The sequence below is a fragment of the Siphateles boraxobius genome, unplaced genomic scaffold (genome assembly GCF_051911475.1).
Source record: "Siphateles boraxobius isolate OS27281-9 unplaced genomic scaffold, OSU_SipBor_1 90, whole genome shotgun sequence".
NCBI classification, from domain to species: Eukaryota; Metazoa; Chordata; class Actinopteri; order Cypriniformes; family Leuciscidae; genus Siphateles; species Siphateles boraxobius.
This window is the reverse complement of record NW_027509220.1, coordinates 1,358,744-1,475,000: the sequence shown is the minus strand read 5'-3', so window position 1 is coordinate 1,475,000 and position 116,257 is coordinate 1,358,744. Positions and strand designations below refer to the sequence as shown.

Genomic DNA, 116,257 nt, shown 5'->3' with positions numbered 1-116,257 from the left:
GCATTCACTGTCGTATATGTCGAGAGAATGTCGTCTGTGTCTCTGTGCTTTAGCCTCTAATGAGATGTAAGATCTGGTCAAAATCAGCCCTAGACACTTTATTTGGTCGTCTAGACATTGTACGAGTAACTTTGCAACTAACCGTCATTAGAGTATTAGTGTTTTGGTTAGGGTTAGAAAGTTGACATGTACATATTAGCTAAGTTACTTATAGTCAATAGAATGTCTGTTGGGGAGCATTAAAATAAAGTGTTAGCAGATATTAAGCAGACAGTCTACTAATACTCGAATGACTAGTTGACATGTAGTTGCAAAGTAACTTATAGTTAGTAGAATGTCTAAAGTGGACCATCAAAATAAAGTATTACCCATGACTTTATCAATTTGATCAATTACCATCAACATTCTTTTCCTCAAAGAGCCATTGAAACATAATAAACCTGTATATTTTTCAAGAAAATAAGCTGTGAGAAGCACTTCTAAACAAACTGACTAATTGCTAAGCATAACAGATTCAAAAAGAGGAAATGAGAAATAAGTGGCAGAGATATGAGAAATGAAACAGCGGCTCCTGTAAACTACCCGTTCACCATTCTCATCTTTAACCCAAACAGCCCTAAACACTTCACCCCCAGGTCAAAGAAAATTCAATCATTCTGAAAACATAAAACACCCGGCCTCCCATAATCCCCCAGTGGTATGTTTCCACTTTAGCAATAATTGTATTTTCTCTTCAGATATCTAATAGAACAGCAGCAGCAATGGCTTGGTACTTGTTTAATTTCTTCCATCTGTTCTCTTTTGGACCCGAAGAGATGTAGAACAAAAGGGGGAGGCCATTAATAGGAATAGAGTTTACAGAAGTGCCAGCAGAGCCTGTAGTTCAGACTGGAACAGGCCAACAATTTCACCTCATACTTTTAGGCGGAAAAATCTGTCCTCAAATCCTCGAACGCATGGAGCAGCTCATGCATCTTTATGAAGATCTCCAAAAGACTGTTGTCAAAATGTTTATGCAATTATGTGTATAATCAGCAGATGGAATTTGAAACTCTGAACAATATATTTTTAATGGGGAATAATAGCAGGGTGCTTTCAGTTTGTGCCATGAAGAAAAAAATTAAATGCATGGACTCAAAAATACCTGTCCTTAATAACTACTGAATTGTGAGGCAGCTCAGGTACTTATGTATGAAGCATTGAGTATTAAGTAATACATTTCACTGCGAAAATGCCCAGACTGCTCAACTTCTCTGCTGTAAAGCATCAGCCAAGAAGCAAGCGCTTGCAGATGTGTTGAAATGAAAGATGATTCCTTAGTCACCGCCGCCATCTAGAGGAGAAAACACATGGTAATATCCAGATCCCTTATATACAAACACTTTTGGGGATTTTATTACATCATATTTGTGCATGCTATTGTGAACGTGTCACTTGAGGGAGTCATTTTTATGCAGCTATATTGAACAGTTAAAGAAAAGATAATTGTTCATCCCATGTAATTTATACAAATCTGTTCCTTCAATGATTCTTGAGTACTGGGACAAAACAGCCGAGATAACTAAAATACAACTGCATGAATCAAGAAATAATCACTTGGTGTATATAGGGCAAAACAATCAGATACAAAAAATAATGTGTCAGTTATTGTACATACTGTATAGCTTTCATTAAATAAATGAATTAATTCATGCCCTGTCAAACTGATGTTCAGCTGCAAAATTGTTTTTCAGTAAAATATCTATGCATTTTTAAATCAAGATACATTTACTTGAGAAGCAAAATGACTTAAGATATAAAGTCTTGTTTTCTGAAAAATTGATCAAAATTAAGTGACTTAAAACAAACAACAAATTTCTACCCCAGATTTTTTTTTTATATTAAAAAAAAATCTTGATTGATTTTTTTTTACATTTTTGTAATGTAAACAAGTCAAAAACATATATATATATATATATATATATTAATATATACTATATGCAGTGCACAGTCAGAAAATCACATGTGTGAAGCCTTATAAAGTTTATATACATTGTAGTCTATGTTTATTTAAAAAAAGAAAAAAAACCTCTTTAAAGTTGAAGTTATATTTGAATGGATGTGAAGTAGCGAGTGATGGCCTGGTCAGTGGTCTAAAGGCTGTTGATGAGGATCATGTGAAGACACACAGAGAATGGCTGCATGAAGGGAAAACACGCTTTGGGTAACAGTGAGTAAATCTTCATTTCCATTTGCGTCATAGTCATGTCATTGCGTTTGCTTCTGTCACTATGTGGGGGATCTGGTTGTGCAGAGATAACAGACAACAACCTGCTAAAACCAACAAGGACATGCAGCAATTTCCAACATTTGTCTCTTCATTGATGTTGTCTTCTAATGACGTCTAAACCAGATCCAACACAACTTCATTGGTGAATTAAGCTGTAAAATATTCAATAAATATCGATATTATACACTATTGTAATATTCAACAATGCTTAAATAAAATATGGCCTTAAACTCTAAATGAGGCATTTACATAAACATAAAAAATTATTCATGTAATTTGTCATAGACAAGTGTTAAGATGGCATGAGCAAAAATTGTCTATAGTGTGCTTGACTAAAATTACAAAAGCAAAGAATGCACATTTTTATGAAAGGTAAGTGTAAGAGAAAAGGAAGCCTTAATGGTGCATGTATCTGATTTATTAATATGAGGCAGACAGTTTATTTAACTTTAGTCATGATGTTTGACCTGAAAGGCTGTCTGTTCACTCTTATCTGCAGGTGAGCATACAAACCCTTGTGTAAACTGAGATGTAAATTTATAGTTGGATTGAATGCACTGTCACACCAGTCCATCTGCAGCAGGTGCAAATTCATACTAGAAGGGGATATTCGGGTTGCATTGGTCAAATTAAGATCTGCACGGTCAGAAATGAAGTTAGTGAACATTTATCTCTTTGGGATTTTTGCGTTTGTTTCATCCGATGTCAATTCCACCTCAACAGATGTGCAAAAGATAACAATTGCAATTAAGAAGCGCATCTGGAATGAAATATTCCAGTTGAAAGATTTGACACGCAATGTTCCGGCCGATAGGAAGGCACCTGAGTTCATGATGGAGTTATATGACGCCGTTGCGGACTCGAACGGAACGCTGAAAAACTCGAAAGTTCTGGAAGGAAATATTGTTAGAAGTTTCGAAGGTGCGTAAATATAACTGGTGAAATGGGCAGTGTTACACTGCGCGTTTTGGTGCTAATGCGGATATTGTTTTCTAATCTAGGACAGTCAAGCGGCTCACATCACTACTTTAATCTGACATCATTCGGACAGGACGAGCGCGTGATCAAAGCAGAATTCCGATGGTTTCGCCGAAAACATCCTTTTATGGGACCTCATCATTTTTACAAAGTAAGTCGGGCATTTAAGTTCTTTGAAAGACGATTTAAGTAAGCAGCGGATTATACAGTGATAGGCAAAATATAATGTAAGCTTTTCCTTTTAAAAGCAACGCCAGTAGCCCAGATAACAGAATACATTCTATGAACGTTTTGCTAACGTTCCCATTAAGTTATGATTACGTTATTTTTTAAATGTCCCCTCAAAGTTCAAAACGTCCAGTTTTTAAAACTTTTATTATTATTATTATTATTATTATTATTATTATTATCATAATATACGAATGTTAAGAGAATATTCCATTTTAGAATTTTACAAACATGAGAACGTTACTTGTTTTAAACGTTTTTTGAACGTTCTAAAACAAGTAGTAGCATTTATCAAACATTAGACGAACATCCAACTGTTTCAGGGAAAAAAAAACTCTCCATGAATATAATAATATATATGTTTGTGCTAACATTTTGAGAACATTACTAAAGATGTGACAACTTTGAACATATGTTCTATTAACGTTACATTAAGAATTTGTTTATTACTTAGAGAGAACATTGCTTGAACGTTCTGAGAACGTTCCCTGTTAGCTGGAAGGAAATGTTCAAGGCTTTTGATGTTCGTCACAAGTAACCTTGACTTACAGAAAACTTAACCAGAAAACTCTGTTTTAGATCGACCTGTATGAAGTGCTGGACAGCAGACCTAAACCTTGGCGAGGGAATTTGATAAGCTCAAGGTTAATACCTGTCTACACCAAAGGATGGGAGGTATTCAACATCACACAAATGGTAAAAAAAAAAAAAAAAAAAAAAAAAAAATATATATATATATATACATTATATTATATTATATGAAGAGGAAAACAAATTGTAATCATTTTGTTTGTGCTGCTGTTGCAAAAATAACTCCTAAATTCTTAACAGGTGACCAAATGGATTCTTCACAGTGGTACAAATAATGGTATCCTGATCGTGACTGCTTTACCTTCAGGGAACTGGTTTGAGTCCAGCATTAAGATGGACAAGCAGTCAGATGAGACAAATGCGTATTTGGTTATATATTCAGATGACGGACGAAAGCACTACCAACACCCACCTTTCTACACAGGTAATTATGCCATAAAACATACAGAAATTCTCCAGACACAAGTATAATATATGGGTGTTTTCTAGACTATGGGTACTTTTGGCCCTGTGGTCTTTCAGAAAATAAACTTTCTTAAAACACACTTCACACTTATTTATTTATGGACATACATGGAGCCACAATGGCATTTCCATCACATTTCAAATAGCATAGGAAATGGGTGGAAATTTCCATATTTAAACAATACAATAAGAGGCATTTTAAAAGTAGAAAAATTATTGATGTCCCGGTAAAAGTTTCCAGAAATTGTTTAATGTGACATTCGTATAAGAAAAATAAAAAGTTGAAATCTGTTTAGAAAAAAAATCAACCTCAGGGACATAAAGGGACCTAAAGACTCACATATTGATAACTAACCCTCTAAAAAAATATTTGACTTTTTTTATTTTCTTAGAATGGCTTAACTTGAAGTGCTGTAAAAAAAAAAATGTTTTATTTTTTTTTATTTTAAGGTCCTTTATGATATGTTGCCAGACGGCAACAACGTACAACAGTGGAATTTTTTTAGAAAAAAAAAAGCCATTTAAATTAGATTTTTTTCCGTAATAGCCTTCAAATGCATTGGCAGTATGACAAGCCGTTTTAACTTTTATTCATTTCCAGGATACTATTTATTAATATCAACAATTACATTTTTACTAGGTAAAATGATAGTTATTGATATAAGGAATTAGATTTCTACTATAACAATGGCAATTTTTGATATCAATAATTTAATTTTCACTAGTGACAATGTTAATTTCTGATATCATGAATGTGATTGTTACTAGTAAGAATTTTAGACATTTTAGATATCTAAAATAATATTGATATCAGATTTTCAGATATCAAAAATGATTTTTTTACTGGTAGCAATTCAATTGTTGATATCAAGAATAGACATTTCAACTAGTGACATTTGAATTATTGATATCAGGAATTCACACATTTACTAACAAAGAAATGATTGATATCAAAATTATATTTCTACTAGTAAGAAATAAATTATTGATATCAACAATTGATTTTGAATGGCAGCCTATGGTGACATTTTAGTGAAAATACAATTATAGATATCAATAATTCATATCCTGGAAATGAATAAAAGTTCAAACAGCTTTCCATATTGGCAGTCCTTAACCTATGACTAATCAACATTACATCACTAGCATTAATGTTGTTATTGCTACAGCTTAACAGATTGCAGCTGACCTGTCTAGCTAGCTAAACTATTGCAATAATGTCATTCCACATTCCGCTTGGCAACACAGACATTTGATTGATTTACCAAAAACTGATTTCATAAAAACTTTTTTTTTTGGTGAATATGTCATAATAACTTAACTGAGGTGATGTTTTGATTATTTTTGTGTATGTGATATGGGATGGTCCTTGTTTGTTACTGACGTTCTAGATTGCTTTCAGCAACTACAGACAAGAGACGGCAGTCTGTCAAAAATCTCGTCACAGAAAAAATTTCATGTCATTTGACTTAACCAAAGCACATCATTGGCTAAACTAAGGTCTTCTCATTCCAACAAAAAAACATTAGAATGTTTTCTTAAAGAAACATTGGCAATGAAATGAACACAAAGAGTATGTTGCCATATGGCAACACCATGCGGTAGAGGGCTAACTATAAAGCATAATGATGAGTGCGTATCATGTGTGTCTTGTGTGTATGAAAGTTCTGATGTCATTGTTGACTTTCTTTTAGGACAACATATCAACACATCTCTTAAATTCCTGGAGCCTACAGAAAGTTTAGTGAAGTCAACACTGCGGAAGCGCAGGAGCGTGCGTGCCTTAACTTCTACATGCCAGAGAACAAACCTCTACGTAGACTTCACTAAGATTGGCTGGTCAGGGTGGATAATATCTCCCAGAGGTTATAATGCATACAGTTGCATGGGCTCATGTCCGTTTCCGCTGGGCGAAGGTCTACGGGCTACGAATCACGCTACTGTGAGATCCATCATGAACGCGCTGAAACTGTCGCAGGAGGCGGGAAAACCGTGCTGTGTTCCTGATGTGCTTCACCCCATTAGCCTCCTGTACTTCGATGATGAGGAAAATGTCGTTCTAAAACAGTATAACGACATGGTTGCGGGCAGTTGTGGCTGCCATTAAAATACTTAAACTTATGTTGATGTGTACTGTGGCACACTTCAATCAAATGTACATTTAGATAGCATTATTTTTTAGTTGATATTTGTATCTGATTTGTAAGTCTAAACCAAATTAAAGATATTAAATGCAAGCATTACAATAATGTCTTTTATAAGTGTGAAACAGATCTACCTCTATCATTATGAGCAAACTACTGTGATTGGAAAATGCTCTTTCAGACTTAGAAACGTCATACTTGAAACGCTCTACCCACCAATCTACTGTGTCACAACTCTATTAAGCTTGTTACATATTAGGCTTATCGTTTGTGCTGCCAGTACATATATTGTAATAGCTGGTCATCCAAGCTCGACCCCAAGGGCGTAGGTTTAGGGGGGGACGCTAGGTACTAGTCCCAATCAATATTTTGAGATGACAAATTTGTCCCCACCAAAATTCAGCAAGCGCCTTTGAACTGCTATTTTGATATTTGCGCTGCATTTGGATCTTTGCGCTGCTATTTGGATCGATTCCAACGGCCAGGACGACGACAGTACAAGATAACCTACGCCGTAATTTGATTGGCGGCGGGGCATCTGACAGGCAGGGTACACGCGCGGGCCGGGACTACTTTTTGTGCTTGCACTCACTGGCAGCGAGCGGGTGGTGTGTGCGCGTGTGTGTGCGCGTGATGACGCCGACGGTAAGTTACCAGGGCTGTCTCTCTGCCTGCCATATACAAAGGCCAGAGTAAAACATTTTAATATTCCGTTTTTTTTTGTCCCTTTTTGTACTTTGTAGATCAGCTATGTCACCCAAGAATAAGAAAGGGGACATACGAAGCTTTTTCATAAAGCAGAGTGTAAGTAGGCAAAAATAACTAGCCACACACATAACTAGCAGTAGTAGTGACTGACCAGGCTTTCAAATGCAGATTATACTGTGGAAAATAGTATTAACTGGTGACCCTGGTTACCAAGGATATTGTTACAGTTAAACCTAGCTTCTGCAATCGTTCAAGGTTAGGAGCATTAATTATGGGTGTGCAGCACGGATAGACTCGTAGAAGTCGCGCTATCATGATAGAATGCTACGTTAGCAAGTCACTGAATGTTAATTAGCCTACCTTAAATTAGAATCTTGCAGTCATAAACAGTGGATCATCTGAGACATTTTTCGTTTCTACATTCTGTTTATGTAATGTATTTGTGAGTGTAGCCTACTTGCTAGACACATGTGCTGGAAAAACATGTTGGCAATGTTAAAAAGGCAAATGTTAACACTGTTGGTTATTCCCGTCCCGTCCCGTCCCCACCAAAGATGAGACCAAACCTACGCCCATGCTCGACCCTGATGAGTCACGCTGAGTTCCTTTAAGACAGATAAGCTAGATAAGACACTTGCAGACCTCCTATTCACCACTTGGAGGTGGCAGAAAAATAATCAGCAATTACGACTTTAAATGGTAAAAAAATCAGGAATTTTTTAATGTTTTTTCCACCATTATTTGAAATGATTTTCCAGTGCGGAGTTGTTGTTGTTGTTGTTGTTGTGCAGTCTATTTCAGATAACCCGGTGGGATTAAACAGCATGTGGTCATGGTTGGTCACAGTGTCAGTGTCAATCACAGGGTCTCTTTATATCTAAGTCTAGCAGAATAATCTGCAGAGAGGGCTATATACTTTATACTGGAAGTCTTTCTTTCTGAGACTATAAACTGAATGGGATATAAACCGTCTTTGGATAAAATAGCAAGATAATCAAAATTAGATCATTAAACAATTGCTCATTAATGATGTTTTTATTGGAATGGTTCTTTTCTGAAGCAACAATCCATTTAAATGGATTCATTCCAAAATGCACCCTGAAAAATGATGCAATCAGCAATTGTCAAATATACCATTTTAAGCATATAAAACACAATAACTAATGTTAATTTCTTCATTTTTACAATACTTTTCGGCTGTGAAAAATACTGTGGACTAATGTATTTTCAAACCTCAAATGCAAGATGTATCAAAATAATCTGTTAAATATTTCTGTGAAAGCAACACTACTTTCAATAAGGCGCAAATCCAAATCTCAACCTCCTGTTACAAATAGACAAGTGCTTTTAACAGTAAGAGAACTAGGTATTTGCCATACTTTAAGAAGAAATAAACATGTACAATCCACGTCTTGTGTACTATAAACAAAGAACAGCATACATACTACAAAAACTTTTTCCATATCACACCAGACTGCAAGTTGGAAACAGTGAAAACTGCATTAGTCTACAAACAAATCAAATCCCTGATTTCAGTCACGTTCAATCTCTGGACCATCCACTCATGTTGTCATCTCACACTATCAATTTCCTCTTCAGGGGTATGTTCTTGTGATATATACACTGGCTCAATGTAAGGATTTCCTTCTTCATTATTTATCTGATAAAAGTCCTCCTGCATTTGTTTCCTGCTAGGTTCAAAGTCTTCCAGGTCATCCGGAGGAATCATAGATCCTCCAGTCCTGACAACAGATTTCTGTGATGGTACAGGCACTGGAACAAAGCCATGATACAGCATAAGTGGTGGTGTATTCATAACCTCCATTGGTGGAGCTTCAGGAGACTGTACTGGCAGTTGCACATAACTTTTAGTTTCTGGGTCAAAGAAAGTTTTCGTTTTGACCTGTACTGGGATATCCACCAGAAAGTACTGTCCAGAGTCAGGGTCCTGTAAAAGCTTTCTCTGGGTGATTGGGAAGGACTGGGTTACAAGATTAGTTGTTGGTGCATAAGTATGTTCAATGCTGTTGTGGCGCAAAGGTAATGCCTTTGGAGTAGAGTACTGTGATCCTTCTATTAAAAAATTGGATTTAACTTCACCACCATCACCACCGCGACTTGACATGTTTTCATGTTTTTCCCTTAGAAATCTATCCAGACTTTGAGTCCTACGTTCCAGATTCTTGGGCAAGTGTTTTTCATTGCTTCGACCTAATCGGTCACTGTCATTACTTATACTGCCATTCTCCAAATGATCCCCATGGTTTGATGTGCCATCTTGTTGTTCCTCAGTGCAGTGGCCTTTTGAGTCACTGCTTTGTCTTTCTATGTCTTTGGATGCATGTTGAAGTTTTTTACTAGGTTCATTCTCTTCTATGTTTTGACTCTTGTGACCACTATGTTGTCTAGCATGTATTTCGCTTCTTTGAGTTTTGGGCTCCGTTGTGTCATTGAGATGTTCGCTGTGTTTACTGCTGATTCTGTCAATGCTGAGCGATCTATGTTCTGATCTGTCAAGTAATTTGTCAGTGCTGTGGTGTCTCCTCTCAGCCTTGTGACTGACACTTTTGTCATTGCTTCTGCCTTTACGCTCAGGTTTGCTTTTAGCTTCAGCCTTTTGTATCCTCCGTGTGGTAAGTTTCATGGCTCGGCGTAGAGCCTTTTCAGTTTTTGGAGGTACAACAGGTGGCTTATTCTGACCATTACTGTCATTTCCGCTGCAGACTGAAGCAGATCTCTCGCTGGGTGCCTTGGATCCCTCCTCATCCTCTGCTGGTGCAATGCTAGAGATGTTTTCCTCCGTGGCATCCCCTCCGCATGTTTCATAGCTTTCCAGGCCCTCAGATAAAGTGCTCACAGCAGAGCACTGCTCCTCCTCCTCAGACACAGAGCCACTTCCAACTGATAGCTTTCCATCTTTGACTGTGACCAGGTGATTTACTGGAAGGGACAATAAATGCATTGCTGGTTGGTTTGTTTTGGGGCTCTTGACTGATGCAACTGGGGAATGGACACAGTCCTTGCATAGGTCCAGACCTTCCTCATCTTTCTCGGATCCATTCAGGTGGCCCTTCTGAGAAAGCTGTTGATCTATTTCTAGTTGATCCTTGGAGGAAGTATGACTGTGTGATATTTGTGTTAAGCTTCTAGCTGACTCAATCAAGCTGTGCACCCATCCCCCTTTGTCCACATCACTCGGTGGAAAAACATCAGACTCACTTTCATGGTTGCTTAAAGAGCAGGAATCTATCGTTGGTTTCTGTAAATTCTCCTTCACCTTTCCATCAACTATTTCTTTCATGTAGCAGACCTCTGCTTTACTTAACTCTTCAGGTTGTGATTTTGCCCCCTGTTCTGATTCATGAAATAGAGAGAGCTCACTTGAGTTTGAAGATTGACTGCTGTGATGTGTTTGTTTACCAGTTGATGAGGATATAGTGTGAGATTGCCCAAGAATATCATGTACTGTGATACTGTCTTTTCTGGCTTTATCGGTTTTAAAAGACTCTGACGACTGTGTTTCAGAAAGTTCCTCATTTTCATCTACAGTTTTTCCCTTTTCTGAGCTTGAAAGTCCAAACAGAAATCCACTGAAGAAGTCTTTCACATAGCTTTTACCAGGACCTTTGGATTTGTTCTGCTTCTGACCTTCAGAATCCTCTTCCTTCTCATTCGTTTTTACCTTGTTGTCTTGGATTTCTTCATTTGTGTTGTTTCTGAGATCACATATAGATTTTTGGAAGTCTTGGGTGACGCTGTGTTTCCTCTTTGCACTAGAATGTTCCTCACCTCTTTCTGTTTCTTTCGAGGAGTTGTTAGACGTTCGTTCACTCACTGAATCCAGAGAGATAATGGAATAAGTCCCACTTTCTGGATCACTAACTGTGAGTTTTGGTGGAACGAATTTATGTTCCATTTTGTCTTTTGGAGCCTTGTCATTGGGTCCCTCTTCCATAGACTTTTCGCAGCTTGTATCTTCAACAGACTGACCTTTCTGAGCATCCTTGAGGTTCACCTTACTTTCTTTGTCATATTTCTCTTTCAGAGACAATACATTTCCTATTATGGGGCCTCGTTTCTTTGATTGACTTGACTGAACTTTGTCAACTTCCCTACTTTTCATGTCCTCAGTTTTGACTGTAGTGTCACCTTCTCTTTTAAAGTCAGAATTACTTTCTGTCTTTTCACCTACTCTGTCATTACTATGAGAATGACTTCTCCCTCTTCTTGGGGGTATCTCAGGTTTAAAGGAACTAACGCCCAACTCTTCCTCACACTGTCCCACACTGCTAAGATTGCTACTTTTCAAATGGTCACCTGTTTTTGTGCATTTCTTTGCATTACTTGTATTTTTATTCATCAACCCTTTCTTTTGGCATAATTTATCATCCTTGCTGACATTATCCGTGTTGCTTTCTTGATTGTCTAAGCACAATCTGTCTCTTTCATTATATTTTATAGGTCCTGCATGCTGGCACTGCCCAATAGATGCTTCCTGCTTACAGGGCTTGGCTAATTTTACCTCAGCCACATGACTTTCACCATGTTTGGCCATGTCTTCTGACCTCGTTTGACCAGTCTGCCAATTTGATTTAAAAGCAGATACAGTATTCTGACCTTTGCCATCCTTTGCACTTTTCTCCCTCTCATTCAGCTGAACCATACTAGACTGTTGGTCTTCTCCACTGGTGGGTAACTCACCACCTTGAGGTTTTTCACAATCAACTCTTTTTATATCTATGAGTGAACATTCTGCATTGGAGACAGCCTTACTTTTCAACTTTCTTTGTTCTCGTTCAGCAATTACTTCCTCTAAAGCCATTTTGGCCAGGTCATACTTATCAATGACAACATTCTCTCTCTTTAATGGTGCATTTGTCTTATTAGGCACCTGTTCCATTGATGCAAATAGTGTTCTCTTTTCAGAAATGTTTCTTTTCTTTGTTTCACAGTTACCTTTTTGCTCTCTTTGAGTTTCCAAACCACTCTTTGATGACATCTTTAGCTCTTTAGCTGTGTTAACTTCTCCTCTTACATGAACCCCTTCTTTCAATAGTGGTCCATCCATTATTTTATCTTTATGTATGTTTGCAATATGCTCCTCTTGTCTTTTTTCTTTTGTTTTAGTATTTTTGGAATGCCTTGACCACTTGTCATTTTCATTTTTATCCTTTATAGTCCCTTTTTCTGCATTAGAACTATCGTTATCATTAAGGTTATTATCATCTGTACTTACAAATCTCTGACTTTTAATGTAGTTGTTCTGTCGTGCAGAAAAGACATGCTTTCTGTGTGGTTCCTTCTCTTTAACAGGGCTTTTCTGTTCACTGACTATTCCTCTAGTTTTCAACCTATCCTTAATTTGATTTGTACCATCACTAATGACTTGCTCTTCCAGGTTTAGTAAACTTACACTTGGACTTTTACCAGGTTTGTTTTCCAGAGATCTTTTGCTATTTAAACCCTCAGTGGGTTTAGGGGCATTTAGCGTTGACTCTAAGGGATTATTTCTGCTTTGCAACTCTGCACCTTTAAACAATTTACTTGGATAACTATGCTCTGTGTCATGATCTTTTCTGGCTTTATCTGTGAAAACCTGCAAACTTCTTTCAACCAAAGTTTGAGCATTTGCTCTAATATTAATCTCCTCAGGAGTAGTTTTTCTGTAAAGTTGTAATGAGGGGTAAGGTGCCTTGTTTGCTGCAGGGCTCCTGTCTGATTTTAATTTTCCTGACTGAAGAAGACTTAATGCCAAATAGTCATCTGGCATCCCACCATTTGCAGGAGAGCAAGTTTGATTGTCTGTGGTTTCCAACAAGGGACTCATCTGAGAGATGATGGCTTTGTGAGAAGCGAGTGAAATAGTTGTATCTCCTGAAATCTGTTGTATTTCAAGGCCATCTTTTGACACTTCAGGCTGGGGAGACTCTTTGCTTTGATTTGCCACATCCAGACGTTTAAACTTTGGTGGACTGTACATTGTCTTAACCCGTTTTCTATTGTCTTTGAGGTTGAACAACAAGCTTGATGCAATGGATTTGTACCCCTCTCTCCTAATCTCAGGTGACGGATACACGTCTCTCTCCGGGAGTAGTGGGACATCAAGGGCAGTGGGTGAGAGCACAGTTTGCAGTATGTCTGAAGTTCCTGTCCCATGTCTGGAGGGTATCACTGGTGTCAACAGCTGTGAAATACTGAAAGGTGTTGAACTAGCGGAGGTCTGGTCCTCTATTGTCTGCACTTCGTTTTTAAATGCCTGTGCTCTCCTTTCTCCAGCGCTTGTCCTCTCACAGACTGGTGAGTTGATGGAATGTCCCACAGGAGCAGCACTTTTTGCTCTACTTCTGTTTTTTCTCCAGGGAACGCAAGGTTCTGCCCTTTCTGATATACATCTCTGTTCAGAGGCAAGAGGAGGGTCCTTTGTAGGAATTTTGTGCTGGATGTGCTTGGACTCTTCCTCTGGCTTTGGGGCTACACTAGGTGCTGAAGACTGTACAGACGCAACCTGTGGTTTAAGCAAATGAGTCTCAGTTTTTATAGGACACTTTTCAACTTTTTTTTCTTCTGATGGGGAAAAACTTAATTTAAAGTGTCCATGTGCTGCAGTTAATTCTTTGTAAAGAGGTGAATCATACCATTCAGGTGGCCTATTGCTTAACATAATCTCCGATATGTGCTCCTGACCAATGGGGAATTTATTAAAATCCCTCCATGACAAGAACGGGCTGAATTCACTGTGGAGGAAAAAGTTTATGGAATTCAGTTTTCTCAATTTGTTGTTTTTGCTGTGTTTACTCTTAGAGGATTTTCCAGAGGGAAGCGATGCATCCTTGCTTGATTTTTTGGTGGATCCTTTTTCATCTGATTTTAGGTGATTCTTGGCTTGGGAAAGATGTTCCGCTGCTAAACTCTGGTAATCTGAAGAAAACTCAGAGAGCTCTTTTTGGATGCTGAGAAGAGCGGATTTGTCCCATGAATCACCATTTGTCATCTTGGTGCTCTCACCATTCTTTTTGGCTGAAAATACAGCAAAAAGTGCAGAGTCTTTCGATGACTTATTCGATCTACTCAATAAATCATTTGCTCCATTAAGGGGGTGAGAATTAAGTTTTTTGACAGCAGAAAATGAGCTCTCCTGAGTCTTAATTGTGACGCCCTCCACCACTGGCTTGTGGCAGCTGACTGGAGAGGGCGAAAACTCTGAGTCATTGTATATTGCTTCATCTCCAATGCACAGACTCTTGAAAGCTCGATCCGTCAGGCTCATGACCTCACGGTCTATTTCATCCATAAAGCTATCGAGATAGCGGAGGTGCTGCATGCTTGTCCTGTGACGCTTCTCCTGGTTGCTCATGATGAATACGTTTGCCCAGTTCCTTCAGTCTGATGCAGAATTGACCTGGCTTGACACTTCTTGCATCGTCATCACCAGATATTGGAGATTACATTGTGAGAATCTTGTAACAAAAAAACAAAACAAAAATAGAAATATATCAGTTTTTGCAACAACAGTCAAAAATCATATTTAAAAACTGATTTAAAAAAACATATGTTTTGACCTCGGATGTGGTTGCTAATCTAGCCTGGGACTATGTACAGTAAAGAAAGATACACCATGCCAAAAACCAACTATTTTTAGAAGAGGGCAGATGTCTCTCTGCCCTTTCACATACACAGGCCACCTGCACACAACCATTGGTGTGGTTGATCCTAGTATAACTCATTAACCCATATTTATCCTGACCTGAATCCATTAACCAGCACTCATCACAGCTTATATCTGTCATGGTATGTAAATGTGTCTTAAAAGAGACTACAATATAGCATTATTACACATTTCTGTGTATCTCTTGGAATGTCATCTCAGAAAGCTCAAGAGCTAACCATGCAAGGACAAATCTCGAGGTATATTTGTGAGCATTTAAAGGCGTGCACTTAGTGGCCAGGAGGTTTTGGACAGCGCAACATTTTTCTACCGCCCATCGTTTTGTATCAACTTGCAGTCGGGGTAATTTCCCCACATCTGTTACTTTATTTATGTGAAAGAAGATCTACAGTACAGTGATAACGCCCTGACTAACCACAAGGAAAGTTCTTCAAAATAACAGACTGTCTATCATAAAATTATAAAAATGTAAAAGAGCAGCTGTGCTCAACTGATCTTGTTTTATTATCGAAAGGAAAATATAATTTACCTTAAGATAATTTCAAACAGAGCTTCTGTCAAGAATGTAAGCACGTGTTAATCTACATTAATTTGACGGTAACAGAGTAATGGCCTGTTTAAGTTTATTCCTTACCTTTTTTGGTTTTTTCAGTTTCTGTATTTCGTCCTTGGACAAATCCTTAAAGGTAAATTTCACACTAGCCACCAAGTGAAATCAGACTTCTCTGTTACTCCATAAAAGAAGACTATGAAAATGCTCTTCACTGAACACAACCTGAAGCTCATGGTAGAAATCCATGTTTAAGAAAGCACTTGAAGGAGGCTGAGGAAGACCGAAGCGAACACACCCTACCGAAATAGTTGCCGGCAAGGCCAGAGCTGTAACACAGGAAGAAGTTAGTGATCGCAAATATCTGAGCGACTGTTTAGTGTCGAGTGGGCGACAGATGAAATGGTCATCTGCTATTTTGGTACCGGTAGCTTGAAGACCTAAGCTGTCTATACTCTCCAATCCTACAGAGACAACAACATTTCACATTAACACAGCAGCTCTGGACACATGGGATGTTGTTGTATGGTGGCTGGCATGAGGAGTCGTTTTTCACACAAACAGGGGAGGTAAATATAGCACCTTGCATCACCCCACAGCAGTGTCACCAAACTCAAAGTGTGGGATGAGTGTCCAATGGAGTCTGATTACCATGACAAACTTCCCACAGTTGTTCAGCTTGTGTCTTTCTAGTACTTCTGCCTCCCCGCTCAGACTGAAAGAGGAAAACATATTTGCTTAGGCTCTGTCTTAATGCTTCATTATGTCAATGTGTTTATTTGTCTATGCTTCACACCTACACAGTGTCATAGAGAGTTATTTAAGTGTCTCTATTTGAAGCAGCCTGTATTTCATACAGTAATCGCCTGTCTTTCTTTCTGGCACACCTTTCATATCTCAGCTTATCTGTCACATGCCTGATTCTCCACTGAACAAGGCCAGACTCTCAAGAATATTGATAGTGCTTTTCAAGGTTTTCACAGTAAAGGCCAGTAACTGTAATGATAACTATAAATATTTTGTTTTAATATAATTCTATGAGAATATAGGGAAGTCCACAAAACAGCTATATTGATAACAACACAGAGGAATGATGTTGCTGGAATCAGTTTTAAAGCAATTTATTCCAGCTGATAAATGATAAAAGCATTGACAACCAATCAGAATCCATCAGCTCAAGCATTTAAAGAGACAGAGGACAAAACAAACTGCAGTTATGCAGTATCTGCATCTGTCATGCATTGCTGTGGATGCTAATATAGTTAACGTTATATTCAACTTTATAGTTTTCATTCTTGGCGTGAACATGCCTTAAAACAAATTTAATCAAATATTGGTAGAAAGCTGTAAAATGAAAGTTGATAAAGATTTAAAATGATATAGTATTTAACAAACAGAAATTTAGGCCATGTTAAAGGAATAGTTCACCTAAAAATGAATATTCTTAAAAATGATGTTGTTCCAAACCGGGATGACTTCATTTCTTCCTTTTGTGGAACACAAAAAGGAATCGTTCTTTGAGTTGAATCTTTTCAGTCGATCAGGTGATCCAGTTTAAAACAGATCTGAATGAATCATTCATGAATCATGATCTGAATCAGTGATCTGGTTGCTGAACATGAGGTTAACAAAAGAACCGTATTGTAAAAAGTTTTACCGTTATTTTTTTTCATATTCAGATCTTATTTGTTTTTGATTTCTGCCTATGTTTAAATGGAAGTAAATATGCATTCAACGAGATGCAAGCGTTCTCAATTGAGAAGACACTTTTTTCACAGATAATCATCAAAAATGTGTGAAAATAAAGGTATCACAACATGCATGTTTTGTTCACAAACGATTCATGTGGTTGTCCCTTCCCAGTTTTATTTGAGCTGTAAGACTGTGTGTCAGCAGTCAGAAAACTGTATACTGCATTTCCCTTTTAGCATCTGCTAATGTGAACCTCAAGGGGAGGAAGGTCACAAAGAGAGGGCAGACGAGTCTCTATCCTTAGCAACCCGGTCTCACCATTTCCAAAAAGCTCTCATGTCCACTCAACCTCTTATTCCAGAGCAAGCAGGCAAGGCTATAATAGGACAACGGGACTATTTCGCTGTAGGGGGAGTCCAGAGAGGAGCGTGGTCTATTTGAGGTGATGGACGTCCACACATGGGCCGGCTATCATTCACTGCATGGGACTGGAGAATCGTGGCAGCCAATAAATACTAGCATGTCTGAAGCGCTGGCCTCGACATGCACTCGCTGCCCACAGAATGAGGTTCATCTTACTGTTGTGTATTGACTGCCATGCTGGATTCTACAGGAAGAATTTATTTTTTGTGGGTTGCTTAAAGATATAGTTCACCCAAAAATAAAATAAAATTTACTTTTTTTCCATGGAATATAAAAGAAGATTTTTTTTGTGTGTGTTTTTTTGTTCCGTATATAGCAAGTTCCCTATTTAGCAAGATTTTAAGTGAGGGACTTACATTTTAGTCTGTTCCCCACCTATCGTAAGGCTTCAGAAGATCTAAAATGTAACACACAGGTCAAATAGACACATTTATGGGGATTTTAGGGTGAAGTATATATAGAATGTGCACATAAATGTACACTTCAGTTAAAAAGTTTGGGGTCAGTACGATTTTTAAATGTTTTTGAAAAGTCTCTTTTACTCACCAAGGTTGCATTTTTTAGATAAAATAATACAGTAAAAACTGGAACATTGTGAAATATTATTAAAGTAAATGTTTTTTATTGTAACACCTTTTAAAAATGTAATTTATTCCTGTGATGTCAAAGCTGAATTTACTCCAGTCTTCAGTGTCACGTGATCCGAAATCATTCTAATATGATGATTTGCTGCTCAAGAAACATTTCTGGAAACTGTAAAAAAAAAAATTTAGGAATTCTTTGATTAATAGAAAATAAAAAAATAAAAAACATTTATTTGAAATATAAATCTTTTGTAACACTATAAATGTATTTACTGTCCCATTTGATCAATTTAGTGCATCCTTGCTGAATTAAAAGTATATAAAAATGTATTTATTATTCAATAGTATTGTATCTAGGCTGTAAATCAATCATGGCATGAAATGTTTAGGTTATCATGCAATTTAAACATGTTTTAGCCTTAAAAAACAAGGGAATTATACCCATGGATCAATATTAATTAGAAGATAAACATTTCTTAGAACATACAGCTCACAAAGCAAGTCAATTGCAACACTGAGTCATTGCAACAGACCCAATTAATATGACACTTCCACTTGAAATGTTCACTGCCACAAATACAGGCCGAGAAATATCTGGAGCCTCAAGATGTCAACAAATCTCCTTGTGATGAAAACAAATCATGCCAGTTCTGAGATGCAACCATTAGGTTTCATGATACATGTGATTCACAGATCTAAGGATGCACAAATGCCCGTTCTGACAATATTAAGCAATGGCAGTGTGGTGTAAAGTCATGTCTAACAGTGTTTAGTTATGAAGTTTGCCACTAAAACACTTCAATATACTGTCATTCGTCCACTAGAAAGTTGTCAAAAACAAGCGGTAATTCTCACACTTAGTATACTTAAAATATAACATAATTATGCTGTTTTTATTTGTTTTGTGTGGTTTGATGCTCTAAAACAACATCAAGATGTATGATAGAGAAAGGAAGTGTCATTTCTTTCTCTTAAGAAAAAATGGTGTTTACTATTGCCAAAAGAGTAATAGCTTTTCTCATACTATAAATAGACATAAATAGAGCAGACAAAGAACTCTTGTTGTTATGGTTTAAGAGATTATGATAAGCATTTTGGGAGGTGTTTCATGCACACAGTTTACCGCGTGCTACTGGACCAACACCAGCCTGGAAGTATTTATGGAAATTCACAAGTGTGTTTGTTTGGCGAGACAAGAAGTGGAATTTTGAAGTTCTATTGAAAGGCACGGCTTTACTCTTTTAAGCACAGAGTGCACAAATAAACACCAGAAAATGTATTTTGTGTTCATTTTCAATTATGGCCAGTAAGAGAAGATGTTTAAGCTTCAGAAAATGTTGATCATAATCCCTAGGAGGTCAAAATAAATGAGAAAATATAAAAACATGAGCTTGTTTTATTATTATTGATCTCTTCTATAAGGTTTGCAACCAATAAGCCATTTGCGAGCAAATTCTATAAGGCATTTTAACCAAATTTGTGGAGTGTGAATACAGTTTAGAACCCTATTTAAGTGATTTTGTTATTTGCACTCATAAGTAAACATCTAAATAGAGGAAGCAATCACAATTCAATCTCAATTCAATTCAAAATTCCCATTTTAAGATGGCCAATGGTCACTGTCTTTTTAATCCTCTCAAATGAATAAGCCTGTTAGAATTTAAACATGGTAAAGCATCAAGCAGAGAGTTTGCACTATGTTGAGCTCTTTGTGCACAGATTACTTTGAGGCAATGACAAGGGAACAACTGACAATAAATGTTGCTAATGTTTAAACATAGCAAGGCACTTTGTGTGAACAGGGCTGACTATATAAATATAAATTATATATAACAACTGTGAAGCTCTCAGTGGTCAGAGTTGATATGAATAGCAGTTCTGCAATAACTCAGCACTAAATACATTGCTAATACCAGTGATAAGCCCCATTAGATGATAAAAAGATTAAAGCTGTAACACTTTACAAAAAGGCACCATTGTTAATGCATTCACTAAAAGTAACTAACAATGAGCAATTCATTTCTTACAGTTTTTATTAATTGTTGTTAAATTTGTGTTATCATAATGTATCTTAAATTGCATCCTTTTCAAACATAATTGTAACCAAAGATAAAACTCATTATAATATTTGCAGATTGCATCTGAGATTGGTTGTCTGTTTTAATGCATTGTACTTTCTAAATGTGTGTTCAATGAATAGATCAGCATTATTATTGATGTGATCACACAATGCATTATACGGTGCATAAACGGGCATAATTCAAAATAGTGTTGCTGACTTTGACAGATATAGCATTGCTTGTTTTAGCCCAAATATTCAGACCAAAAATCAGTCACTCTGATTGTAAAAACCTAATACAATGATATTAATGTCATTTTTGATGCCGATTTTACAGTAATGTTTCGGTGTATAAATGTGAATCTTCCCAAAGGAAGCCCACACAAAGCTGGGAGAACCCGACACCAGTTTGAGCAGCTGGGAGAACGGACGGCCAAGGCCATGATTATAAGTTGCTATAGTAAGGCCAGTCTCTGCTGGCAGATTATTGAAACAAGATAAAACGAGGTGGCATGTCTTGCGATTTCTGAATGCTCCATTAATCCGCCATGTTTGTAATGCCAACCTGTTAGAGCTTGTCTAGCAGACATTCACCGCTGACCGCGTCGGAACCCCTGAACAGTGAGTCTGCATTCTGGACCGTTTCGTGACCTTTGACTGTGTAACAAGAACCTGTTGATGGAAGCCTGTCCATCGAGCATGTACTCACGAATATCCATCTAGAAACAATTAAAACCTGCATGTGATATTTTCAGTATTCAGTGTCACATGATCCTTCAGAAATCATTCTAATATCCTGATTTGCTGCTAAAGAAACATTGATTATTACCAAAAGCAGCTGTGCGGCTATTAGTGGAAACAGTGATACAGAAAGTTCAAAGGAACAGCATTTATTTGAAATAGAAATCTTTTTTAACATTATAAATGCCTTTTCTTTCACTTTGAATTGGAAAAAAAAATTGGTACTCACCCCAAAAGTGTGTCGTGGTCAACCCTTGCAAAACAATTCGGTGCAATAGATCTCGCATGCAATGCATGTACATCTCAAAACATTGAATGGAGGGTTTTAGCCTGATGAACCTGATCTGATTCTTTAACTAACACAAAGTGTGATGCTTAATGGAGATTCGATATTAGAGCAAGCATTTTCAGAATGGACATATCTTGTATCTTGATACTGCTTTTTAAAAACACTTATCCCCTGCTGGAAAGAACATTGAAGAGATGCATGCATATCATCTGCATCATCTTATCTAGAAACCATTTGGTGAACGTACAGGAAATGGTTAAATTTCAACAGCAGCACAGCAGTAAACCAATGCAAACAACCAATATTAGAGCCAGACATGAAAAGATTTAAGAATGTCTGAACATGCGAGATACTGCTCTGCCATCTGCTTTTTCCTCGCAATCGGTAAGGAATTATCATTCAGTTTATGGAAGTTGCGTTGCTAAAATTCTTGTTTTTATTGGTGTTCGAAATTGTGACATCAAATTAAGAACATTGTATTAAAACATAATTAAAACGGAATAATGGCTTGTATGCTTTATTGATAAGATGCTGGAGAAGATCTGCCAAACCACGAGTGTGTTGGACGCAAAAGCAAATTTTTAACTAGAATATTAAATTAATTATTGACTTGTGACAGATAAACTAGGTTAACACATATTCTAGTAACATCAAGTGTATGACTGCATGCAAAGTATCATTACAAAAAAACCCAAATCTGATAAATCTCTATAAAGATGTGATATATTGTAATATGTATTGACTGTTCAGTAAGTATTTAATTTTTTAGCATTTGTTTGTCTTTTGCATTTTTGAGAAAGGTATGCACGTGTCTCAGTGTGCTTAAGTAGGAAGTGATGTCATAATCACAGATATAATCTCACTTCCTCTCGATCATCGGGTCTTGATTGTGTTTCCAGGAAGCTGATCAAACAACTGATAAAGAGACTGATTTACATAATGCAGCAAAAACAGGTTTATGTGGCTAAAGAAACATTTGTTACAGTAATTTTACTTTAAAAAAAAATTGAAAAATTAAAGACACTGCTTCATGAAGCTTCAAAATCTTTGCGTATCTTTTGTTTTGAACCAATAGATCAGAGAGCCTATTAAACTGCCGATGCCGAAGTCGCGTGATTTCATTAAATGACGAATCGTTACGTCACAACTGTTAAGAAGAGTTTTGACATTTCAATAGTTCGCCAATAGGGGGCGATGATGTCAGTGAACTCATGAAACAGTGTCTATGCCTGATCTCGGATCAGTTTCATAATCTTGTACATTTATAATGACACATTTGTAAAATAAAAAGTAAGTGCAGTAGTTAATTGTCTATTATTGGCCTGACTATCCACTCCTTCCATAAAACGCCAAAACGAGCCCTACAAATTAATAAAAGAACGCATATATGCCTATTATACAGACACTTCATATGTAATGGTATTTGAGGATTTGTTGATTCGATGCAATAGACTGAAATTTTTATGCATGTTTGGGCTGAGTTTTTATTGCATTTACACTGGCAAGTGTTTCAAGGGCTTCGAAACTGAATCATTTTCAAAACAATTGATTCAGAGTTTCAAAAAGCTTTGTTTCTTCCATTACTAAGAACTACACAGAAGTGACCCACACATTACCTAAGCTTTAACACAGAAGACACCAGACAAAGAACTGAACTGCACAGAGGGTTTAAATACACAAACTAAACAATGTCTCTAAACGAAACACAGGTGAACACAAGGAAACTAGCACTAAAACTAAACCAAAACAGAACATAAACATGACAGGAATATTAGGCTACTTCAAGGCAACATAATAATCTGATATATTTTAATTAAAGGGGTCATATGATGGTTCTAAAAAATAACATTATTTTGTGTATTTGGTTTAATGCAATGTGTTTACGCAGTTTTTTTTTAAGTCATTATTTTACACATACTGTATTGCTGCTTCTCTATGCCCCCCCTTTCTGAAACGTGTCGATTTATACAAAGCTCATCGTTCTGAAAAGCGCGGTGTGCTCTGATTGGCCAGCAATCCAATGCATTCTGATTGGCCCAAAAACCTTAAGCGTGTGACGGAACTGTCACGCCCCTTACCATATTTGGAACATCATCTCCCAAAGCAATAATGACAGGTGATAATATCAATTCGAGCCCGAATCTGAACTGGAAAATGCAGATGACCAAGCTGATCGATCAACTTTGCCAGCGCGACTGGAACAGATCATTTCAGATTGGTCAGGTTTTATTTCATTGGGGACATAATTACTGATTATAGAGCTCGGGATCGTTTCGTCACGTTGCGATGCATTTTGGGAATCACGGTACGGAAGTATATGCACTGTATAGTAGGCAGTACGTAATTACGTTGGTCATTAGAAAATATTAGGTTTAATTTAGGTTATTTTTAGGAAAATGGTTCAGTATTGCTGTATTGTGAACTGCTGTAATCGGTCTCACGATCGACAGGGCAAACATCTCATAAATCATATAAGTGGTGGTCTTTTTGCTTTGCTTTGTAACTTAGTCAACTCCGTTAGCGGCTAACTGATATTTTTATGACATGGTCAATAGATTTTCAGCTGCCAGAGTTAACTAGCTAGCAACATTTACATTGAATGTATTCATTTAGCAGTTAACTAAAGTTCTGCTGTTCAGATTAAAACCGTAAGTATGTTGCTGTGTTTTGGGAGCAAACTGTTAAGTTAAATATAAAAAATACTGATGTAGCTGTTAGCCAAATCAGCATATCAATTCTCGATTAGGAATGTCACTTCGCTTATTCATCTAGATTTTGGTGGATAGACTAGGTTAGTGTAATACTGACAGGCTATGGCATAATTTGTACCTTATATTTCTAGAAAGCATCAGCCAACACACAAATGCAGTGGTAATTCCTAGCTATAGTCTCCTCTGCACTGGACCTTAAATGGTATTCTGTTGCTGAAGCTGTAGCTCTGTAGCTTAAATGTTAAAACGCTTTATTATTACTAATAGCTTACATATTATTCTATTGATGGAGCTTATTCCAACCGGCATTTGCGTGATCTCTAAAATGGCTGCCGTTACCCACAATGCACCGTTCCATGACGTCTACGCCCGAGCTCTATAATGTCTTTTTACGCGTCGCGCCGCCGCTAAGGGTGTGAGAGCACTATGTAAACATAAAACCATGTCTGCATTTGTAATCGTAGAAATGACATTCAAGCGCTACTCTATACTGCTCAAAACTCGCGTTTGAATAGTCAGTAGCAAATTCTTAAAATATGAAAACAAAGTAACACAGCGTCTCCACGGCATGGCGGCGCTGGCGGCAACAATAATACAGCGAAAATAAAAGTTACGCCTTCTTTCTTTGCATGTACATTTGGGCGGTGTTACGAAACTGCCTCACACACACTGAGATTTGTGGAGGAGTGTTTGAATGAAGCGGTTTAGGAATGGAAGAATTTGTTTGATCATATTGATTTGAAAAAAGTATGGACTCTGCCTTTGAAATACATAATAACTAACAAGGTTAGAGAAATTTCATTATTACACAAATTTTACCCATGCTAAAGCTTTTTTGAAAAGGTTTAAATCAGATATAAACCCAATTTTTTCTTTTTGCTGTGCCCCTGATGAAACTACTCTTCATATCTTCTGGGATTGTCCTCACACACAGTTATTCTCGGTTGAATTTTCTAATTTTGTTAAACGCTATGTGCTTCCGGATTTCTCTTTGGTTTTTAAGGATGTACTGTTTGGCTTCTTTAATATACAAAAAGCTAAATTTAATGAGTATTTTATTATTAATCAATTGTTGTTCCTTGCCAAATTTCACATTCACCGTAGTAAATTCAATCCCTTATTCATTGTCCAACAATACATCCAACGCATTTCGTCATCTAAGAATCTTAAAGCTTTCAAGACAATCAATTTGTTTCAACTTTTTAATTTATTTCATTACAGCTTTTTGTTCTATTTTTTATTTTTATTTTATTTTATTGTTATTTCTTTATGAGTATACATACAGGCTATATGTATATGTGCTGTTTTGCAGCTGTATGTAATTTGTACATTTTTGTAGGCTACTTATATTTTTAATACCTTGGCATTAATAAAAATAAATTAAAAAAATACAGTAATTTAGATAAATAAATAGATACATTAAAAAAAGCGATTTAGGATGGCGTGGCTGAGCCTTAAGTTTATGCACAAACAGCTTCATAACACAAGAAAAAGGAAAACAAGAAACCGCATCCTATGACCCATTTAAGTATTATCAACTCGACTGCTCTATTACAGATTGCTTGTTGGTGACACGTGTAAATGGACAAGACTCTTCCAGTGATGAACCAGGTAGCAGACTAAAGAAACTCACAATCCAAACCCATTTAGCGCTGATAACTTTATAATTAGTTCATTTTTCTTCCCCTGAGCCTCAGAAATAAAATATGCGGTCATAGGAGCAGGGATTGGCCTTTTCTTCTCCGTCTGTTTTCTGCTATTGAAAATCTACATAATCAAAAAGCAGATGCTTGACAATGAACCATCAGGTAAGTGCTTTTAGAAATCTGATTAAAATAATAAAGCTTTAATCAAAAGGACAAAATATTTATCATTAACACTTTAACATTTTTTTAAAGATGTATCAGTGAGAAGAGCATCTTCACGGTAAGAATATTGTTATATGCATATTAATTACACTATGATGAAAGTTTGGTGTGAAAGTGAATCTCATAAAATAATAACCTCTATTTTTTAGGGTCATTGATATGGAAAACAGGAGGGAATGAAATCTCTTCCGAGGATGAATTAATATTATGATATTAACTTAGAGAACACAATCTCATATGTCAATTTATGACTGATTTTATACTGATTTATTTATTAAATCAAATTCAGCAGATCCGCGTCATTGCTGTGTCTTCCTTACTCTTTTTGTGCTTTTTACACTTTGAGAGCCATAACTGCATTTATATGAGTAAAATGTTTATATTTACAGTATATAAATGAACTACTAATATAGTGTATGTATCAAAAGCACAAAAGATTTCAGCACGTTGGTCATTTCATTTAAAGTAGAAAACCAATTGGTTTTTACTGTTTTTGACTTTTTGCCTCTGTTGTGTGACAATCAAATCACATTTATTTGTAATCAAACATGACTGTATTTGTAATTTAGTCAATAAAAATGAACAGCTCGTTCCAGACCAGTCGAATGAGCCTGAAGAGTCATTTATCTTTATTAAAATGCATGTTGTGACAGATGCCTAAGGCTGTTATAAACCCTAAACACACACACACACACACACACACACACACACACACACACACACACACACACACACACACACACACACACACACACACACACACACACACACACACACAGGTTAAGGCATAACTCAATCTCTGACCCCTAAATAACAGAAACATATGCAAAACACATGATTTCATGGTTTAAAGGAAACATGCTTCTGGGTGATTTACAAGCCTTTTGAACTAAAGAGGACAAGTAAAATATCCTCAATAGTCATAATATGTTGTCATAATATGTCAGTACAAGTGTCACTTTTGAGTCTTGCATTTGTTTTCTTCTAATCGTTACATTCAATTTAATTCAAATATAAAAATCCACAGTCTTGCAACTCATGATTTTGTATGCACAAAAGCAGAATAGTGCAGAATCTAATTTCATTTTACATAATCATTTCCATTTTTTCAATGTGGAGGCTTTTTTTGTAACTGTATCATACAATGTCTCACTTTATCCAGAGGAGGGCACTGTTGTTGCATAACTGTTTGCACTATTAGCTGAAAAACAGTACATTATTTAACTATATAACTATTTCATTTTGATGAGGCAACTATATCTACACACAGTAGTGGCCAAAAGTGATATTTGCACAATATCCGCTTTGAATGACACTTCCGGTTCTACCCAATCACAATATGAGTATGTATATTGGGAAGAAGAATACACTAAACATGGTTAAGGACAAAATTATTCCAGGATATAATTAAATGTGGCTTTTATCTTTTTGTGTGTGTTATCGTAACATGCAAGCATACATAGACTACAATGTAATCATTTATTAATATTTTGCAAGTTCTCTCTTGTTCTTGATTACAGCAGCTATTCTCCTAGGTATCGACTTGTAAATATTTGCTCATGTGTCGTTCTTAACTTCCAATCCTCCTTAAGTTCTTTCCAAAGCTGAGCTTCATTGGAAAACCTGGATTCCCAAAGGTTTTCAAAGTCTTTAAGGTAGGTCAGTATGAGAAAAGTAATGAGAAATGTTTCTTGAGCAGTAAATCATCATATTAGAATGATTTCTGAAAGATCATGTGACCCTGAAGACTGGAGTAATGATGCTGAAAATTCAGCTTTGATCACAGGAATAAATTACACTTTACTATATATTCACATAGAAAACAGATATTTTAAATGGTCATATTTAAAGGGGGGGTGAAATGCTGTTTCATGCATGAGTTTTTCACACTGTTAAAGAGTTGGATTCCCATGCTAAACATGGACAAAGTTTCAAAAATGAAGTTGTAAGTATGATGGAGTAATTCTGTTCCAAAAATACTCCTTCCGGTTTGTCACAAGTTTGGGAAAGTTTTTTTTTTTTTTTTTTTTTTTTTTTTTTTTTTTTTATACAAACATACAACATAACATACAAACAATAACATGACATCCAAAAAGACAACAATCCAAGAATTTCCAAAGTTAGTTTAACATAAGTAAGAAACTAAACTAAAATGTAAAGAAAAAATGAAAAGAAATATATAAAAAATAAAATTTAAATAAAGGGGCTAGGTTTAACTATTTGTATAATATAATAGCTACGAGAAAGTTACAAACCAGTAATCAGTATTGAAGAAAAAGAGAAACATCATATAAATCTTCACTGTTCAATTATCTTCAATTCTTTGGCAAATACAATTGTATCAGTGCATTTCTTATTATCTATACATTTAAGAGACTCAATATACAACATAAAATCAGTCAAAAAAACCTTCAAACAAGGCTTAGAATTATTGAATTTACTCTTATGAATGTGAAATTTACCTAATAAAATCATAAGATTAATCATAAAATTTACAGACCTAGTTTTTGACTCAAAATATATGATAACATCTTTGGGTGTTAATACAAAATTATGACCTGATTTCCGTTGAAAATATATAGTTAAATTTTCCCAAAATTTTTTAGAATGATGACATTCAAAAAAAAGATGTAGAGTTTTTTCTGGCTGATTCAGAAAAAATGAACAATTCTCATCAATCTCCATAAATTTCGATAAAGTGTAATTACTAACATAAATGTTATGAAGTATTTTTAAATGTATTTCTCTATATTTGTTAGGTATGCAAAACCGAAATGGAAGCAACCAAGCTTTTTTCCAGATAATCTCTGGGAAGCAAATATTCCAGAAAAATTTCCCTCTAGGCTGAAAAGACCTATTTTTATAAAATATATTTCTAATAAATTTATTGGAGCACTTTTTACTATTAAGGTCCACACCATTTAAATAAAGTACCGGATCACTTCTACATATGTTAAGGGACAACATATGGCTCCTCATTAACATCATTAGACCTGTGGGAATGGCTTTTATCACAGAATAATATTCTCTATATTTAATAGGAAATGCCCACTTATTCATAAAACTTTCATAAGAAAGAAACTGAGCTGACTGATCTAAAAGGTCAGATAAAAGGTAAATTCCTTTGTCTTTCCAACTCTGTAAATAAAGGGATTTCCGATTTACTGTAATATAAGCATTATTCCACAAGATTGCTTTATGTGGGGAAAAGTTATGTACATAACATAACTTCCAGGCCTTGAGAGCTTGCTGGTAGAAATTGGATAATGTCACAGGCAGTTTACTAATGGAGTAATCACATAATAACAAAAAATTTAAACCTCCAATCTTTTTAAAAATATTATATGGAATAAAAAACCATATCGAGTCTGATTTAAGAAGACAGTTTCTGAGCCATTTGACTTTAAAGGTATAATTTAAATCAAAGAAATCCAAAAGTTCAAAACCACCCTCATTTCTTGGACCATGAAGAATCTCCTTTCTTAAATGATGATGTTTATTCTTCCAAAAAAATCTAGTAAATAAGTCATTTATTTTCTTACAAATCGAGTCTTGAACAGAAAGAGATAAAGCCGGATAAACAAATCTAGATACCCCTTCTGCTTTGGTTAATAGGACTCTGCCTATCATAGTCAAGTCTCTTTGAAGCCAGTTATTAAAGATGTTTTGAGTTTTTTTTAAGTTTGGGGGAAAAATTTAACTCTTGTCTCTCCGCTATATCTTTTGTTACAGTTAATCCTAGATACTTAATCTTATTTTTTACAGGAATATTACATAAAAGTTTTTCCTTCGAATCATAAAGGCACATTATCTCACATTTATTTACATTCAGCATTAACCCCGAGGCATCAGAAAATGTACTTACTAACTGCAGTGCTGCGGGCAACTGTTCCTTATTTTCCAAAAAAAGAACAGTATCATCCGCAAGCTGAGTTAATCTAAGCTGTTTGTTGAAGATGGTAAATCCTTGAATATATGGAGAATTCAAGACTTTAATGGAAAGAAACTCAACTACAACGAGGAATACGAAAGGGGCTATAGGACAACCTTGGCGCACTCCTCTACAGATGGGAAATCGTTTAGAAGTGTTTGGATATAAATTAATAGAGCTATTAATACCTTTATGAAACATTTCAATTATAGAAATAAATCTTTCCCCAAAACCAAAGGATTTAAAAGCCCTATACACAAACTTATGCTCAATCGTATCAAACGCTTTGTGGAAGTCTAAGAAAACAATTAAGGCCTCTGATTCTACTAAATTTGAATAGTCTAACAAGTCCAAAATTAGTCTAATGTTCCAACTTATGTGTCGGCCAGCCATAAATCCAGTTTGACACTCATTAATAATTTCGTCTAGACCTTTTTTCAATCGAACTGCATAAACAAGAGATAGCAATTTATAATCTACATTTAATAATGTTATAGGACGCCAGTTATCCAAGATCAAATGATCTTTATCGGGTTTTGGAAGGAGGGTTATTAAACCCTGTTTCATCGAAGTCGATAATTCATTCAATTCAATACACTCCTTATACATTTCAAATAATGGGTTTTCAATAATATCCCAGAAGCAGAGATAAAATTCAACTGAAAGACCATCTGTTCCTGGCGATTTTTTTTTTTTCATTGAACGAATAGCTGTAACCATCTCTTGTTTCCTTAGTTCTTCATCACAAAGATCTCGAAATTGATTAGAAACAGATGTGACAGATTGTTTAACTGACTCAAAAAAGTCAGAACATTTATCACTTTCAAATATAGATTCATATAACTTAGAGTAGAATGATTCCACATAATTTGCAATCAATTTTGGATTTGAGGTGATAACATCATTGATTTTAAGAGAGGAGATCGTTTGTCTTTTATAATTTCGTTTTTCTAGTGAAAAAAAATAACTTGTATTCTTTTCCCCTTTTTCTAACCATTTGGCTCTAGAACGGATAAATGCACCTTTTGCTATATTAATATAAATCTGATCAATTTGTGTTTTTATTGTCTCCAATCTGACTTTTTCATCTTCTGTAAGATTGACTTTTTTCAAAAGAAAGTCTAACTCTGTCATAAGTGCCTTTTCCTTATTCAAATTATTTTCTTTTACTTGCTTACTAAAATAAACAGCCGACTGCCTAACTTTAAACTTAAACAATTCCCATTTCTTAACATATGACATTTGCTTATTTCCAAAAATGTATTGAGCTACTTCTCGAACCTGGGATACAAACCCTTCATTACTAAGCAAATTGTTGTTTAATTTCCAATAACCTCGTATACTATTATTTTTAACTTCAGTTCCAGAAAGTGTCAAAACAGCAATTTTATGATCCGAAAGAGGTGCATGACTGTATGTAACATCCATGACATATTGGACAGACCCTGGGTTAATTAACCATAAATCAATCCTTGATTGTAAAGACCTAGAGGAGTTACTCCAAGAATAACATTTTTCGTCAAAATTCAAGAATCTCCAAATATCCACTAAGGAAAGATGGACACTTAAAGCAGTAGTAAATTTAAATTTCGCGTTAGAAAACGTGTGGGGTGGGAAACGATCTAAAAAATCATCTGGGGCATCGTTAAAATCACCACCCAATATCAAAAAGGCACCTTGATATTTCCCCATCAGTACTGATATAGAATGAATGACCTCCGTAGACATATTTTTGGCTTGAGCTGAAGAATTATGACCATAAAAATTCCCTAAAACAAATAAAGTGTTATCCAATTTAACAACTACCAGTAACCATCTACCTTCTTTGGAGCTAACCGATTCCAATACGTTGCCTTTAAATTTATTTAGAAGAATAACGACACCAGCCGAATGATGAGAACCATGGCAAAAGAAAATTTGATCGCCCCACTGAGAACGCCACCATTTAACGTCAGAATCACACGAATGAGTCTCTTGTAAAAAAATTATATTTGCATTTGTACGCCTAACAAAAATGAAAACAGACTTCCTTTTAGTGGAGTCTCGTAAACCCCTAACATTCAGAGAAACAACCTTTAAACAACTAAAAACAAAATCAGACATGGAATAATCTTATTTGGATGTCAGAACAATGTCAAACAAAGAACCCTGAAACAACGAAAATTCACAAACCAGTCGGTATTGATCCACTCCAAAAATTCAAGGAATCGCATCACCTGGACGAACACAAATGGCCTGAAGACAGAGCACAAGATTTCAGTTCGACTGTTTACCCAGCGAAGTTAAAAACTCAGTCAATACTCATCTTGAAAGTCGTCAACAGACAGTTTTTTTCCATCGATAAATGCATCTGCTCCACGAAAGTAGGCTCTTTTCCCCTCTTCTCTCGCCGCATTTACCCTTGGCCATAGCAGCTTCCTCCGTTGTCTTTCAGCAAATGTCAGGTCCTCTGCCAGGCGAACCCCTCTTTCCTTGAGAGCAGGATGGTCCCGTGCAGCTTTCCAGACTTTCTCTCTGTAGGATCTGAGCGCGAACTGAATGATGACCGGCCTAGGACGGTTACTTCCAGATTCAAGACGTCCAATCCTGTGGATTGTGTCGACAGAAAAAGGGATGTCATCTACATCGTCCGGAGTCAGCATTTTTAGGATTTCAAGCACTTTCCTTCTTATATTTTCTCCATCTGTTTCTCTCAAATTATTTAGCCTCAAATTCCATCTCCTACTGTAGATCTCGGCCTGATCGCACTTGCCTTGAACCATCCGGACCACCTGCTCAATTTGCAATACCTTGTTCTCGTTAGTCTTGACTCTTGCAGATAGAGATTTCATCCCCTCGGCCACAAAATCAGTAGTCTTTGAAAGATTAACTATAGCGACCGAGTTCTGGGCAATCTGTTGTTCCACCGACGAAAAGCGCTCATTAAGAGCATTGACAGCACGAAGTATGTCAGCATTAGATACATTGAGGTCTTCTTCCTGACATGCTTTTTTTGAAAGAGGGCTACCTGTTGGAGTATTTGGGGATGAATCAGCTCCAGCTGATGCTTCGAAAAGCGAAGAAAGTAACTTTCTGTCCTTGTTCTTTGGCATGATGGATAATTCGCACGTGGTCTTGCAGTGTGCTCAGTCAATATAGGCTGCGTCACAGTCAGGTGAAATTTTTATAAAGTCTAATTATTGCATTCTTCCATTAAAAGAGTTACATGACGTGTAAAGAAGCTTTACAATTTCGGCCAGAAGATACGACTCCTCAAAAACGCCTCAGAGCTCGAACCAACACAACCGTTCAGGTCGCCATCTTGCGCCACCTCCCAAGTTTCGGAAAGTTTTTTTCGAATACGGGCCTGTGTGACGTCAGAGTCGCCGGAATTTCCTTATACGGGCCTTAAGGGCACTTCTCCCGGAAGGGCGCGCGCGCATCTGTAGCCTAGTGCGTGCGAGAGTACGCCTATGCCCATCAGAGCGCTGGGCTCGGCTGCGCTGCAATTAAAAAAATGGCACCAAAAAAGTGTGTTTTTGGTTGCCAGGGCAAGACAACATTGCACAAATTTCCGAAGAACCCAGCGTTAAGGGACCTGTGGATGGATTTTGTTTTTCCAGAGCAGCAACGGAGTTGTGCAAGTGTTTTTGTTTGTTCCCTTCATTTCGACAGTAATAGTTTTATAAACAAGGCCCAGTTCAACGCCGGATTTGCAGATCGCCTAATACTCAAAGATGGAGCAGTCCCAACGATAAAGGTTCACGGTCGTGCGTTGGAACCGCAGGCGGTGAGTAAAACTGCTTCAAATGTCTGTGAGTTGTTAACTATCGGCGTGTAAGCACAGAAAGTAAACAACATGATCACATACAGTTAATGTATCTATGGAGCATGCGATGTATGGTGTGTGTTTAAATACATTTGTTTAGCTGGCCACTGTAGGTGTCAGTTTGTTTATTGTAAAAATAAATCATGTCCTCATAAACCAGTCTGTCTGTTTACAACACACAAATGTTGTAAAACTCGCGCATGACATGGTGTCCTAAAAACACTGCGCTCAAGTTCAAATCATTTCTATTTTTAAAAAAAATGCTCGAGACCTTATGTTTTTCACCCATTTCACTGCCCATCTCACCGTTCTGTATGAACGAGCCCTTATATTGTTTAAGTTATAAGTTATACCGTTCCAGTAGGCCTACACACCACATAGAGACGTCCTGCTGTAGTCGTTGCTGCTGCTGCTGGTCGTCTTCAATCTCAGCCTCGGGATCTGATTCTGGATCAAAAATGTATGGCTGAATCTGATTGTTAGCCATGGTTTATTTTCGGATGTCACTCACAGCTTCCAGACGCTCTCAACGCAAAAGCTTCGCGCGCTCGTGTCGTGATTATTTAGCTCCGCCCACACGGTACGCCTCCACCCACTCGGGTTTTTCCGGAAAGACTCGGTACAGCCTATCTTTCTTTTATAAATATAATAAAACTAAAGACTTTTTGGAGATATGAAGGATGCAATACTACTCTATAGGTACTCAAGATTAACATGAGATTGAGTGAAACTGAGCATTTCACCCCCCCTTTAACAATATTGCTGTTTTTATTTTTAATCAAATAAATGCAGCCTTGGTGAGCAAAAGAGACTTCTTTTAAAAACATTGAAAATATTACCGATCCCAAATTTGTCAGATGAGCCAAAAACTATGACCTCAGTCTTTGAATCGTTTAATGTTAAAAAGTTACTTTCCAGCCAAAGCTTTACCTCATCGAGAAAGGTGCAGTGTGTGATTTTAGCGGCATCTAGTGGTAAGGTTACGAATTGCAACCAACAAAAGTTACGGTGGCCGACAGGAGAAGATGTCGCCTTCTGAGACAGCAGAGAGTAGCCAGTTCAGCAATGAGGTTTCTTTACAAGGATAAATTAAGAAATTATGTTTACTTAATTATTCAGTAAAACTATATGTTATTGCGAATATTATTGTTACTTGTTCATCATTGTGTCAGTGTTTCATTCGCTGAACTAAGCTTGCTTCTTTGCACGAAGAGCAACATAGTAACGAAACGCGTTTGTCCGTTTAGGGCCACCGTAGAAACATGTCAGCGCATTTTAATGTAAGGGAACCCGCGGTGTGTGTAGACAGAAATTGCACATTCTAAGGTAATACAAATATAACGGTTCATTAAGTAAGGTCTTTATAAACCACTTAAAACTTCTTTTTCAAGGTAGAGAGGAAACGCACTCTGTAGAGCTGTGTGTTCGCTGTCGGCTACGCTAGAAACATGATGACGCGATATGTCGACCTCCATAGAAGGGGCGCCTGCGGTTATGGATATATAAATGTCTCATTCTAAGGTAATAAAAACCTAACGGTTCATTATGCAAGGTCTTTATACACCACTGAAAACATAGTTATGGATCTTATAATGCATTTCTGTCAATAGAAATATTACACAATGCACCTTTAAAAGGAGAGGGGTCGTTTCTTTTTATCAGCAAATAGATTGTCCGCATAAAAATGAAAAGAGACACCATGCCTTCTTAGAATCAAGCCTAAAGGAAGCATGTACAGAGGAAAAGTGATGGAGATAAGACACAGCCCTGGGGAAGTCCAGGAGCAGAGGAGATAAAGCTGCCCATCCTGACTGACAAAAAATATCTGTTAGTTAAGTAGGATTTAAAACATTTTAAGACCTGTGGGGCGAACCTTATCGCCCCACATCTTTTAATCTAGCTAAGAGCAACGAATGATTGACAGTATCAAAAGCTGCTGTTAAGTCTAACGCCGCCTTCACACTGGCAGTTGAAATCAGCTCCGTAATACGCAATACGCCCCCAGCGGACGTCGTACTACACAACTGAAAAGCATCGGAAGCGAGTAGAACAAAAATGGCGGAGAGATTAGAAAGGTTGATTCGGTCAGTGTCAGAATGTACAGTTCCCTTTCGTTGTCACTCCGAGTTACGTCGGATGATGACGAATGGGGTTTCGCTTAGAAAGCCTATCAACTTCGAGTATTACAAAACGAGCCAATGACAAAGAAATGCCAGGGGTCTGCGGAATTTGATGGCGTAAATTTGCCCCACCTCGTGGGTATAAAAGGAGGAAGCCGGCAACATGCAGATATGTTTTCGCTTCGGAGCTAAGTGTATTCTTCTCTCCACAAGCCATCTCATAATTGTCAGCTTCACAAACGAGTACCTCGAGTGTTGGTGTGACGGCGATCTACGGCGAGAGCGTGCTTCCTGCTGATCTGTTGCAGTGGTCTGCCAGTAGGTGCGTTTCTCCCCGGGTGCTTCAACACTTGAGTTTTCTCTCACTAAAAGAGCTTACACGTGGCACGTCTTTTTAAAGATGTCTCGCCCGTGTACTTCTGGTTGCGGCAGATTGGTATCGGACTCTGATGGGCACGAGCGTTGCATAGTATGTTTGGGCATTGATCATGCTAGAGCAGCGCTCGTGGATGACTCATGTTCTCTCTGTGGGAACATGACCATCGCGTCATTACGGTCGAGACTCCGTGAACTCGCAAGAGTGAGAGTCCCCTCATCCACCCCCCGTCCTGCGGCTGGTGGCCAGGGTGACCTGAGGGTTACGGTCTGGAACAAGGCGCCGACTATGTGTCCGCGACCCCAGCCCCCCTCTTCAATGACGGTGCCCGCTAGTGAACTGCTGATTCCCGCGGGTCTACCCTCTGGTGGCCTGCGTGTTTCAGTTGAAGCTACAGAGGAAGATGCCATGTCTGTTGCAGCATCACTAGGTGGGTTTGAGTCTTCTGGAAGTGAGGGCTCGTCACAGCTGCCACCTTCCGGTGTGCATACGGCTGTGCTCGAGTCTGATCCGGAGATGACGGCCATGCTTTCCCGGGCAGCCGCGAGCATCGGACTTGAGTGGAGGCCTCCACCCTGTCCCGAGCGCTCGCGGCTGGACGATTGGTTTTTGGGTAAGGCCGCGGACCCTCGTCCTTGGCAAACCCCAATACCTTTCTTCCCGGATGTGCATGATGAGCCCAGATGCTCAGAGACATGCACGAGGTTAGGACAAACCCAGGGCTCTTTGATGAGCTGCGCGCCGCGACCGACCTTGCTCTCCGGGCGACGAAGGTTACCGCGCGCTCCCTGGGTTTGGTGATGCACCATAATGTGGTCAGCACCATAATGTGGTTAAAAACAGAAACAATCCCCTCTTCCCTGAGCTCACAGAGTTCTCGGGCGACACAGAGCGCTGCCCACAAGCCGTGCTCTCCTCGCCCCCCTCTGTCGCAGAGGCGGTTGACACGGCGTGCCGTCCACAGACCGCTTCGCCCCTGTCCCCCTCTGTCGCCAGACCCCTGGCAGAGCAGGCCCCCGCGGGACGACCAGCCTGGTCCTCCCCTGGCCCCCTCTGCCAGGGCGCGGTTGCTAACTGTGCCCCCACACCGGGCCACTATGCCGTCCACGTCTGGGCCAGTTACTCAGCTTCGCTGCCCCTCCGGGGGGACGCCTGTGGTTCGCATGATCCCGCTGGTTCACTTCCTGGGAGCCTGGCTAGAGCTTCCCCGTCTGTCCCGCTGGATTGCACGGACCGTCAGGCTCAGCTATGCGATTCAGTTCGCACGGTCTCCTCCCCGCTTCAGGGGAGTCCGCTCCACTTTGGTCGGTGGCAATGCCCCTATCATGAGAGTAGAGATTGCCACCTTGCTGGCGAAGGGTGCAAATCGAGATGAAGTCCGGCTTCTACAGCCCATACTTCATTGTCCCCAAGAAAACCGGTGGGTTACGGCCAATCCTGGACTTGCGCGTGCTGAACCGCTCCCTTCACAGGATGCCGTTCAAGATGCTCACCGCCAAACGCGTTTTCTAATGCATACGGCCCCAGGATTGGTTTGCAGTGATCGACCTGAAGGACGCCTGCTTTCATGTCTCCATTCTTCCTCGACACAGACCGTTCCTTCGGTTTACTTTCGAGGGGCAGGCATACCAGTACGCGGTTCTCCCTTTCGGGCTATCCCTGTCTCCTCGCATCTTCACGAAAGTCGTCGAGGCTGCCCTTGTTCCCCTTCGGGAACACGGGGGTCGCATCCTGAGTTATATCGACGACTGGCTGATCCTAGCTCACTCTCGAGATCAGGTTTGCGAACACAGGGACCTAGTGCTTCGGCACCTAGCTCGTCTGGGCCTTCGGGTCAACTGGGAGAAGAGCAAACTTTGCCCCGTGCAGAGGATCTCTTTTCTCGGTATGGACATCGACTCGGTCGCCATGTCCGCGCAGCTTACGAGCGAGCGCGCGCAGTCACTGCTGACTTGCCTTAGACAATTCGAGGGCAGGAGTGCGGTTCCACTGAAACTCTTTCAGAGGCTCCTGTGGCATATGGCATCTGCAGCCGCGGTCACGCCGCTCGGATTGCTTCATATGAGACGGCTTCAGCTTTGGCTTCGCGACCGAGTCCCGAGGTGGGCATGGCAACGCGGCACGCTCCGGGTACCAGTTACTCCGACCTGCCGTCAGTTCTTCACCCCGTGGTCGAACCTCAGTTTTCTCAGGGCGGGTGTCCCCCTGGAACGAGCTTCCCGGCATGTTGTTGTCTCAACAGATGCCTCCACCACGGGCTGGAGCACCATGTGCAATGGACATGCTGCGGCGGGCTCCTGGACAGGACCCCAGCGGCTATGGCATGTCAATTGCCTCGAGTTGTTGGCAGTACGCCTTGCCCTGCACCGCTTCCGGGCGTTGCTCAGGGGTCAACACGTACTAGTCCGTTCAGACAATACCGCCACTGTAGCGTACATCAACCATCAAGGTGGTCTACGCTCCCGCCGTATGTCACAACTGGCTCGCCACCTCCTCCTATGGAGTCAGAAGCATCTGAGGTCGCCTCGAGCCATTTTCATTCCCGGAGCGCTGAACTGTGCAGCCGACGAGCTCTCACGGCTTCGGCCACTCCCTGGAGAATGGCGACTCCATCCCCAGTCGGTTCAGCTGATTTGGGACCAGTTCGGGGACGCACAGATAGATCTGTTTGCCTCTCACGACTCGACCCATTGCGCCCAGTTTTATTCCCTGACCGAGGGCAGGCTCGGCACGGATGCTCTGGCGCACAGCTGGCCGCAATGCCGCAAGTATGCGTTTCCCCCAGTGAGCCTTCTTGCGCAGACCTTGCGCAAGGTCAGGGAGGACAAGGAGCAGGTAATTCTGGTTGCCCCTTACTGGCCCAACCGGACCTGGTTCCCCGAACTAGTACTCCTCGCGACAGCACCTCCCTGGTCGATCCCTCTGAGGAAGAACCTTCTTTCTCAGGGACGGGGCACCCTATGGCACCCTCGTCCCGATCTCTGGAACCTCCACATGTGGCTCCTGGATGGGACGAGGCAGGTTTGAGTACCCTACCACCAGCGGTGGTGGCTACCATCACTTCCGCTAGGGCGTCGTCCACGAGATACGTCTATGCATTGAAGTGGAACCTCTTCGTCAGCTGGTGCTCTTCTCAGCGAGAAGACCCCCGGAGATGCTCGATCAGCGTTGTGCTTTCCTTCCTTCAACAGGGGTTGGAGCGAAGGCTGTCTCCCTCCACCCTGAAGGTCTATGAGGCCGCCATTGCCGCACACCATGACCTCATCGAAGGTAAGTCGGTGGGGAAGCACGACCTGGTCATCAGGTTCCTGAGAGGAGCGAGGAGACTAAATCCGCCTCGCCCTCCTCTCGTTCCCTCTTGGGACCTCTCAGTGGTTCTAAATGCCCTGAAGAGTGCTCCATTTGAGCCCCTGCAATCAGTCGAGCTTAAATTCCTGTCTATGAAGACAGCACTCCTGGTTGCACTGGCCTCCATCAAGAGGGTAGGGGACCTGCACGCATTCTCCGTTGACGAAGCATGCCTGGAATTCGGGCCGGCTAACTCTCACGTGATCCCGAGACCCCGGCCTGGATATGTGCCCAAGGTTCCTACCACTCCCTTCCGGGACCAGGTGGTGAACCTGCAAGCGCTGCCCCTGGAGGAGGCAGACCAAGCCTTGGCACTGCTCTGTCCAGTATGCGCTCTCCGCGCCTATGTAGACAGAACGCAGTGTTTCAGGACCTCAGACCAGCTCTTTGTCTGTTATGGTGGGAAGCTGAAGGGAAAGGCTCTCTCCAAGCAAAGGTTGTCTCACTTGATAGTGGACGCCATTGCTTTGGCATACCAGCAGCAAGGTCGACCGTCCCCCCTTGGTGTGACTGCCCACTCCACCCGTCCTCTTGGGCTCTAACGCATGGCGCCTCGCTAACAGACATCTGCAGAGCTGCAGGCTGGGCGACACCTAACACATTCGCCAGATTCTATAATCTCCGAGTGGAGCTTGTGTCCTCTCACGTACCCGCTCAGGTGTCTTCGCTTGCTCGCCATTCCACTCCACGGACTGGATCCTTGAGATATTCTCTTCAGGTGAGCTTCCCCGAAAGCCCTGAGCTCCTCCAGCACTCCTGACGTCGGCGCCAGTGTCTATTGCCTGCGCGTCGGCTAGGTGCCTCCCGTGTGCTTGGTCCTCCTCTGAGCGACCCCTACATGTGTGTTTCCACTGTAAGCCTCTCTGAGCATGTGTCTTTCCCTTGGCAAGCCACCTTGCCACCCCTGGGGTTGAATTATTGGTATTCCTGTGATAAATGGAGTCCTTCGTCCAGTCTTGACAGGGATCTCGATTTTTCGCAGGGCACTGGAAGACAGCTGAGAAGGTGGCGTGATTAGACTGGTACCCCCATTCGTCGTCATCCGACGTAACTCGGAGTGACAACGAAAGGGAACGTCTATGGTTATGTATGTAACCCTCGTTCCCTGAGTAGGGAACGGAGACGTTACGTCTGCCTGCCACTTTCCGCTGTACCGCGGGGATCGCCTGAGCTCAGTCTTGGCTCCTCAGCGAAGAAACATATCTGCATGTTGCCTGCTTCCTCCTTTTATACCCACGAGGTGGGGCGGATTTACGCCATGCAAATTCCGCAGACACATGGCATTTATTTGCCATTGGCTCGTTTTGTAATACTCAAAGTTGATAGGCTTTCTAAGCGAATTATATTATTTTTTAATAAATTTAAATTTAATTATAGCCTACATTTTAATTGTATTAACTGCCCTAATAACGTTAGAAAATATAGAATATAGAACATACGTTAGCATGTGAAACCTGAGGGAGCGGTTTGAGCAGACCAATCACAGCGTTTGCGTCCGCGTAGAATTGACGCGTTGTTACATATTTGGAGAGGTGCACGTCAGGGTACGCCGAAGGGTACGCGCGCTACACACAGCCTACGACGTAGCTACGGCGTGAGTTCGACGCAGAAGTATAAATTGGGCTTAACACTGTGCTTTGACATTATTCTGGAGACGTAGTGACTATTTACATCCTGCACATGAGCAATATCCAAAACTGACTGAGCATATTTAGCCATTTCAACAATATCCTTCTTGGTTGCAGAGGACAGCTCCTTCCATCGGGCCAGTTTCATGACAAATGATATAATTGATACGTGAAATGCATGGATTAGTTTTACACTCCAGCCACAACTTACAACATGCATAGATACTACTATTACAGTAAGAATGGATGTTAAAGTTTCTTCATGAAGCCAATAAAGAACCTAAGATGTTTCACTGGCTGTAAACCTTGTTTGTAACTTTCTCCAGGTAAAACTAGATTTCCACCTCATGAAGAGGAAATGACATCGCCTTCATTGAGTGTTGTGTGTGTAAGTCCTGTACAAAGGGGGAGGTAAGAGGGTGTACACTAAGTAAAAACAGAGCGTGTCCTGTCTCGGGTTACACAGAAGAGAGAGAGAAAGAGTAGAGGAATTCATAGGCACTATTTGCAAAGAGATTGAAGTGGAGTTGCATGGAGGCCATCGGACTGGAGAATGAAGATCTCTGCAGTGCTAACAGCTCTCCTGACTAAACTCCTCTTTGGAAGTAAGTGCAGTCAGTTTGATTTTAACATGATCACCTGTGATTGTTCAATATAGCTTAGAAAATCAGCCTAGGTGTTGTGACAGCAAAATGTTTTTACATCTAATGCATGTTTCTTTTTAATGTTCATGTGTTGTTTTGTGGTTCTGAGAGTTTGAATATAAAGATGAAGGTCATCATACAGACAGACAGACTAGATGTTGTCTGTGTATTTTCCCAATCAGCCAAGCTGACATATGCACAATATAAACGCCTCAATATAAATGCTAGGGCAGTATAAAGTTTTAACTGTTCATTTGTTTGTTTTTTTCCTGGTAATTCACTTTTTCTCTTTGGCTATGAGTATGCTGTGGTTTCTGACTCGTCCTTCACAAGTATATAAGGAACATCCTCAGTTTTTGTACCTTAAATCGTGTGTGTGTGTTGTGTGTGTTGTGTGTGTGTGTGTGTGTGTGTGTGTGTGTGTGTGTGTGTGTGTGTGTGTGTGTGTGTGTGTGTGTGTGTGTGTGTGTGTGTGTGTGTGTGTGTGTGTGTGTCACTTTGAGTTTATAAATAACACAACATCCCCAGAAAGAACTGACACACCAAGTTTTTTTCTTCCTTAAAAATGCTTACTGCCCATGGAAAATTGTGATTGTGACTATGTTTACATCTATTTATAACTTTATATTTAGGATTTACAAGTCCATATTCAAATTTTCACAAAATTATGCTCGGGGTGTTGGGGGTTCGGGGGGTCACACTTTCCACAAATATATGAAGCAGCGCAACTTTTTTTTTTTTTACAAATAATGTTTAGGAATGTTCCTTGAGTAGCAAATCAGCATAATTTCTGAAGGATCATGTGACACTGAAGACTGGAGTAATGATGCTAAAAATTCAGCTTTGATCACAGACATAAACTGCATATTACAATATATTCACATAGAAAACAGTTATTTTAAATTGAAAAAAATATTTCACAATTTTACAGAGGTTTTTCTGTATTTTTGATCACATAAATGCAGTCTAGGTGGGCATAAAAGACTTATTTCATAAACATTAACTAATCTTACCGACCCCGAACTTTTGAAAACTAGTGTGGACATATATATATATATATATATATATATATATATATATATATATATATATATATATATATATATATACTGTATATATATATATGAATTTGTGGTGATGCCTGTCTGAGATCCACCCAAGTAATGTTCTCCAGATGGCCTGTCAAAAAGTCTCGTTAAGCAGAAGCAATAGGGTCTGGCAAGGCTCTCAGTTTTAATTACCCAGCATGCATTGCTTTACAATGCTCTTTAAAGCCTCAAACAAATTGCTGACTTACACGACAGAGACGCTGAATTAAAAAAATAACTTGTGTTTAATAATTTTTCATCGTTAGGAGTCGTTTTTCTTGAACATTGCGCCTCCATGAAATTTTGCATCTCTCTCATCAATGTCATATAATTTCCAGATGTGTGCTGGGCAATCAACGTCACAGTGACTCCCTCTCCGTTCACGGTGGTGTCTGAGGGGGGGAACGTCACCCTGTCCTGTCAGGTGAGCCCGCGGCGCCGGCCTGCGAGTCGGCCTGTGGTGCGCTGGATGTTTCAGCCGGAGTCGGGACGAGAGGAGCTGCTGGTGGCCCGGGTCAACATGCAGAGGGCCAAGTTTTACGGAAACTACACCAAGAGCTTCCACAAGCCCAAAATGAAACTCACAGTGGTGAAACACGGCAAGATGTACAACCTCCTCATCGTGAACATCAGCGAACAGGACAGGGGTCTTTACAGCTGCAGGGTGCAGGAGTTTAAGAAGCAGCGGGAACGGTGGAAAGCTTTGACCAACGGTTCGGCCTCGACGCAGCTAAGAGGTTTGTCTAATGCACAACACGGTTTAGTAATGGGAGAAAATAAGTTTAATTGCTTCGCAAAATAATTCACTGTTTCAAACTCCTCAAAATGCCACAGGCTGGGGGTCAGTATGGTGTAAATGCAACAAAAGCCCAAATTATGCAGAAAAACGCTTTTAGAAACCAATTGCAAATGTTGAACCTATAGAAGCAATTAACAAATCATTAAATACCACTAAATATGAAGTGTGTGTATAATAGAGATATTGGTAACGCTTCATTTTACAGTCCTCTTCCCCATGTACATACTATGTATTTATTATAGTAATTACAATAACTGGGTAATAACTAGGTACTAACCCTACCCCTAAACTTAAGCGTTACTACCCAGTACTTTCTTAGGTAAGTACACTGTAAGTACACGTAAGTTAACATACTGTAAAATGAAGCGTTTCCGAGTTATTTTATTATTGTGTTGTTTGATTTATGGAGAGCTTGGTTAATAACTACCCTCTGTGTCATTAAAAAAAAACTACAAATTGAGACACTGATATGCACACAGAGATAATCGTTATGACGTAACGAAGCCTCCTGAAATCACATGACTTTTACTGTTTAATTCACCGAATCAATTTTTCATAAAGGCTTTGAAGCTTCACAAAAGCACCCATCACTAGCACTATTCCATATGCTGTTTTCGTTGAGCGTTTCTCTCATCTAGACTCTTAAATTGTCTCGAGGTTTAAAAAGATCTGACAAAATACTCACCGCATAAGCGACATGACAAGAAACTGTTTTGGGGTTGTATGTGTTAGATTTTCCATTAAAAACATGTGGAAATGTGATCTAATATTTATGCGCTATATATCTGTCTTTTGGCCGTCGGGGGGTTGACAGAAGCAAAGTGAACACTGGCGTAGTGACAGCCAAACGCTATTGACACTGGCTGAAGAGTGGAGTTTTCCTTCACTGACGTACAGACACACAGAGGATGGAGAGACTGTCGCTCTCGGGATCCAAGACTAAATAAGTCCAGACATATTTTTAATATATGGGGTTCACAGCAAAGCAGCAAGAGTCATTAAAGGCGAAGAGAAAAACCAGGTCAGAGTATCCCAAAAAGAAGCACTGGTGCTCACCGTGGGTGGCCGTCGCATGGCCTACTTAAACACATCAGGAATAAACATGGGATGTTTGTGGCTTTTAGTGCATGTGTGTTATCTACATGTGAGCGTACTGCTAAACATCTTTCCATGCAGTCTTTCCTTTCAAGTAAAACTAACAAAAACTATAGTTGACTACTCTGAACAAAGGGATGTATACTTTTTTTTTTTCAAATCACAAGTAGCAAATCCAACAAAGGCTCATTGGAAAAACATGCCTCTACCTAAATTTATGCAAAAAAACATACCTACGCAAACAATTCCCTGCTGAAATGAACACTAGTAGCAGTAAAATGGCAATTTTTACTCAAAATTATGACTACAAGGGCGAATTATCGATTGATATAGAGACTTATTTTCGTGTGCATCGCTTTTACCATAGTACCTGACTTGTAAACTAACACATTTTGACGTTAGCATCACATCAGCAGCTCCATATATTTGGCTTTTCTCACGTCCACCGAAATTAACCGGAACAATTTGTCCCAGGAACTTTTTTTCCTCCAGACCTGTTGCTGTCTGCGTTTCCACCGTGGTCAAAGTACCATGAAGATTAGGCAACTTAGTCCGGTGACGTAGGACTGCACACTACTTTACAGTTCCCGCTGGATTTCATCCTCTGAATTTAAGCTTAAAGGAGAACTCCAGTCAATTTTAACATTGAGCTAATTTTTTTGTAAATTTGGAGTGCTGTCAGTACAGAAAACAACGACAAAAATCGGTGTTGCCTACACCATGTTATCCTCTTTTTAAAATTTGCACCCTGTTCACTTAAATGCATGGGGCAAGTTTTAAACCTGCGTTTAGCCTCTTATCATCCTTGATGTGTCATTACAAGTGCACAGCCATGTGAGTGATTTTATTCAGAGTGAACACGGTGAATCTGACTGCAGTAGATGTGAAAGATATGAATAAAAGTGATGTTAATTCAGCCAGCTCACATACATGTATTTACTTCCTGTTTTCGGTCGAAGTCCGAATTGTCGGATAGTCGATTGTCGAGTGCACGCACGCGATCATTGGTATTATCATACAAAGAGGATAACTCTGTACTGACAGCACTCCAAATGTTAAAATTGACCGGAGTTCTCCTTTAATAAAGCCTGAACCTCGTCGTCAGTCCATCTGTCCTATTTTTTAAACTCCATTGTTGATTCGAAAAGCAAACAAGTTACTGCACGCACCGCAACAGTTTAAAAAAAATGGTGGTTGAAATAAAATGCTGTGTGGAGTCAACCAATCAAAATGCAGCATGAACTCAACCAATCAGAATGTTCAGTGCCCAAGTCCCACCCCTGAAAGTTCCTGAACTTTGAAAAAGTACAACCTCCCAAGCAGGGACTTTTGGAGTGAGAAATATTTACCCGGAACTTCATTTAGACCCTGGTTCCTGCGGTGGAAATGCAGAGGCCCAGTCCCAATTCACATACTATCCGTCCTAAATAGTATTCAAAAATAGAATAAGTGCGTCCCAAATCGTAGTATGTTGAAATGAATGTTCCAAAGATACCCGGATGGTCTACTATTTCCGGTCAGAATCCGAAGTGCAGATTGATGCGCACGCTAACGCCTAATATTGCCCACAACCCATCGCGCGTTGGACGCGGATTCGGTTAGAACTACAAACACGAGTGAAAAGTGTTAAAAAACTACAGACATGGAGGACGTGTGAGTCAGGCGGTTAGAGAGATTTAGATAAAGGGGTTTGAGTGATTAATTATCAGTATCTAACCTGACCAAAATGTATTTATTCAACGTTGTCTACATTATATTGCATGCAGCAGCATTGTGAACTTTTGTAAAGATATGTTTAGCCATTACCTTTTAAATGCATCATTATATTCAAATTGCAAACACATGAGGAGAGTCTCCGCATGAAAGACCCAAGACAGGCAGATGAAAGTGTTCTCCGAAACGGTAGGAAATCAAATTAGATTGAATGGAGGACTTTAACTGAGACAAGATGATTGACAGGGCAGTTTATGGTGATACTGTAGGAACACGTAACAGATCTGTCCGTTAAAGTATGTCCTAAAGCTTGCCTACTCTTTTGCTACACACTCAAAAGTATGTACTTTTTCTTCACAAAAAGAGTACATATTTTTAGGTCGTAGTATAAGTAGGCGCATTGGGACTGGGCCCGAGTACCACCACAAAGTCCCTAGTTCCTGCGGTGGAAACGCGGCTGTAGTAAACTTCACTCACTCTGCTACAGCATTGCACCCGGGATATGAAGCGCTCGGGTACGAATCCCATGAAATTCACGATATATGAGCTCAAAGACTTGTAGAAGCAGCTGAAATGCATGGTTGCTTCAGCAAATGCCTTCGTATCTCATGTTTGCTTGTGTTAATGCTGTCGGTCAGGTTTAGGGGCGGGTATAGACAGTGTAAGTCCAGCAATGAGCTCATCAAGCCATTTCATGGGCTATTAAATTTTAAAAGTGTAAAAAAAAGACTTCTAAATTATTATTTTTCAAATATTATTCAGATGTATTAATATATAAAACAAAATTTAGTCTAACCAAGGTTTTTTTTTCTTTAAGTGCATGTCAAAATACACTTTCAAGTCGAAACGAAACAAAGTTTTCAATTTTACTGCCGTAATCTGACAAGAGAAAAGGGATATTTTATCCATCAGGAACTGATCTGATTGTGAAAAGTGGGGATGAAAAGTGAGAACAGATTCAAGCGGTTGAGTGGAGAGCTTTAAAAGAGGGATTCATGACGTCAGCTAAAAAAAGGAAAGTCATTTCATATCAATGATAAAAAAAAATTACACACACATTGTAGATCATTGTATAAACTCTTCCATACAGTTACACAAGAAAGACCTTACTGTTGGTAATTACTTAGTATGGAACAATTATATACTTCGGTTGATACATAGCTCTAACTAAACTCAATTTAAATGATAATTTGTGTTTTTGATTTTAGGTCATCCAACCATTTAAGTGAGGTAGTCCCAAAACCAGGCCACACCACTAAGCTCAAAGCTCGCTGTTCTTGACACAATCACATTTTCCACTGCGAGTATTTGTAAGGAGAGCCACTGAGTGTCTCTGCCATGTGAGGGAGGATGTGGTGCAGATTTAAATACACACTACAGAGAAAGCAGGGAATACTAACCATGTTTCTGGGTTCGACAACAATAGCGAGATGCTTTGTATGAATCTTGTCAGCACGTGTTGTTCCACTGTCCCTGTGGAAAAGCCTAGATTTAAAGTAAATGGGTTGTATTTTTATACATTTTTGTGCACATCTTTATTTCCAAAGCTAAAATGGCAATGCCATGCTGAATAAAAGGCACGCCAACCATTAGTTGTCATGAGAAAATGTCACAGAATGTGATCATTCATATTGCAGAGACAAAGGAAGATGTTAAATTCCCTACTTTTTTATACTCTTTCATATATTCACTACTTCTTTTCATAGTTGAATGTGTTGTGGTCGTGCAATGAAAGCATTAATGTCAATTGATGCAGCTGCTCTATTGAAACATGCAATCTCTATTCATGCATCTGTGAGGTCTTCAACAGATGACATCCTGTGCAGCGACATTAGCCTTTAGTAAACCATTGAAGATTTTGTATCTGGCTCTTATTTTGTCCAGATATATATGACTCAATAGAGCTTTTGTCCCTCCCCAGTTCAGTCAGGCATGAGCAAGGACTCCAAAAATAAGCACATTTCTGCAAGAGCCGTGAATAGAGAAATAAATAGTAGTCCGTGCGTAAGCAGAAAAAGCAGAAGACGTTTGCAGCGTGGTTAATGGAAATGGTGTGCATGTTCTATTCTAATTCTGTGACAGACGCTACATAGAAGATTCTATTATAAAGACATACTTTCATGCAGTTCCTTACATAATAATATGTAGATGACCTCGGAACACTTTTCCCATAGTGCATGGTTTGTAAACTAACACATTTTGCATCACATTTTGGCTTTTCTCACAGTAAACTTGCTCGCTTGCTCAGCTGGTACAGCACTACTCTCGTGATGTGAAGCGCTCGGGTACGAGTCCCGTGAAACACCGGTCACGATAAAAAAGCTCAAGTTGAAGAGTTGAAGAAGCAGATAATGACATGGTTGCTTCAGATAAGTGTGCTTTTATCTCATGTTTGCTTTTGTTAACACTATTGGTTAGGTTCTGTGTTATTTTCAAACGCGATACAGCGATATTTACAGGACATTTTATTTCTGAACTGCCGCGATACATGAACCATAAACAATTATTCAGTTGTAAATAAAACTTTATTGTTGTATGTTTTACAATACTATTTCAGCCTTTCTACTTCAAAATTCAATGTTTTTTGCAGTTTCTTTGTAATTAATGGTCAAACGTACTAGATATTTCATAGCGAAAATTGTTTAAAAAAAATCGTACACCTTTTTTTTTCAGTGCAACGTAATAAAACTGGCAGATTCATGTTTTTCTGTTTTGAATTAAACTGAACATGCTTGTAGCGCCATTCATTTGTTTGCAAAAAGCAATGTAATATCATTTAGCAAAAATGTCACCAGTCACATTTTTCCAATGAGCCTGAGTTTAGTTTATGATGCAATGATACAGTTTAAAAAAAATCATTTTTTATAGAATATCTGTTTCCATATTATGTTTTTATAATGCAGTAACTAGGGAAGCACAAAATATACATTGCTTAACTTAAACTTCTGCTGGCACACTTAAAAAAAATCTACTTAAATTACATTAAACTTACTTAAAAATTTGTTGTATACTTGTATAACTGTTTAAAAAACTTAATTTTGATGGGTTAAAGCAATGTAAAAATATATGCTGTCATAACGTATTGATGTTTTACAGTGCAGAACACACAGGATCAATTCAACTCATTTGATTCAAGTGAGTCAAATGAGCTCTTTAGTGATCTGTTGCACACCCAAATATGTGGCTAAACGTCCTCAGTAGCCGAGGTGGCTGTGTTTGCTCGGCCTGCTAGTCTTTCTGTCGTCAGCTGCCGTGGTTATGAGTATTTCAGGGCATCACAGTGGGTGATAGCCACCATGAGCCAGGACCATATCCAGAGAGAGGGAAAGCCTCGCTGCTGTCATCCCACACACATCTTCCCCTGCAATTTACTTGATTTAACAGCATGTTTCATGTAATTATGAAGGTCTGGAGCCACAGTGATGAGTGTGCAATTCTCTCTTCTTCCTCTCGCAGTCCATGTTCTCCAAGCCGGCAGACCAAAGGAGGAACTGTGGAGTCTGTTTGAAGGTAAACCACAAAACTGTGTTCAGACTAAATCTCTTGGACCAAAAGAAATTAAATAAAATACCTCACTAAACGCGTTATTTCAGATGCAGCAAATAATCTAATAGTAATGGAAGGAATGACAGCTTTTCTTAATGGGATAGTTCACACTAAAATATTTTTTTCCCATGACTCTATTCCTTATGAAAGTGAATGGGTACTAGAGCCTTTAAGCCCCAAAATCACATTATGACTAAATAAAATGACAACATGCATTATGTTCCAAATCTTCTGATGTGACAGCTGTGAAGAAGAAAGAAAAAAAAACTTAACGAAAAACAGAAATTCACAAAATTATTGGTACCACTTTAGAATAATGACTGACTGCCGTGTGTTGTGACACCTCCAGTAGTGACTGACAGATGAATCGAGCACTGACGTAATTGTGTCACAAAATCCTAAATAAATAGCCTAATTTTGTGATATTTTGTGACATTTTAAAAATCAATTAAATGCATTAAATTCAAACGTGTTATTTGTGTCACGTCTGTATTTGATTGGCATGTGCCACTGAATGTTTTGTTATACCAGTGCTACTTTATGTTGTTTAGCCTATCTTGCAAGGTCATCTTCTAGGAAAGACACTAAATAAATCTATCATGGGTCACTACGACGTTTTAACAGTCGCGTCCGTGACTGTAAACCTTTATTTTGGCATGATGCTGCACGGACGCACGTCAGTAGATGTCAGTATATGTGAGTGTAACACTGGCCAGCGTAAGATTCCCATCTGTGGCTTTAATATTTCAAAATTAAAATATTTGTGCCATTGGCGTCTGTGTGTCACAGTGGTAATGTTAATACTGCCTCTCTGTTAGAGGCACAAACTCTCTTTTAGCTTTAGATAATTCCTATTACCATCAGAATCCAATCTGAATTGCATGAATGAATCTTTCGATCAGACCTAACTTTTATATTTAGGTTATATAGATTATATGTGTTTGAGCACATGATATCAGGAAGCAACGTAATACACACATGAAGACAGGGAGGTGACGGCGGTGCGTAAATCGAGTTTCCCCTCCCACTTCTGCTAGTTTTACTGAGATTTCTTATCCCGTGTGACTTGGCCATTTGTATTACAGACGTCCTGTGGTAAAATTACATTACTCCATCTATCCTTGTAAAACTAATCCCGTCCGAATTGGGCTTAAGTGTGGAAACTACATTTTTAAAACTATGGGGGGTAAAGTGTTGAGGCAGAACAAGTTTTTTGATGTGCAGAATGAGAGCTGAGTGGATTTTGCTAGTTTCAGCCTGACGCAGTTATCATTTTCACGTCCTGCGCCATGTTATTTAAATAGCAAATGCATTTGTGCCCATTTATGCGCCCATGGGCAGCTGGTCTGAGAACGAGGTGTGTGTTCAGGCGCATCGTTGGCGCGTTGCTATTTTGAGGAACTGAAATGGACTAAGCCATTGACCAACACCTGGTCTAAAGTCAATGACGCAGTTTTTTTGTTTTTTTTTTACATAAGTACTATGTGTCTATAGGCGGGTACACAACGCATGTACACTCTGCTTATTACACACAAAGTGCACACAAACATGCCAAATATTAAAAATAAAAAGATTACAATGTAAAAGATTAATATTGTGTACATAAAGATATGGTGGAATTCGGCTTGTCCCGTAGTAGGTCTGCTTGAGCTTTAACCTCACGCACACACACACACACACACACACACACACACACACACACACACACACACACACACACACACACACACACACACACACACACACACACACACACACACACACACACACACAGCTTTAAAGGGTTAGTTCACCCAAAAATGAAAATTATGTCATTAATGACTCACCCTCATGTCGTTCCAAGCCCGTAAGACCTCCGTTCATCTTCAGAACACAGTTTAAGATATTTTAGATTCAGTCCGAGAGTTTTCTGTCCCTCCATTGAAAATGTATGTATGGTATACTGTCCTTGTCCAGAAAGGCAATAAAGACATCATCAAAGTAGTCCATGTGACCTCAGTGGGTTAGTTAGAATTTTTTGAAGCATCGAAAATACATTTTGTTCCAAAAATAACAAAAAACGACGACTTTATTCAGCATTGTATTCTCTTCCGGTTCTGTTGGGGATCCGCGTTCATGAGTCCGCTGACGTAAGACGAGCTGACGTGTGTCTGGTGCGCCCGAGCTTCGTTTACAGTCTGAGGGAGACGCACGCTGTAAACAAAACAATCTTTGCAAACATGTCTAAGGATTTCGACACAGGGGAAGACTTGCATTTTTTTTAACCAGACATATTTATTTGAACCCGAATACACGGACGCACCAGATAACACGTCAGTAGCGTCTTACGTCAGCAGCGTCACTGCGGACTCGTGAACGCGGATTGACAACAGAACCGGAAGAGAATACAATGCTGAATAAAGTCATCGTTTTTGTTATTTTTGGAACAAAATGTATTTTTGATGCTTCAAAAAAATTCTAACTAACCCCCTGAGGTCACGTCGACTACTTTGATGATGTCTTTATTGCCTTTCTGGACAAGGACAGTATACCGTACATAGATTTTCAATGGAGGGACAGAAAACTCTCGGACTAAATCTAAAATATCTTAAACTGTGTTCCGAAGATGAACGGAGGTCTTACGGGCTTGGAACGACATGAGGGTGAGTCATTAATGACATAATTTTCATTTTTGGGTGAACTAAACCTTTAACCTTGCGGAGAAGGGAGAATCGCTCTGTCTTTCCTCTTGCAAATTCCGTAATGTAAATAGCGAATCCACCATGGCGGGAGCACAACTGGCTTTTAAAGGGAATGATGAGACTCTGATTGTTTTTTTGCACTTTACGCCCAAAACACACCCATTACTCATTAAGAGAATAGGGACAACCCTTTTAGACCATGCGGCGGGAGCGCCGACCATTTTTCCCGTCGTTAAACTAGCAAAACTGGATTCAGACACGCCATAAGTGCTCTTGTGCCATGCGCTTTATACCATAGGCTTAGATCGTTAAAATAGGGCCCAATGAGTTACTCGTTAAGCCAATGATTTGCCGCCACCTACTGGCGGTTCATTAGTACAATTTCATTTTCGCTGAGGGACTAAGATGGAATGCTGTTTTTGTTTTCGGTAGTGATTGTAACATTTAAAAATGGTATATTAAGAGCAAAATATGAGATAAAGTATCTGAGATAAAGTAATTACAGTCGCATTGCACAATGTTTTTGTATGTCTTTTTTTCCTCTCATGGGCTCTGCACTGGTGTGATCATATGCATCAAATGCATCAACTTAAAATCAGTTCTAATCAGTATGGAATAGTGAATTTAGGGCTGATATAGTTCCTTAATAGGTCACCAATTTCTGATAAGGAAACTTCTACAAATGCATATGCAATAAGGTCAGCCGCAAAAATAACCCTACCCAAGCCTTTCAGCGCTAATTTTTCACTGCATGTCTTTAGTAAATCCTGAGAGACTTTTTTTAACGCCAAAAGAGGGTTTGCGCTGGGGCAAGCTGTTAGTAAATCTGCCCTAAACCTGTTTAGAGAAGATTGGTCTGATAAAAAAACAAAAAAAGAAAATACTGATACTAAGGTAAATGACAGATTTTTTTATTTTAGGTGAAAATTAGTTAATCTTTTTTTCTCTCTTTTTTTGCTCTATATTGCCAGGATATGGATAGTACAAAGAGGTTACACAGAATGTTGTTATATAGGCACTGCTGTGTCTTTCCGCGCAGTGGACGTACAGTATGCATGTATTTCCACTGTATGAAATGCCTTTTCCCTTGTGTTTCAGATGTGTATCTGTGTGCTGTGCTGGTGTGTTGTGTTGGGCTCTTGTGCATGTGCATGTTCACTATAGCTGTGAGCTGTCAGTATCTGCAGAGGAAGAGACGATTAAAAGGTAGGATTCTTGCTGTTGTTATATAAAACAGTCTGATAAACAATTAATTACATATTAATGATGCTCCTCATCATACAATCTGCTCATATGTCATATTTCATATGTTCCTTTTTGTTAGAAAACTATCATTTGGTCAAGAGCCCACACAACAGGTGAGAAAACATGAAAAGTGATTTTCTCAACACAAGCAGCTTTACAGAAAATCATGATGTCAATATCTTCATGCCTTATAGTTGCATTATGCAGCTGGCCAATAATATAGTTTACATTTTGTGACGATATAACCAATCACGCAGTTATATACAGTATACATAGTACATATTACCCTACGAGAGTTGCTGTATGCGGAAAAAGTTGGATAAAGTTGTACATGCTTATATATCCAACTTTATATAGAGAGCTGAATTATAAGACAGTTTACAATATAAACAATCACACAGCTGAGATTTGCTGTTTTGGTATATATTGCTTTAAGACTGTATTTATGTCAATGTCAATTTAACCTTTATTTATATAGAACTATTAAAACAACTCAAGTTGACCAATGTGCTTTACATCATCACCGAAAAGTAGAAAAAAATACTACAATAGTAATAGAATAAAACAAAACAAAATCATTAAAAAAATTCCATCAAAAGGACGAATAGGCCATGGCAAACAAATATGTCTTAAGTTGTACTTTATATGCAGGTAAAAGACAAAATACAGGAAAAATGGGAACAAAACTTCAAAATAAAAGTCCATAAAACAAACATCTGCTAATGGGGTAAAAAAAAAAAAGAACAAAATTTTCCTTTTAAAATTAAGTTTATTTTTCTTATCCCATTGGCAGACATTTTTTCTTGTTCAAGTATAAACTCAATACCTGAAGTAATTTTGCTTTGTATCTTGTTTCAAGAATGTTTAGATATTTGTACTGAAAAAAAGTAAAAAATAATTGCAGTGTAGGATATACTATATATCCAATTTACTATATTGCTGGGTGATAATGTAGTTTACATTTTTCTATGATATAAAAATGGAGGAGGACAACGTTCCTCAGAAACTGAAAGTGTGTCCGTGTGTGTTCAGTTCAGGGGAGACGGTCACTAGTGTGGTCAGTCTGTCTCCAGCTCTTCCCAAGAAAGTGAGAAAGTACAAGAAAAATAAAAGTGTTGAGCAGCCCGAGATGCCACCAGAGATACCGGCTAAAGGTAGAGTAAAATTACTGACCTCTATATGTCACTGAAGTGCATACTGTAAATCTCAGTTTAATAACTACAATATTACATCTCAGCCCCTATTGCAGACAAAATGCGAAAGCCAAAGCTTTTAAAACCTCAACCCAGAAAAGTGGTTTTGGTAAGTTACTTTTGTGAAATACACAGAGGTTTTTTATTTGTATTGCAAAACTGCCAAATGTTGTATTTAATATTTTATATCCTGTAACTCCTCTATTGTTTTCCCGTCCCAACAGCCCAAAATTGCAGAGGAGAGTCTGACATACGCCGAGCTTGAACTGATAAAGCCTCTGCCGGAAGTCAAAGCGTCAAAGACAGGAACGGTGTACGCACAGATATTCTTTGAGGACAAGCCTGTGTAGCATTACATTTTCTTGTAACATTATTTATAATAACACAATGTTGATTTTATTTTTCTCATCCTTTTTTTTTTAATACATGCAACCTCTGGTGAACTGTACATATTGTATATGTATATTCTTTTTTTTTTTATATGTAGATGTTTTATCTGTGATACAAGTTTAATATTTAGCAAATCCAAAATACACAGGAAAGTATTGTCATCTGAAAACTGCAAACAGTAACTAAAAAGGTGCATAAAAGCCAAGTAGTCTTGAGGGGGGAAAAAAACCATTCTGATCTCTTTTATAACCACTGCCGACTGAAGTGCAAAAAAAAAAAAAACTACAAATTTGCTGCAAATTGGACCCCTATCTGTTAATAAACTAATAATTTTAAGGACATTTGTACAAAACACTTTTAGCCACAAAAAATGATCTCAGGATTAGTCTGGGTTCATCACCAATTCATCTCTAAGCACATCTTCTGTGTCCTGCAGTTGATGTATTTTTGCTTATATTAAAGTGCCCTATTATACTATATTAAAGGTCGCTAATGTTGTTCTGGAGGTCTCCTACAATAGGTTTACATGCATCCAACAAAACACTTTGATTTTCTCATAATATATATTGCAGCATTTGCCCTTTTCTCACATGTCTGAAACTTTACTATAAAGGATTCGGTCTCTTTAAACTCCTCCTTTCCGAGAGCCTGCTCTGCTCTGATTGGTCAGAAGGCCCAGTCTGCAGTGATTGGTCGACTGCCAACAGTACGCTTTGGATACCGAACGCTCATTTGACTTTCAGCTCTTCCTCAGCACTTTATACAAAATGATACGAACAGTAACAGTGGCGTGGTTTTACCGTATCAATCTCATCCTTTAGAAGTGCATCAAAGTTGATTTGCTTTGGCAGCAGAAAACAGCATCTTCTCCACACCAACAACACGAACCAAACCCTTCCAGTCTCAGATAAACTACAGAGTTTGAGGGCGGAGCAATGTAGATGTTGTTCACTGGCAGCCAATGAGGACCATAGACTGGCATTATGCAAATTTGCTCCATTGTTTTGTAGGAATGTAACAGGAAGTGAGACTGGAAGTGCCGACGACTCATTTCTGCAGTTCAGAATGGATCTTATCTTTTAGGAGACAATAACTTTATTTGTCATGCACTTAGATCTTTAAAACTTTGCAGGCCTTTTACATTTGATAATGGCAATATTACACACTACAAAAAAGCATAATAGGGCCATTCTGATTTATTCTGCAAAAAGATGTGTTATTTGAGCTGTAATGTTGTATAATCCATAAGTTTCATGAAGAGACTATACTTTTCTAGGCACAGGAACTTAGTTATGCATTACTGACATACTGTAACGCATATGCGCCGATACCGTGTGTGCTCCGGGGCTCGAGCACCCACGGAAAATACCGAGCACCCACGTGTGTGCCAGACTGCCAGTAAGCTACATTCATTTAAAATTAAACATTGCAGTTGGTGCTATGTGAAGCGTCTGTCACACTGTGATTGGTTATGTCGCTGTCAGTCGCCTGCTCCATATCCTATCCACCAATCACAGCATTTCTCGGATGAAAACGCCTCTGATCGCGGTTACGTGTCAGTTAAACTTTTGATCTCCAATCCTGTCTGTATTTGTGAGAAGTGCCGCTGTCCTGAGCTATGGTCCTGAGTTGAAAGATAGCCTACTTAACGGCTTTATTATCAAGTAAATAGGTGTGTGCGTTCGTGTCGGCGGCTGTCCATTTCCTAAAAGGGGTCGCACACCGGACGAGAAGCGCAGCGCCGCGTAGTGCCATGGCTTTTAAAATTCGAACACATTATTCTCTATGAGTGTAACTTACACACACCGGCGGCGCACAGCTACGGCTATATGATCTTGTTCAAAATCCTGCCGTGCCACAGAGCGCGATTTACATAGTTTTATATAAAATTTACAATTATTTGTCTCAAATCGTCGTTAATGTACTGACTTCAACCTGTGCTGCAATATACATTTATTTTACACTCATTTACAGAAATCAGCTGCTTGAATGAAAATTGCTGATGTTATCAGATTTTCAGGTGATATTCTCAATTCATTCAGTTAACGTTCCCCCCGGTTGTATTTAATTGTACAGTACAATCGTAACATACAGACATTATCTTAATTCCATAATGTCCTTAAACATAACATTACAATATTGCTGGCCATAAACTGAGAAAGTGCGCGTCCGGTGTGCGATAGGCTACCTCGAGTTGTCATAGACGCAGAGCTGCGCTTCTCGTTCGGTTCTGAAATGCAAACATTGTTTGACTAGGCCTAACGTTACTTTTTTTTTTTTTAAAGGGCGTGCGCCCATGAGCACCCACGGAGGAAAACTTAAATCGGCGCCTATGCTGTAATGTGGGTGGAGTTTTTACTCTAGTTTTTTTTACATTGAGTTTTTTACATTGAGTACTGTTTACATTGAGTTGCATAGTTACATCTCATACCTTTATGTTAACCTTGCTGGTGTTGTGGTTGAGTTTAAAGGCTTTATGTATCATGGTATAGAAACTTTGCATAGTGATTTTATCACACTATGTTACTCAAGTTAACATGTAAAAGTGTACCAAATTTTGTGGCTTTTGAAACACTTTTTAACATTTATTCTGGTGCATGACTTTCATTGTACACTGTACAAAGTGATTTTCTGAGGGTGCGATTGCACAACAATGATGTACTAGTTTTTCAGTTTTTGAAAAGTTTAGTGTAGCCTACAAATGAAATGACAACGTTGTCAAATCGATCCCCTTCATACATATCCGTGAAAACGACTAAAAAAACACTGTATTCTGCTGCCAGGCCAGTAGTTGGCGATGTCACTTTGTAAATACGAGTCTACAGACTGAACACGTAATACGCCAACGGTTTCACAGAGACGATAACGGTATCCTTTTCAAAAACTTGAAACACATTTTCAAAAGTTTGCATTTTCAGGTCCCCAAAACGCAGTTGTCGTGTAAATGAACAGCCAAAATGCATGAAAAGTTTCCCGTTTTTAGTTGAAAACAGTGTCGTGTTAACGAGTATTTTTTTTTTCCTTTTCCAGTAAAATATCTAAACATTCTTACAGAATACAAGATACATTAACTTAAGCTAAATTATATCAAATAGAACAAATCTTGCTTTCTGGAAAATGTTGTGAGTTCAAGCTTAAAAATCTGCAAATGAGGTAGAAAAAAAACTTTATTCAAAAGAAAAACTAGTTTATTTTTCTGACATCATTGCCAGTTATTTTTCTTGTTTTAAACTTAAACTCAATTCATGTTTTATAAAAAAAAAATTTTTAAAAACAATACTTAATATCTCATGTCCTTATGCTTTTCTTGATACAAGAATGTCTAGATATGTGTACTGGAAAACGAGACAAATGAACCGAGTAAGGGTTTGTTGTTTGTTGTTATTTTGCAGTGTAAATATATAACTGTTAATGTGAATGAAGACTCAAAATGATTTCTGTGGTAATGGAAAGCAGACCACAGAAGCTCAACTTACGTCGAACCCAGAAAATTCCTTTAAATCTGTCGAAATGCTCAAGCCTGTTTGTTTTTCTTTTCTTTTTTTATGACTTCTTTTTTTAAATGGAAGAATTTTTTGGATTAAATAATGGAAACGCTAATGAAATATCAGGGCGTATCTATATCTGGAACAGACATACAGGCACCGCTGATTCGACCCATTCACTGTCTGTCTGACTCTTTGCTAATACATAAGACACACTCTCTCACTCCAAGGGTTTTCGACACTATCACACACTTTAAATGTGTAAGTTAGTTCTTTAACTGTGAAATGTAAATGGGTCCTATGAGATCCCACTGCCTTCACCACTAACAAGAACCATCTGTGAATGACGTAGAGACCCATGCTCAACACATACTGTTTTTCTCTTCTGTTTGTAAGTGTACTGTAAATTAAACATTTTATGTGAAAGAACATGAGTAAGCCTCTTAATGCTTTTATTGTGTGCATCATTTGCCAACTCTGTATCTAAAGAAAAGAGTCATGTTGAGTTTCTGAGAGGGTTTGTGTGTGATTTGTGGGATTGCATGAGGCAAATTTTCACATGTGTTTGTGTTTAAATGGGAGGTTTTGTTCAGAAGTCAAGAAAGCAGTGTGGAGAGAAATACGTATATGTAGTCCTTTCATATTAATATAGTGGTAAATCAAAAAGATGAAGCATTACACGTGTCAAGGAGTGATATTTCATGCTATTTCTTACTATTCCTGTTGACTATTGTAGTCTTAAAGGGATAGTTCACCCAAAAATGTTGACATCATTTACTCACTCTCAAAACTTATATTCAATGCTTTATTCGGATATAAAAAAGACACTTTGAAGAATCTTTTAAAACAATTTTGGACCCCATTGACTTTCACTGAATGGACAGAATTTCTTTTTTTTTTTTTTTTGAAGTATCTTCAAATCAATTCAGGTTTTGTTTTTTTGTATAGTGCTTTTCAGAAAACTATGATATTTATAATATCCTCATGCCTTATAGTCACAGATTTAGTGACAATACAAGCAATTAAGCAGTTGAGATTTGCTATTTAATATATTTGCCTACGCATGTAACCTGTTTTTATGCCAATGAAGTTACATATCCAACTTTACATAAAGAGCAGGGCGATAACATAGTTACATTTCGCGACAAAATAACTTGTTTTGAATAAAAAATTGCGTACAGGTTTGGAGGGTGAGTAAATGATGACAGATTTTACATTTATGGGTGAACTATCCCTTTAACACAGCTAACAAAAGAGCAATGCCAATGTATATACACACCATCATAGTCTAGTCATATATGCAAACAATATTTTACTGACTGCAGGACACAACTGGTGATTTACACACAACACTACTAGAGTTTGTTGAAATCCGTCACCTTCAATATTTCACCAGTTGAGGAAAAAAAACATTGCTTGTGTTGCATGACCTAAATAAACCTAAAATAAGTCTGGGACTGTGGGGAGACACGCCAAAACCAGTGAAACGTTATACTAAAAGTAGACACGGCTTGAATTAACTCATAAAAGAAAGGTTTCCATTTTTGACCATAGGATGAGTCTCAGACAAGATTTCTTTGAACGGGATCCAGGTAAACATTTATGAAGCAGGTCAGCTGAGGTCTGAGCAAAAACCACATCCTTGATTCAAACAAACTTCCATTCGCCAGTTTTCCAGAGACCATCTAAGAGCTTATACACCTTAAAGGTTGAATGGATAATACAAGACAGAGCTGAATCTAGGCTATTTCAAAACAGGAGATGTACAAGCTAAGTCAAGAAAGTACGAATTCATAAAACCTCGTCACATCAGTTATGAAGTGTGTGATTACACAAGATGAGGGTAATCATATCAAGTCTTTCTTCCTGAAAACAATTATGAAAATTAAGTGAGTTTTTGCTGAAACCAAGAGAAATAAAATTGCCAATCGTATTTTCTCTTTGAATTAAGTTTATTTTTCTATGCAGTTCTATATTTTTTGCTAGTGATTTTGTGGTGGTTTATCTTAATCAAGCAAGACTTATGTCTTCTGGTCAAATGATTATGTGAAAATAAATAAATAAATAAATAAATAAATAAATAAATAAATAAATAAAAATACATTCAAACCATGTGTCCTTACAAACAGCATATCCGAATATACCGTAATTTCTATTTAGGACAGCGTTTACTTTTCTAAAAGATTTGACCTTCTCCTGGTGGATGAAAATCCAAAGAATTTTGTAAAGACAAAACAACTCCATCAAGATTTGTACAGTGATTACTTTCTCATCATTAACTATCGCCAGCAAGTCGTCACAAATCTCCAGTGTCCCATCATCACTGATCATCCCAGCTTCTCTAACTCGAGATGACACAGAATGAGCTGAGGAAACGAGACGTGTCGGGCTTCTCAGAGCAGAAACCAGATCCTTGCGTGTGTGTGTGTAAGTGTGAGGCAGCGGTGTGTGAGGAAGCTCTGAAACGTCCCTTAGATCACCTTTCACACACATGCACTTTGCTGATGGTCTTTTGGTGAGGATATTAATGTTTAATTTAGTGACAGATGCACTGAAGCATCGGAAGAAACACGAAGCCAACAAAAAAAAATTGTGTTTGTTATAGTGCGCAAAAGGTTTAAAGAGAGCATTGGATTTAATTTTGTTTTAATGCTCAAAAATACCATTACAATTTAAATAAAAGTCTGCATTCATCTATAGACAAAATAACACAGGACACACAATATAAACAGGCTCAATATATAGCCATTAATTAGATAAAGAAAGCATTCTGGGTGAGTGAGCATGATTTCGCCAAGTATTACGTGTTCCTGGATCATAATGTTTAGTTTGTCCTGGAGCAAATAATCATAGCCATTATTCCAGGACGTTGATCTGGGAACACTTCCTAGTCAGCAGAATGACACGCGTCCTTTAGCAAAATGAGGGGATATGACGCATCCAGACCAGCCGTCACCGTACCCAGATGACCTCAGACCTGCAGGTGACTACAACAAGTCTACTCACGCTGAATGTACTTTGTATTTTGATGAGTAGATGGATTAAGTGAGTCATTACTCACCTAGATAGCTAACTTTACTAATGACTCAGAGTTTAAAGTTTGGGGTGGTAAAAAAAATCAAGCAAAGTTGCAGTTTAAAACAAGACTTTAGTATTTTAAGATATTCAATATTCAAGTGATTTCCAAGAAAATGCATTTAGTTTTATTAACTCAAATAGTAAAATAACAATGCAATTTGCATGATCTCAGACGCACGCTTCTGAAATATGTTTGCATGCATCATCAATCAGGTAAATAAACAGCAAAGCAGTGTATGCACTCTCTTGGTGGCAAAATGCAATAACAAATGCAATGATATTTTTGCATGACTGTAAGTGAGTCACAACTCACCTAGACATCTAAGTAAGACAACTTTACTCATGACTCAGAGATTAAAGATTGAGGTGAAGAAAAACAAGCAAATCTGCCATTTAAAACAAGACTTTAAGGCCGGATTCACAGACAGGGATTACAGTAGAATAAACCAGGATTAGGCCTTAGTTCAATCAGGGCATTTAAGTAGCTTTTATAAATGTGCCTTAGAAAAAAACATTACTAATGTGCATCTCGAGACAAAACAATGGCACTGACATATTTTAAGGTCTGTCTGTGCAAGCTGCTTTCAGATGAGACAGCTCAAAGTCAGGGACAAGTTTAAGCCTTGTCTGGGAAAACGGGGGATAAAGATAAAGCGCATCTTAATTGTTCATATTACATTTATTTCCTCACCAGGAATTGTATTTCTTTTTTGCTTTTTTTACTTATTCAAGTAGTGAAATACCGATGCAAGTTAATTGATCTCTTATGAATGCTTTCAAAATACATTTGCATCCTCAATCCGGTAAATGAACATGCAATCAGTTTACTGCCCTCTCCTGGTGGTAAGATGCAATGGCAAATGTAGTGATATTGTGTGACTGTAAGTGAAATGTTATACTTAACAGGTCAAAAATAAATCTAGTTGGGATTCATACAGTCAGATATATCATATTCCATGTATGATTATACTTTGGCATACCTGTATGCTTATCTAACAGAGAAACTGTGTTCTCCACTTACTGTAAGATCTAGGTCACACATATGTTAAATGACCAGACAATTTTAGGTCACTTATTATCGGCATGGAAAGAGTTAAACTTTCAAACCAACAAAATTAATTTAATAAAACAGATTCCCAGACTGTGGGTCAGATGTGTGAAACATTAAATATGGCTTAATGTAAAATCACATACTGTAAAAGGTTGAGTTTAAAGGAATAGTTTAAATCTATTTCTAACTGGCTCTCTGCTGGTCTCAAAGTGAAAACCAGAAAGATTAACCAGTAACACTTTACAATAAGGTTCATTAGTTAACATTAGTTAATGTATTAACTATCATGAACTAAGCATGAGCAACACATTTGTTACTTCATTTGTTAATCTTTGTTATTAAATCCAGCTGTTCATCGTTTGTTCATGTTAGTTCACAGTGCATTCATTAATGTTAACAAATACAATCTTTGATTTGAATAATGTATTAGTACATTTTGAAATTAATATTAACTAAGATTTATGAATGCTGTAGAAGTATTGTTCATTCTTAGTTCACATTTACAAATGTAGTGAACTAATGAACCTTATTGTAAAGTGTTACTGATTAACCGGACATTTGTGCATAAAATCGAATTGATCATCCATCATCTAGTGAGAAAACCAGCTACGTGCTCCTCACTCAGCAAGCCTACAACACAGCAATAAAACTAGCATGCAGAACACACATCTCTGTTGCCTGGAGATCGAGCAACACAAAGCCGTCCTCGTGAAGGCCATGGTTTCAGACTCAACAAGCAGTGCTCTCTCCTCAGAGGAAACCAAGTGAGTCACGCTTGCCCTGCTGGTTTTTACTTACAGGGTTTCTGAGAGAAGCTTGTGCATTATTCACATGGACGGATCCTGGACACAGACGGCCTGTAATGAAGTGCACACTTGCTGTAGTCTCTGAGACTTACAGACGGGACTGTCTTCGGCTCTAAACTGCTCTGAGAGGTAGAGATACAATCACAGCAGGTAAGAAAGCACAATTTCTGTAGGAATGTTACTTTATGCCTGCCATTTTGAACACAGTTTAGCTAAATCTGTTTAAGACTAGTTAAGACCTGTGAAAACGCCACTCTGCGCTGTTCGTTTTAAACTGTATACTAAGTAAAAGCTGTGAGTCTGCACATATTTTGTTGTTTTCCATCGCTAGGTTACAGACGTAATTATGTTATTGTCATTCGCCTTACAATTATAAATATACGATAAGGTTCCATTTATTAACATTAGTTAACATGAAATAACAATGAAAAACACTTCTAATGCATTTATTAATCTTAGTTATTGTTCATTTTAACATTTAATAATACATTATTAGTTTACACTTTTTTAAGGTGACATAGCTACATTTTACTTAAGTATACTCAAATAAGTACTGAGTAATATCTAACTACATGTACTTACTATAGAGGGTTAGGGTCTGGTTTAGTGTTAGTTACTTGTAATCATGCATAATTTACTGTTATAACTATAGTAAGTACATTTAAAACGTGTAACTACGTCACCTTAAAATAAAGTGTTACCCATTATTAAAATCAAAAGTTAATATTATTTGAAGGACCTGATGAACTGGCAATGAACAGTTGTATTTTTATTTACTAACTTTAACAAAGATGAATAAATACGGTAACAAATGTACTGTTTTTTGTTAGTTAATGCACTTTGAATGATGGACCTTATTGTAAAGTGTTACCAACATGCCTGGATTCTGTGTCAAATAACAGCAGCTTGTTTGGTAACACATTACCATAAGGTTCAAAGATAACTTGAAATAACAATGAACAACACTTTTACATCATTTATTAATCTACAATAATAATTTGTACATATACTAATACATTTGCAACATTTCATTTTGAGTGAAAATAAAGCAAAAAAAGTGGTTTGTTTGTTTGTTTGTTTACAACTCTAATAAATGTATGAGGTGGCAAAAAAATTATGTTTTTAATAATTTAAAAGTTAATACGTGTTCAAAACAATCACTTTAGCAAAGTTTTTACTAGGTTCGGTTTATTTTGATGAATAAAAAAAATCATTTTTGTTCAATAAATATACTGTCATTAAATTATGTTAATATAAAAATATATTATAAAAATACATAAACAAAATGATTTTAAAAAGTAAAGATTTTGAAAGCATTGAATGAGATAATTTGATATAGATTTACAGTAGTAACAATCTATTATATTTTATTAAATGATATGATTAACATCATATTTTTAAATATGGTGATTATATTAGATTAAGGTGAACACCTAGCTTAATATATTATATTTACCATCTGAATCTATATCGTGTCCACAAATGGGAAAGTCAGCCGGCTGTCCATTACCATGTTAATTATTGCGCCCTTTAACCCCAAATACCATACTTTTACATATTCTTCCGTAATTGAAAAACATTACCTTGAGCAAAACTGAAAATCATTATACTACTATGAAAATACTACATTCAATATTTTAGCGCTTCTAATTTGGTACTTAAATCTACAACATTTTTAAAAACATCAAATATTAGATCAAATTAGCGCAGAATTAATTTTGCGCTGCTGTCCGCGATCGCGTCAATGATCAGCCATATTTCCACGTGCATCTTGAAAAGCAGATGTTTTGGAAAGTGCTGAAGCAAGTTTTTGTGCCATCTAGTGGCTTAGAGGAATATAAAATCAAAGGTGCCTTTTACCCCGGTGCGCCTTTAGCCTAACCTGGCAAGCCAGACCCACATCAAGATGTTGGGTCTGGGAACTCACTATTGGCAGGGCTCAATCCGAGGGGCGGGATAAACGGTTGTCTTTCAAATTCCTTCTGCACGCAAAAGGACAGCGCTACAACTAACCAGAGCAATGAACAGTTGTGGCTGAGTGAGTCCCATGCGTTTTCCCACCAGCGGAGCTAGTTGATATATTATACTTTTTCCATATCCGGTCGGCAAAACTCCGAACACATCTTCCTTTCTTAAAAATGACTTAAATGCTGTTCTTTGTTCTTTTCTCAAAGAAAAGCTTAACTCCAAGTCCTCCAGAGTCGCGGCCAAAGGCGATTCGAAAGACCGCTGTTCGCCAGCATAAAGCTGAGCATCATCTTCTTTGTTTTCAAGTAGCAGGGAATTGACGCGGAACCGTCACATCTCACAACCGCCATTATGTTAAGCCCGCCCACCAACTCTATACACGATGTGATTGGCCTGACTAGAGTTTGTTTTTTCAAGCTCGAAAGCCAACGGAGAGTTGCTAGACGACACTGACTGCAAAATTAATTTTGCTGCCGCTAGGGTGCGTCTACATTTCTAGGCTACTTTTAACCCTGTTGTACACTATATCATGAATAAACATGAAGTAACAATGAAAAATATTATTTTTAAAACTGTACATTTACCTGTGTAAATAATGCCAGTTCAAGATCTCAAATGCATTAACTATTGTTAAGGAATTCTACCTGTTTAAGTTGACACAGTGACCTGTGTGGTGGCATACTCGGAAAAACATTGGCCTTTTAATTTGGGCAGCGTTTCATTTCATTAGACAAAGCGCTCGTCTGTCCTTCACCAGCAGCACTGAGGCATGACAGTCACCTCTATCAGACACACTCACACACTTTGTCCCAATATAGTAAGTAGTAAGTCTCCAGGGACTTTATTCCTAATAGTTATTTTTCTTGGTTTAGAAAGGACAGCTTGTGTATTACACAAGGAAAACGTCAACATTGCATTACGTTGCTACCCACCTTGACTGATTGATTGGAATTTCACGTTTGCCCTTAGCATATTGCTAAGGTAACAATAAAAATAAGCTTAAATAAATATAAACTATAAAACAAGTATTTACAGAGAAAGTACAAATATTACTCCTCAATTGAAGTGCATGAAAGACTCGACTCACAAGCGTAATCACTGATTGTCATGATCGATAATTGCTAAGAACATAATACTCTGATAAGCATAAACAATAGTTGTGTCCAAAATAACACACTATACACTATGCACTTGTAGACGATGAACTCAACCTTATAATGTTTATACACTACATGGTTATTTTGTCATTCAACATTAGATTCTGGCTGATTCTTTTTTTGTTTTTTCTTAAAAAGGTGTTGCTTCATCAATATTCAATAAAAAGTATGGATGCATGATATATCGGCCACTATATCAGTATCGGCTGGTACTGTATATGTACATTTTTAATGTTATCGTTTGAATTGCTTGAAATATGATTGGAATCTCTTCAAAAAAGGAAAATACAGTAAAGGGCAACATGTGCTGTCATATAGGCTACATAAAATTACAATGAGAACATAATTGTGTTTGGGACATGGCTTTAAATAGTGAGACCTGTTTTTGTAATCAGGCTCTCAAAAACTATAGAAAAATTTGGATTTAGATTTATCGGCCAATATATCGGTTACCGGCTTTCAAATATAAAGAATTATCGGTTATCGAATTGGCCAAAATTTTAATTTCGGTGCATCCTTAATAAAAAAGGAACATATTTTTTCTTCAACCATACACTATGAGAGAAATGAAAAACTGATTTTCCTTCAGGTTTGCCTTTAGCCCCCTTGTACCTACTCAATAATAGGAATATTTTTATTCATACATTTGTTGACTTCAGCATAGGAAATTATTGTTTTTCACATAGCTTGTCAGATCATTATGCATTTAATTTTTCGCAAATGTTAAATGTGAATTTAACCAAAAGCACATCTACATGTCATTTAAATGTTGCTCACTAGGCTTATTGTTCAGAAATACAGTAACTTACACAATGTTTCCTTGTTCATAGACACAATGGTGAAAGGGAAGAAGAAATCGAATGATCCGTCAGGTAGAAAGATCACACTCAAGATGGCGAAGAACGCTCTAAAGGTGACAGTAGACGGTAAACGGCGCCTCGATCTCAGCAATATGGCGATCGCCACATTTCCAAAGTGCATCCTGAAGCTCAGCGACGTAGACGAGCTGGACCTCAGCCGCAACCTTCTCAAGAAGATCCCCGACACCATCGACAAGTTTGTCAACCTCCGTTTGCTGGATCTGCACAGCAACCACCTGGAGCAGATTCCTGCGGCTATAGGCCGTCTCCCGAACCTCTACAGCCTCAACTTATGCAACAATCATCTGACCACCTCCGGCCTGCCACATGAGCTCGGGCTCTTGAGGAACCTGAGGATCCTCAACCTGGGAATGAACCGCATCGAGACTCTCCCTCCTCCTGTGGCTGCTCTCAAAGAGCTTCGGGAACTGGGGCTCTTCAACAACCTCCTGACACTGTTGCCCAAGTGCATCCAAAACCTCCCAAAACTTCAGAAGATGAACATCAAATCCAACCCCATCCCTGCAGACGAGCCTCCAGAGGTGGACAGCATCCATAGAGTCGAGTGTCTGTATTTAGTGAGAGCGGACTGTCTGTGTACCGACTGCCTTAGGAGGTGTAAGGAGGACAGGGAGAAGTTAGACCGACGAATAAGTGCAGCTTCTACACTAAAGAAGTCCATCTTTGCGGGTCTCCTAACGCCAAACTCTGTCGCACAAGAGAACCAGGCGTTATGGAGGTGAACATGTAGACTAGTGCAAATCACAAAATGCAATACAATGATTATTGAGAGATGTACAAATAAACTTTCCTCAAAAGCTTGTTGTATCATACAAGACGTAGTGATGGGCCGAGTTCATGTTAATGTATTTATGGAGTTGTAAGTGGCGTTTATACTGCAATAGCTTCTATGTATCACTAGGGAGTAGCAAATATCTAAACAGCCTCAGTTCCCACTGCTGCCCCCTAGAGGATGACATCAGAAGCACATCTGGACAGTGTGAGCACTACACTTCAACATGTTGCGGCTTTGGAAATAGTTTAAATAAATATAAATGCTAATTACTTGAAGCTTTGGAAATAGTTTTATGCTACACAAATAAATATAAATGCAAATTACTTGACGCTATACATCTGATATTTATTCAGGAAATACCAAAGGATAAATAGCTACTTAAGGAATCACAATTTAAGTCACTTTAAAGGGATGCACGATCTTCTAATATGAGTTTAATGACTGTAAATGGAGAGAGAACTGATCATAATGAAACGTGTAACAACTTGTCAGCAATACCAGCATACAACAGATTTTACACCTTCATGTACTAGTATACTTACACCATCATCTGTTCTTGTTGTGAAGAAAAGGTGCAGGTGAATATAATTATGTCCATATTGATTTTTTTTCTTCTCATTTCTCATGAGGAACAGTTTCCTAATTAACACTCGACTCAATTCTATTGATTTCCCCACATTCGTGCTGTTTTGAAGATCTGCTAATAACACGACAAGTGACATTTTAAGATTTCTCTGTTTAAACAGTGGAACAACAAATACACAAAATAACATTTACACCAAAATCTGTGAGACTGTGAGAGATAATAGATCTCAAGATGCATACAATGTCCAGACTTTTTCTTTTGGTACTGTATATAAGGGTTAGAAACCATGCATAATGTAATTTGAAAGAACTAAATTCCTCTTATCAAACCAAATCTTGCTTAACTGCTTATTCTTAACTGGATAAACACACATAAGCCTAGCGTACGAGGTTTGAAGTATTGTTATTTGGTGCTCCACATCTTGAAATGATTCATTTGAATGAATCTGGAGGTCTGTAATCTGATTATTCCCACCAGAAGTCAAACTAAACAAAACTCAGCACTGCTATTAGACTAAAGTGGATCAAAGTGAAGTCAAAATGGTATGGAAGAACAGATATTTTACCTAGAAAATAGTCTCAGACTGGTGGTCCGAGAACGAGGTCTGTAAAATATCACCAGTAACGCATTCTACGTCTGAAATGATGTTGTTCACAAACATGTAACTAACATTATCCTTATAACAGTTTACTTTAATAAGATTTATCTCTAGTTGTGATAAAGATAGATAAAATAAGGTCTGCATCATTATCATTTTGGAAATCTACCATAAACATCTCCTGTTGCTCCATCACCACATGTCATGTCTCTGGAGGTGCCCTCCTAAATTATTAATACTTCGCAAAATCAATAAGTTATGTGACATTGCATCTCAGTCAACAGAGCAGCAGCTGCGCTAATCACAGTTCTTCTGAACAATCCAAGGTTTATTGAACATTTGCTCATAATAGACTGAGGGTTTGAAACTGCAAAATAAATGTGCTAAAAAATATTCTTTAATATGAATGTCATGCATGTCATTTTTTTAAATAAAACAGTAAAAAAAATGCACTGCAATCTGAAAGCAGAAATCAAGGACCTATCTTATCCAAGATATATGTATATATATATATATATATATATATATATATATATATATATATATATATACACACACATCATACCCAATCTTTTCAGTAAAGCCACAAAAGTAATGTATTTTCAGCCTGAGCAGAATTGGTTCTTTAAAGGAAAAAGCCATATGAAAGACATGACATGTACCAGAAATTGCCCACTTCAGGAAAACATCTCAAGATCAAAGAATCCAGCAGCGATGCTCTGATCATCCGACTGGAAAAATACATCCCCGGGAGACTAAACATCCTGACCACTCACAATGCATTTTGAGAATGGACAAAGAAGCCTTCTGAACAAACAGCTCAAACATCATGTAAACAGCTCATGAGAGTATAGAATGACCAGACAGTCAAGTGCATCCCATCTGAGTGGTTTAGGACACGTGCATTTCCAAAATAGATACGGTATAAAAGCATCTGCCGAATGGGACGTTTATAGGAAATAAATCATCTTGTGAAAACGCAGATGGGCATTTTTCCGGGAGAACTCACATTAGATAGACCACATTATTCAATTCCAGAAAGATTTTTTTAATAGATCAGAATGTCCTTATAGCCAAGTAGGTAAGTTTAAAAATGTATATATATGTATATATAATTTTTGGTTTAACTGTATATATATATATATATATATATATATATATATATACAGTTAAACCAAAAATTATGCAAACACCATATATACTTTTTGATATTTTTTTACAAGTGGGTGCAGGACACTGAAACTATAGTTAATTTATGTAAGTTAGGATAGCAAGGTGTCGGAATAAATTTTAGTTTGACTATATCTATCTATATATACATGAAAGACACACACAGAGATACACATGAAATGCCAAAGTGCAAATTCATGGAATCGACGCAGCATCTAATCTGTAATGTAAGCATAGTTTTGGAGTCTCAAAGGGCACGGTTTGACAGACATGCACTGCGAGAGAACAAACACACTTTATTTGAGCGGGTAGAGTATATTTGTGAATTGGCAGGTCAGTGGTGGTTACCCAGCAGCTCTCGGCCCTGGTGGCGGTTGAATGAGGTTTTTATTGCGGTCTCATTTAGGTCTCCGTCAGGGTGTTGCAGCCGCCCTCCTCCCGCCCATCCGAACTGAGGACCAGTTGCGGGAGACAGGGCTGAGCTTCCCCAATCACACCGGTGGAGCCGCTGCTATTATCTGACATACTGGGGGGTGGGGTTAGGAACAAGACAGGGGGAGAAAAGGAAGACAAGGGCAAGAGGAGAAAAAGGGTGGGCCGAATGTCAAATGGAGATTTGAGACGGGCAATTTGAGTAATTTAGATGTTGAGCACTCCAGTGTCCAATACAATGACACCAGTTATCCAGTAAAAACCAGTAATGGATTACTTGAAAATCACTTAAAATGTAAAAAATATGGAGTAAAAAAAATGTGTGTTTTATTCACAAACATTAGACTGTCACCCTTATAAAATTAATTTCATGAGATTTATCTAATGACAATTCTTATAAGATATATCAATAAAAATATGAATTAAAAGTAGCCTATATATCACCGATAAAAAAATCTGTTATCATTTACTTATTTTCCAAACCTATAAAAAATTTAAAAATGTTTGTCAGTGTAATGGTGTACATGTGTTGTAGCAAATTAAGATTATGATTAGATATTCTTATATATATATATATAAATATATATGTGTGTGTGTGTGTGTGTGTGTGTGTGTGTGTGTGTGTGTGTGTGTGTGTGTGTGTGTGTGTGTGTGTGTGTGTGTGTGTGTGTTATTATCACGTGTATATATATATATATATATATATATATATAAACACATACTTTATTATTATCACATATATATTATATATATATATATATATAGAGAGAGATAGAGAGAGAGAGAGAGAGAGAGAGAGAGAGAGAGAGAGAGAGAGAGAGAGAGAGAGAGAGAGAGAGAGAGAAGCGCTGTATCAGCAGCCCCTAACACATTCAGAAAACAGCTAGATTTATGTGAGAGACTGGTGCCTGCACATGCATTTCACAAATAACTTGAGTACTATTTTACCGGTTGACTAATTTCTTGCAAGATAAGTACTGTACTATTGCACATCCCTAATGGAGATGTGTGCGCACACATATGAAAGAGGCATGCAGGGTGAGATTCCCCAGAGATGGAGAGAGCGCGAGCACACATGCCAGCCACCAATTAGAAGGCAAGTGGCTTTGGACAGCCTGCTGTAATCATACACACACACACACACACACTGACTGGTCAATGTAGAGGAGCGCATGATGAATAATGCAACGCGTGGTGGGTGTGGACCAGCGTGCGTGTGTGCGTCTGCGAGTAAGAACCGGAGAGTGAGCATGTGCACGCGTCAGTGTGTGTGTGAGGAATCCCTCCCCCAGCCCCCAACCAGCCGGTGCCTGCAACATGAGGTCAGCGAGCTAGCGGGGAAGAGCGGAGAGAGCGAGGAGGAGAGGAAGAGAGAGAATGTACCGAGAGAAGATCTGAGGAAGAGGAATATGCAGAGCAGAGGAAGAGAAGCCCATCGATGGCAGCCATGCTGAGTCCAAAGATCAGACAGACCAGGAGAGGTAGAGTACTCTGCATTTGTATTTCATCATCTGTCACCTCTCAGGGGCCGCGTCACACACACACACACTGTACGTGCTTCGATCTCACAGCATCTTCAGCTGCTCTCACCATATTGGCTGGATCTGCTACTGATACTTTAACTGTGGAATTAAGCAACTGATCAATCAATCAAAAAAATTATATATATATTTATATATCAATCAGTGGCATAGTCTCACAAATATATATCACATTTTTATGGGATAAATATAAGGGATTACATTTCATAATTTGCTGCTTTCATAACTGGGATGCCTGTTTCTCATTAAAATGTATAGGATCATCATCAAAATAATTCTGTTCTATAAATTATACATTTCTATATAGATGGATGCATGTTTCTCATTAAAATTTAATATTCTCATAAAAAGCAGCAAATTACAAAATGCAAAAAAAAAAAGAAAATCCAATAAATATTTGATTGTGAACATAAGATATACCTTGTGGTGACATATATATTGCCTTTGACTAGGCTAAAAAAACTGCCAATATTTTGACATATTTTGATATTTACTGATATTTTACCATTTTGTGATTACTGGCATTGGCTGATAACCATGTCAGCTTTTTATTGGTAATTAAAAATGTTATAGTTTCAGAGTATGCGTAAATTGATGAGATCCGCCTTGCCATAATAAACAACCATTTTTTGGAAATAAATACCCACATCGATCGACGACTATCTCTGTCCAACTGATAAATCAACCTATGTTCACCATCAAAAATTTGATTTAAAACAAGCTGCAAGAAAGAAAAAAAAAATCTTTAAAATGCACTCTATGGCTCAAGAAAAGCCACAGTAAATAGAGCCGGTTGCTTGGCTCTCATTGTGCTGTGGCTGACCATACGTCAAACCACGACCATCCAGCGATGCATATTTACACCTCAACAGATGAACATCAAGACACACATTCCACTATCATCCGCAACACGCTGTTTAGCTTCTACACACACACACACACGCCCACAGCGACTGATCCTCATTCATCAGCAGCCTATAGCACAGTCTTGGGTGAGATGTGAAATACAGGCAGGGGAAGATCTGAAGCACAAGGCTTCATTCATCATGCATCAACTTGATGGATGACGCTGTGTTAATAACCAAAGCTCAATGCGTGTAAAGAAGCTGAGTGATTTACCCGTTTCTGTATCCTCAAACCTGCTTATAGCTCCCTGCCCATCCCCCATCCCGCTTCTGCTACAGTACCTGCTGAACATCAAGGCATCTGCAGGGAGGAGATGTTAAAGCACCAAACATGAATTTATTTACACGGCACTCTGGAATACTTTCCTCTGATTGGTCAATCACGCCATTCTTCGTCGTATGGTTTTGTATAATGACCGTCAAGCTGTTAAACTGAATGCGCATCCCAACCAATTTCCATCAGAGATGTGCTATTTTCAGTTAATGTTCCACTTTCTAATTCAAAATTAATATTTCTATTAATTTATGTAATATGGCCTTTTCCATGTAATATGCCGGATATTAAACAGTCAGTGGGGATGTTATACAGGAAATGTTCACACAAATAAATAAACTTGCTACAACATCAATATTACTAATAACACTGGCATCAGGGTGTTGCTATCAATATGCTGGGTATTGAAATCCCTCTGGAATGCACTCTTTGCTTTTCACTGACGGCATGTTGTACTAGATAAGATTTGTCGGTCATCTCTCTTTACTTTCGTTACGTGATCGTCAAGTGAAATCACGGCTGCTTGTACACTGTAAAAAAAAAGTTGCTGGCTTAAATTGTTTACGTACAATCAACTTGGATGTTTAAGTCATTAAAATTAAACTGACTTAAAAAAAATGTGTTGAATCTTGAATAACATAAAAAAAGTTGAAAATTGCTTATTTTGACAAGTTCAAGCAATGTAAAAACATAACTTACTGATCATATATTATTTTTCAGTGTAGCGTGTTTTGTCCAACTGAACTAAAATATATATATATATTTCTATACAAAAGCAAAACGGCAGAGGGTGATATGCAGCGGTGGCCGAGTAATGCAATCCCCGGTAACACCGACTACCGCAGCAAGCCTAACAGTTACTTGGTCATTTTCGCAAAAAATAAACCCTCTCTGAATAGGTGAGGGTCTTGCATCACCCTGAAGGGGTTTGTTTCGCAATAACGGCCAGCTGACTGTACATTATACTTTCTTTATTTCCCGAAGGACTTATGGCACATGCTTTAATCCGAAGCCATTTGCATTTACATTGCAAGGTATTTGATCAGTTTATCATGCATTTCCTGGGAATGGACCCTATTACCTTGTCGTTACTTGCTCGATGTTGGAATGTGATATGCTGTTGTTACAGTCACATAAAGTAGCCTTTTAAGATATTAATGAAATCAAAAATCTGTGCATTGTTTTTATTACCTTATATGGTAACACTTTATAACTGCACGCTATTAATCATTAGTTAAGCATTAGTAAACAGTTAATTCATAATTTATAAAGCATTAATAGACATTAATAAGCGGTTTATAAATACAGCTATAAATGTTTTATTCTTGATTTAAAAGCATATCTATAATGCGTTTAATAATTGTATTTTCATACTTTATTAATGATCAATTTATCATTTCTAAATGAAGTATTGCATTATAAACCAGTTATTTAAGAGTTGTCAGTGGTTCATAAGATTACTTAGAAAGTGTAAGTAAATGATTAATAAACTATTTAAATGTACATTCATACATCTTATTATTCAGACATATAGCAATAGTTACTTAGTGTGTTGCTTTATTAACATATATTTATACTGTAATTCAGGGTTAATTCGGGTAGTTATAAAGCATTTAGTAGTGGTCAGTTAACTATTTTTGTGAGCTCATCTAAAGTGAGGACTAGTTATGCCTTATAAAGGAGATTTCAAGGCTGTTAAATATTTCTATGTTCTGTATCACTGTGTTGTGTTTGTTTCATTTGAGTCTTCAAATCTCCTTTATAAATGCTTTACAAGACATGAATAGTCCTCACTTTAGATGAGCTCACAAAAATAGTTAACTGACCACTACTAAATGCTTTACAACTAACTGAATTTACTCCATTTACTTACACTTTCTAAGTGATCTTATGAACCACTGACAACTCTTAAATAACTGGTTTGTAAATAATGCTATACTTCATTTTTAAATGATAAATTAATCATTAACAAAGTATGAAAATACAATTATTAAACACATTATAGATATGATTATAAATCAAGAAAAAAGCATTTAAAGCTGTATTTATAAACTGCATATTAATGTCTATTAATGCTTTATAAATGAATGAACTGTTTACTCATGCTTAACTAATGATTAATAGCGTGCAGTTATTATAAAGTGTTACCATATAGGGTAATATATATATATATATAATTTTATACATCTATAACAGACTATTTCTAGATGTAATTTTCTTTTATATAATAATATAAAAGCCAATGTTTTAATTTAGAAAAGAACATAATACAATATAATATCACCCCTATTTTTCTTAAATGAAGCTGCCTTTATTATTTTGGAAGGGGGTCCATCACATTTAGGGGTTCATGGGGTTGAAAAGTTTGAAAACCCCTGCTCTAGTTTGTGTCTTATAGTTACTAATCTTATTCTGAGGTGGAGTTTATCTAAAGTGCCAAATTTATATGCCACAAAAGTGGTGCCAGTGCCACTGTCATCATGCACAACTTGAAAACATTCTTTCCACTATATTTTAATTCCAACTTTAGAGGCAACTATTCTTCGAGTTAATCCCCTCCGTGCCAAAACAGGCAGTTTTGTTGACCACATCCTAGAAACGCCCCTTACAAAGTGGGAAGGTATGAATCATCGTGTAGAGAGATTTGCACACTGGGTTACTGCGCTCAGTTTCATTTGACTTCGGCACTGAAATGCTTAATCCTTTCAAAAACTAATTGGCACAAAACGTTTCAGTCATGAGGGGAAATTTACAGCTGTGAGGGAAGGTTTTAAAACACATTGAATGTTTGTATTTCTGCTAAACACACTGCTAAAGCCGAAAGGTTCAATTTCTCAATAATATTAACAGAAAAATAAAATGAATTACTCATGGAAAGTGAATATCACACTGCTGGTTCCTAGTGTTCACCTGTGATAGAATAAAATGCTAATTTAGCATTATGTTCAACTTTAACTACTGAAAGAAAGCCCTAAAATGATCACCACACCAAGTCATAATCAAAATCTAGTTAGTGAATAATGTTAAATATCGAAACTTGAGATTTGCATTTATCAAGTTCAGGGTTAGAGCTGCAGAATATGAATCATGCGAATCTCACACAGCAGAACAAGACTAACCACACACACAACTGCAAAAATCATAACTTTATGGCCTTTTTGATAAAATTAAAACTTTCCTGTTTACTAGGAGTGTGAACCTACACTGGTCTCACGGTTCGGTTCGATTATGATTATCATGTCATCCATTCAGTTAGATTCGATATCGCAATGCATTACGATGCACTGCATCCTCAATTTTCAATTTTACTTCAAAAGTGATGTGCTCTCGTGTGTGTGTGTGTGTGTGTGTGTGTGTGTGTGTGTGTGTGTGTGTGTGTGTGTGTGTGTGTGTGTGTGTGTGTGTGTGTGTGTGTGTGTGTGTGTGTGTGTGTGTGTGTGTGTGTGTGTGTGTGTGTGTTCGCCTGTTCGGGAAGTCGCAGTGACAGAAGCAGTGACATTCCAGTTTAAGTTTCAAGGGAGTAAAGCCTGTTTATGTCATTAAGAAAATGAAATTCTGTCAAATCAATTTTGTTTTAAAGAAATGTTCATTTAAAAGAATCACTCATTCATCAGTGTATAATGTTACCCTAGACATGCGCGCATCAACCGTTGCCGAGTCCGGTGTTGAAGGTGACGTTCATCCGATTTATAATCACGCGGAACAACACAGAATAATTGTAACTTGACCATCGGGTGCGGATACTTAAAAAGAGAATTATTGGCGTGGGTGGATGATCTGTTTTTGGCTGTGGATTCGGGTGACGTTGGAGCTCATCCGCTTCATCCGCAGAGTGTGCAGGCGTCAACAGCTCGCGGTGAACACGGCTAACGTGGTTTATCAAGTTAGTGGTATTACCTCCTGCATATTCTATTTGTGCGTGACATGGGCGCACACAGCGCGTGTCTTCTCCAGGTCATGCTAACCCGGTTGTTCATAAAAGTCGAAATGTGCCCAGATGTAGGCTTTTAAAGGGGTCATATAATGCCATTTTCATACAAGTTAATTTGATTCTTTAGGGTCTAAATGAAAAGTTTGTAATATACTTTAATTAAAAATTGTCGTTTGTATTGTAAGAAAACACTAATTTTACCTGGTGAAAAACAGCTCTGTTTTCAGCACGCCATTTCAGTGCATATGCCTTTAAATGATAATGAGCTTTGCTCACTCCGCCCCTCTGTTCTGCGGGCGTTCATAACAGCGTTATGACCACACCGCACGTGGAGTGTTTCCTTGACAACAATTGAGGGTATAGGGAAAAAATGGCAGCGGGAGTCTCTGAGGAGGACACATCTGTGCAACCGTATCAGTTTGAACCGGAGTCAGAACAAGATGACGGCCCGAAGAAGTTCGACAATTAAGGCTCGAACATGTTCGAACAGCCACAAAAGACCGTCTACTGACCTAATGCGTAAACATTATGGGAAGCGCACTAGCCAGACGGGATTTAAACTTTGTCAGCTAAAGACCCAAGTTTGGTTTGGAGATGAAAAATGTACCAAGTTCTCTCACCATTCTTGATTTCTAACACACACCAAAATGCATCTTAATACCAGGTGTAAACAGAGCCTAAGATGGCTAACTAACTTAAATTGTATATAATGGTAGCTAAATGTTGGCAGTTCAGGATTTTAAACATAGAAGTTCTGCCTATATCAAAACCATATGGAGAAAGCCATGCACTGTTCTACCAATGCAGACAACTCTCCTTCTCTGGTCTCTATTAGACAGAGCATCGCTACTGAACCCACCACACCCAGAGACACAGCTAATATAATCAAGAAGCCTGCAGCTCTGATGGAGACGAGACATCATGGAAAAGGCCATTGGAGACAGACCCAGCAGCCATCACACATTTGTTTCACTAAGATCCTGACTCAGTACCTCCACCTCTGCAATAAACATTTCATTCTAGTGCAGGAAATTCCTTTCTCTGATTTTTGTCCTCTGATAATTTTGAGGAAATTTTGAATGTTCAGATTGTTTTTGTTGTTACCAACAGAAGAAACATTAAGGATAAGAGTAAAGAGAAAGGGTGGCAATTCATTTTTTTTCCCCCTTACACATACAGGAAGAGGTTTACGAGAGAGCTATAATGGCTATGTTGTAAAAAAGTTTGGGACAATGGTAAATTATACAATTTAGAGTTATTATACTACAAATAGAGTTAAGAATGCGGTAACCAATAAGAATCAAGTATTCGAGAGAACCACGTAATTTTACAACGCACTTTTTTAGCGACGTTGGTTCCGTAAGTTTTTTAAAAAGTCTTTTTTAAAACGTTATAAGCCAAGAACCGAACAAACCAGCTACAAGGTGAATAACAATATTACCGGTACAAACTTTGGTTTGAAGCTGTGACCAATCAGAAGCAAGTATTCCAGAGAGCCGTTTAATAGTGTGCAACAGTGCTGCTCATATTTTAGCACTGTTGGTTCTGAAAGAGGAAAACCACTTGAAACATTTGTTGTGTTGAGCCATTTCAATTACTTTTATTTGATTTGTTCAGTGCAAACAGCTGAAAGTCTGTACATTTTGCTAATAAAACTGATTTGCTCTCAATGTAGCTCACAGTAGCTCACAGTCAATGTAGCTCACAGTAGCTCACAGTATGTCTGTCTTTAAAGCTTTATTTTATCATTCAAAATGAATTCCCCTATGGAGAAAATGTATGGGAAAGTTACTTTTCGAACCCGACTGCTATATGCATGAATGTGAGACACTCACCAGTGGATTGGGAGTGAAAAATAATATAAAAAAGCCACACATGTATTGATTTTGACTCTACAGCCCAAAGGCATGAGATGACTTGTGCAGGACTGACGATAAATAATCAATGGTGACACAGATTGTTCATAGTCCAGCCTGAAGCCTCGAACACCACAGCTTGTGTGTGTGTGTGGCCTGTGTCAGAGCAGCCACATTTTTAAAATAAGTTATATCAGTAAATATCTATTCCCAAAATATGTTATATATTTAATTCCATTACCGAATAGGTAATACTCCAATAATCTTTGTTGACTACGAAATAGTGCTGTCATCTCTATATTATGTGAAATGGCAAACTGCAGAGGTTTCTATATCAAGTGCGCCTCTGGCTAAATTACACTCTGGAGATCCCATTAGAGTATGAGAACTCACTCCCTTCGGTCATGAGAAAACAAGCACCTGATACAGGAGAACCCCAGATACATTTACCAGAGGGTAACTGGTACAGACCAAAGAGGATGATGGGTTGTATTCTGCTGCGGGACATGAAGCTGAACACAAAGCAAAGAAAGAACATCACAGCACGTCGATTTTGTTATTTAAGATCAAATAAATATGAACTAAAAATATATATAAAATTAAGAGCTGCACGATTCTGGATAAATTGAGAATCACATTTTTTTTGTGATTTTTGTGATCAAGATCACAATTCTCTCAATTCTGAACAAACAAGTAAAGAAAATAACATGTAATTTACTAGAGGTTCTGACAAGTTTAATTGCTGCACTCTTTTTAAAATGTTTAATTAATTTGAATGAATTTTCATTTTTTTTAATCAGTGTGAATTCATGATTCAATGACTTCTGACTTCACTTGTTTGAGTACTGGATGTTTTTGAACGAATCTCTTGATTTAATGATTCCTGGTCTACTGCTGTAACAATGTAGTCAATATAATCATTATTTGAAGTGTCAAGTTACTCTCAAAAGGTGATTTGCTCTATTTTTATCACTACTGTAGACATCAGTGTTTATATTCGAACTATCAAATTTTATTCCAGTACTATAATTTGTTTATTTGTAACCATACGATGTGATGTTGAAAAATGTGTTTGTAAAGCTGTTTCATACATATTCATGGTATATACATGTTTTTAATCATGATAGATATATGTTTTTGGTGAAGCTTTCTTCCCGTTCCTGAAACACAAAGAGGACTTTTAAAGAAACGCACTGATCACTTTTTCCATGCATTTATGCCATGAAAGGAGACTGAAGCTGTTAAGCTTAAAAAAAAGACACAAAAGCACTATAAATTTCTCATAAAAATGGTTGGTATGACTCATGAAGTCTTCTGAACCCATATATAATAGACTACAATTCCCCTTTTGTGTTCCACACAAGAACAACGTGAGTAAATGATTTCCATTTTCCCCTCTGCTTCTGTGTGTCATCCTGAAATCATGGAAGTCTAGATAGGTCTTACTGACTTATACATCTCTTCTCCATACAGCCAGGTCCAAGAGCATGGTGATGGGAGAGGCATCACGTGGCTCATGTCGGCCCACCTCACCAAGTCTCCAAGAGGGGGTGCTAAAGGCTGGCTGGCTGAAGAAGCAGAGGAGCATCATGAAGAACTGGCAGCTGCGCTGGTTCGTGCTTCGTGCTGACCATCTCTACTTCTACAAGGATGAGGAGGAAACTAAACCACAGGTATGTTCAGATTTAGAGACCTACATGCATTTCTCTTGCAACACTATGCAGAAACAAACTTCCACCTATGAAAATAAATGTGTGCTTAACGGGATATTTCACCCAAAAATGAAAATTAGCCCATGATTTATTCACCCTGAAGGTGTAAATGTCATTCTTCTTTCAGACGAATACAATCGGAGTTGTTAAATAATGTCCTGGCTCTTCCAAGCTTGATAATGAGAGTGAATGGCTGTTTGACTTTGGAAGTACATTAAAGCGTCTATTCATGATTAATCAAAGGGTTTCAAAGATTGAGTCATCTCAGACAAAAGTAAAAGCAAAAGCGTATACTGACTACTGATTACGGAGCTGAATATGGTGCTAAACCCACATAACTTGTCACATAGCCTACATGTTCTTTGAATGCACAAAGGCCTGACGAAACTCAAAGTTTTCTGTTTGGATTGCACTTGCACTTTGAAACCAGTTTGCAAAAGTTTGACTTTTCAAAAATTTGCATTTCCAAGTCACCCTGGCATGCTAAAACATTTACATATGAAGAGGAATGTACTTCAGAGATGTTTTACTCAAAATAATTTTTAAGGCCAACAATAATTGTAACCAACATGTTTTGAAGAAAAACATTTATTTCATAATGCAATTTCCCCCCTACTTTCAATTGTTTTACTTCAGTTAGATTTTTGTGAATTTTTTGAATGAAAGAGTATTTGCCAGACATATTGGTAGCAGTATCCATTATTGATTTAGTCAAATAAATATCTCACAACAGCCATTTGTTTTGTAATCAGAAATTAGTTTGATTCAGTAAAAAGATCCAGCTCATAAGATATTCTTTAATAATCATATAAACTGAATAAATGTATATGTTGTATGCAATGCACTGTAAGTTAAGTTCCAATTAAGCGTCTATCTATTCACAAATGTAAACGTTCATGTGAGAGAAACCTCTCAGTATTGTAATTTATCTCAGCGCAAAGAATGCACATTCAAGAATCAATAACAGAACTGAACATCGTTACACAAACACAAATACAAAAAGAATTATCTCAAGGAAACTGAGAAATGTCGCAAACCGGCTCTTGTTAAGTGTGACATGCCATCAACAAAATATGGCACACAAAAAAAACCTGTCAATAGGTGTAACACCCCAAACTAAACTGCTTCTTGAACACTACACACACTTAAAGGTGCAGTATGTAAGAATGACAACTAGTGGTCGAAAAACGTACTGCAGTCCAAATTCAAAATATCGGAGATCGTCGTTTCTCCTGCCACCAGACTGGACGGCGCTCACACGGGTCGCCAGTTTGAGCACATGCAACAGGAACGAGCACAATGGACAGTGAAAATTGGAAACGTGAAATATCACAGACCAAAACAAAAACAAACATTCCAGCCTGGAAACACACATTTCAAAGTAAAATAACTGGCTGTAGAAGTGTTTTTCAGAGAAACGAGTATGTGAACTTAGCATGTTTCCTCAATATATGCAAACCTATTATGGTATTTTCATGCTTTAGTAGAGTTACATACAGCACCTTTAAGAAAGGTTCTAGACTGCACTATATGTTAAAGCATCATGAGACAAAGAGCTTTTTAACAGTAAGTGTGAGCTTTTCCATTTATGCCCAGTTGTTTTACATAGCCACCACAATACAAGCTTGCACTTTGCGTTTAACAGGTTTATGACCATTTATATTAAGCAATCAATACCGTCCAGCCTCGTCAGTCAGACTGAGGTTAGTGATGAGCAACTAACCCCCACAGGAGACTGTCAATACTCATCCAAGCACCATTAATCTGAGCCCATGCTGTGCTGTCCAGGATGTGTGTGAAAATGTCAATCCCACCCGCTTTTCCTGCCTTTAATCAATGGGATTCAAAATGGAATGGCTGTGTAGGAAAATCTCATAGCAAATCACACACTGAGATAAAAGGAGTCCATCCCACGCATGTTTTTTTTTTTAATGGTTGTTCAAGAACATTTTGCATCTCAAGAACGTTCTCAAGACAAAACTTAAGAATTTGAATTCCTGAAAAGAATCGTCTTCAATCGCAATAGTCAGAATATCTTCGAGCGTCCAATAAAAGAAAAATGTCTTGAATATTGCCAAATAGATTTACCTGCCAAGCTAAAAGCAAAAATCTACATGCAATTAGTTGCCCTGGTGAATAATCTCTGGAATTCATTCAGTTTATAGTTTATCTAATTGAAGGAGGCACTCAGAAAATGTTTACTCAAAATCCCTGGTTACACATTTCCAGATGAATACTTGATGCTTATTAAATAATTACATTCAAGTGCGCATGGTAATTACATTTGACTGATATTTAAGTCAATAGAGGTATGGATGCATTTGTAACTATGTATCTGTGCAGGGCTGCATCTCACTGAAGGGCAGCCAAGTGAACGAGCTGACAGCCAACCCAGAAGAACCCGGACGACATCTTTTTGAGATTATGCCAGGTGAGAAGCTCTTCAAATCATCGCTGTCCTATACTGACACCAGCATGCAACAGTCTATATGGTTTCTGAGTGTCAGGAAATCAAATGGGCCTTCCAGAATATTCTGATTACAGAGGGGTCATTTGGGGTCAACTTGATTTACTGATGCTGAATGTCTGTTTGTTTTATTTATGACAAGTAAACAACACATCAGTGTGACACCCGTCAGAGCTCTTGAAGACATGCAGTTGGGGTTGCAGTGGTTACAGTTTTCTTAACAATACAGCAAAAAAAAAAAACAGAATAATTAATTGCAGCTGTGCTGTAAACTACATGCCTATCACTCGGCTAACTGCAGCAAACCTCCAGTGTTTACAAGATATAAATTCTCTCTAAATCCTTAAGATGATGCCGGATGTGTATCCCCCTTTCTCTCTCTTGCACATGCGTATCATATTCTAAAGGGAAATGTTGAATTTCTTATATCTCTGAAAATGCAGCCCTGGGTTGTTCAAGTCAATATGCAGCAATATGACAGACAACAAAATAATAAAATAAAAATCTAACTGTGCAGATCTGGTTAAAAATAATCTAACTCTTGTTGGTTAAAATGTATTATGGTGTATTCTTTTCCAGAGCAATGTGCATTAGAGTTGGGAATTTTTAGGTTTTTAATGGTCCACTTTAGACATACTGACAACAAAGTACCTTTGCAACTACATGTCAAATCACTCTCATTAGAGTATTAGTAGACTGTCTGCTTAATATCTGCTAACACTATTTTAAACATGGTCCTTCAACAGACATTCTACTGACTGTTACTTTGCAAGTACAGATCAATTTATTCTACTAACCCAATCCCTAACAGTCTATTAATAATGACTGCAATAATGACATGTAGCTGCAGAGTTACTTATAGCTATTAGAATGGTCCACTGTACACATAAAAGGTTTAAGGTTTTAGGTTTTAAGTAAAGTGTTACTGCTTTTCAATAATAATTATTATTATTTATTTAAAGTATGATTATGAATTTTTGTAGAATCATCCATAATCATTTAAGAATCAGGGTGCATCGGTGAAAAGCTCATCCCTAAAGTGCATCATAAAAATTTAGATAACTGAATTCTGTGTTAGCTAAAGCAATGCACCAAATAAAATAAATAAAATAGCCAAACACACAGCAGTTACCCAGCCCCCGACACCACTTTCTCATGCCAGATCAGCCAACACACATCTCCTCCCGAGAGAAGAGCTCTTAACCACAAGACCTGCATGCTTCAGCTCGAGTCAAACAAACTTATTGACAAAGTCCATTTTCCATGCAAAATAAAATATAACGTGACAAATAGAAATGATTGTGTTGTGACTCAGAAAATTTTTAAGATTCGAAAACAATGGAGAAATGGAAAGACTTGATTTACAGCTGCACAGACTAATCAAGGGAAAATTTGGATTTGTAAACATCTTTATTATACTGCGCTGAAATATTGAAGCAATCTTATGTTTTGGGGTTTTTCAAACATGCAACAAATATCCAACAATGGCACCATTCATTGCAGGGAGATAAATGACAAGTGCTACAAAAAATGGCATCTAAACCACTGGGAAAAGCCCTGGAATTATTTTGGAGATGTTCATGCTTCTATGTTTGCGTGGCATTGAGAAAGCAAAAGCATAGAGTCCTGGCAGGCTCTGCTCTTCTAACCCATGCTTGCTTCCTCTTGCCTCAACAAAGTTTTGATATTTAGTTAGTTTATCTGCTAGTGAGGATTTCCCCAAGTATCAGGTCCTCTGAGATTGATGCATCTGGTGTGCTGTTTGTTTGCGTAAGTGCAGCGAGGTGTTTAGAGAGGACTAACAGAGCAGGCCGTCTCCTTCTGTCAGTCTACCGTGAGAAGTCAGTGGGAATGAGAGAAACAGAAGTGAAGTGGTGCTGCTTGAGCTGAACTGAGACAACAAAACGACTTTCTACTCACTGTTTTTTTTTAAGGACGTACTGTATGGACTGGCGTGTTCCAGTTTTTTTATATCCACTCTGGGACATGTTTGACATGTAAATGACAGTGTTTTATTGAAGATTTGATGGTTTGAAGCAAACACTTCTGCAGCATGAATTCAGTGTGGTGTGAGAACTACATGTGCCGTGTTGGGGTTCATGACCGATCTGTTGGAGTAAGAGACATGGCACAACATTAGTCTTCTATACAAGCTCAATCCCTCAAGTGCATCATGGGGCAGGGCTGCTGTAAGCCACGGAGGCTCAAACCACCACTACCCCAAGGTAATGCCTTTATTTGTGCACTTAAAGATCGAAGTGACGATGATTTTCTACCATTTTCTTTATTATACTGTTACAGCATTGTTAGAGTATGGGTCAATACAAACATATACAAAGAGCTATACATGCTGGGTCATGATGATTTATTATTTTTATACAGAACAGTTGTATTAGGGATGCCACAATAGAAAAACATTGTTTTTTTTAATATGGCCGATAATCAAAATGCTGTCCGAAAATGTGAATCTAAACCCCTTTAGAATGACATTTTCAAGTTTACGATGATAGTTCAAAAAATAAAATCAGACATGGGAACATTTTAACATATGATTAGATTAAATAGGCCTAACTTTTTTGTACATTCTGTAATAAGCACACATAACTGCAACTCCGGACAGTGAAAAAGGTGACAAGTTTCTTGTAATCAGCAAATTCTGATATTAGAACAGAACTACATGTTGTTAAGGTTGCAATGTACCCATTAATCAACACCAATGTCTGTTGTAACATCCTAAGCTGCAAAAAAAAATGATTTAAACAACTTTACAGTTCAAATAACAGTTAAAAAATAAAAAAAACTAATTTTTGTAAAATGATAAACCACATTTCAATAAAAAAATGGTTCAGTAATGTTAACATATAATTGGGCTGAACAAAATTGATAGACGGGATGAATGAAAATGCAAATTCACTCTCTGACAGTAGGTGGTGCTTACTGTAAAGCAACAATACTGTGCAGAAAGAAGAGACGCGCTTATAAACACTAGTTCATTAGGTATCATACAGAGGTACGATGAAAAGAAGACTCTCTTCAGACCATATAACCACCCCCCACCCCAAATAAAACACAGATTTGCACGAATCATGTGAATAACCTATATCAGAATGCTGACGAGTGTGTACAAAAAAAGTTTACTGTTTGAAATTAAAAAACAAAAAGCCCTAACCTTACCAGTCAGATAACAATCATTTAAAAAATGGTGATATACAAAGTGCAATGGTTGGGGATGGTCTCAGCTTAAATAAATTCCCAAGGAATTATCTTAATCAGATAACTTTTGAATACTTTCGCCACAAGCCTGTTTTGCTTTTCCCTCCCAGTATATCAGTAGTCATTACGACACTTCCTAGAGACATGAATGCGAAACAAAATGCCACACCATGGTGAGAAATGAAGGGTTCTCATTGTGCCTTCACTCTGTGTGAGAGCGTTAGCCTCAGAGGTCTCGCTGGGTCTGATGGTCTTATTTATCTTAATTGCATCAGTACCTTGTTTAGCAGTTCAGTCGAGGCAGCTCTGAACACTTATCGTCTGATGACTTATTACTTCAGTCGTTTTGTCTGGCTGGCAGAATAATAGCTTTGCCTTTATCATTGTTAAGCTATAAACTGAAGCCATTATGGAGGTTGTTCTACTTTTTATCCTTTACTGTTGCAAAGCATCCATATTACTTTGGCTCTTTCTTTCTAGGTCTGCTTTAAGTTATTATGATGTGTGAAGTGTTCACTGCTCATGCCAATGATGGCCAGATGGATTGAACCACAGTTTAGTGCTAAAGACTTGAAGTACTAATGAAATATATCTTCCTGCTACATTACATTTACTAATAAGATATACATAAAATGTATTACCCTTTGAAAAAAGAAACAAAATCATAACCACTTACAGCACCTAAATAAATATAAACTTCCATATAATTCCAAACTAAAATATTTACAACAGCACTATCTAATTAATGTTGCTGCTCATAGAAATTCACATTTCTATTTTTACCTGTGCAAATAATCTTGGTTGCAAGCTATAACAGCCATGTTTAAGACTATTTAAATAGCCTTTTGCAGTAAATATTTAAATACCTTATTATGATGTATGTATTTTACATGAACATTAATTTATACATTTAGAGGAAACTACTCAAGCAAGACATATGTAGGGAGATATGAAACTTTGAGTCATAAAGGCAAGGCAAGGTAAAAGGCAAAAGTGATGTAAAGGTTAAAAACAGGTAATATCACCACCTCACAGATGGTCTCTCTTGATTTCTGACTCAGCTGGTGAGAAAGACAAGGCTGCGATGAGCCATGAGTCTTTCCTGCTCATGGCCAACTCCCAGAGTGACATGGACGACTGGGTGAAGGCCATCAGACGGGTCATATGGGCTCCATTTGGAGGAGGTAAATACCACAAGACACACTAAATAACATATAACGTTAATGTATAGTGAATACTTACCTATGCCATTGGATATGTCTTGTATGTTCACATGATAGGCTATGGCCAGGACATGCTCACAAAAATATCACTGGGCAGAGTAGGATCCCTCACTATCCAGAGATTAAATTACAATGGCCCTGTTATTAATAGAAAGTTCAGACAAGTAACGTTAATGTAAGCAAGTCAAGATATCTGCTCTCAGTTAGAGACAATGTGGCAACGTGTCTCTAGCAGTTTGAACAGTAAAAGCCTGTACAACGTGTTTATGTTATCTTTTGACATACAATAACACGAAAAAGTAATTTTCTTACCTTGGTCTCGAAACCGGAGAGAACGTTTACAAGTGTCTCGCGTCAACCAAACTGACGCCAAGATTAACTGACATTTTTAACACCGTGCTTTTTTATTTAGTTTTGATCTTTATAATTAAACTTAAGACAATTTTAAGAACTATATCCACATCAAAACATTATTTCTGTGTGGTCGTCTTGTCGTTAGTGCGGATGAAACTCTTTAATAGTTCGCGCGACTTTCTGCCTCAAACAAGAAGATTAACGTTACCTCTGAGAACCCGGATGCGCTGACAGGACATCGATGGAAAGAGAATATATAAGTGAAAAACGAGTGTTTCTTTGTACTTCGCGTTCTTCGAAATACGTTGATGGCCACTGTAATTGCGAATCTTATCGCTGCTGTCCTGTCGTTTGGAGTAAAGCTGTCAGTCAAAAAACTGCAGGTGTGGTAAGATTGAAACAGCACGTGCAAAAGTCACGTGATCAGTAACCACATGCTGATTTTTACTACAGCCTACCATACTGCATGTAGTAGTACAAGTACTATAATGTTTTGGTTGTATAATTAAATATATAATACACATACACAATTGTAGTGGATTTCAACCAAATATGTTTTGAAAATATTGTTGCATTTCAGCTTAGCTTCACTAAAATATAATGTAGCCTATGTAAATTAGCTCTTTAGTTGTCAATATCGGGTCTGCTATTGAAAAATCCATCCTGGCCGATGACTAGGTAAATAGGTAACTATGTTTTTTTTTCCGATATACAATTATGATTACCTGAATTACCTAAGGTTTACATGCTTAAAAATAAAGGTTTTGTGCAGTGATGCCATAGAATAGGCTAGTTATGTTGGGTTCCCCAAAGTACGGACATGGTGATTGGTGAAGAAGAAAATAGCCTATATAAGATGGCCAGGAGTAAAGATTATTTGGGAATGCTTTTGCTTCCTCTCGTTCCCCCCAGAAACTTTGCACTCACTCAAAAGTTTTCTTTCAGCGCAAAAGTATTGCTAAATATTTTTTTCTAAAGAACCTAGAGTAGAGTAAATGCCATGGTCTGTCTTGACTGCACATGTACAGTATAATAATCTGTCATTTTAAAAAAGAACTGATTCATCTCTTCAGGCATATTTGGTCAGAGTTTGGAGGACACCGTACAGTATGAAAGGAAGTTTGGTCCTCGTCTCGCCCCTCTCTTGGTTGAGCAGTGTGTGGATTTCATTAGGGAACAGGGGCTTGATGAAGAAGGACTGTTCCGGATGCCAGGACAAGCCAACCTCGTCAAGGACCTTCAGGAGGCCTTTGACTGTGGAGATAAACCTCAGTTTGACAGGTACCACCAACTACTCCAAGCAAAGACATGAAACTAATTAACCCTCTCCAACTGTTGGTACTAACACTATAATTGTCCTCTACAGTAACACTGATGTCCACACTGTGGCTTCCCTGCTGAAGCTGTATCTCAGGGAGCTGCCCGAGCCAGTCGTTCCCTTCTGCAAGTATGAGGATTTCCTCACTTGTGCTCAGCTCCTGGCCAAAGATGAGGAAGAGGTTAGTGAATGAACAATATGTGAACATAATGTAGAGAAGTAAACTTAAGGGAACAACATTTAGATGTATTTGAAAACACCTACATGATCCAAATGTGTCTTTAAATAGAGTACGTTTTCCACAAATGGTGAGTGGAAAGAGGTGTTTAGCCTGGGATATGTTAAAACACAGTTGCTTTTGTGATTGTTGCTATATATCTATGAATAATGTATAACATCAATATTGTTAAGGGTTGCAAACATCAAATTTGTCAAACTAACCCCTTGAACCAACTATATAACATTAAGAAAATGTTAACAGTAACAACATGATGAATGAATTTATGAATTATCTGACCTGTAGTTGCTTATAGATTTTGTTTTGTATTGAGCTGTTTGCTAGTATTGGTGCCAATTATTTCTGCAGTTTTGTCAAAAAGTATGTTTGTGTGCTCATAAAACAGAAAGCTGTTACAGTCAGTATGCGGTTTGCAAGCCAATGTTCCTCCCACATATTTCCCAGCTGACATGATGATGCAATGCACAGATTCAGAAGATGCATGAAGCGGAAGTCAAAATTTAATTACATTATACATAATATCAAAGTTTCAAACACTTGATTTTTAGAAAAGCATGATTTTTGAGAAATGTGGAAAAACATTTCACTTGATTTCGAACGGTATGTTGCTGTGGTCGCTTCAGTGATTTTATATGTTTCCACAGGGAATACAAGAATTAGGGAAGCTAGTGACGACGCTTCCAGCTGCCAATTACAACCTTCTGAAATATATATGCAAGTAGGTCCAACAAAATCGTTTTAGACACATTCTTGTCAGTCCTTTTCATGGTTCAGTGCTCAAAGTGAACTCCATTTTTTATAGATTTCTGGATGAGGTGCAGTCTCACTCAAATGAAAACAAAATGGGTGTGCAGAACTTGGCCACCGTGTTTGGACCAAATATCCTTCGTCCTAAAATGGAGGATCCGGTAGCTATTATGGAAGGTAAGCTCTTAGCGAATTTTAAACCAATTAGTTTGTAAAACAAGACACACTTCAAAACTGGACACCTGTTGGATGGTTGCACCAGCTAAGCCTACAACGTAGTGTATATTTGTGACATAAATGCAATTATAATATGCACTACTAAATATTTGAGCATGTACCATACCCCACTTCTAAACATAATATATAAATATATATCCAGAAATAGATCAGACATACAAAAAAAAAATGTATTAGTATTTATTTATTGCTCCTTTTGTTGATTTTAGATACAGTCATTCATATTATTTGCACATTTAAATATACAATTTTTTTTTAACAAATTCGGAGGCTTCTTTTTGGATTAAAAGTAGTATTTATAATAAATGTATAATAATAAATGTTGTTTATATGATATTTTTATTCCATGTTCTGTTCTGAATGCCGTTAAATTAAAGGATCTGTTGTGGAGTGAGGGATACATGTTTATAATGTTTGTAAACATTTTGTTGTTTTTTATTTAGCAAAATAAAAAAAAATCAGAATGTAATAATAAAATGTAGTTTCTCTCAACAATGCAATTACGACTCTGCGATTTATAGTCATGTGCGACAATTTTTTCTGAAAATATGGTAAATGTTGGTAAAATATGGTAACAGAGAGCTTGAGTTGAGCCTTAAGAACAAATGATGCAAGGAAATAAGCAGAGAATAAGCAAACTAACCATATTGCAATTAAACAGATTACCAAAGTACGTTTTACAAAAAAAATGCTACTTCTATTTCAGAAATTACTTAATTTTTTTTAGTCTAAAATGATTGTGATTTTAACAGTAAAAGACTTAAAATGGTACAGTAAAAATATGTTAACTGGTTAACAATAAGTTTCATTACTATCTACGGTGAAGAACTGTAATACACTGAAAAACATTATATGATCAATAAGTTATGACAAGTTTTTCCATTGCTTTAACTTTTCGAAATAAAATAAAAATTATACAAGATTCAACTAATTTTTAAAGTGAGTTTAATGTAATTTAAGTTGAAATGACTTAAACATCCAAGCTAATTGTACTTTTTTTTACAGTGTAGATTTAACCTTATATTTAATGTAATTTTACAGTAAAATACTGGTAAATTTACAATTTTGGAAGTAAAAAAGAACAAGTCATTGTATTATTTACAGTGAAAAACATAAATTGACATTCCCATAATTCCCTGCGTGACACTTAACATTTGATATATTTTCGTTGAAATAACTGTTTCTTCTTAGTTTTTCTTACCAGTTATGTAAATTAGGGTTTCAATGTTACATCTAATTTTGTTAAATTAATGTTCATTGCATTACTTTTAGTGTCGTGTGCGTTACCAGGATGGTGTTTAGTATTTGTGTGAATGACAATGTGCAGATTTTCTATACTAGAATTGACCTTCTCAGCTTGTGGAAAAGATACTTGTGATAAGCTTAGATTCATCATGTATCTTTCTCCTCACCACCTGTTTTTGGTGGCTGTCAGTGTATTACAATAGTACAACACAGATATTAGTACTTCAGTAGGTTGGTATATTAAGATTATATCAGTTAATGAAATACGGTACAATTGCTTTAAAGTCCCGAACCCCTGTAGTTAAACATTTGATCTCTTTAAAACTCACCTTTGAGCACCAAAATGACACATTTAAACGTTTTTTTCCCTGATTTGTTTTATTCATGCCTTTATATAGCTTAAATGTAACTTTACACCCTTGCTTCGTTAAGTTGCTTCTATGAATATGCAAATGAGCCCCGCCTCCACTCACTCACTGCGCTCAAAGATCCACTCGTTGACGATCACACGTTGATCTGATTGGTTACAAGGTAGTTTGTGACGTCAGAAACACCAGCGATTTCAAACCGTGTTTTTGAGACTGTCTTTGGTTCACTGCAGTTTTAAGGAGAAAATATTCAGCAATGCTGTCGACTTATGAACTTACACATGGTTTGTCTTAAAGCATATTCAAAACACCACGTAGGCATATAAATAACATTAAAAGCTGGATTTTCACCACAGGGGGACTTTAAATCTGTAACTAAAATGTACATCAGGGTATATGACTTATATGAGGCTGTTGGATACAGCATTACCTTTGCGTATGTGTTTTACAGGCACTTCCCTTGTTCAGCATCTCATGACGTTACTGATTAGCAAACATGATAGCCTGTATACTGAAAAAGACTCTGAAACATCACAGAATCAGATGGAGGTAAAGGACCAAAGCCAGCAACACCAGCAGTCCAACCTGGTTGACTGGATCTCCGAGGAGGATCTCCAAACCTGCCCACCCACAGCCAAGAATGACCCGACCAGTAGCAGTGCCTCATCTGTGGATGCCGTTTGCACCTCGAAGTCTGTGCCTCAGGGAAAGGGAGAGACGGCCGTCAGCCCTAGTAAGCAGGTTAAGACTCTCCCAGGGTGGAAATACACCTTTAAAGGCTCCTCTCCCCGGCCACAGTCCGCCAAAGTCTCTGCGGTGGACGTGCCCACCGGCTCCAGCGGGAACTGGCTCATGAACGGGCTTTCCTCGCTCCGGGGACACCGACGCACCTCATCCGGAGAACGCTCCCGAGATTCAGGCTCCTCTCAGAGACTGTCCACCTATGATAACGTCACGTCGTCATCAAGTCTGGGCAGCGTGTTGAGTATCGACAGCACGCCTTGGTCCGGCTCATCGTGTGAGATCTCGGTCCCGGACTCCGGGGGCGAGCCGTTAGGGGCCGAAGACGGGCCGAGCGCTCGGGAGGAACGAGCCGAGGAGGAAGAGAAGCCCGACGACCACGAGGACATCGGCAGCACTGAGATGAACAGCGTGAGTGTTGCGTTTTGCAGCGATAGTGGGAGCCTGGCACCGGTCATTCGAGTTGTGGATGAAGATGCAGAAGAAAGCCCCTCATCTCTGGTCAGTGTCGTGGCAGAGCTGAAAGAAGAGCTGAGGAAGCAGAAACAGACTTATGAATCTAGAATTAAAAAGTAAGGCTGCTGTTTCTTAAATGCCATGAGGATGGTTCAGTTGTTTTAAAATACACACCCTGTTGGGATGGGACTATTAGGGAAACGATAAGATCAGATTTGTGTTTCTCAAACATCTCTTACTGAAATGAACCGTGGTTTTACTACAAATAAAACAAAAACATGGTTATTGTTGTTAGCGATAACAACAAATGAACCATGGTTTTGCTACACTAACCAGTTTAACCATGGTAGGCTATTAATATTTTCAAGAGATGGTATTTTCAAGAAACGGCTGAAGACGCATCTTTTTCGGCAACACTTGATCCATTAATACTACACTAACACTTTCTTTTCTCTTCTACTCTATCTATTTAAAAAAAATAATAATAAGTACATATACTGCGTTAAACTAAACTGTGGAGGGTCACAGCAGTCGCATATTGTTATCCTATTGTTAGTTTAAATGCTGCTATTGCTCTCCTCATTGATTAAATGCAAATGTAGCAGTAAAACTGCGGTTAATCAAATGGTTATCAATCCACCAATACCATGGTTACACTTTCACTATAATAAAACCATGGTTCATTTTCATAAGGGATATGGAAAGCAAATGAAAATTTCATGTCTTTTTGGCATAATTATTAACAAAAAAAAGTAAAGCCCCGCAAAATAATATGACTCTTTTGCAAGGATCCAAGGGATAATATTTGTTTCCACCAAACTTTAGAAAAGAATTCTATTATAAATATAATTTGGGGGTCCTCAGCCTTTGTATACTTTACTAACTCAATTTGAGTTAATTAATAAAAATAAATTCCATTTTTGTCATATTTATAAAAATAAAATAAAAACTTAGTCAGCATCAGTGAGAGGTTTTTAAGTGCATGTGTGAAGAAAAATATACACCGGTATATATGTACAGTATAGTCATATATTTGACTAAAGCACTATTGGTGTTTAATGTACCAACCTTGCAAATACATTTGTGTTGTTGTTATTTGCCTGTCAGTAGGATAATAAAAAAAAATAACCAAATAATTTCACAAGTCTATGATCTATGAAAAAAGACACTTTTTAAAGTCAGTTTTTCTCTCTTAATTTGGAGCCCTTGAGTTTCCCCTGACCCAGTTTGAAAACTCCTGGCATAAGCAACTGTTGTTGGTGATATTTGTATTGACTCACGCTTGTGTTCTGCCCTCTACAGGCTGGAGGACTCAAGTGCAGCCCTGTGTGCGCAGATGGAGAGACTTGAGCAAGAGATGGAGCAGGAGAGAAAAAGAAAACGAATGCTTGAGATCAAACTGAGAAACTCTGAACGAGCCCGTGAGGACGCGGAAAACCGCAATCGCCTCCTTGAGAAAGAGATGGAAGACTTCTTCTCCACGCTGGGGGATCTGGCTCTTGGAAGCCGCACCAGTGACATTTAATGCAAAAAATAAACACAAGGACCACGCAAGATGATGTTGTCTCAGGCATCTCCATAAATTTTATGGACATTTATTTATATGGACAAAATTCCACTATCTCTCTGATTCTACCAGTCACTTTTCCAAGGAGGCTCCACCATTCCAGCAGTGTTACATTTCTTAAACCATTTTACACCTGTCGTTTTAAAGCGACTTCTTTTTTGCAGGTTTCAGCTGACAAAGAAAGGAGTGGAACATCAGAATCCGGTCTTGAAATCATGCATCGTTTGCATGTTCGAGGTGCCCAGTCTGAATGCTAATAAGTACGATGAGCAGATATGTTGGCTTTGGCACATTAAGCAGACCACTGGCACAGAAAAGCGTCACTTATAATGACAAAGGGACAGTGACTTTGTCAAGGTCTTAATTTGCAAAATGTAACGCAAGCATACTTGCCTAAATAGCTCCAGATCTTAGCATTGAATACTTATTCTTGCATTCGGTGGCATTTTGAGACGTCAAAGTGCCACTTTCATTTAAAAGAAGCTAGAAATGTGACTTTTGTCAATTGAGCTCATTTTTTTATTTATTTTACACTGTTTAAGTGCTTAGAAAGTCTAGAAATGCTCTGTGGATGTTTCTTAAAACGAGTGGTCAAATACGGTGTCATAGATTATGTAGACTCAGCTCATTCTCTGAACTATTGCATTGTAGGTCATATTTTAAATTAGCATGATGGCCGTAGCCTAATGGTCAACTTTCCAGGCTGCTAATATGAATGTTTCAGGTTCAAGCTCAATAAGAAGAGACCCAGAAACTGGACATCACCACTGTGCCCTCAAGCAAAGTGCTTTCTGCTGCTCAACATGTTTCAGTTGGATATTATCTGGATATTACTAGAACGACAGCTTTTACTAAAGTCTTTAATGTCTATTTAGAGTATGTGAAGATGTTATACATCATTATGATTAGACTATTATACTGCGGTCATACATGACGATTAGTCTTCTGTGCTGTGCTGAAATGTTACCATGTGTCACTGTGGTGGTATGTAATTATTCACAAAGACCTAAATTAAATTGTAAACTGAAAAAAGAACGTATATCTTGTAAAAGCGGTCTGATCATCTACTTAATGTGGCTGTTTTGTCATCCAGAGTAAGGCTGTGTTTAAGACCCGAGCTCCAAAAGACGTAATCGACAATGAATGTTTCTGGGATATTTTGGCTTAATTTTTCTACAGTGGAAGGATTTTTATTTTTTACAGTGTATGGGTAGTGCTATAAATGGACCCAGTAGAGCTCTCTTTGCACCATCTCCAACATCCGCATACGATTGCCGTGCAACTTTCAAATTGGTCATCATGAAACAACTGTTCTTAAAAGCACCATAGGTTGATCATTGCCACCATTAGTGCCTGGTCTGATTGGTTGTCAATGCTTTTTTATCGTTCATTTGCTAGAAAATTAGGTTTCAATAAGCTAATGAGCTGTCAAAGTGATTTTTTTCAGATTATTAAAACATTTTCAGCCAATCAGAATCCACTCGACTTTAAAGAGCTTGAGCATTTAAAACAGATGACGACAAAGCTGCAGTGCATGCTTATAATATACAGAACATTATTGTACGTTAGTGTGGAAATCAATACAGTTATCATTGTTGGAAAAACAATTTGTTGGAATATGTTATTCCAAACTCATGAGTCAAGTTTTTATGAGTCGTTGAAACATTCACTCAACTGATTTATTCAGTAACACCACTACTAGAAAAACTGACAATATTCTGTCTAAAATGTTAACTTCTTGTATATTCAGCTGCAATGAGACATGGGAAAACGATTCTGATTCAAACTGGTGTTTATTTGCAGTACATGTACAATTGGTATCATAAGATCCCAGTGCATTCTTTGTAGTAGTGCACTTCTCATTGTCTGTATGCTGTTCAGTGCACACAGAGTTAGCAATTTAATAATTGTTGGGCTGGCGTTGCAAGCAAATATTACATACCAGCACCAAATCTTAACATATTGGTAATTCAAGATATTTACAGATGTTTTTGAATTGAACTTACCAGGTTGATCAAAGTCCTGTGGCTAAACATGAAACCTTGCAAACATCAGCCACAGAATTTAGTTTTTGGTAAGACAGGTTATGTAACATTGACGTAAAAAGCTACACAAAAAAATCCAGATTTAAAAAAAAAAGACAAAAAAATATGTTTATCGGACAGTACCAAACATATCTCTACCTCTGGGTACATATTTAAAACTAATAAGTCTAGATCTATCGATTACAACTAGCATGACAGCAGTGGGTATTGCACATCAACTGTAAAAAAATGAGTACAAAGAAAATTAAACAAAAAGATCAAATTTACATTTCAGTTCTTTTACTTCTAGGTGAAGTATACATAATGTACAAAACTATACGTTGCCTACTATTGACAATAGTTCACTTTAGAAATAAATAAATAATGAAATCTGTATTAACATTTTACGGGCAACTACGTAGAGAAAAAAAAATCTAGAAATTTAGAGTGAGGTAGTTCATCAAAGCCTACTTTGATCTGAATTATAACATTTTTGAGAGATGAAATAAAAGCAAATGCAATGAAAAATCTAAAGTTAAAATGAATTAGCCTAAAGACAGCAAAGAAAAATTAAGAGCACTTAAAATGAGAAGAAGAAAAAAAGTCTGGGATGCAAATCAAATAAAAGATTATATATGCCAATCATTATGCAAACACAAACCTTCTGTTCCTACATCCTCTCAACTATCACCATACATACGCATGTCCATTCGATAGCACTGCCTCATGGGAAATGTATTTCCCATCTACAGCATTTGTTGCAATATCTTGCACATTCCCTAAACGAAATAAAGCTGCAAACCATATATGCATACCAAAAATTTTCCAATTTGCTATTACTTTGATGAAAGACCTTGCTTGAGGAAACGTCCCTTTGCATTTTCTCAACATGCCACATTCTTTCTAACTACATCACACACATCCAATACGATAGAAAAATAGACACTCCAACATGATATGAACAGTATTACTTTGAAAAACCTCACCCAAATTTCTTCATCTTTCTAATCATTCAGGAATGAATGCTGGACTCAGGCACTTTCTCCATTTTGAAAACAAAATAAAAGCCCAATGATAATTTTAGTGATGGATTTAGCTTGTTGGCATAAGGGTCGTGTTGAATACTTTACAGTAGGAGGAGCAGAGTTTACACTACATACACTAATATTGTAAAGATATAATCACATTCCAAAACATTACATAATAAAAGATTTTTTATAAAATGATTATGATGGGATTTTTTTACCGTTAGATTGCCAAGTCTATAAAAAGGCATAGTTCCTTTATGATCTATTTTGAACCGCCAATCTAATGTTTCCATTCTTTAACATTGATTGCTGCATCGAAAATGACTTTTCTTTCTCTCATAGCCTAATGAATAAGATCACGTTGGTATACGCAGTTTGATTGTAAAGACTAAAGAAATCAAAAGCATTTCCTATGCAGGGATCAAACATCCAATTTCGGTTTCATATCATATATTGACGTGTTCAAACAAGACCTTTACATGAAGAACTGTGTTGTGTTTCTTTTACAGGACTGTACAGTGCTGAAAGTAAGCTTAATGAAAGCTGTGGGTTACGGTTTGCTGTGTTTCGAGTTGAAATATGTACAGGCTAAATTACATACGGTGACATTTGAAAACCCAAACGTGTTTTACAGAGAGTAAATCTTGTGCACTGAAATTAGAAAGAGTAGCTTACAGACCTTAAAAGCGCTTTAAAATGTGTTTTTGTAAAGCCAAACCAAATAAAACGTTCAACTAAATTTGTGTTTTAGGTACACAGGTCATATTGAAACCATCTTAGGCCACATCAAAATGCAGCCGAACAAACTGCGATCAGATACATTTTATACACCACCGACTCCCAAACAGTAGTAACAGTGTGGAAACATTAATTTATCCAGGAAATAGACGTGCCACTTAAAGAACCTCCACTAATTAGTGATTAAAATGACTCTCAAAAAATAAAACATCTCAAAAATATATTCACCATCCATCTTTACAAATAAACTCAAATCATTCCACATCCAAATGGCAAGATGACGTAGCGCTAGCTTCAATCTGATGCAAAATTAAAGTACAGCAAATGAAAGCAATCAAAGTAATGCTGGTTTGGTGTAAAAGCTTTCAATGTGCCCTCAAAAACTCTTACCTCCATTCTTAAACTTTTTCGATTCAAAAGAACTTGTCTAGTTTGAGAAAGAAAGGAGGACACGTTTCCGTTTGCCAGTGAAGATGGATGTTAGCCGGAACGGGATGAACGAGGATGGTCATCTACAGCAGCCCAGCGGTCCTGTGGTCTCCTGACTGCTGTCTGTGTCCGAGGTCACGGTGGGGTCGCTGGACATGGACGACACGTCGTTTGTGGAGGAGGACGACGTCGTCGAGGGCTCCTGGGAGTCATTGCTCACTGCTGCACCTGTGCTATGAGGAACAGCACATTTTTATCAGACAGGTACTACTGCTGAAACTGTGTGAACGTGGACATGTGTTGCCTTTAAAGGACAATTCCGGCCAAAAATGAATCTAGGGGTAAATAACACATGGGTACCGAGTCGACTGTTCTCTGGGATGCGTTTTCATGATAATCGAATGTACCCAGTGTTAAAGTTAGTTTTAGCAATAACGTAGAACGCCGTGCTACGTGAGCTGAACTCTGAGTGTCGACAGTAGCACGGCTTTCGTGGTTCGACTGGTCGAGACTGTTTTCCAAAGATGGCTCCTGCCTGTATACGCGAAGTGTAGGCTACTGTCTTTATAAAGCAGAGTCTCTGCAGGTATCTTCAAATTAAATTTAATACTTTTTTAATGCCATTTTTCATTTTTTTTATGCCATACACGGCTCATGACTAACCACAGAGATATATATATATATATATATATTTATATTTCCTGGAACACATAGGCGTAATTTGCAGGTGGGACATGTCCCCACCACTTTAGCCAAGGTCGATTGTGTCCCCATCATTCTTTAAACATCTCGCGGCAAGAATGTAACAATACAAACAAATAAAACATCTCCAGTGAACTAGCAGAGCATTCATTTCGTTCGTTTGTTAAATAGGAGGCAATCTGAAATGTGTTATTTTTTAAATCAAGTGACCAAAGTGCTAGTTGCCGCTGCTATCAGTGGTGCGGATACAGTGTTCTGTTGTGGCTGGCGCTCGCGTCTTTTCTCGGACGCAATCCTTCGATCCGTTACGGAGAGACACTCTATTCGTTACATAGAGACGATGTTTTGTTCGATACAAAACATAATGCACCCAAACGTGTCCCTGCTTGATATACAACCACTGATAAACAATCAGTTTTGATGAGGGAAAAAAAACTATACTTCTATAGTGCGGATTAGAACCCAGAACCTCTGACACGCCTGGCAAAAGTTCTGCCACTGGACCATTAAAGTACATGCGTGTAACAGAGAGAATTTTTACGTGAATAAATACAGACGACAAATGTAACACAATTTATAAAACACTCATTAAACACAATGTACTATTTAAATCGATTCGTAACACCGATTTGTGACCGTCACACTGCATATGGGATTTTACGGCGCTTATTTCTATTGTCCCTAACTTAAATGCATTTTTACTAACGCCGCAAAATCCTTCATCATTTTTACAACTAACGGACTGCAACCATGTCTTAAAAGTTTCGTTTTCCAGTCACTTTGGCTGGAATTTGCACTCACATTTTTCCAAGGTTCAGACCCGTCCACCGCTGTGCAAAATGCCTGAGTCACCTTTTGCTCCGGCCGGAAGCTATTACCAAATTGGTTCCGCGTGTTTATCACACTAACGTACATATTTTGCAACAGCAAATAAAGATTATTAATTATGAAGGCTATATTCAAATAAATTGATATAAAATTCTCTTCAAAACTATCAAAATTTTTAATGCCTGTAGGAATCAAATTTAATGCCTTTTAATGCCATTTAAGGCCTTAATTTTCACAAAATCCATTTAAGGACTTTTAATGCTTTTTAATGCCCCGTGGAAACCCTGTAAAGTATCTTCTTATTAAACTGTCTGTACACTTACAAAGTTCTCAATGCTTCGGTTTGCAGGTAGAGACCCTCATTATGCTACCGTGTTAGTGTGGGGCTATTTTGAGCCTTGTTAGTGGTATTAACTAGCGATTTTTATTTTTACTTATTCGATGCCCCATACACTAGCGTTATAAGCTAATCTGTGGTTAAACTAAAAATAACATTGAAACTGGGTACATTCGATTATCATGAAAACTCATCCCAGAGAACGGTCGACTCGGTACCCATGTGTTATTTAGCCCTAGGTTCATTTTTGGCCTGAATTGTCCTTTAACACAGGTTTTTAACCAGTAAAAATACCTAAACATCTTTACAGCATGATCAATTTACTTCACAAGCAAGATTGTGAGAGATTTATGCTTTATACATATTCTTAATATCTTGCATAATGTTGCTTTTCAAGTAAATGTATCTCGTATTAAAGATGTTTAGACATTTAATGGATGGAAACTGGCGGTTATGGTAAGGGACAGGACATTCCCAGCACACTCTAACCTCTTGACCAATCACAACACACTGCTCCAGCCAACCAATCAGAGCACATTGTGCTTTTCAGAAGGTGGGGCTTCATAGAGACAGGAACTAAACAGAGTGTTACTGACAGACTGGGATGAGAGGAGCCGCAACAATGGAGAATATGTGAAAAATAAGGTGATTTTTTTTAAAGTTCAAGCATGATCTGTTGACCTATTCTAGTAGAGCCCAAATAACTACTGCAGGAAATAATTGTAAAAATAATACTTTCTTATTGTAAAAAGATTTCAGTTAATTCTAAACCCGCTTCAGAGCAAAGCTTCATAATCCAGGGTTAAAACATACTTTAACCTGGGGTTAAAAACAATTAACCCAAGGTTAACCCCAGTGTGAAAAGCCTAATACAAGTTCATTTCATAAATCAGAGAGGAAACTAACCTAGTGAGGCCGGCTGTCCTCGGATCACCCCGTTTTTCGTTCGCTCCTCTAAGTCCAGCACTTCCTTATATATCAGCTCTGATCAGGGAACAGACAGAGATGTGCACAAGATTACGTCAGGAAACATTTGAGTCGTAGGTATTACACAATTTATTACAAATAATCTTATATTTCATGCGTCCATCAAGATCTAAATAAAAAGGCAAAGTAATCATGCGTTTGACATATCTTGAAATCACCAGACACTAAAAATGATAAATAAAAACAACATATAAAAACAGTCAATAACTTTAAAAAACAAGCACCTTTCCACTCTTCTACTGTGTGTTCCCTCTCATCTAGTTGTTTATCCGTGATCGCCGGTGGCGGCTGAAAGCAAGCAGATAAATGTCAATCACATAGATCACAAAGGAAAGAAAATAAATGAAGTCAACGAGCACCCCGAAATAATGAGCACTGAAGCACTTACCGCTTCCACCTCTGACGGATCGTACCACACGTTGATGTAGGGGTGCTGGAGGGCCTCGTCCACTGAGATTCGTTTCGACGTATCTATTACCAGCATTTTGGATAACAAGTCTCGAGCCTGGCTTGCTGAAAAATAATTGCATTTAAATCAGAAACTGAATTCAGAGGGAATTCGCCATGGACAATCACGCTGATCTAGGATTACTGCAATTTGATGGGAGTTTAATGAAGGGAAACATACAAAATTCTGTGTCTTTAGAGAACAAGTTGAAACAGCAAAGCATAATTGTGAATTAAATGCACCTTTAATTAAAGCAATAAGCTAGTGGGAGTCATGGATTACAGTAATTTTACAACGGTTGAAGACCCCATGAACATTTTTGTGATAGTTTCCTTTCTTGACATATTTCCTTTCCTTGGCACATTTTAATATACTCAAGCCTTTTTTATATACAGCCAATAGTTTATGGCTGTGAACTATTGAGTTTTCAACTATTTAACCATTATTTATTATTTACTATATTATTCTTATTTACTATTTCTTATTACAAATTTTTAAATTTGTAATTGGTTTCGGTGGACACTTTTCTTATCTAGAAATGGCATCAAATGGTGCAAGAAAATCTGAAGCACTTTTAAATCTTATCTTAAAACATTTTCTTTTCTTGGATGGCTTGTACTTGACTTGGTCTACTGGTGTAATATGCATTTTCATTTATACTTATTTGTATTTGTTGTGCTGTTACTGTTGTTTTTAAACTTATTACTTATACTTTACTGCATTTGTTTTAATGTTGTTTCATTTTATTCTGCTGGGCTTTTCTTTTTTTATACAGTGCAGTGAGAAAGCAACTTTTAAAGTTGCTTAACAAAATAAACTTATTATAATGAATTATTTAAAAAATACATTTAAAAAAATACACCTGCCACTTAAGAACCCAATAGATTTGACTTTGCAACTCACTATTGCTAGTCAGTGGCAGGTGGTATTTTTTTACTTCTATAAAACAACAATATTATAAAATTGACCATTTTCATTAAATAATTACAAGTACAAATTAAAAAAATATTTGCAACAAATATAACAATAGTCTAACTCTTAGTGGTCTATGATCGGTTGCACATTCAGTCAGAAGTTTACATTTATCTGCTATTTGCATCTTTAAACATCCAACAATCCATTTCTAAAAGCAATATTTACCGTGTAACAGCACTATAACACAATAAAAGGCTTGAGGCAGGCCTAAATATTGAAGAAGTACCCCTCACCTTTGAGTTTGTTGTGGTCAGAGTCTGCAGGGAAGAGCACGTCAGGGAAGAGCTTCTCAAAGCTGTATCCAGCATAGCGAGGTCTGTTCTCCACGTAAGTCCTCACAGACTGGTTCAGCTTCAACATGAACTCCTGTGACGGTGTGCCCAGCTGCTCGATCACCTTGTTCCACTGGTCAATATCTTCAGATTACATGCTAAGGAAAACTACTGACTGGAGGCACATCATCATGTCTCTCTCTTACCCGACTAAGATTTGCGTGACTTCCAAGTCACATGCATAAACATAATTACCCAAAGTGAAACATTATAAGCAGTTAACCTCTTTATTATTTAAGAATGACTCTAGCACATTTCCAGCGTAATGTGATAAGTCTCCACTGAAAGTCATAATGTTATATACTGAATATATATGCACATAAATAAATTATATATATATATATTAGTGCTGCACGGTTAATCATATCGTAATCGCAATGTCAAGCATATGCGATTATATGTCGCAAAAAGGATGCGATTTTATATGAAATAAACAAATCAGGGCTGTTAACGCAATTAACGCAGCATCTGTTATTTTTGTCACCCTTTGGCTAGTGTAACATAATCCCGCTTTTATTCGTGCAAATGACTTTAAACCATTCATGCGTGACAAGTCAAAAGAGAGCGCGCTGCCCGTGAATGTCCTGACTGTGAGTCACAAGAACGACGCGCGCCAGTATCATGCGCATGCACAGACCACGCGCCAGAATACAGTTCTCTTTCGCGCTTGGACGAATAACACACACAATTATGCCAGAATGTCGTTTTGTCGAGTATCTTCATAACATGAGAGCAGACTTATGATGGACGTAAAGAGTTGTGAGAGAATGACGCGCGTGTGAGATCTGCGTCTCTGTCAGCAGAGGCTGCTCTTAAAGGGCCAGCAGCCAATAAAGCTTTCTGTCAGTAAAGTTAATCAAAGAACAAAGGGAACACAGAAAATTACTCGCTGCTCCTGACTAAAGAACTTTTGTAGCTTTAATAAGGATTATTCTATATATAATTTATGAAACTCAGACTGTTTGATAACTTTATTAATTTTCTACCTGTTAGACAGGAAGGGCACAGGTAAATATGACATTTATTATGGGTTCATGTGAGGATTGTTTAAAGTTCACTTAAATTAAAAGCTGTTACTATTTTTTGAAGCCAAATAAATGTTTTTACAAAATTGATAGTTTTCAATTGTAATGACGGAATCACTGTTATGTAGGATGGCTATAATTAATGTTTAAAATGGGGGGGGGGGTCATTTTTATCCAGACATCAATGGCTTATTGATCATTATAGGTGTAATCAATCATTTAGTTGTTGTTGCTAGTTTGAGTTGAGAAAAACACGTTTCAGAATTATCACTAATCTGTGTGTGCATTTTGCTATAGGACCAAGCAAGTTGACTCATGAAACCATTTGTTTATTATATCGCAATCGCAATATTGACCTCAATAATCGTAATATGACATTTTCCCCAAATCGTGCAGCCCTAATAATATATATATATATATATATATATATATATATATATATGTGAATGAGACATTTAATCTTGATCTTCATTTCAGCATTTCAATCCTTTTTGCACATCAATGAAAGAACACATATCACGGGTAAAATAACAAAACAAACACTCAAAAAACACTTACAATGGGACAGTAATGACAACCAGGTAAGGATACGGTCTGTGCCAGGAAACAACACACTACCTCTGACCATTTCAGCCATGATGCATCCAACAGACCAGACATCAACTGAAAAATGAATTGACAACCAAATTAAACTGCTAAAAATCTTACAAATGAAATGGCATGATCAATGCCGATAAAAAAGAAAAACAAACACACATATCAAACAAAGAACAGGGTGCACTGATGTGGATGCAACAGAAGTGACAGGACGGTGCATGCAAACATCTCAGTGTGCGTCAGGCAGGATCACGGGCCAATCATCCGAAACAGATCAAGACATCCAAGTGGGCCTACTCTTCACAAAACAAAATAACTAGAGGCTGAACAAGGATACAGTCCCTCCCTGGAAAAAGGATTTTGTGCCGCACCATCTCTGCCATAATGCAGCCAACAGCCCAAATATCCACTACACGAGTGTAGCATAGAGGAAAGAAAGAAGACATAAGCAAAGCAAAAAGGGCAGCACGACTGGTTGAGATTTTTCTGAGTTTGAGCCACTGCCAATTTTACCTCAGCGCTACCGACTAGGACTAAACGTCAGCATTTTCGGCCTTCAAATTGATCTGTTATTTTCGCACTGCAGTGAACCACTTTCACTTCCCAAGTAAGACTGGTGCTCAGTGACTAATGCTCAGTGACTAATGCTCAGTGCTACAGGCACATCCAGTGTGCTAGGGCATGCAGAAACTAGTTCAGCTGGACAAAAGAATCCCTCAAGCGCTTTTAATGTTAAATCACCACAGCCATTTGGTGAGATCAAGGTTGTTTTCAGCAGAATGATGTTAAGGGTGCTCTGGGGTCGTTTGGGACCCTTTATGTGGGCATGCTGCAAACCAGTGACATCAGGTTAGCACTCACCATTGGCTTGGTAACCCATGCCCAGAATGACCTCGGGGGCACGATAGTAGCGCGTCACCACATAAGGGGTCATGAGGAGGCCGGTGGCAGCCGTCCGGGCCAGGCCGAAGTCGAGGATCTTCAGCGTACAGTCGGATTTCACTACTATGTTACTAGGTTTCAGATCCTGGAAAGAGAAGAGGTTAAGGGTCACAGAGTGGTCACATACTCACAGCTAGGAATGAGCAATGCACAGTTTAGAAACTATGACCCATTTATCCACTTCAGTTTTTAATTGAAAAAAATCTGTAATGATTACATAAAATTTTAGTAATCATAATTCACGTCTTAATTGAAAGCATGAAAGGTATGGACTGCAACAATTTATTAAAAGCTTGAAAAACACTATTAAATGTTTTATTTTTTCCCAAATTCAGTTTTTCCCCATTTTAATTTTGTTTTTTTATTAAAGTTTATTTACATTTTAATAATCAAAAAGCATGTGAAATCAATTAATTTTTTTTCTGAGATTCTGTGTTGTCGATTTTATTTTTTCTAGATTTATGATTTAATACACATTTATCCTTGTTTAGAAAAACAGTGGTAATCAAATAAAAGCATTAAACAAATTAAATCTTTTAAAATGTATTTTTTTATATATATTACAGTTCAAATTAAAACATGAAAGAACAATTGTGTGATATTCCTTTAAATATCATAATGCCCTAAGAAACATATGGGGGTCCTAAAAGCATTACTCCCTACATCAAGTTTGTTATACATAATTGGCAGCTAAATTATGCTGTCTTAATAAAATATCTTATTTTGGCCAAAATTCAAGGCAGCATTACATAAACCATAAAACAGAGTAGGAGGAAAATGTTGGATTTCTAGGTAATTTGTGTTTATTAGTAATAGCCAAGGCTTAAAGCCCGTTCCCACCAAGGACGATAACTATAACGATAAAGATATAGTTAAAAAAAAAACTTTCTAAATATGAAAGAATAGAGTCCACACCACAATTGACCAAATTGCTTACAGAATTTTTTTTCCAGCTGTTGAACGATAAAAACATTGACAGCCAATCAGAATCCATCCTGCTTTATAGAGCTTGAGCATTTAAAGCGACAGGCAACAAAACTGAAGAGCATTATCATACAGCTGGCATTAAAATGTGTGAAAACTCCTGTATTAGAGTATCAATTCATTAGTTTAGCAACATCATACAATAAAACACTATTGGCAACAACAACAACTGAGTATTAGTCTTTTTTTGTGCTTTATGCGTGAAGAGCTTTTCCTGTGACCAGGGCCTGAAATTAACACCTGACCACGCGCCAAATGCGGGTGAATTTTGCAATTGGCGGGTAAAACTGTCAATCTACCTGCCACATTGGCGGGTAGCCAATGAGAATTGAGTGATTCATTAGTTGTTGTTTTTTTGCGTCTGTCCGATAACATCAGCAATTTTCATTCAAGCAGCTGATTTCTGTGAATGCATGTAAAACTAAATGTATATTGCAGCACAGGGTGTTTTTCAGGTTGAGACAAATAAATGTACATTTAATGAAAAAAACTATGTAAACAGCGCTCTGTGGCGCGGCAGGATTTTGAACAAGGTCCTGAGCCATTGCTGGGCGCCGCGGACAGACACCGAGTGGCGCCGCTGGTGTGTGTAAACCGATAGAAAATAATGTGTTCTAATTTTAAAGACGTGGTTCTGCATGACGCATCCGGTGTGCGACCCCCTTAAGAGTTATTATTACTTATAATGATTTCGTTAATAACTTGACAGCACTTAAATGTGTATTCTTACAAGTTAAAGAACAATGTTTGTGTGATTTCTATTTTTCACTTTTATGAGGCAAAAAAAAAAATCAGGCCCTGCCTGTGACACACACATGTGACCGATACTGAAGCATTTCGAAGCCAGTAACCTATGGAGGTGCTGCCTATGTAGAAAGAAGTCACTAGGCTTTGAAGTGTGTGAGTGTGTGTGTACCCTGTGTATGATGCCGGCAGCATGTAGGTGTTTGATGCCGCAGAGCATCTGATAAAGCAGGTATGAGAGTCTCTCGTGGTCCAGCTCCATCTGAATGACCTGGCACAGGTTTGCATCCATCAGCTCCATCACCAGATAACTGAGGACAGGGGACGAAGGTAAAGGAGTGAGGAACACACAAATAAACAAGCATACATGCACATATACACAGATTTGTGATTTATGTGGGTAACTAAGCTCTGACAAACGTATGCATGCTACTGTGGTAAATTGAATAATCGCACAGACCGATTTTTTGTAGTACGTGCAACATATATGTCACACTGTACAGCCCTGATCTTGTTACACAGTGAATTTGAATTAATCCAAGGCCAAACTTATTTCAAAAGGCATTTCAATTCCATTCTAATTCACAACAGAAAATAAAACTTACACATCCTGGAATTCTTCAAGTGTCTTCTGTGGTGTGAACACATTTAACAAGCCAATTATCTGTGAAATGAAAGCACACTGCGTGAAAGATGTGCATGTGCTGTGAGGTTCACCTGGTTGAAAGTTCTTACTATCCAAAACAAAGATTTGGGGACTTATTTTCTTAAATAAATTAATACTTTTATTCAACAAGGATGCATTAAATTGATCTAAAGTGACTGCAAACAAATTTATGTTACAAAAATGTCTATGTAATACATGTTTTTCCTTCTTTTCAGCTCTTTCTTTTAAGAATCTTGAAAAAAACATCACCGTTTCCACAAAAATATGAAGCCGCACAACATGATAATTATAAAAATGTCTTTAATGAGCAGCAAATCAGCATATTAGAATGATTTCTGAAGCATCATGTGACACTGAAGACTGGAGTAAGGATGCTGAAAATTCAGCTTTGATCACAGGAATAAATTACATTAACATTAATAAAATATATATATATATATATATATATATATATATATATATATATATATATATACACATAATTAAATTGAAACCGAAACAAAACATGTCTTACGTTTTTGTGGTTGACACATTTCATCAGGACCAGTTCTCTGTAGGCCCGTTTGGCATGGGTTTGGTTCTGAAAGGGTCGGCTAAGTTTCTTAATTGCGACATTTCGTTCAAGGACGTGGTCATATGCAGAGCTAAAAAAAAAAAGTTTTTCATTTAACACACTTTCTTTTATGAGCCATCTTTATGATAATCTGCCTCTTTCATATTTTACAGGCTAATTAAATTCATTAAACTTACCAGACGATGCCTTGAGCTCCAGAGCCGATTGGTCTTAGATTCTGATAGCGCTTCAAAACGGTGAATGTTGAATCTCCTACATCTATGCTGTAATACTCTTTCTCACGCTTATTCCTGTTCATGTTGAAAACCGTACTGACTGTTCCTTGGGCATTCAAGAAAAACTTCACCTTCAAAATCTGAAAAGACAAAAAGAAAAAAAGAAATGAGTGAGTGAGTAGAACACTTTCATCTGGTCCTGGTCTGGATTGGTTTTGTGTTTACCATTGAAAAGAGAGAACGTATAATCTGGTTTGAGATCAAAGAAACTTGACCTTCAAAGTTAGGTCAAATTCATAAAAACAGCAGCATGTAACACACATTGCCATCTATAGAAGATATGTAAGTATAAAAAAGCAATTGTTTGCATTTTGCAATTAATGTAATGTGCTTTTATTTTGCATTAAACTTTCCAAAGTTTCCTAAGACTAACTCGGTCATTAGACTAGTTGCATGATCTTTCACAACCTGTGAGTTTATAAAATAACACATGTAAGATCAAAATGTGTTCATTTTTAATGTTATCGTTATCGGCCTGATAAGAAAATTTGGTCGATATATTCCTTCACTTCAGATGCTCAAACGTTCGACATGATGGTTTTGCATTGCTTGAAAAAAATTTAAAAAAGGAAATTACAGTCAAGTGTATAACAAGTCTGTCATGTAGGCTACATAAAAATCATAAAGAGAACATCATTATAATTGTGTGTTTGGGACATGGCTATTAATGGTGAGATTTTTGTTTTGTAATCAGGCTCTCAAAACTATATAAAAATGTTGGATTTAGATTTATCAGCCAATATATATATATATATATATATATATATATATATATATATATATATATATATATAATGTCACGTGTGGACAGCAACAGACTGCCATTCAAACTACTGACGACCACCAACGTGGAAGATACACCGCTATACGCCGAAGAAGACCCGGGGAAGCAAGTCAAAGACAACCTCAAAAATTGTCGTCTTACCCTTGCGGACGAGAAGACCCTGTCCACCGATCGTCAAGTTATGAAAGAAGCCGAAAGTCAAGAAGATAAAGATAAACATGATGAAATGCATGCTTTATTTTTAACTAGATGAAAGAAATCCAGAGCAAATGCATAAATATCAAGATAAATATTGAATATCATCAAAATGGTGCAAAACATCAATATATTTTCCTCATGCACTGCCACAGAAGTCTACGCAAATACCAAAGCGCTGTGGAAAGTGGATGACGAATCTGAAGAAGCATCAGCAAAGCCTCATCATCTTAACGCTTCGTCAGCGTGACAGTGACTTCAAGCAGAAATACATATTTAAACAGGTACACTGCCCAGGGAACTGTGAAAACAAATGACCCAGCCTGAGACAGTCATTACCCAAATTTAGCATATTATGCTGAGGATGCTGCAGTGACAGCCGCAAACAGACTTACACTCTTTACATCGGTATATCAGGACAGCCTGTACATGGGATTTTCTGTTTTTTTTTTCCACTCAAGGCATATATCAAGGATCCCTAACATGACATTACCCGTCTTTCACAAATGTTTTAAGAAATCAGGAGAGTAGGAAAAGAACTCTGATTTATTTTACCCAAAAATCATTATACATTACAGAATAGAAGACAGTGAAAACAAGGGCTGCAACTAATGATTATTTTAATAATCGATTGTCTGTTGGTTATTTAGTACCACGATTCAAAATACCACGTTTAGTACAACGATTCAAAAAGTTTTTTTTATAATAAATTTTATTTCACATCCTAAAAAAACAAATATAGTGAATGTATCTCTATCTGTTAACACAACATGCAAAACGGAAATATTACATTGTAAAACAAACAAAAAACTGCTTGTCCACCATATTTAAGTTAAAATCACTAAACATAAAAATTATTTTAAAATAAAAACACGAAAGCGTAGACAAAATGTTAACTGGTATTAACACTTGACAGACTAAACTTCTCCCACAATAACTCATATTATTGGTGCGTTTAAGTCCTCCTGGGAAGTATGTATTTACAACATCAGAGCAAGAAGATGTTGCAGTACCTTCTTTAAATTAACTACACAAAATACAGCAATGATCTTAAAGCTGCAGTCCGTAACTTTGGTTGGTGAATAAATTATTCAAAATAAATTTCAGCAAGTACACAACCAGCCAGTGTTCAAAACTGTCTGCTTGCCTTAGCTCAATTCAAAACGGTAAGCTTGTAATAATGTTTTTAATTCCAGTGGTACCGGTGGATTTCCGCAGGAATTTCGAGCATGTCTTTGTGTCATTACGTCACATCTGTACACATAAAGAAGAGTCTCGGCTAGTAGGCTATGAGCGTGAGGATGCTGGAGGTGGAGATTTATAGCCTTTTCTCACAGCACTTGATATAATTAAACTTATTAATTTGATGGCGGATCCAGAAAGGTTCAACAATCACCAGTGACAACTGGAGACTCACCCGTTGTAAAATGCAAAAAACTTTGGAGTGGCTACAGAAAAAAAGAGACTGCAAACGGGCCCACGCGAAAACAAAGATAAATATCGGAAGGGCATTAAATGTAGTCACGCAATGCTGATGTTGTTAACATTAACAATTTGAGAACAAAGTATAATTTGCACGGTTTGACGTGATATGATAAGCTATCGTTAGATTTACTGCAATGTTTTTTCCCCTTTAGTTGGTCAGAACAAAAGTGGATGTAACTTGTTCAGATTACATTTTCCGGTGAAAAGTCTTATGTTGGTCATACTTCCAAAAAGTAGAATCCGTGATTGCGAATGCCAGTATCCACACCGGCACGGCGACTCACAGACGCACATTCTCCTCAAAACACTGGAGTCGTCGACGCTGTGCCGTGCCGAGGCACAACCCACGTAAAGTTGATAATTCCCAGAATAACTGCAAATGCAGATTTCGAACAGAGATGGCGACAAAGAGGAAAAACTACGGACTCTACTACTCTAATTTTAAAAAATAATTAAAAACAAGGAACGTGCATATGGGATGTTTTGCTTTTTAATGCTTTTAATTAATTTATGACGCCACTGTAAACTTTATTTTTACACATATTATACAATCTTATTGTAAGGCAATTCGCTTATGTTGTTGTCAATAAAAAAACTGACAATGTCACTGCTAAATAATACCTTTAATTATTGCTGTATTCCGACATGTTTCTCACTGACGTGCCTCCAATTTGTAAACTCGGCTTAAAGAAAATCCCGAGTTTAGTTCCCATTCGTATTTACCACTTTTTGGTGGCATTCTACTCATTAATTCAATCTTTCCAAAATGACTTGAATGCACCATGCACTTTGTTTGTCCATACAAATGTGTTATTCACTACTGTAAACTTAATTGATGATCAAACTCGTTGCTTATTATTTTTCATTATCGATTATCATCAATTAGGCCTAGTAGTTGAAGCCCTAAATTGAACTAAATCTTATTTAAATTCCATTAACACATTTCAGCACACTGTTCAATGGTGCATCAATACCTGAAGGATCAGGTTTTAATTGAATTTTAATTCATACTTCAGATTTCAGAGACTGCATTCTTTAACATCAATGTGAATGGAAAGTGTCAATCATCTCCTAAAATAATATTGAGAACCGCACCCAAATACCCAGAATTCAACATCTCACAACACCTTCCATCCACCACAACCAATGACCTCAATTTCTCTGATCTGACTCCTCACACCTCCAGATGAGTCCATTTCACTGCATAGAAATCAAATCAAAACTGCTGCATGTATACTGTGAAAGACAATCTGTTCTGTACTATCAGAGCACAGCGAGTCATGCATGCACACAAATGGCTGTCTCTCAAAACTCAACGAGCTTCCTACATAAACAGCATTTTTGGGGCATCATACGCGTGTTAAGAAAAAATGCTGTCAGCTCACTAACGTAGGTTTTGAGAAAAGCAATGTCAGTATTCAATCTAGGACTTTAAACTTACACATCATGTCATTTACAGAATGACAGATGGGTAGATTTACCATATGATATTTGATGTAAAGTACCATGTAAATATCGTTGTATCCAGTACCATGATGGAGTACATGACTTAGTATTACTACCATCACTGTACCACACAGTATCAGTCCATTTGTCATTTCGATATGGTGCATTGTACAACATACTGTAAAACACAATAATCCTCAATAAGTGAAATAACGCGCTAAGATATCATTCTCACAAATGACTAGCTTAAACTAGCGAGTCAACTGTGTTTACGTTAACGTTACTGTGGTGTTTTACAGCAGCAATTCAGGGTTACCCTCCCCCACAACCCACCTAAAACATCAGCGGTAAAACTGCAAGTGTTTACTCACCCTCTTAAACGATATACAGGCAATTCAAGAGATGATTCCTAAAAGGACAAGTGTCTTCTTCACACAGAACACAGCCGTTCGTTGTATTAGTCTTGTTTTCCACTTGAAGACACAAGCTCTGCGCTCACTGTGCTTCCGTCCACTGGCAGGCCTTGAGCTGCGGACACTTGCGTACTACGTCACCGTAACTCTGCGTGAATGTGACGTCCGCAGTTTCTGCGTTCTTCCCGACGTCATCGAGGTCGTGCGATGACGTCGCGTTGCTTGTGTACTAGTGACTATTGAAAGAAATCGCTATAGCTAGGCTTTCTTTTACTATTTCTTGTTAGATTTCATAACTAACATAGAAACTAAACTAGAGAAGGAAATGAGTACATCAACAGTTTACCCTCTAAAACCTTTGAAGATGTCAAGACTGGACAAGAAGTGAATAGGGTAAAAGTTTAACGTTAACTTCCCCAGTTCATTAACCACAAACGCTATTCCAAATGTTTTTACATATACTACAAATGACACATTATCTACTTAAATATGGACTAATTTGAAGACATTTGCAGAATGTTTGTTGATAGATAGTAGATAGTTGTTTTTACGTTGAGGAATTCTCTTTTCTCTTTTGGATCACTACATAAAATCAGAAATACTACAGCCAAAAAAAGAACAAAATAAAAAATGTTTAATAAATCAGGCGAATGATAAATGAACAAACCTGTAAAAGCCTTTAGAATATAGATAGCAATAAATCTATAAAGTTTGGTGCATGAAAGTGCTGCTGAAGTGGAGATATCTGAAGAAGAAAAAACAACGTGTGTGTGTGAATCAACGCATCATGTGAATGCATTATGCGAATATACTGTACACTGTAGAAAAAAATCCCGTTGTTTTTACGGAATAAAACCGGCAGCTGTGGTTACCTGAACTTTACCGTCAAAAAATACAGTATCAACGTTATCGGTTTTACAGACTTAATGTAAAATTTACAGTAATAAACCGTATTTCATAGTCTGATTTAATGTTAATTTAACAATCCATTGAAGTATTAATATCTTTTTTGTACCATTGTAATACACTGACAACTGACAACAACACTGACAACTAACAATCACCACAGCAGTGATGAGAGTCACGTGATAAATCAAAGCTTATCACAAGCAATCTTCCACAAGAAAGTTAATACTATTATTTAGAAGCTGCACAGTGTCATTCGCACAAACATTAAACACCATCACGGTAACACACATGAAATTATAAAAATGCAATAAACATTAATTTAACAACATTAAATGTGACATAAAACCCTAATGTACATAACTGATTAGAAAAGAACTAAGAAAACTAAGAAGAAACATAGTTATTTCAATAAAAATACATAAAATGTGAAGTGTCACG

The 116,257-nt window shown here is 37.7% G+C and overlaps 6 protein-coding genes and 1 long non-coding RNA gene across 14 annotated transcripts; 5 read left to right on the top strand and 2 right to left on the bottom strand.

Annotated features, from left to right (window-relative positions):
* Nucleotides 1-2,727: 2,727 nt before the first annotated feature.
* Nucleotides 2,728-6,703, top strand: LOC143733114 (bone morphogenetic protein 2-B). The gene is made up of 6 exons (XM_077224683.1): nt 2,728-2,768; nt 2,853-3,190; nt 3,271-3,398; nt 4,055-4,171; nt 4,307-4,490; nt 6,226-6,703. The coding sequence occupies exons 1-6, from the start codon at nt 2,728-2,730 to the stop codon at nt 6,636-6,638; spliced, it is 1,221 nt and encodes a 406-aa protein (XP_077080798.1). The 3' UTR covers nt 6,639-6,703.
* A 1,696-nt stretch (nt 6,704-8,399) lies between these two features.
* Nucleotides 8,400-16,157, bottom strand: LOC143733125 (uncharacterized). Its single transcript, XM_077224700.1, has 2 exons — nt 15,684-16,157; nt 8,400-14,840 (listed from the first exon to the last, which is right to left on the bottom strand). Exon 2 carries the CDS (start codon nt 14,735-14,737, stop codon nt 8,954-8,956), a length of 5,784 nt encoding a protein of 1,927 aa, XP_077080815.1. The 5' UTR covers nt 14,738-14,840; nt 15,684-16,157; the 3' UTR covers nt 8,400-8,953.
* Nucleotides 16,048-26,576, top strand: LOC143733126 (uncharacterized). Of its 4 annotated transcripts, none has more exons than XR_013201272.1 (5): nt 16,048-16,168; nt 25,656-25,709; nt 25,796-25,906; nt 25,997-26,024; nt 26,116-26,402. It is a non-coding gene; the product is annotated as an uncharacterized LOC143733126 (long non-coding RNA). The 4 variants fall into 4 exon arrangements; XR_013201271.1 differs by having other exon boundaries at nt 25,790-25,906; XR_013201269.1 differs by lacking the exon at nt 16,048-16,168 and adding an exon at nt 21,699-21,771 and having other exon boundaries at nt 25,790-25,906; nt 26,116-26,576.
* A 15,061-nt stretch (nt 26,577-41,637) lies between these two features.
* On the top strand, nt 41,638-59,482 carry vstm4b (V-set and transmembrane domain containing 4b). The gene is made up of 8 exons (XM_077224629.1): nt 41,638-41,782; nt 43,248-43,646; nt 49,973-50,026; nt 53,842-53,949; nt 54,068-54,101; nt 55,021-55,142; nt 55,226-55,290; nt 55,406-59,482. The coding sequence occupies exons 1-8, from the start codon at nt 41,731-41,733 to the stop codon at nt 55,529-55,531; spliced, it is 960 nt and encodes a 319-aa protein (XP_077080744.1). The 5' UTR covers nt 41,638-41,730; the 3' UTR covers nt 55,532-59,482.
* Nucleotides 59,483-63,870: 4,388 nt separating this feature from the next.
* lrrc18b (leucine rich repeat containing 18b) lies at nt 63,871-69,691 on the top strand. The gene is made up of 2 exons (XM_077224701.1): nt 63,871-64,141; nt 67,947-69,691. Exon 2 carries the CDS (start codon nt 67,952-67,954, stop codon nt 68,717-68,719), a length of 768 nt encoding a protein of 255 aa, XP_077080816.1. The 5' UTR covers nt 63,871-64,141; nt 67,947-67,951; the 3' UTR covers nt 68,720-69,691.
* Nucleotides 69,692-72,791: 3,100 nt separating this feature from the next.
* Nucleotides 72,792-97,555, top strand: arhgap22b (Rho GTPase activating protein 22b). The gene is made up of 10 exons (XM_077224623.1): nt 72,792-73,039; nt 81,539-81,738; nt 84,121-84,208; nt 88,519-88,641; nt 90,108-90,315; nt 90,401-90,533; nt 91,235-91,308; nt 91,393-91,514; nt 93,639-94,500; nt 95,687-97,555. Exons 1-10 carry the CDS (start codon nt 72,997-72,999, stop codon nt 95,907-95,909), a joined length of 2,076 nt encoding a protein of 691 aa, XP_077080738.1. The 5' UTR covers nt 72,792-72,996; the 3' UTR covers nt 95,910-97,555.
* Nucleotides 97,556-97,725: 170 nt separating this feature from the next.
* Nucleotides 97,726-115,079, bottom strand: mapk8b (mitogen-activated protein kinase 8b). 5 transcript variants are annotated; one of them, XR_013201259.1, is made up of 12 exons: nt 114,869-115,060; nt 110,489-110,667; nt 110,253-110,382; nt 109,677-109,735; nt 109,244-109,382; nt 107,263-107,428; nt 106,396-106,810; nt 104,681-104,863; nt 103,413-103,537; nt 103,249-103,312; nt 102,944-103,021; nt 97,726-100,403 (listed from the first exon to the last, which is right to left on the bottom strand). XR_013201259.1 is itself a non-coding variant. In XM_077224627.1 (12 exons), exons 2-12 carry the CDS (start codon nt 110,608-110,610, stop codon nt 100,387-100,389), a joined length of 1,155 nt encoding a protein of 384 aa, XP_077080742.1. In that variant the 5' UTR covers nt 110,611-110,667; nt 114,869-115,079; the 3' UTR covers nt 97,726-100,386. The 5 variants fall into 5 exon arrangements, 4 of the variants coding, with proteins under 4 accessions (XP_077080742.1, XP_077080743.1, XP_077080740.1 ...); XM_077224627.1 differs by having other exon boundaries at nt 106,396-106,467; nt 114,869-115,079; XM_077224628.1 differs by having other exon boundaries at nt 106,739-106,810; nt 114,869-115,062.
* Nucleotides 115,080-116,257: the final 1,178 nt, after the last annotated feature.

Excerpts from the sequence above, each read along its gene's own strand:
- lrrc18b (XM_077224701.1), top strand. The coding sequence starts at position 67,952 with ATGGTGAAAGGGAAGAAGAAATCGAATGATCCGTCAGGTAGAAAGATC.
- LOC143733125 (XM_077224700.1), bottom strand. The coding sequence starts at position 14,737 with ATGAGCAACCAGGAGAAGCGTCACAGGACAAGCATGCAGCACCTCCGC.
- arhgap22b (XM_077224623.1), top strand. The coding sequence starts at position 72,997 with ATGGCAGCCATGCTGAGTCCAAAGATCAGACAGACCAGGAGAG. Across the intron at positions 90,316-90,400 it reads GATAAACCTCAGTTTGACAG|TAACACTGATGTCCACACTG; the intron begins GTACCACCAACT and ends TGTCCTCTACAG. Across the intron at positions 91,309-91,392 it reads CTTCTGAAATATATATGCAA|ATTTCTGGATGAGGTGCAGT; the intron begins GTAGGTCCAACA and ends CATTTTTTATAG.
- mapk8b (XM_077224625.1), bottom strand. The coding sequence starts at position 110,610 with ATGAACAGGAATAAGCGTGAGAAAGAGTATTACAGCATAGATGTAGGA. Across the intron at positions 106,468-107,262 it reads CATGGGTTACCAAGCCAATG|TTGATGTCTGGTCTGTTGGA; the intron begins GTGAGTGCTAAC and ends TTCATTTTTCAG. Across the intron at positions 103,022-103,248 it reads CACAGTAGAAGAGTGGAAAG|AGCTGATATATAAGGAAGTG; the intron begins GTGCTTGTTTTT and ends TTCCCTGATCAG.
- LOC143733114 (XM_077224683.1), top strand. The coding sequence starts at position 2,728 with ATGTTTGACCTGAAAGGCTGTCTGTTCACTCTTATCTGCAG. Across the intron at positions 2,769-2,852 it reads CTGTTCACTCTTATCTGCAG|GTGCAAATTCATACTAGAAG; the intron begins GTGAGCATACAA and ends CATCTGCAGCAG. Across the intron at positions 3,191-3,270 it reads TATTGTTAGAAGTTTCGAAG|GACAGTCAAGCGGCTCACAT; the intron begins GTGCGTAAATAT and ends TTTCTAATCTAG.
- vstm4b (XM_077224629.1), top strand. The coding sequence starts at position 41,731 with ATGAAGATCTCTGCAGTGCTAACAGCTCTCCTGACTAAACTCCTCTTT. Across the intron at positions 43,647-49,972 it reads GGCCTCGACGCAGCTAAGAG|TCCATGTTCTCCAAGCCGGC; the intron begins GTTTGTCTAATG and ends TTCCTCTCGCAG. Across the intron at positions 50,027-53,841 it reads ACTGTGGAGTCTGTTTGAAG|ATGTGTATCTGTGTGCTGTG; the intron begins GTAAACCACAAA and ends CTTGTGTTTCAG.